Genomic DNA, 144,179 nt, shown 5'->3' with positions numbered 1-144,179 from the left:
CCAGAACCAATAGCCAGATATGTGAGTAAAGACATCTAATGATTCCAGTCCCTGGCATAGGTTGACACTGAGCCATTCAGTCTTCCCAGCAGAGGGCCAAGACACTGCAGAGCAGAATCAAGCCATCCCTGCTGTTTTCTCTATAAATTTCAAACCGATAGAATCCATGAACAAAATAAGATATTCATTTTAAACTGCTATGTTTGGGGTTAATTTGATATGCAGTATTGGAGGGTAACTTCTGCCACCATATGGGTATGAAGTAACTTACAGGAACTCTTTTAGAATAGACAAGAAAAATGATTGCATTCAAATAGCCAGGAGTGCACCGAAAGGAAAGATAAACATTGTGCTATTGGACTGTTCTGATGGAAACCCAACAGTTATACACATGCAGATCTACATCGATGAGGCTAGAGATTGAGAGTGAGACACTGCATTGCAACTACTCCAGAAGATGCAAAAACCCTCCCCTGTACAGTCCTGCCTGGAAAAGCTGTTCTCCTATGTGGTCTCAAATACATGATGCTCATATGTACCTCCAAGTCGTTGATCATGTGCAGAACATTTGAGGCCAAGGTATAAGCAATTTGTATATTGTTTTAGCTTTTTTGTCTATCTCTATATATAATTGCCTAAGTGACCATGTGACTGTTCGACTGTTTGACCGTTCAACCGTTCGACCGTTTGACTGGTAGCTATGATGCACACTATCAGGGGGAAGACGCTCAATGCACAGGCATGGAAACATGGAATAGACCGATGAAGCCCAGAGGGAAGTGGAGGGAAGGGCGGGAAGAGATTAACCAAAAATCTTATATACATACTAGAGGTCCAGTGCACAGATTTGTGCACTGGTGGGGTCCCTCTGTCTAGCCTGTGGGGATTGGGCCAAAACTGGCAGTCTGAGATCCCCCAATGGGTCCCAGATTATGAGAGGGTGTAGGCCAGGCTAAGGGACCCCACCAGTGCAGCAATACATGCACTGTGCCTCTAATCTATTCTAATAAAAGGATAATATGCTAATTAGACTGAACATCTTCCGGTCAACCTTCCGGACGTCCTTCTGGACAAAGCCACAGTGGCGGAGCTGAGGCAGAGGCACTTAGGGCAATCAGGCCGGCAGGGTAGAGCAGTTAGGGGGATCAGGCCGGAAGGGGAGAGAAGTTAGGGGGATAAGGCCAGCAGGGGAGAGCAGTTAGGTGGATCAGGCTGGCAGGGGAGAGCAGTTAGAGGAGATCAGGCAGATAGGCAGAGAGGTTAGGGGCAATCAGGCAGGCAGGGGAGCAGTTAGGGGCATAAGGCCAGCAGGCAGAAGTGGTTAGGGGCGATCAGGCAGGCAGGCAGGCGAGCAGTTAGGAGCCAGTGGTCCCAGATTGCGAGAGGGATGTCCGACGGCTACTGGATTGGAGAGGGTGCAGGCCAGCTAAGGGACACCCCTTCCCCTGTGCATGAATTTTGTGCACCGGGCCTCTAGTATAAGAACAGAAAATGAAAATGAGTGAGAGTGAATGTGATTGAGTCACAATATAAGCCTACCAAGAATATTATCCATTTATTCATTCTTTTATTGGAAATAAATTCCTAGAGGGAAAGCAGGCTGTCCTGTTCATTATTACATGTTCAATATCTGGTAGAATGGCTGACACAGAGCTGCTGCTTGTTAAATATATATTAACTAGAGGCCCAATTCATTCTTCGTGCAAGAGTAGGCCTTCCTTCCTCCAGCTGCTGGCACTGGCTTCCCTCTGGCACCCGGGACTTGGGCTTCCCTCCAGCCCCGGCTTCATCCAGAAGGTCGTCCAGAAGGATGGCTGGCCTAATTAGCATATTATGCTTTCATTACTATAGACAAGCAAAAGGATTTTTTTCTTCTTTAACAACCATTTCCTGCCTGCTTTGACAAAGCTCACTAAAACCATTTTGAGTTTGTCATGCTAATTGAAATCTTTCTGAACTTTGAATTTACCTTTTTTTTGTCTTTGCTTCACCTGATGTTGACACAGAAAGACAGTTTTATCATAATGTCTGCAAAAAATCTTACTGGACTACTTTCTCTAAATTGATACCCACCGAATATCTTCATATCATGTTCCCCTATTTTAATTATCTACATGGCACATATTAATATAGGATATGTTCTAATTGATTGACTTAATTTTATTTGCTCTGATGTAATCTGTATGAGAACAACTACCTTATCCAGCAGTGTCTGACATACAGAAAATACAGACATATAGAATGGATATCAAATATGTAGAAAATTGACATATTTCAGTCCTCCAACCTCCATCAGCCCTGCCTTTTGGAGTTTGAGTGGCTTTATAATTAAACTAGAGGCCCAGTGCATGAAAATTGTGCAAGAGTAGGCCTTCCTTCCCCTGGCTGCTGGCACTGGCTTCCCTCTGGCACCCAGGACCCAGGCTTCCCTGTGGCCGCTGGCAGGCACCCAGGACCTACACTTTCCTTGCAGTCCTGGTTTCTCCGGAAGGATGTCTAGTCTAATTAGCATATTATGCTTTTATTATTATAGATTATTTTGAATTGACCTTCCTGCCTTTCTGCTCTGTATTTTATGTCATGTCCCTTCTGGAACTAAAATATATTTGGATTGTAATAAAAGAATTGAATTCTCTTGTGGACAGCTCTGAAAACTGTGATCCCATCACCCACCTCACTGGCTATGAACTCTACTTGCCTTAGTTCATGGTGTTCTGCAAAGCAGAAGAAAGTGTTAGCAACAAATGAGCTAAGTACAAGGCAAGCTAGAAATAGGGATGTGACTGTCCAGGCAGAATATGGGAAAGTCTGCCTCATGGCTGAGAAGTGCAGTTATTAACTGAAAGACAATTTCAGAAGAAAATAAAAGCCAAAGTGACCTGAAGCAAATCCAGTGTGTTAGATTAAATAAAAGTCTAGAAATATCCTAGCAAAATTCAGGTCCATTCAAGTGGACCAGTCAGACTTGGTAGATGGAGCTCTACTAGAGGAGTAGAAATTGACTGTATCACTTGAGTCTGAGGTGTGTGGATGGTGAAAAGAGATGTCCAAATTCTAATATTTTGTTATCCAAACTTCTCTTCCTTAAGGAAGGGAGACTTCCTTAGGGCATAATATAGTCCCAGCTATGGAGAGGAGAATAAAAGAGAGAGAGAGAGAGAGAGAGAGAGAGAGAGAGAGAGAGAGAGAGAGAGAGAGAGAGACTGCAAGGGCCAATGACCAGGCAAGGTCCTAAATCAGGGAAGACAAAAAGGAAGTGGAGAGAACGCGTCAGCAGTTCTCATAGATACAGCATTATTTCCTTGATAGTTGAGAAAGCAGACAGTGTTTTAAAATATTTAATTCCCCAATATCAAAATCAATCCTTTCTGAGATGATTTTGGAAGGAACTCTATTTAATGTCTATTTTCAAATTTAAAACATTGTTTTAGTTTTAGTTGTAAAAAAACACACCCTGCATTTCATGTTATATAAGTACGCAAAAAAACAACAACAACACACACCTTCATTTTGTTGACAATGCCATTAGTCCAAATGTAATTTTAAATATAAAATTTAAAGCAAAATTATTCTCTTTTCATAGCTACTGCACAGGGACATTAGTGAATTGAAATGTGGAATCTAATGAATATAGTAAATTGATGAATAAAATAGGTCCAGAGGCATGGAACAGATTAACTTATTTCAGAGGGGACTGGAGGAGAGATGGGAAGAAATTAAGCAAAAAAAAACTTACATGTGTATATGTATAACTAACGGACACAGACAATAGTGTGGTGAAGGTCTGGGATAGAAGAGGGGCTGAGAGGAGGGCTGTTAAAGGGGGGAAAATTTGGGGACACCTGTAATACTATAAATAATAAACTAAAAAAAAAAACTTTACAACCCTAATCATAAGAATAGCATGCATCTATTAATATAAATACAATTCCATTTAATCATAATCTTATAGCATATGTGGTTGTTTAATATCACAAATCCATAAAAAAATTGTTATTGTATTAAAAATGTATTTATTTACATATCCATTGTTATTCAATACAGTACTAAACAATTGTTCTAAACAATCTGGTTTTCTGCTTGACTGAAGAACATTTGTAATTAATTGACTATATTTAAATATTCCTTTGTAAAGTGCTGTAAATATTCAGCTTGATATAAATTTAAATAAACTATGGATAGCAATGGTACCTACTTACAACCATACTATAAGGATTAAATAAAGTAATATAGCCCTGACCAGTTTGGCTCAGTGGATTGAGCGTCGGCCTGCGGACCAAAGGGTCCCAGGTTCGATTCCAGTGAAGGGCATGTACCTTGGTTGCGCGCATATCCCTTAGTGTGAGGTGTGCAGGAGGCAGCTGATCAATGTTCTTCTCTCATCAATGTTTCTAATTCTCTATCCCTCTCCCTTCCTCACTGTAAAAAACGTCAATAAAATATATAAAAAAATAAAAAAATAAAGTAATATATGTAAAGTGCTTTGAAGTTGCTTAGTACATAATGTACATTAAGTAGTAACTATTATTATTATCACTAGAGGCCCGGTGCACAAAGTTTTGTGCACTCAGGGTGTCGCTCAGCCGGGCCTGTGCCCTCTTGCAGTCCAGGAGCCCTCGTGGGATGTCAGACTGATGTGGAGGCAGGAGCCTCTCCCACCACCGTCGCTGCACTCACCAGCCATGAGCCGGCTTAGGGATTCTGGCTGAGCGGTACTCCGCCTGTGGGAGCACACAGACCACCAGGGGGCAACTCCTGCATTGAGTGTCTGCCCGTAGTGGTCAGTGCATGTCATAGCAACCGGTCGTTCTGCCATTTGATTAATTTGCATATTAGCCTTTTATTATATACTATTATTATTACTATTATTTATATTACTGCTATTATTTATATTAATCTTACTATTAATAGTATAACAATAGACTAGTCTATAGGAGATTGTAGATAAGTTAGAGTAACCACTCCCTACTAAGGCTTAGAACACTAGGTAGCATAGTGTTGGAGGTTTTCTACCTTTTCTAGCACTATAACATGTTACTATATTCAGAACTCATAATGGAATTCATGTAGGAAGTAGACAGTCAAACCTATGTGCTTGCTGAAAAATGTCACTGATCACACTCCACTGTGTGGTTAGAAGTAAATTTGAGTAAATTATCTGTGGGTTGTCTATCAAAGACCTAAAAATTCTAGAGGTTAAATTCATAACATTGGGTAAAAATATGTTTTATTTGGGAAGTAGGGAATGATCAGTACAGCTTGAAATCAGAAATAAAAACAAAGCTGAAATGACACCTGTTGGAACAAACAAATCTAGACTTAGGCAACTGACTTCATAAATTGGCAGCAGACTGCTGATTAATATTTGCAACTGTGGGTCATCATAATCTGAGTTATGCTTTCAGAAGTAATTCTGCAATTTGTGTGTATGACAAATTGAAGAGGAACACTACTAAAGTAGTGATGCTGATTGGAGAAGATGGCAAACTTTATTCACAATGTCATGAAGAACTAAACTTCTGATGGCAGTAGAAATAGAGTTTGATCTCTGAGTAGGAAGATTAAAGTGGATTTGAAGTGCTGGAGCCCTGGCCATTGTATAGAGATAAGGACTTTTCTTTCAGAGACAAAATAAATGATGGCATTTCCCCAAATTCTCTCTCTGGCATGAGTTCCTTCAGAGTCCGAATAGTGATCATGCCCTTATTTAGTAAAAGCTTCTATGGCATTCCCAACTCTATATGATGGACTTATTAGTAGAATTTATCACTATATTTTCTGTGGATTTTTATCAATAGATATATAATGATTGGATGAGACAACATAATGACATGAGTGAGCATAATTAATTAGCCTTCTTATACATACCAGTAAATTGTTGAATAGTTATATTAGCTTTGCTATTTTATTTCTTATTTAATATTACTTTATATTTAAATAAATATTATTTGATTCTAGTATCTCCTCCTTAAAGTCATAGAGACTTAAAAAAAAATGGTGGATTATTGGTGAACTTAACAACCAAAGACTTTGGAAACTATAAAAATGTTTCTAGCATCCCTAATATGAGGAAATCTCTTTACAATTTTCATATTGGTTTTGACATAAATAGATTTTGCCTTAGTACAATTTAGAAATACAATGAAATGGAAAATAAAAGATCCATAGACTAAGGCCAATTAAAGTCTCTATATTGTTCATTAAAATGGTAGTAGCTTTGTCTCAATGGATAGAGTGTTGGCCTGGGGACTCGAGGGTCCCAAGTTTGATTCTGGTCAGGGGCATGTACCTTGGTTGCAGGCACGTACCCAGTAGGGAGTGTGCAGGAGGCAGCTGATCGATGTTTCTCTCTCATCCATGTTTCTAACTCTGTATCCCTCTCCCTTCCTCTCTGTAAGAAATCAATAAAATATATTGGTAGTAGCCATGTTATCTCTAGTCTTTCTGCCTGAAGGTAAAGAATTCAGCCAGCTAGAATACCAAGGAACACGCCTCAAGTAAGATGAACTTATTCAAAGTGATCACATACTTAAACCAAATGCAACTGTGTAATTGTCTTGCCTTTAATTCTTCTGAGAAAGACATTGCTTTCAGAGTTAAAGTTATATCCAATATAAAATATTATTTCTGCAGCAATAAATAAAACATCCACTAACTATCAATCCACAGTGAGTAGTAAACCACTGAATCATCTCTAGAAACATGAAGTTATTAAACATAAAAAGCAACTACCAGCTGTATATTATAAAATATTTTATAAATGCCTTATGTTTTATAGCTTCATGTGCATCCTATTATTGGATGGTGCAATTTGACCCTATAATACAATACAGTGGGGCCTTGACTTACGAGTTTAATTTGTTCCGAGACCGAGCTCGTTAAGGAGCTCATTAACTCAAATTACTCTGTCAACTCAAAGCAAAAAACGGGTGAAGAGACAGCTGGTATCTCAAAAAACTCGTTAGTCGGGACACTCGTAAGTCAAGGCCCCACTGTATTTAAAATAGTACTTACAGCATATTGCATGGTTTGTTCCTGGGAATAAGGGAAAAGTATGAAATGGCAATATCAAATTAGTTTTCAGGCATATCAAGGGGCCTCCCGAGAGTCACCTACAATACAAAGTCTAATAGATTAAGCACACTTCTCTCAAAGAGGTTAGCAAACTGAATGTATGACTTGAAATTTAGACAAGGTTTTGCAAGGAACCTCATGCTACCCTCCCCCAATAGCTCCTAAGTTCCCAGCCCACAGTTGTTGACTCAGGAATGAGCTTAAGATTGGAAAGAAAGCTTATGTGGGATGTTTGAACTAGACATAATAATAACAACAACAACAACAACAACAACAATAACAATAACAACAATAGAATATAGTGATTCATTTCTGGTGGCTAAGATGTGAACTTTTTGTTTCCTGTGCATTGATTTTCCAGTTTCTGCCATGCAGAGGAGGATAAAACTGGCGCAAGAAAAATTTCACAAATGATTAATAGAGGGGAAAATGTCAGCCCACACTTAAGTCCGCGGTTTTAGTTTTCCGTTATCCAGCCACTTTTGCTGGGTAACGCAAAACTAAGACTTGCTCTACTCGTTTCCAGTGAACCAGGATTCTTCCAATAAGCTTCCTTTTGGCCACAGTTTGTACAGGTTAGCTTCTTTAATTGTCAAGCCACAGATTCTCCTGTGTTTAATTAACTTAAAAGTTATCTTTGCATTCAATGATGCTTATGAAATATAAATTATGTAGAATACCTTATGACACTATAGATGCACGCTTGAGAAGACAGCACTATAGACTGCTTCATAGAATGTATATTCTAGGGAAGAACAAGGCATTTAAAATGATGAATTATTCTATTATGATTTTGAGTAGTGTGATGGCAGAGAAAGCACTGGGTTCTGAGAGTGCATGTGAACCATTTCTGGAAAGCCAGGGAGGCTTCATGGAGGTAGTGCTACTTAAGCAGAGTTTGGAAGTCTGTTTTTATTTCCTAGGACAATTCTTCCATCTCCAACCCACTCCAAAATATTTTCAGAGTAGAAAACTGCTCTTATACTCTTCCTCATTTTTCCCCCGATTCTATTGATTCCCTTGCTTAAGACATATTTTTTTTATTTAGGTGCCTAATGCTTATTATTAAAAAGCCAAGCTTTGAAATCATGAGTCTTTTTGTTGTTCTAAATGTATGGCACTTGTATTTCAAAAGTTATGTGGCTGTCAGGATGTCTTCTATTAGGAATATAAGAAGACTAATAAAAGACTAAAAATAAAAATAACTTTATTTTTAAGTCGCAACAAGCTTTAGCACTGCAAACATAGCATATAGAAAGGTATCTTCTGATAGAAAGATGAGGCGAGGGTGAAATTGAAAGGAAACTAGGTACAGGAAACACCTACTACAACCCTTTCAGATAATACTGTGGAAGGCCGCTGTAGTGCGTCATTGAATACCCAAGAGGAAGTAATGGGCTCTCTGCTTCTGTAAAAACATGGCATTTGTGCTTAAATCTGCACAATGCAGGAATTATCTGTCAGAAGCACAGAGATAGAGTTTGGGGAAGGCAAAACATTCAGAAAGTGTAAGATCAGGTGTGGGCAAGGAGGAAAACATTTTTCCTCCCCAAGAAACAGTTTAGTCAGGACACAAAAAGTGAGGAGTCAGCGGCCACAGATGAGACCACTGAAGTGGTACCAGGCTTGAAGGCAGGTACAATGCGAAATAATTTATGTTTAATCTTAAAGGTAATGGATATCCAGGTACAAATTATGTAATTTATTTTGTGAGATCATGTGACTACCACAACTAGGAGCCTGACTTCAAGAATCATGGTAGGATGTTACCTTCTTCATGTGTATGTACCCATTGACCTCCAGATCAATTATCTATACTAATAAAGAGCTAATATGCTAATGGTCGATACACTGTAAAGGTAACAACCAGGTCATTAGCATATCAACTGGGGCATTGCTCTGGAGACAGGGCGGAAGCAGGGAGGTGCCCAGAGAAGGCGGGACCAGCCCTAGGCCACTGGAGGGAACTGAAGGCGGGGCTTGAAGCAGCCAGAGAAGGCCAGAGGGTTTGGGAGCTGGGCCCGGAACGCTGGAGTTCTGCGTGGACAGGTTAGGGTGTCAAGACAGGGCGGTGCCACACGATTTCAAATCGCGCATTGGACTCCTAGTTTCTTTATAATGCTGGTGCAGAGAAAGAGTTTTACAAATTTGTGAAATGTCTATATTGGTCTCTGTATCAGCTGACCACTTTGAAATTAACAATATTTGAGACACTGTGTTTCATTTGTGCCCATGTGATGGAAAAAAGCAAGCCTCCCTTTACACTGTGTGTACATGGATACTCTTTCCTGAGGGTCTCAGCTTTATATAATACGAGAGGCCTGATGCACGAATTCATACACAGGTGGGGTCCCTGTCCTGGCTAGTGAGGGCCAATCAGGGTCATCTTGCCCAGTCCTGATTGGACTGATTGGGCCAGCCGCCCGGGGCGGAGGGGCGGGGAGGGACAACTGTGGGAGGTTGGCAGGCTGTGAGAGGTTGGCTGTGGGAGCTCACTAACCACTAGGGGGAAGCTCCTGTGTTGAGTGTCTGCCCCCTGGTGGTCAGTGCACATCATATCTACCGGCTGGTCATCCAGTCATCTGGGCATCACAGTCGCTCAGGCTTTTATATGCATATATAGATGTACTTTGATGGCTCCCACCTGTGTTTTAACTCCTATATGCTGTCATTGCTATACTAGAACACCCTCATTTAATTGTGCATGCGTGTGATTGTGTGCATGCTGGTGGCTTCTCTAGAAAGATTTCTAAAAGCTCAGAAGGGAAACACTTGAAATGATATCATATAGGAGTAAAGAATGAACTATTGTCATGTCACCTTTTATGATGGGCAATATAGAAAAAATGGCAGGTCTGTATCATTAAAAAGAGGTAGAGAAATGATACTGTACTTCAAAAATAGAAAAAAATAGTTTCCAAAGCATAAGAATGTAGTCATATATATTGTTTCATGAGATCAATTTCAGAGAAATGCTATTATGTCTAGTTGAAGTAATTTTTATGAACATAGAACACCCTAACATATTTAAAAATATTACTGCCCATTGGCATTAATAAATTATGAACTAAAATGAAGTGCCCACTGGGAAGACATTTATAATTTGGATGCTAAACTTTAACTTATGATATGGAAAAAGTCAAATGATACATTAATTAAATTAATATCTGGCCCTACACTAGGGGAAAGGAGCAGAGGAGAAAATGATAAATATTAACATAAATGTTAGAATTGTGTGGGAAACTGTTTATTGCCTTCACTATCTGATAAGCATAGACAGAGAACCCCCCGAAACCTCCGAAGGCTGGGTGCCTTTGAAGCCTTGGCAGAGGTCGGAGCTAGGCGCCACCTCTGTTTGTCTAGACAGTGGTAGCTGAAACTACTCCCCCATTTATTATTATGTAAATCCTTGCTGATGGGCTAGTCTGACTATTGCCAGGGGTCACCTGACTAAGTGCTATGCTATGGGTGCATCCCAGAATCAATAAAAGCTTGGTGAGGCCTGAGAACAGGAGGAAGTCCTTCTCCTTGAGTTGGACTTGCCCGCCTGGTCCCCCAATATTCCAAATTATCTCTTGTCTTTTCCTATTCATTTGTGTGAGGCTCTGCTTCCAGTTCCTGAACCCTGACCCACGCGGGACGTGGGAAGGAAACACTCAACAGAATTGTAGTTATGCATGAAAATAAGTATTTTTACCAAATTCAAAAAATTATCCAACAGGTAAAGATGATAGCATAACAAAAGCTACCATCAAAATTTAACTTTAGGGACTAAAGTTATTCAATTTAATTTTATTTCTGTAATATAAATTGTAAATTAATTCAATGAAGATAATATTTAAAAAAATAATTTTATCCTCCAATATGAAATTTTAGGTTCTGCATCATTTCAAGAGAATGAAATGGAAGTGTTTATTTTAGTACTTTGGTAAATCATATATAAGCTTAAGAAAAATTTAGTTTTATTATTTACATAAAATTGATTTGTTTTCATTTTATGAACAGACCAGTATAACATGTATATGGTACCACTTTAGAGACAGAAAAATGAATCCAATCTTGTCTGCATTTTAGGTAATAATAAACCATACTAACTCATTCTTTTCTTTAATGTAAAGTAAGGATGTGAAATTACATTTTGTTTATCAAAGTAATATCATCATGCAATTCAGTGGGAGAAGTTCCCAAAGATAAAAAAAAAAAAAAAGGAAAATCTTACAGTGTGTTTAAAGATGACTTCTATAAAGAAATAAAGAAGCTCTGTTTCAATTCCCCAACTTCAGACCAAAGTGGCCAAGTTTTCAAAAGTTCACTGGCACCCATTTTAAAACTTGATTAAATCTCTCACAGGCTGCCATCAGAATTTTGGCCAATGTTATAGTCATCTCAAGGCTTCCCTTGGGGAGAATTCCCTTCTAAGCTCACTTATATGGCTGTTGGAACAATTTTGTTCCTCCTAGTCTCTTGGACTCTAGGACTCAGTTGTTGGCTGGTCTACATGTTAGCTGAAGGCTGCCCTAAGTTTCCTCCATAAGTCACCCCCATACGATGACAGCTGGCTTCATGAATGGATCTCGTGACAGAGAGCAAGTGAAAGCCAATAAAATGGCAATGATTTCTATCACCTCTGTCATATTTTCTTTTTTTAAAGTTAATCCTTACTGGAGGATGTTTTTCCATTGATTTTTAGAGAGAGTGGAAGGGAGGAGGAGAGAGAGGGAGAGAGAGAGAAACATCGATTTAAGAGAGACACATTGATTGGTTGCCTCCTGCACAAACCCTGACCAGGGCCAGGGATTGAGCAACCGAGATACGTGCCCTTGACCAGAATTGAACCCAGGACCCTTCAGTCTGAGGGCTGACCCTCTCTCCACTGAGCCAAACTGGTTAGGGCTGTCATATTTTCTTTGTTAAAAATGAATCATTGGGTTTAGCTCACACTCAATGGGAAGAAAATATGCAAAAGTGCATACTAGGAAGCAGAAATCATTGAGGGATACCCTCAAAGTGTGCCAACCACAAGGGGTGTGTAAATATACTCCTGCTGAAAACATTGAAAACATTTTTTTCCAAATTTCAATGAGTAAAAAATCTTGGTCCCCATGAGAAATCTGAAAGAACTCTTACAGTAGTAAACACTAGGAAGCTGCAATCTTTCGCCAACTAAATGTCACATACCATTCTTCCTCAAATAATATACTGGCTTGTACAGGACATGGGAAGCTCATAACCACAACCTGCCAAAAATAAAGGAACATTACAATGGTAGTTGTATCATAAACAGATCCTATTCAATATTATAGAGTGCTATAAATCAAGAAGTTCTGTCTAGTTACTTAAACTCAAATTTCATTCCTCAGCTGCATATATATTGATTCCCAGAGATTTTATCTTGCTTCCTTTCATCTGGATTTTCACATAATATAGTTGAAAAGGAGAAAATAACACATATCACTGTTAATTGCCCACACTCAAAGAAAACACGGTACTGAGAATACATATTTAGATGGAGACACTATCTTAAAAATTCAATGCATTTAATAGTACCTCACACACTAATGCATACAGGCAAGCCAAGTCAAAAATAAGAATGACTATTCAAGGAAGATTCTTTAATACTTACCGAACTGCTGTTAGATGAATTTTTAGAAAATGCAGAAAGATACGGGACATTTTCTTCCTATGCTGAGTGATTCATTAATGTTCAACTACCTTAGATGATACTGTGACTATCCATGCACGTTATTGGAAAAATGTAGCCCTGGAGAGTTAAACAAATGTAATGCAGGGAATAATGTCGGCCCAGGAGGGAAATGTATGACCTACTCACTATATTAACTTTGTATTGTCTTTGCTTCTATGATTGGTTAAGAAAACCTATAAAAATAGTTATTAATATTTTAGAAAAATTTTGGATCAGCTATTGTTCTGCATTTATATAGGAAACCAAGCAGACTACTAGACTTTACATTCAAAGGTTATATTACACTGGACCATTTACACAATGTATGTTCTTTGAATTTGAAATATGATTGCACTTGAATATAAACTATTTTAAGAGAAGTTTGTTCAGTTTAGTTGTGACAGTAAATAAATAGATATATAATTATTGACTATCTACTATGTTCCAAGTATAATTAGGTGACACAAAAATCTGAAACTTTCTTCAGAATTACATTGAGTCAAATTTGTAGATCATTTTAGCATATAGAAATAAATTTCACATCCGAAAAGAAGTTATTATCTTCCACACATCTCTTTGAAGTAGCAACTTCAAGACTATCCAGCTTATAAGGTGACATAACTAAAAAATTCTGAGCTCATTTATTTATTCCTCTAAGCACGTTTTTATCAAATATGCTTCCATTCCCTCCAAGTGTGCAGAATGGTGTTCCTTTGCACATCATCCATGGATTACCTGATTAGAATCACCTGGACGATGTGTTAGCATGCATATTCTGGCCACAGACATAACCATTCCGAATGAAATCTCCAAAGGGAAGCCAGAAAATCCCCATTTTCACCAATCTCCATGAGATTATTACCTCCAGTAAAGCAGAGAATCACTTATCCTAGCTGAGCAGATGGGTACATCTCAGCTACAGAGATGAACTTTCATTTGTGAAACTCATAGCGAGGGCTTGAAAGAAATGGGAGATAATGACCAGAAGACTGGGAAGTGGTAAATTGTCCTAAAGAGCATTTTGTTTTTCAATAACAATTATTGAAAGTTTATTATGTGTCAAGCATTGTACTGGCCCTTTACATACAGTATCTAACTGAAGTCTCCTATGAAAGAGAAATTTTGAATTCCCCATCCTATCTAATAAAAGAGAAAAATGGTAATTGGTGTACGACGATACCCTTTTCATTGGCTAATCAGGGCTATATGCAAATTAACTGCCAACTAAGATTGGCAGTTAACTGCCAACATAGGCGCAATGCTGGGAGGCGAAAGGGGAAGGAGGGAAGAAGCTGCCTGCCGCTGACTGTAATCGGAAACCCAGGCGGCAGCCAAGAGCCAGAGAACTGAGCTGCCTTTGCTCGGAGAAGCCAGGCCTCCTTTGCTGGCTTCTGTGATAAGAGAACCTGGCTGCCTTTGCAGGCCCTGGGCCAGTAATGGGAGAAGCTGGGTGGGGCAGGGAAGAGGCGGATGTCTGCCTGGCTTCTCAGATCACTGATCACCAGTGATGGGAGAACACCCAGAGGCGGGGCCAGAGGCCAGGCTGCATAGCTGCCTGGGGACACCATCTGGACCCCAGGGGCGACCAGCCAGGCCCCAGAAGGAGACCCAGGGCCCGGGGCTGCATCGCAGCTGGGGCACGCCATCCGGTCCGGGGACAATACAGCCAGGCCCCAGAAGGAGACCCAGGCACCAGGGCTGTATCGCTGCTGGGGCACGCGATCCAGTACCTGGGCTGAGGAGACCCAGAAGGAGACCCAAGGGCCTCGCAAGAGGAGAGTCTCCATGGTCAGATGGCGTGGTGTCAGGACAGGAATAAAGACCCGAGGTGACTCAGATGCCTGGCCACAGGGTTAGACCAGCCAGCAGGGCCTTTCAGTTGGGACTGGGGTGGGGGTGGGGCGAGGGAGGCAAGCTGGAAATAGAGAACTACAACTCCCAGGAGGCTTAGCAGCCGGGCCTGGGTGCCTGGCTGTGAAATCGGATGGGCTGTAGTTTCGAAAGCCACTTTAAACTAGAGGCTTGCAAGGTTGGAAGTTCTGTGCCGGGAGCCAGGGAGAAATGGAGCTGGAGCAGAGAGAGGGGTCCATGGCAGCTGTGGGCTTTGAGGAGTTCTCAGCACCTCCCGGCTGGGAGCTGGCGCTGCCTCCGCTGAAGGTGGTCACATCCTGGAGAGCGAGCTTGAGACCGAAGTGGAGTTCGTGTCTGGGGGTCTGGGCAGCTCCAGCCTCCAGGAGCGAGACGAAGAGGAGGAGGCAGCCTGAGGCCAGCAAGGGCGGCGCCAACAGGAACTCAATCGCAGGAAGTACCAGGCGCTGGATCGGCGCTGCAGGGAGATTGAGCAGGCGAAGGAGGGGGTCCTGAACAGGCTCCATCAGATGATATAGAGGATAACATGGAGACTCCAGCAGGAGCGGAGGTTCCTCATGAAGGTGCTGGACTCCTACGGTGACAACTACCGGGCCAGCCAGTTCACCATCTTACTGGAGGACGAGGGCAGCCAGGGCAGAGACGCCCCCAACCCAGGCAATGCTGAGAACAAGCCTCCAGAGAAAGAGGGGCTGTCCCTGCCCAGGAGGACGCCAGCGCCCACAGAAGCCAGCAGCCTGGCCCCTGGTGAGGGGCCCAGCAGTTGGAAGAGGCGGCGAGTGCCATAGGAAGGGCACTGGGCAGGAGTCCCACTGACTCCGGAGCTGGCCCCCGTGCAGATAAAGGTGGAGGAAGACTTTGGCTTCTAAGCCCTCGAGGCTCTGGACTTAAGTTGGGTTTCTCGGGGGCCAGACAAGCTTCTGCCCTACCCCACCCTAGCCAGCTCCCCCTTTGACTGACCCCCCAATAAATGGACCCGATGCAAAAAAAAAAAAAAAAAGCTTATAGAGGCATGTTTATAGGATCAAATAGTATAAATATAGATGTAACAGGACAATAAAAAGAGAACCTGGCTATGATGATAACCTGAATGCTGCCTCTGTGTCATTCCTTCTTTGGGAACCCCTGGACCTGCTGGGGCTGGACCCCAACATTCCTCTTCTTATAAGGACTTCAGTGAGATGGGCTAAGGGTCCCACTGGAACTGCCACAATTTAATGTAATCCCCTCTTTAAAGATCTTATCTCCATATACAGGTACATTCTGAGGTTCTGGGGATTAGGATTTTAACATACATTTTGTTGATTACCCAAATCAGCCCTTAACAACCAGCATGTTTCAGAAAGTAGATTCCTACAGGGTTATTTACCAAACATTCAGAAGTATTTTTAAAAGAGCTAAGCCCCTCACCCACCGTGTGGGCCCCTCCCAGCGAAGAGCGAAGGCCTGGGTTCCGGGCACCGGAGGAAAACTGGTGCCAGCAGCCAGGGGAAGGGGCCCCCAAGGGGCCCCAGATTGCGAGAGGTCACAGGGTAGGCTGAGGGACCCACCCGAGTGCACAAATTTTTGTGCACCGGGCCTCTAGTTTATAAATAAAGAAACCAAGACTGGGATAATGTATTGACCTAAGATTACACAAACTTCATAGGAGACATTCAAACCCACGTGTCTCATTTATATTCTCACCTTCTAGGTTACCTTGGAGAGAACAATGTGGTCTTCAGTGGTTAAAGAAAGTGTCCCTGGGAAATGCAACTCATCTGGGGCTTTGGTATACAGAGAAGTGGCACTCAAAATAGCCACTGAAGAACAACTGGAGTTTAAGTAAGTATGATAAAGATGAGAGCGTGTTCCTGCTTTGACCAAGAAGGCAAGTAAATCCTAAAGTTGGACATAACTGAGATGTACGTCGCACCAAACACTGAAGTGTAGAGCAGTAGGTCAAGTTCCTTCCTGGAAGACGGAATGTTCATTCCTCTGGTAGAACAAAGGTGACAATTCTTACTCCTGTCAACGTGAGAAAGGGAACATTTTATTTATGTGATGGTATTTGATAGAATCTTTATTCTGCACCTATGTATTGTTATGACTGAAACATTTTAAGCAATTGATCTCTATGTTCTTGAAACTCTCTTCCCTTTGGAGGTGAGAGATCTTGGTCCATCTAATTTCCTTTCATTATGCTTTATCAATCCCTTTGTCTCATTTGTCCTTCTTTGCTTAGTCCGGAAAGGGACATTTGTTCTGCCTATTGTCCAAGTAAGGACTCCAATGGTTTTGACTACAATTTCTGGCGGGGGTTTCTTAAACTAGCGTCCAAAATGTTCAGGGTTACTATGGCTTCACAGTAACTGGTGGATGCCAGTGCAGTCTGTATAGTTATTCACTCCTTGTTTTATGCTGGCAGTGTCTGAATTTTATTTAAATTTTAACAGGGCTCCATATGGATCATCCTAAATCCTTAATGGAAAGTCAATTTCTCTTCTAGTAGATTGATTTAAGAATGGAGATATGAATCAATCCTAGCAATTACACATTAGATGAAATTGTCTGGAGGAAGGAAAGAATGGTTCTAGGGAAGGATTATTCCCTGGTCAAAAAAGACACACATAGAAAAATCACCATTTCTTTAGCTGGACATTTTCAGCTCTGTATGCTATTCTGGGAACTGATGCATCCATCTTGTGTCTGTTAAGAGGACTAGTCCAAGTGCAAAATGACGTGCCAAGAATGGCAGACAAGAAAGACAAAACGTACTAATGTCCACTGTGATATTTTGAGGAGACTTATCACCGTCCTTGGAACTTACTTATATGGGTGTGATGATGAATTTTTATTATTTAAATTATTTTAATTTAGCTTTTTCTTTTACTTGCAACCAAAGGCATCTTCACAAATTCTAGTGAAAAAAGAAACTTACACAACCTTGAAACTGTGAAATTTTGTACATGGTTCTGGGAATAGAATTTGTTGCTTATATGAGATTTGTAAAAATAGGTAATAGCAATAAGTTCCTAAAATGTACAGATGGACATATTGATGACTTGTACAAAAGCATCCTCTGAATTACGTACATTAACTTCACTCTTATACTTCAGTAAAGCAATCATTTCTCTGTTACCCAAATAAAATGTGATCATGTTATTGCACTGCTTTAACCTCTATTCCAATATCCAAAGATATTTGCCTTTAGGAGAGAAAACAAGTCACATTGCATACAATTTTAATTTTTCTATCCTATCTAATAACAGACAAACATGGTAATTAACCGTAGCTCCAACACAATTCCCATTGGCTAATAAGGGTGATATGCAAATTAACTGCCTACCAAGATGGCAGCCGGCAGCCAGGCAGCTGAAGAGAACAGAAGGCTTGCTTGCTCCAGTGAAGGAGGAAGCCAAGGTTCCCCGCCTGCCGCTGCAGGCCTCTGAGCTGCAACTCTAAGCAACTATGCTGCAATTATAGAACCTAAACAAACTCCAGAGACCTGCTTTCAGCCAGCCTGGCTTCAGCCAGCAGGACTGCAACATTGTTTCAATTATAGAACCCAAACCAACCCAGATAACTGCTTTCAGCACCCAAGGTCTCAGAGCTGCAGCCGGGCCTCAGAGCTAAAGCTGGCTCTCAGCTCCAGTGACAGCCATAGAAGGTAAATAAATCCCAGAATAAAAAAAAAAAAAAAAAAAAAAAAAAAAACAAGAAAAAAAGGAGAAGTTGGGAGCTTCAGTCGCCCGCCAGCCTGAAAACAGCCCTCAGCCCCTCACCCAGACTGGCCAGGCACCCCAGTGGGGACCCCACCCTGAAGCAACAAGATGGTGGCTAATTTGCATACTGAAGGTGGGCAGCAGCAGGCAAGGCTGTCCACGGTCTGGGACCCGGATCTGTGACCCTGCTGGGCGGGGGGCAGTGTTTGAGGCTGTCCGCCGTCTGGGACCCGGATCCGTGACCTGGAGGGCGGGGCGGCAGCGCTTGAGGCTGTCCACGGGACCAAGACACGGATCTGTGACCCTGGCGGGTGGGGGACAGTGCTTGAGGCTGTCGGCAGTCTGGGACCCGGATCTGTGACCCTGCCGGGTGGGGGGCAGTGCTTGAGGCTGTCCGCGGGACCAAGACACGGATCTGTGACCCTTCCCGGCAGGGTGTCAGCTCGCAAGGGGCGGATCAGCTGGGGTTGGGCAGGGCAGGATGCCTGGCTTTCCACCCAGCCCCAGTCACTCTGGGCAGGTGAGCAGCGCAGAGAGCCTCTGGACAGGGGAGGCAGGCCAGCGGAGGGTGGCCTGTACTCCCCAGATGGCGGTGGTGACAGCTGTGAGTGCACCAAGCGCAGCCTGCAGGCTGAGCTGAAGTAGCGCCTGTAGGCCATCAGTGCCCAGGAGTGGCTGCACAAGATCCGCCTCCTGGCCCAGAAGGTGCAGGATCGCAGGGACAGCCACCATGGCGGGCCAGACTGACATCCTCCTGGCTGCACCACGGGGGTTTGCGGATCTGCAAAGCCAGAGGCCTCTGGTGTGCACATCCCCCCCTGGCGTGCAAACATCCCCCAGCACACTGTCACCCTCCCAGGCCTGCAACAGTTGCAAACCAAGGCGTGCACAAGTTCCCCCCGCCTCTCCACCTCACTTCCATCAACCCAGCATGCCTAACACCCCCACAGGATGTGCACACATCCCCTCTGATGCGCTCATGTCCTTTGGAGAGTGTCTGGGTGTTCTGGGTGCTGAGGGTGGGCGCCTGTGAGATGACAGTGAGAGGGCAGAGTGATGATGCCCTGTTCCCACGGAGGCCAGTGCAGCTATGAGATCACCTCTGGGGGGGTTAATGCAGGTGCTTAGGCAGGAGCAGATGTAGACAGACACACCTGGTGGGCGTGGGCGGCCCTCCCTGAGGTGCCTTCAGTCAGCATTCAAGATCAAGAACCCAGAGGAGGAGAGGAATTCCGTCCTCTCAGTGAAACAGTGGGATAGTCAGGACGACTGTAGAGGAGGAATGTGCACTTTGGGTGCCAGCACCCATGAGCAAAGGCTGCCCTGACTGAGCCTCGCTTGCTTGGGGCCTAGTGCACTCCTGACGGGCAGCGGGTGACAGGACTTGCTTTTCCAAATTAATGAGAGAAAACATTGATTCTCCTGCTGCCCACGAAGGTGGAAAGTGAAGTGGGGAGACATGTGGGGAGTGAGTGAGGTTCCCTGTCTGGGGGTTCCAAATCTGCTGTTGGTTTCTTTCACCGCTGACTAGAAATATACGGGGTGTCCCCCCAAAATGTATACACACTTTGAATACCTACTAATTCCAATGGTTTTAAGCATAAGAAAGAAACAACAATGGAGCTGTTATCTGTTAAAAGTGTGGGCACAAACAGGTAGTTGGACATTCCCTGAGGGGTCTCAGATTGGAGAGGGTGAAGGCCAGACTGAGGTGCCCTTCCCGCCCCACCCCAGTGCATGAATTTCGTGCACCAGGCTACTAGTTTCTTTATAACAAGCTTATTGGGTTACTCTAATCCTTCAAAAACTCAATAGAAAATACACACGAAGCTTCTTGAGTGACGTACTTGTCATGAATAAATAACTAAAAACATAGAGGGGAGACCTGGCTAAACCACATCAGCCTTTCAGCATCTGCAGACTGAGCAGTGTTCCATTAAGGAGGTGTGTATAGGAATATCAGGTGCTGGCCATGGCAGGAGGCTTGCCAGAACTGGGAGAGGCAAGGAGAAGCAGAAGATACCGAACAGTAACCAAGAAGAAGGAACATCAAGAAATAGTGTCTTCTGGAGAGCATGGTGCTAAGCGAAATAAGCCAGTCGGAGAAAGATAAATATCACATGATCTCACTCATTTGTGGAATATAATGAACAACAAAAACTGATGAACAAAAACAGATTCAGAGACAGAGAAGCATTGATCAGACTGTCAAACCTCAGAGGGAAGGCAGGGAAGGGTATTGAGGGGAGGGGGAGAGATCAACCAACGGACTTGTATACATGCAATAAGCATAACCAATGAACACAGACACTAGAGGAGTGAGGGCATGTGCGGGGAGGTGAAGAGACAGTAGAGGGAAAAGGTCACATATGTAATACCTTAATCAATAAAGGAAAATAAATAAATAAATAAATACAAAATAAAAGCACAACATAGGGATTCCTGGGGTTGTGGAATTGTTCTGGATTGTCTTAGTGCCAATATCCTGGTTGTGATATGTATGGTGCCATAATTTTTCAAATGTTACCATTGGGGGAAAATGGGTAAATGGTACATGGGATTTCTCTGTATTATTTTTTACAACCGCATGTGAATCTATACTTTTCCCCAAAAAAAGTTTAATTACAAAAAAATAATAAAAATAATCAAACAAAAAAAACCCAGAAGTTCTGGATTCTGATCCTATATCCAGATGAATTTTAAAAAGAAAATAATTACTCAGCATCTGTTTACTCATTTGTAAAAGAGTAAATAAAGTGTGTACTATGTCCTGGAACTGGGCAAATAAAGAGAAAATGTTTAAGAAAAAAAAGAAATTGTGCCTTTCAATTATGGAGTAAAGAAGGCTAACACTGGAATAGGAAGAAAAAGGACAGGCAAAGCTACACATTATCTTTTGAAACTCAGATGATGAACTAATTTAACTCTCATTTATTTACAAAAATCCTTCAGAGCAGTGGCTGATTGAATGGAGAGAGGAAAGGAGAGCCATGTGTCTATCTGCCTGAGACACCACCTGTCTGCTCCCTCTTCATTGTGGTAGGAACGAAATCCTTTTCAGGTTCAGCATCCTCAGTCTATTCCTGTGGGGAGGAACTAAAAGGAAAGTGTGTTGCCACTTTATAGGCAAAACTTGTGGTTCTCCTTCTGCTGATTAACCCTGCTTCTCTGGAAGATGCCATTCAGATATGAATGCTCTGTTTGTGAACGATGCTTAAGCACTGGTACCTTAGGGGGTGCTTGCCTTCTCTACCGAAGGTTGTATAGATTCTCCTTGTCCATAGCCAAGTCCCATCACCTCTCTAAGGATCCTATATAATAAAAGGCTAATATGCAAATTGACCAAAAGGCAGAATGACTGGTTGCTATGATGCACACTGACCACAAGGGGGCAGACGCTCAACACAGGAGCTGCCCCCTGGTGGTCAGTGTGCTCCCACAGGGGGAGCACCGCTCAGCCAGAAGCCAGGCTCATGGCTGGTGAGTGCAGCTGCCAAGGCGGGAGTCTCTCCCACCTCTGCGGCAGCACTATGAATGTCTGATGGGGAGTGGGCCTAAACCATCAGTTGGACATCCCCTGAGGGCTCCTGGACTGCAAGAGGGCACAGGCTGGGCTGAGGGACCTCCTCCCCCCCCGAGTGCACGAATTTCGTGCACTAGGCCTCTAGTCTATAATAATAAGCGTAATATGCTAATTAGACCGGGCAGCCAAATGACCTTCTGGGTGACCTTCTGGACAAAACTGCAGCTGCAAGGGCTGAGGCAAGCCACCAAGGCAAGCTGCCACAGCAGCGAGGACCGAGCCCCTTGTACAAATTTCATGCATTGGGCCTCTAGTATAATATAATTAGATATTTTACAGAAAAAATAATGTAATAAATGGCAAGAATGCAGGCCCTAAAATCTATTTTGTAATACAAAAAAAATAAAAAACACAGACAAGATTATGAAGACAATTAAAAATAATATGAATTTCTGAAACAAATTTATGCAGCTGAAAGTTTATTTCATCAGATAGGAATATAGTTTAATATAAAATTAATTTGATTCTGTCTCTTTGGATTGTATTAAAAATTATGAATTAAAAAATACCACATTAAATATATTTTTTATTGAAAGGGTATTCTATATGCTAGTCATGGTTCTATCTGTTCTTAAATTTAATTTACCCTAATTACCTTGAACCCATAAATAATGAAAATTGCCAGGGAACAATACTTGCCATAGTGAACATGGATTTTGGAGTTAAGCAGGCCAAATTAAACATCCACCCTGTTCTATGATGCTGTTCTAAATTTGCATAAGTTACTTTCAATGTGTAAGCCACTGTTTTCTCATGCATATAATAGAGATATACTAATTTATAGGTTTTTGGAAAGGATTAAATGAGGATTTATTTAGTATAGTACTTGGCACTTAGTAATTGCTCAATGTATATTAATTCCATCTTCTTCTCAAGGTATATTAATTCCATCTTCTTCTAAGATGAAAAGGAAAACTACATTTTTTATGGTAGACTCATATTAGATGCCTACAATAATTTTATTAATAGCTAAGCATTGAACAAGTGCTTACTATGTGCCAATACTAAGCACTTTGCATGCATTATCTCATTAATACCTCAGAATACTATGGCACTGTAAAAATAGCATTATCTTTATTTAACATATATGTACCCAGGGCTAATGAGCACACTGCAGCTATGAAATATTAGATTCTAGTCCAGTGAGTCTGATGTCAGAGCTCCTGCTCTTACTCTCATTTTGATTTAACTCTGTGGATTGTGTGTGTACATGTGTGTTCATTTTTTTTTTTTTTTTTACTGAAGAGATATTTGAAGTAAGTCTTTCCTAACAAAAAGCAATAAACTATGTGATTATCTGTAAGCATTTATGAAGTGTTTGCTCCCGTTGTTTTTTAAAGTTACACTTACCTATACCTAAGAAGGTTACTTTTCAGAATTAATAGTGATAACAGAAGACCTTTATAGTTGTGTTTTGGATAGAAATTTCTTGACTTAGGTGGAAAATATCCTACATAAGAAAAGCCTAGTGTGCTAAGTGTCCAGTTGTCTGGTCATCCATTCAACCAATCAAAGTGTAATATGCTAATGATATGCTAAGGCTGCTCAACTGCTCACTGCGACATGCACTGACCACCAGGGGGTACCACTCCGACTGGTAGGTTAACTTACTGCTGGGGTCCAGCCAATCGGGACTGAGTGAGACAGGCCAGACACACCCTGGAGCCCTCCCCTAGTCCCTCCCTGACTGGCCAACCTCCCACATTCCTCCCCAGACCTGATTGTGCACTGGTGGGGCGATCAATCAATCAGGGGGCTCCAAGATTACCCCAAAGAGGGAGTCCCAGGCCACTGACTGGCAGGCTGAGGTGGGTGGGCGGGGCTTCCCTCTGTGGGGGCTATCCATCATGCTGCCCCAGCAGGTGGGCAGGCCCTACTTCTTTGGGGTGATCAATTGCAGGGCTCCCAGACTGTAAGAGGGCCCAGACAAGGCTGAGAGACCCCCGCCCTTTCCTCCAGTGCACAAATTTCGGGAACCGGGCCTCTAGTATTTTTATAATACAGGATTGGGCAAAAGTAGGTTTACAGTTGTGAGTACGTAAAACAGTTTATTCTTTTATTATTATATATTAATTATTGTGTTTTTATGTAGACCTATTTTTGCCCCACCTTGTATATATAGATATATGCATTTCATATATAGTTTTCTTTCTGGTTTATAGATATATCCTAAAAATTTTCTTTTCTAAAACTTTAAGCTATACAGGTTTTCAATCCTTCTTTTACCAGTTCCATATTTTATTCCATAATTAAGAATTTGTATGCTATTTATTTATTAATTCTCCTAATTCATGAAATTTGCTTTGTTAAATACTATTTGGTTCAGTGGTCCACCAAGAACAAAAACAAAACAACAAAAACAAAAACAAAAATCTCTAGGGAATCCTTCCTTTTTTAATGATAGTATTGGATTCTGTGGAGATTAGAGGGGAAAAAATTAATTACATTTGCCTTCAAAGTACATACACTCAATTTGAGAGAGAAAAAATAGCTCTCCTAAAGCAATTGCAGCATAATATGAGACTTTAATAACAGAAGAGTTAATATTGTGGAAGTTAGGCAAGAGGGCAACAAGGCAAAGCTTTATAAAAATTACAACACAATTTATCCCATAAATACAGGGTGCAAGGTTTAGAAATGAAATGGTGAACAGATGATTAAGAGTCATGTCAAGTAAGTGTGACAAGTTAGTTTTAAGATTAGATACTCAAAGCACTATGATATCAGTTCACAGGGTCTGAGTCTAATATGTGGTTTTAGAAGGACCTCTGGAAGTGATTTTTGTATAAGACCTGATTGATTAATAGGAAAAACCACCTTCGACCTTATATACAGTTTTGGAAAGTACTCTCAGAGCATGACATCAGAAAAATGACTCTTCTACATAATGTATTATTTTCATATGTCCTTAACTGTAAAATATCTGTGGGTAGGAGGAGTTTATATGCAATATTACTTAGTACAAAACCTTTTTTCCAGTAATATTTTGTGTGTGTTATGTGTGTGTGTGCTCTCCCTGTTTGATTTTTTTTTGTACCAAACTATACACCTATTATATCATTATTTAGTTGATTATTCCTCCAACAAAAATTTTGTGATATGCAAGGTTCTAAGATGACTTCCAAAGCCCCTCTCTCATATAATTTCATCATTCCCTTGAATGTGGTAGAGCTTGTGAATATAATGAGATATAACTCCTATGGTTATATTACATTATATGGAAAATGGGATTTTTAAAAATGTAAGTTTACTAATTAGTTGACTTTGAGTTCAATAAAGAGGAGATTTTCCAGGTGGGCCTGACCTAATCACATGGGTCCTTTAAACCTGCATTTAAAGGCCAGAGAAAAGGAAAAGTCAGAGACTCAAAGAACTAGAAATATTTGACACACCATTGCTGATTTGAAGATGGAAAGGACCACATACATGGCTAAGAATGTAGTAAACTCTTGGAGTTGAGAGTGCTCTAATAGTCAACAAAGAAATTGGGACCTTAGTACTACAAACACAAGAAACTGAATTCTTTCAACAGGAAGGAGCTTTCAGATGAGGACTCAACCTGCTCAACACCTTGAGTTCAGTCTTGTAATATTCTAAGTAGCAAACTCAGCAATGCCAAGCGGAACTTCACACCTATAGAAAGCTAATAAATCAGTGTTGTTTCAAGCCACCAAGTTTGTGGCCATTTGTTATGCAGCAATGGAAACATGAGGCATGCTTGCGTGTGTCAAGCACTATTTTAGACCCTTGTAATGATAGTCAAGATAAGGGTATTATTTTGTAAAAAATAACAAACAAAAACATCAATAACTCTCCATATCTTTGTGGCTTAACTCTACCAAAGTTTAGTCTTACTTATGCCAATTTTCGGGCAACTATCCAGTGCACAATGATGCACAAACTTGAGCTTTGCTAATCTTGTACCTTCACTGTTTCAACACCAGTCCCTCTTCATGATAGCTAAAGAACACTGTTTTTACACAACCAATAAATCTACATCAGTTGACTTAAATTAGTCACATGATCATCCCTGGTTGTGTGGGAAATGAACGTACCCACTATGAGAACAGGGTTTATGTGCAAAACAGAAGTCTCTATACTTGGGTGACTAAGAAGACCTAAATCAGTCACCAAGACAAAGCCCATGTCTTCTTGAAGATTATTTTCAAGTACTTCAGGGGAACCATTTGCCTCTGGGGACATCAGGACATTTATTAGGACATTTAAAAAGGGACAAAGTAGATGAATGTTTACATTTGAATTCCAAATGAACAAAATTAACATTGTCCAGATGCCATCCAGTCTGTGTCTTAAGGTCCCACTAACTTACGGAGGGCAAGAGAGAAGCAGGGAAGAGAAGACGATCGTTTTCCCTTTCATGGAATTGGGAGAAGCCACGGAGACAAGTGAAGAGGGCAGAAGCCCGTGCTCTCATACGTAAACCATTCTTAGTGTGGACCTTGGGAAGATTGCAAGCATATTCGCACAACCACACCTAGGATGGGAAATGCACAATCAGGCTGGGTCCTTCAGAATAAAACCATGTCTTAAAACACCTATTTTCTCCCTTTTGGGCTGACATTTTAAACTCTGCATCAAGCAAATCCATGGGCAAATAACCTGAAGGTATTCAGCAAATTACTTACTGCTAAAAAAAAATAATAATAAATAATAATAATCAATGAATAAATAAATAAACTAAATATGTAAATAAAGTGTGAAGCTACGATAAGTTTTTAGGATAATATGCTGGTTCAAGTGATACAGTGGCCAGGCAATTCTAAAAATTTACTTCAGCTCTTTGCACTTCTCAGCTTTTACGTTTTCAAAGATGATCTTGGCCCATGTTAAGGAATCACTTTTTACCTGCAATTTGGATTCCTTTGTGGCTGTCAGCACCTTAAAAAAAAATCAATGAATGTATTCAAATATTTAACAGTACAATATAAAGCACTGTAATAGTTAAAAATTGGTAGGCTGCTTATCAAAAACATATTCCTATTTATATGAATTACTGTGATGAAGACACCTTGAATCAATTGTTTTAATACCTTCTACATAGTTTAACTCCATAATTACTTTTAATTTTATAAGTCCCAAAGAAATAATTCCTCATTTTTTCATTGTTCTATAACCTTCTAATTCAAAGGGAATATCATTTTATGTCATATTACAATGCAAAATTAATAATTCTGTTTAACAAAGGATAGTTGTTCATACTTTATTTTAAATAATTAAAGATTTGAAGTTAACCAGATGCTTTTATTTTTGATTTATTATATTAATGTATAATTGTCATTATAATTCTTTAGTACAATTTACATAAAATATATAGGCAGTAAATTATCTTTAAAAGTAATATTTTTATGCATTAAAATTTTTCAAATATGCATTATGAACCTTCAACCTGGTACTTTACCAACTACCATGAGGAAATGTACACAAAATTCAGAGTCTTCCTAGTCAAGGAAGCTGGAATATGAAAGGATGACAAAACATCACAAATGAAAAATAATTATAATACAAGCCAAAATAGAGTAAAGGCATACAACATACTAACAGAAAATCATGTCTTCAAGTGTTTATTGATGTTTATTCCATGCTAGATTCGGTGATCGGCCCCAGGGGCATGATAATGAACAAAAGCAGGCCTAAATCTGACTTAATAAAGGTTTTAGCCCCACAGAAGAGACACACATTGAGCCTGCAGTCATGCAAGCAGATGCACAGCAGCCACTTGGTTAAATTGTCTACGGGAGGTCAGGGCCTAACTAAGGAAATGATGCTTGGATCAAGAGGAATGAGAAATGGAAACTAAGTAGTCAATGAAAAGGGGAATTAAATAGTCAGTAAAGAACAATTCAGGAAGAGAGAATACAAAAGTCACGAGTCCTGTATGAAGATGTGTATAGCAGGTTCAAGAAATAAATGGAGGTCCTCATAACTGAATACAGTAAGGAGAGTGAGATGATATTGAAAATGAGTTGATTTCTGTGAAAACTCATCTAATCCTATCAAAAGCAACTCTTTCATCCAAATTAAAGTGACTAGTAGGAATAAAAGTGCCAGGTGCTATTTATGTAGCTATAAAGAGTGTTTAGTTTCTATATTGTCATAGGATTGAAGGAAGCCCAACTGCACCTGGGCTACCCTTCTTCTCTTCATATAAGGCCCCTAAGGACAGTGCAGAAAGGCCAATGAAAAGAAGAAAATAATATTCTACCTTTAAGTTTTGCCTGTGCTTAATGTTAAAATGTAAATGAAGAGCTCTCTGGGAAACAAAATGGATCAATAATTTACATTTGAACTCTTTTCACCAATTACCCATCCACTCTCTAGTCCTTTTGTCCAGGAGACCAAGCCAGTAAAATATTATAAACAAGAACTTACAGAAAAGAGAGAGGGAGGAGGTAGGTAAACATTTAGAATGGCTAAGGAAGTTCTTACTAAAGGCTATCATTTTAATAAATTCCTATAGAAAGTGAGGCAGCAAGCTAAATGGATATTTGGAAGGGAAGAAGTAAACAATGTCATGATATTTTTATACTAAGTCTGGAATGCATGATTAGTTTTACTTCCAAGGGCAGAAAAATCATAATATAAACTATTACAGGGAATTACTGTTTACTGAGTGACTATTTGTTGCAGTTATTTTGTATATATATATATATACTGAGTGGCCAGATTATTGTGACCACCCCATCAGTACAATGAAGTGAATTAGCTATGCAAATAATAATAATAAAACCTTGAGAGTATTTGCTTAGGAAGTTTTCAATATTCAGTATTTTTGGAAGTATCAATAAAGTACTGATGGGGTGGTCATAATAATCTGGCTACTCAGTGTGTGTGTGTGTGTGTGTGTGTGTGTATACTAGAGGCCTGATGCACAAAAACTTGTGCACTCGTTGAGTCAGGGGGAGGGGAGGGCCTCAGCCCGGCCTGCACCCACTTGCAGTCCAGGACCCCTTGGGGGATGTCCACCTTCAACTTAGGCCCACTTCCCGGGGGATCAGGCCTAAGCTTGCAGTCAGACATCCTTCTGGCAGCCAGGGAGCCCTCCGGGATGTCCGACTAAAGACTTAGGCCCCCAAGGGATCGGGGCTAAACCGTTAGTTGGACATTCTTAGTGCTGCCACAGAGGTGGGAGAGGCTCCTGCCACCACTTCTGTGCTGGCCAGCCATGAGCCAGCTTCTGGCTGAGTGGCACTCCCCATATGGAAGTGCACTGACCACCAGGGGGCAGCTCCTGCATTGAGCGTCTGCTCCCTGGTGGCCAGTGTGCATCATAGCAACTGGTCATTCTGTCATTCAGTCAACGTGCATATTAGCCTTTTATTATTATTATATAGGATGTCCCTATTTCCCCCCTTTTGCGCCTCTACCCAGCTCTTGCCCCCCACTTCTCTCTGGCCATCACCATACTGTTGTCTGTGTCCATGGGTTGTGCATATATTTTCTTTGGCTAATCTCTTCTTTAAATTCACTTCTTTAAATTTTTATTTTCAGGTAAGTGCTTATAACTGCACTATTATATATTTTCTATTATATCATTTAGAATTAAGATATTTTTTAACGGAACCCTTGTAAACTTTAGCACAATTTAATAAATTATGCTAGAAGCAATTAGGAGATTTTTCATGTAATGCAGATACATTTCAATTAGTATTTTATTAATTTTTAATTTTTTAATATTTTAATTTGAAATAATCTCATACATGTAAAAAAAAACCTATAAAATATTACAGCATATTATATGTACCCTTCACCTAATTTCTTAGGTGTTAATAATTTAAACATAACCATTATACAACTAACAAAATTTTGAATATATTTTTCTTGTAATCTCTTTAATGTTACTTAATCCATTTACTTTGTTTTTGTTAATCTTCACCCAAGGATATTTTTCCATTGAATTTTAGAGAGAGTGAAGGGAAAGGGAGAGACACATTGATTGGTTGCCTCCTGCATATGCTCTGATAGGGACTGGGGATCAAGCCAGCAACTGAGGTACATGCCCTTGACTGGAATCGAACCTGGGACCCTTCAGTCCACGGGCTAATGCTCTATCCACTGAGAAAAACAGGCTGCAGCTTAATTCATTTACTTTTAATCTATATGTGTCTTTATATTTAAAGTGGGTTTTGTTTTTGATTCACCCTCATTATCTGTCTTTTAATTGGTGCATTTATGCCACTGACTTTCAGAGTGCTTACTGATAGAGTTACTGCCATATCAGGTGGCTTCTGGGGCTTCTGGGGCCGGCATGTGGCCCGGGATCGGATCCGATCACGGGCAGCAGGCAAGCAGCTTCTGGGCTCGCACACGGGGGCCTAGATGGCGGCTCACGCTGTCCTGCCCTGCCGGCAGTATGCAAATTAGCCGCCATCTTTGTTGGCAGTTAATTTGCATATCATGCCAATTAGCCAATGGGAGGCATAGCGAAGGAACGGTCAATTACCATGATTGTCTAGTATTAGATAAGATATATATATTCTCCTTTATTTATCATGCCAACTATACCAATAACATTATTATCTTGAGGATACTGAGTCTCAAAGAAGTTGAATTCGCCAAATTTCATATATCTTGAAATAAGTAAATCAAGATTTAGATGCCAAATTCAATGTGGTGAAAGCTCATGTTGTTTCCTCTATGTCTGTCTCTGTAATCCCTTATAACCAGGATCAGAATAAAATTGGAGGCACTTAGCAAACCAGTTTACTAATAAGTTGAAAAGTCTGTTTATGAATCTGAATTAAGATTTTTTTTTTACTGACTTCAATTGTTTCCAGAGCATATAAAGGAAGATAAATCAATAGCCTAATATAATAGAGACGATATTATGATTTTTAATCAGCATTTTGGTGAAAGAAGAATCAGCATAATGCCTTTTTCAAAACCTTATGTTGTTCCTCCAACCACAGTGTTTTGGTGTCATTAATTTAGTTTTGAGCTTCAGGGATATATTTTATAACCAAAAGTTCCATAAGCAAGTCTGATTCACAATATCCAGCAATCACTGGGCAAACTTTTAAAGGACCTGATCAAAATCACCGGAAAGCAATTTCACCTTAGGGGAAATGAACTTGCAGAAGATTAGTAGGGATCCTAGCTCCGGATCTTTACTTTTCAGGACAATACACCTGCCGATAAATAAGCTAAATTACCTTTGTAAACTCCTTATCAACTCTGACCCCGTACTGTGCAATTTCCTTTGCACTGTGTTTCCAGATAGTTGGTGCTGATTGGATGGTATCAATCTTACAAATTGCATTCACCACATGTTATTTAAAAGGATACATGATGTGACCAAGGGATAATAAGAATGAATCTGCCCACTGGAAATAGGATATTACAAATTTTACTTGGTGATGTTTAAATATATCAGGTATATATTTGTTCTATTCAGTTCCTTGAAGTGTTTATCTTAATTTTTAAAAAAATCTTTAAAACGCAACTTAGATTTTATAGATCCCTCTGTCACTTTAGATTGTATTTGAACTTTAAACTCAAGGTTCTCAAGGAAAAATTTAATATAAATTCACTTTGTGACTGACAACTCGACAAAAGTACCAGAATTGTGAAAATTTGAGGATATTGTCACAAGACCATTTTTGAAATTAGACAAACAATTGTGATATTGTGAAGAAGGTCATTTATTGTGATTTTAGGAATTAAAAGTTATCCAAGAGTATACAGTTACACAATGTATAGTGAAAGCAATTTATTGCTGCTTTTCAGTATTGGAAAAGAAAAAGTTCATGCTGTCATTGATTGACCTTTAGAAAGAAAAATGTTGCTGGCTTATGGGTAAAAAGAAAGAAATATATAGTTTTTACCTTTACAAGTAGACTTTCTGTAGTTGGGTCCTTTGTATGGTTTTTCCACCCTTTTATTATAATGTAATTGAATAAACTAATCACTGTAAAGTCTTATTACCTTAATGAATATGCAACGTTTTGTTGCAATATTTTGTATACTGCAAATCTTGTAAAAATAAAATTAAAAAATAGTAAGACTTAATTAAAAAACTATGTCATTATAATTTCTTCATTTGATAAATGTCACGGCATCAAAAAGATATAATTTTAAACTTGTTTTCATAAAAAAAGAAAGCCTCATTTTAAAACAGTAATACTGTTGAACATCTTTGTAGCTGTAAGTGTTAACTGTCAATTTATCTCCTTCAGTAGAAAATATAACTATGTAGCATAAAGGCAGTGATTGATACAAAAGTTTACATGATAAATGATCATACTCATGGCCAGATTTTGTAATTGAATAAGGAATGATTGTCTTGGAACTATGACATTTCTCCTATTCAAAATAACCCTCATATATCTTTCCTCTTTTATCTTCATTTTGAGATCCTCACAACTTGTTGTATCGGATATTGTATGATTTACTAAATAAGAAAAAGTAGCTTGTTGTGCCAGGCTATTTTACCTTTAATTTTACCTGGTTAGATCAAATTAACATATTTTTATGTCCGTGTATTCCATAAATTACCTGTTTGCACAAGCAAAATTTATTGAATATCAATTTTACTTACAAAATTAGTTCTCTGTCCACTGGCTTTGTTAGTGCAATTTGATTTTCTAAATTTATGGGCCATGGTTTTACTGAGCCCTTACCACAAAAAAGATGGCATTCAAAAATATAAGTCTAGTTAGAAATATAAGCTTGGTTTCTAACCCACTTACCTCAAGCAATATCAAGTAAATGTTTCATTAATTAAAATACATTCCACTTTATTTCATTTTTAAAATTAGAATTTAGTAATGATATTTTTAAACATTAATGTATGTCAGTGGTTACAGAATATAATCCTAGACTCTCTCAAAAAGTCTCTTAGCTTTATGTCCGAGTTAATTTAAGTTAATTGAGATAAGCTTTAGTTATTTCCCTTGAAATTCATTGCCTTTCTTTCTTTGAAAACTGAAAGTAAGCATCTTTTTCTAAGGTCTTCTGGATTTTACATTTCACAGTATGATGTGATTTATATTTTAATTCTATTTTTAAGTTCAGCAAATTTGCTGTGGCATTGCCAGCTATAGACCCAGCTTCTACTACAACCAGCATTCAATGGCCTGAACCTCTGAAAACCAGAGGCCTCAAAAGATGATCTCAGCCAAGTAGTCTTCAATGACAGGATACCCTTTCTGCTCAGTTTAATTGAACCTTATAGGGACCAAGTGCATCTTCTTAGAGCCCAGGAGGCCTAGGCCTAATCACACAGAGCATCTGTATTGCTCATACCTTAATATAAGAAGCCACCTAAAAGATCATACTTTTTACTTGCTTAAGTGATTAAGTATGACATTCTGCGCTTAGCACCTTCAGGCAAGGAATCACTTGGGCATGCTTTTCTTCGTATTGGCCTTTGGTTTCCCTCCTATCTGATTAAAAGAGGGATGGTGGAAATGAATTTGTATGGGCGTGGTTGTCCTGATATCCATCTTGTTCATTCTTCCGACAGCCTGTCTTTGGGAGATGGATAAAGGAAGTCTACTTGGCGCCACAGGGATTTATAATTTAGACTTTAGGAAAATTTTCAAAGAAATATACTCTCCACATATGTATTCAACCAGACTAACTTCTAAGTACATCTTTATCAGAGAATGCCAAATAATGCTATTTGCAGTAACAAATATTATTCTGATACTAGAGGCCTGATGCATGAAATTTGTGTACAGGTAGGGTACCTAGTCCTGGCCGGCAATCAGAGCCGATCTGCAGGACGACCAGAGGGATAATCGGGGGGCCCCTGCTGGCACCTGCCTTGGCTGGCCTTTGGCCTGCTGGCTGGAGGCACCTCCTACATTAAGTCTGCCCCTGGTGGTCAGTGTGCATCATAACAACCAGTCGTTCCACCGTTCGGTCAATTTGCAGATTAGGTTTTTATTATATAGGATTTCACAGGATGATCATAATAAAATTATATTTCTTCTTTAATATATCACCTAATGTGGGTAGAATGAAGGAATATCAGGGGGGCCAGGTTTCTGCCCTACACAGGTCCAAGTTCTTTCCATCTTATGTCTCTGTCTCTGAAATATGTTTAGTGTTCTCTCCCTTCAGTCAACAGATGGAAAACAGAGAATCAGAATTTTAGAAGAAAAGTTTTTAAGGGACAGTCCTGGAAGTGATGCTCATCACGTTCACCCATACATTGTATTAACCATTGACAACAACCTAGTCACAGGGTCACACGTAGGAAGTTCAAGAGGCAATGCATTTCAGTGAATCACCCAGGTAAGCTGTAAGGACCATTACTGATGGGCACTGGGAGTCTCTGCTATGGGTTTTATAGAAGAGTTTACTATTTGCCATATATACATCTAGATTTATATATATTACTAGGGGCCCGGTGCACGAAATTCGTGCACTGGGTGTGTGTGTGGGGGGGGGAGTGTCCCTCAGCCCAGCCTGCCCCCTCTCACATACTGGGAGCCCTCAGGCTTTGACCCCCATCACCCTCTGATCGCCTGATCGGCCCCTTGCCCAGGCCTGACGCCTCTGCCAGAGGTGTCAGGCTTGGACAGGGGACCCCCATCTCCCCCCAATCACTGGCTCTGGCCCCCACCCAGGCCTGAGGCCTCTGGCCCAGTAATCATGCCTGGGCAGGGGACCCCCATCTCCCTCTGATCGCTTGCTCCACCCCCCGCCCAAGCCTGACGCCTCTGACCCAGGCTTCAGGCCTGGGCAAGGGGACCATCATATCCCCCCAATCCCCGGCTCCGCCCCCCGCCCAGGCCTGATGCCTCGGCCAGAGGAGTTGACCCTCATCACCCTCCAATCACCAATCACCGGATCGGCCCCTTGACCAGGCCTGAGGCCTCTAGCTGAGGCGTCCGGCTCGGACAGCAGGGACCCGCAGCTGCAGCGGCCCCGCGATCGTGGGCTTCGCTTTAGGCCCAGGCAAGGGACCCCTAGCTCCCGGGACTGCCAGCTTCGACCGTGCCCAGCTCCCATCGCTGGCTCCACCCCTACTTCCTGCTATCACTGGCCAGGGTGGCATAGGCGCCTGATTCTCCGATCATGGCTGGGGGGCAGGGCAAAGGCGGCCCCAGGGCCGCCTTTGCCCTGCCCCCCAGCTCTTAGCTCCCCCCTGGGTTTCCGATCACTGTCAGTGGCAGGGGGCTTCTTCCTGCTTTCCCTTTAGCCTCCCTGCATTGTGCCTACATATGCAAATTAACCGCCATCTTGTTGGCAGTTAACTGCCAATCTTAGTTGGCAGTTAACTGCCAATCTTAGTTGGCAGTTAATTTGCATATAGCCCTGATTAGCCAATGAAAAGGGTATCGTCGTACGCCAATTACCATTTTTCTCTTTTATTAGATAGGATTCCTCTCTGATTCTATTCAGTTCTAACCAGGTATCTTGTGAACTGCCAAAAACAAAATTAACGACTTTAATCTAGTTTGTTTTTTCTACTAAGACATAGTTACCTAGATAAATAGTTCATTATTGAGGAAAAAGATAATGTAGGATTAAATACTTAATTTAAAATTTGTTTCTTATAAGTAAAAAATATTTAACTTTGTAAAACTCTATATTTTTCAACAGTGTCCCCAAAAAGTTGGTCAAGTTTGTCAGGTTGGCCATGCTGGTTTTTGAAAAATTTAAAGGCCTTCTTAGTCTCTTAAGTACAAAAAGTACAAGGAAAAATTATATGAATATTATAATGCTTATAAGTAGGAGAGTCTCAGCCTTTTTATAAATATTTACATTCACTTTTCAGGTAAAAGTATGGAAGTTTATTCATTCAATAATTTATTCAATTAGAAACAAAATTATAGCAAATGCACAATTTATCTAATAAAGACACAGTAGAGAACAACACAGCATTTGATCTTATATACATGGGATTTACAATACAATGTTTATTGAAAAAGGAAATGATTTTAAGGTGTCCTGGAGAACAAAAACATACCTGAAATATGTTTAAAATATCCAAAGATAAACCTCATGCAATAACAAAGAGGGAAGGCACAGATGCAATGGAGTTTATCTCAATTATTGCTTAAATGCTGCATTGAATACTCACAACCTCACCCTGCACTCTAGTCACTGGTACTTTGACAAAATTCACGTTGGTATATCTTGAAATACCTCACCTCAGTCTAAAACATTGATTATTTCTTTCAGTCCTAGGGCTCTTTGTGTGCTTCAGGGATGGATTCTGTAGAAAATGACTCAGATCTCAATATATACAACCTGGAAGTGTAGTGCCCTGAAAGATAACTCTGGTCCAGGAACCGTGGGAGACAATGGATCAGTGCTGCTTCTTCTTTTCTTTTTTTTTGGTCCAGATAGTTTGTCCTAAGTCACCTCTTTAAGGCTTCTCAGAGCTTCTCAAGGGATTGAGTACTTAAAAACCAAAGCAATTGACCAACAATGTAATATTTCAGTGCCTGGAAAAAAAGATGAGTTCAATTAATATTTACTTCAATAAATGGAAAATAAGGAGCACGTGTATTAAAATAAAAATTGAGAAGCAGCTATTATACTTTAATGTGACTGATAGTCACCAAGTTGTTGATTTATATTCAGGTGCTAGATAGGTGGCCTGTATAATGTGATTTGCCAAATAACTAGAGAAGAAACTGCAAATTCCCTATGCCTTTCTTTCAAACATCTGTCTTTACTAAAAGGGCTAAGAGAAACATTCATCCCAAATTGTGGTTTACTCCAGTTATAAGAATATGCCTTTCATGCATATCTTTATGTGATTTTAAAGAGTCTCACTTTGACCAAAGGTGTGCATTGCAAAAATGAAAGGTGTCTCATATAATTTAAATAAATGACTTGCCAGAAACTTGTTTTCAAAACAAAGCAAAAGCCTCACTAGCTACAGACTATAGTTTTAATTGAGCTCTGCCCTTCGCCCCCACCCCTCAAAAAGCAGTACTTAAGACAAAGACTTGGGTGAAGTCATTTATTTGGAAGGTGAGATCCCATGTGCCTCACAGATAGTGTGCTTTATTGCCAGTATACTGGATGCCACCCAGAAGCATCAAACTGAAAGATGGAAGGCTGGTGCATTATCCAATAGTTTCCATCTGTTAACATTGGAGAGTTGTCCCCCACACTTCTGGGCTAAAATTTCACCAGATCTAGAACTCCAGAGCCTTGGGGAAGGTCCTGGGGTACATGTGAAAAAACAAAAAACAAAAACACAGACATGCTTGAGGGTGATACTGATAGCCAAGGTGAATCAGTACCTGTTGGTACAGTTAAGCTGAAATCAGAGATTGCCCAAAGGGATGGGATGTTGGTACCCAAACCGCCTGTTACAGCAGTTTTGTGTAGGACAGACATAACTCTAGGCTATTGCGAAGCACCAGTGACTACTGCAAATAAAAATCCTGGCTGTCTCCCTGGCTGGTGTGGTTCAGTAGATTGGGCGTCGTCCCATGAACTAGATTCCCATTCAGGGCACATAGCCAGGTTGAAGGTCTGATCCTCAGTAGGGTTGTTTTGGGGAGGCAACCTATCAATGTTTCTATCTCACATCAATGCTCTGTCTCTCTCTCTCTCACTTTCTTTCTCTAAAAACATCAATAAAAAATATATTTAAAAGAAATCCTGGCTACCTTAGAGCTATTCTGGTAACATTAATATGTTCAAGTTGAGTTAGGTGAATATTTGGTTAAATACATCCATTATTATTTGAGATTCCAAACTGTGAATAATTTGCAACACTTTACAATAAACCTTTCACTAAAAGGGATTTACCTCTGTTATGACATTGTTTTCCTCCTGGTAGTGATAAGAAATAATAATGCTAAGATATTAACATAAATTATTTATGATTTATTAATAATCAGAACATATGTTTATGCTGATATCAGTATTTATTGAAATTAGTAAGAAAATTCTGTATGTAGTATGTTTCCTGAACTAAAAATTAGAAGAGTGTATTTTTAAATTATTTCCTTTGAAAGAACATTTCATTTTTACTGCTTCATGGGAAATGCTATAATTGGGAGCATTTATGATTTGCCAAATGACTGGAAAAGAAAAGCTGCAAAATAATGCAACACTTATCTTAATTTGTCCCAATTTTCCACATATTTTACATGTCAGAAAAAGGACTATCATGTTGGAGTATTTTTCATGATGGGAAAAAAAAGTGCTAGTTCAGATACCCAAGGCATAATTTATAATATGCTAGAATTATAAGATCCACTATGAAAATAGAATATTTTTATAATTAATTGAAGTAAGGGAAACATTTTTTTAATTTTGATGTAATTGTTTCTGTACACAATCTACAGTCTACCTTGTATCTAGTATTCTTGTTCCAATTTGTTAGAAGTCATTTTTGACCAATTTTATAATTTGCTGGTTCCAGAATCTAGAAAGTTTCATAACACTGAAATAAGATTTAGTTTAGCTACTTTCCACCTGGAGCCTCCTCTCAAAGTAGCTATAAGATTAGAATAAAAAAAAATAAATATTATTTATTTCAAAAGAGTGTGTAAGATCTTGAAGGCCTGATAACAGTCAGTGTACTCTTGGGAGAATCAATTTCTACTCCAGGTGTAGAGAGAGAAAGAGATACCTATTTATAATATTTGGAACAATCTCACTGTTTCCTGTAACAGGCAGTATTTTACAACAATAACTTCCCTCCACATGTTTTTCCACATTGGGACTGTGTCATTTCCATAATGAGTAGAAGGTAACTTCACTAGTTGAACCTGAGTGGAACTATGATTCCTCTGTAACGGATAGAATGTGGTGGAAGTGACACCATGTGACCTCAGAGGCTAGGTCATGAGTGACAACGAAGCTTCAGGCTCCTTTGATCAGACACAGATTGTGAAGCCCTGAGCTGCTGTGTAAGAAGTTCTATTACCCTGCAGCTGCCCTGGTAGAAAGAGCCTAAACTAGCCCATAGGAGAGAACACATGGAGAGGCTTTTAGACGACATGAAGATAGAGGGAAGGAGAGAGGATGGACTGCATGGTGAGTTTGCAGATGGTCCAGCCCTCTGCTGTCTCAGCTCTGGCCACTACCTAAATACAATTACATGAGAGATTCAGACAGAACCACCCACCTGAGCCCTTCTGAATTCCAGACCCGCAGAAATTGTAAGGCAATAAAAGGGAGATAATAAAAATACTTCTTAAGGAGAATACCTATAACTTTTGCATTATTTAGATTAATGAATTTTAAGTTAATATATTATTTTCAGTCTTTACCCCATAACAGAGTCCTATATATGATAGCATATATTTATTGATAATCTGCTTTCTTTTAAGAGGGCTATATATTTATACCTAAAATCCCTCCAAATACTTTAATCCATAAAAAAACATAGTTTATCTCTACACAAACCTGGGAGAAGATATATCTATATCTATATCTATATCTATATCTATATCTGTATCTGTATCTGTATCTGTATCTGTATCTGTATCTGTATCTGTATCTGTATTTCTATATCTATATCTATATCATCTACATCTACATCTATATCTATCTGTATCTAATCTATCCTATATAATAAAAGGCTAATATGCAAATCGACCGAGCGGCAGAACAACCGGTTGCTATGACATGCACTGACCACCAGGGGGAAAGATGCTCAATGCAGGAGCTGCCCCCTGGTGGTCAGTGGACTCCCACAGTGGGAGTGCTGCTCAGCCAGAAAGCCAGAAACTGGGCTCACGGCTGGCGAGCGCAGGCGCAGTGGCAGGAGCCTCTCCTGCCTCCGTGGCAAACTAAGTACCCCTCAGGGGATGTCCAACTGCCAGCATAGGGTACGGGGAGTGGGCCTAAGCTGGCAGGCAGACATCACCCAAAAATTCCCAGATTTCAAGAGGGCACAAGCCGGGCTAAGGGACCCCCCCCAGCACCACCCCCCTTCCCCGCTCCGATTGCACAAATGTTGTGCACCAGGCCACTAGAATATATATATATACATACATATCTTACCTAATAATATGCAAACATGTAAATTGACCGTACCTTCACTACACTAACCAGCCAATCAGGGGAGTATGCAAATTAACCTAACAAAGATGGCGGTTAATTTGCATATGTAGGCTCCAAGCGGTGGAGCAAAGCCTGACAGCCCTGGGGCTGGCAGAGCAGCGAAAGCCTCACGGCCATGGGGCCGGCTCCAGCTGGAGCCCGGCCAGAGCGAAGGCCTGGGAGGTGAGTGCCTGAGCCCGGCCTGAGCAAAGGCCTGGGTGCCAGGTGCCGGAGGAAAACCGGTGCCAGCAGCCAGGGCAAAGGAAGGCCTATTGCACGAATCTCTTCAAGCAACAGGCCTCTAGTATATATTTCATGCAACAAGCCTCTAGTGTATATATATATATATATATATATATATATATATATATATATATATGTAAAATAGAGCATCAGTCAATTAGAGAAGCTTCAAAACTATGTTGCAAATGAGCAAAAATACAGGGTGGGAAATGATTTTGTCATTTTTATAAACATTCTACTATAGGAATCTAGTGGCTAGTCAAGGTACACTTTACCAAGATAGAGAAAGAATATAATTACTGTCTCAAACAGTCACTCTCTGCCTCCATACTCTGTGTTTTGATAAAAAATAACACCAACATATCAGTTAATATTTATTGAAAATTTACCATCTACTAGTTATTGTGCTACATTAATTCCTGATTTTATCTAATTTCCCTCAGCAAATGTATAAGTAAATACAATTATAATATAAAATTATGAATGAGTAATTGTGTATAATTATTGTTAAAAATAGTTATGAATGAGAGCTCTCTGTTTTTCTCTGCCGGGAGCCGGTCCATGCTTGCTGTTTCAAGGGACCTGGCATATATGGCATACTGTTCTTAATATGTTTGCTCACCTTCTTGGCACTATGTGTTTTAACCAAGGTCTCTGAGAAAGGTTGTTTCTCCAGGTAGGGATTTTCCCCTGAAGTTAGGGAGGGAATAAAACCCCTCAACTAAGTGCCAGGCGGGTAATTAATCACTTTAACTACAAACAATCATGCTTAAGCTACATAATCTTTACTCCCTGGAATGGAGATAAGAAACGCCCTAACCTTTGTAATAGAGATTGATAGGGTTGAATCAACTGGTATAAATACAGATGTAATAAGACAGAAAGAGACAGAACTTAGAAGACAGAACCAAGAGAGACAGAACCTAGGCACAGAACCTACACAGAACATTCTCTAGAGACAGAAGAACTTCGCTGGAGAGATCATGGCAAAAGATCCTGGACAGAAACTGGCCTCAGAACCTAGAGACAGAACCTAGAGAGAGAACATGGCAAAAGATCCTGGACTGAACCTGACTACAGAAATTGGCAAGAGAATCTGACTAGAACCTGGTGACTGAACCTGGCTGGAGAACCTGGACAGAACCTGGCTGGAGAACCTAGTGAGGGAACATGGCTACAGAACCTGGCTGGAGAACATGGAGAACCTAGCAAGAGAACATGGACACAGAACCTGGCTGGAGATCCTAACCAGAACTTCGCTGGAGATCCAGACCAGAACTTCACTGGAGATCCAGACCAGAACTTGGCTGGAGATCCTGGCTGGAGATCCTGGCTAGAGATCCTGGCTAGGCTGCTAATCAACTGAACGCTATCTCTGTGTCATTCCTTCTTCGCTGACTCTGTCCACACCTTTGGGGACCCCTGGACCTGCTGGGGTTGGACCCCGGCATTTCTCAGTGTAAAAGCAAGTAACTGTGCGTTGGCATATAAAGACTTTCACAGTCTTGCACACTGAAATTTTTTTGATTACAACTTCTGTTCACTTCATTACAAAAACCTGGTCTCCTTGCTCCTCCCAGAGCATAGGGCATATTCCTATGCACTGGGCATTCCTTCTACTAGAGCAATTCTGCTGGATGGATGCATGCATGGCTTCTTCCCTCATTTATCTCCCAAATTCTTGCACACATAACATCTTCCTAGTGAGGTCTACCCTGACCATTCTGTTTAATATTTTAATCTACTTTCCCACCTCCTTTCCCCTAACTTATCATTTTATGATTTGTCACCTTCTAGCATATTATAAATTATACTGCTGACTTGGAAATTGGCAAACTATATCCCATAGGCCAAGTCTTGCCCAATTTCTGATTTTGTACGCAATTTTTTATTATTACACAGCCATGGTCATATAATTACGTATTTTCCAGGACTCGTTTTATGATTAAACTAGGGGCCCGGTGCACGAAATTCGTGCACTGGGTGTGGGGCGGGCGGGGAGTGTCCCTCAGCCCAGCCTGCCCCCTCTCACATACTGGGAACCCTCAGGCGTTGACCCCCACCACCCTCCAATCGCAGGATCGGCCCCTTGCCCAGGCCTGATGCCTCTGACAGAGGCGTCAGGCCTGGGCAGGGGACCCTCATTTCCCCCCATCACTGGTTCTGCCCCCAGCCCAGGCCTGATGCCTCTGGCCTAGGCGTCTGGCCCGGGCAGCGGGGACCTGTAGTGGCAGCGGGGGGCGCCGCGATCACGCAGGCTCCACCCCTGTCCCTGCAGGATGCCTCTGGCTGAGGCATTCGGCCTGGGCAGTGGAGACCCGCAGCTGCAGCGGCCCCGCGATCGTGGGCTTCGCTTTAGGCCCAGGCAAGGGGCCCCTAGCTCCTGGGACTGCCAACTTCGACCGTGCCCAGCTCCCATCGCTGGCTCCACCCCTACTTCCTGCTATCACTGGCCAGGGTGGAAAAGGCGCCTGATTCTCCGATCATGGCTGGGGGGCAGGGCAAAGGCGGCCCCAGGGCCGCCTTTGCCCTGCCCCCCAGTTCTTAGCTCCCCCCTGGGTATCCGATCACTGTCAGTGGCAGGGGGCTTCTTCCTGCTTTCCCTTTCGCCTCCCTGCATTGTGCCTACATATGCAAATTAACCGCCATCTTGTTGGCAGTTAACTGCCAATCTTAGTTGGCAGTTAACTGCCAATCTTAGTTGGCAGTTAATTTGCATATAGCCCTGATTAGCCAATGAAAAGGGTATCGTTGTACGCCAATTACTATTTTTCTCTTTTATTAGTGTAGATGGTATGGTTGAGTATTTACAACAGAAATGTAGTACCTCAAAAGCTGAAAATATTATGTGGCTATTTACAGAAAATAATTTTGACCCAGCTAATTACCTACCTTTATATATAGACTATTATATAGATTACTATAGGCCTGGTGCATGAAATTTATACATACACAGGGGGAGGTTTTGTGTCCCTCAGCCCAGTCTGCACCCTCTCCAATCTGGGACCCCTTGAGGGATGTCCAACTGCGTGGTGGGATCGGGCCTAAACAGGCAGTCGAACATTCCTCTCACAATCCAGGACTGCTGGCTCCCAACCACTTTCCTGCCTGACTGCTTGATCACCCCCTAACCACTCTCCTGCCAGCCTGATCGATGCCTAACTGCTCCTCTGCCAGCCCAATTGCCCCTAACTGTCCTCCCCTGCTGGCTTGGTTGCCCCTAACTACCCTTCTCTGTCAGCCTGGTCACCCCCAACTCCCTCCCCTGCAGGCCTGGTCACCCCTACTACCCTCCCCTGCCAGCCGGTCGCCCCCAACTGCCCTCCTTTGCTGACCATTTTGTGGTGGCCATCTTGTGTGTTGGATTGATGGTCAATTTGCATATTACTCTTTTATTAGATAAGATTACCTGAAATGGTAAAGGAAGCTATATATATAGAAGCTATAATAAAATATATCCTATATAATAAAACTATAATATGCAAATCAACCAAACAGTAAAACGATCATCCGGACGACCATCTGGGACTGTGTTATGACACCCACTGACTCCAAGCCAGCCAAGGTGGCTGTGATGCGATTGCTCAGGGGCCCAGCCATTGCCCCATGATCACCCTGCAGAGGGAGGCTCAGGGCACCAACCAGCAGGGTGATCATTCTAATAATGTGATTATTATTAGAATTCCCTCAGAAAAAGAAATATTTAAATGTTCAGCCCTATTTATGTTATCTAAGGTATAAATATCATATTCCAATATTCCAGCCTTTGTTATCATTCTACTTTATTTCAGACAATATTAGGAAGTGTTGACATATGAGAGGTTGATACAAGTTTTCATTTGAAAACCATCCAACCTCAGGGAAGTATTATTTCACATAATTAGAGGAGTGAATTAAAGTCAGGATTTATCATATGAAATCAAGATTAGTGTTTAGCTTCACCATAAGATGTATTATATTCATTTATTTGTTTAATAAGCACCTTAAAAATTCATTTTTGTGGGCTTTATTGCAAAACTATGTGTATACAAAGGTAATTAATATTTGGACCTTCCCACAGAGGAACCCACAGACTTGGATATGTGGGCAGACACAGAGACCTACCCATATATTCAAACTGAATTCTGCATTCAGATGTGTATTTGCAATGTTTAGGTGGACTTGCTTTCATCTATGTAAGCAAATATTTTACAATTGAGCTGGTTGGTTGTTTCTTTGTTCTTTATAATTGTATATGGGAATTAACTTTATCTGTTGTTTTTTTTTTGGGGGGGGAGGTCAGTTACCTATAGCTTCATCAGTTGGCTATGTGGTAGTAGATTGATTACGCTGGACCACTTCCATCATGGGAAGCGCAGTGTATTGTTCTTACTGAAACAGATGCTTACTCTGAATATGGATTTATCTTCTCTACATGAAATGCCTTTGCTAACACTACCATCTGTGGACTAACAGAATGACTTATTCACTGTTGTGGTATTTCATAGCTTTGCTTCTGCTTAAGGAACTATAGCAAAAGAAGTGCAGTAGTGGGCCCATGCTCATGAAATTCACTGGTGTTACCATGCTCCTTACCATCCTAAAGAAGTGGCTTAAAGAAATGTTGAAATGGACTTTTGAAGAATGTGCTGGAGCAAAGTTTTCTGGAAGACTATACGCTTTGAGTCTGTATCCAATTTATGGTGTTGTTTCTCCCATTGCCAGGATTCACAAGGCCAGGAAGCAAAAGGTGGAAGGAAATGGCACCACCTACTATTACCCCTAGAGACTCACCAACAAAATGTTTGCTTCCTATTTCCATGACTTTATGCTCTGCTAGCCTAGAGGTCATAGCTGCAAGGAAGGAAATACTTCACGAATAGGCAAAGCAATGGTTCCATTAAAATGGTAAATTTGAGCTCCTGTGCCTCTAAATCAAAGCCGGAGAAGGGAGTTACAGCATGGGCTTGGATGTCTGTCTGTCTACCAAGGGGAAATTGTGCTAGTAATCCACGGTAGAAGTGAGGAAGAGTATGTCTGGAATCCACGCAGTGGTCGGCAAACTGCGGCTCGCGAGCCACATGCGGCTCTATGGCCCCTTGAGTGTGGTTCTTCCACAAAATACTGACTTCTGCGCATGGGCCACAAAGTTTCAATCGCACTGTACATGCACACCCGCACGTGGTATTTTGTGGAAGAGCCACACTCAAGGGGCCAAAGAGCCGCATGTGGCTCGCGAGCCGCAGTTTGCCGACCACTGCACTAGGGCATCTCTTAATATTACCATGCCTTGTGATTAAGATCAGTGGAAAATTACAGCAACCCAAACCAAGCAGGACTACTAATGGCTTGGACCCTTAGGAATGAAAGTGTAGATCGCCTCTTCATGTAAAGATTCCATGACTAACTGAGGTGCTTGCTGAAGGCAAAGGGAATATAGAATGTGTAAGAGAGTACTATAAACACCAACTATAACCATATGACATACAGATATAAAGACAGTAATTGTTGTTTTTCCTCCTTATTTGTTATGAATATGTGTTTGTATGTGTGTATAACAAATATATTTTTCTCTTATATGCCTGTATCAAGTAATATAAGATGCATTGACTATATATGATATTATTTAGTGTTAGTAATTTTATATCATCATATTTAAATCAAGAATAAACATCAATCATCATCACACAAGGACTTTACCTTTTGTTCTTGGGAAGGAGTTAGTGATTTTATGTTGTACTCAGGATAGTTGTATCATGTTTTGTAGATTTATGATCTTGTTGTTTGTTTGTTTACTTGTTTGGAGACTAAATATGTTTTAAGGAGATATACATATATGGATGCCAAGATGACAAAGTGTGTACTATGATAGTTCATTTTATGTGTCAACTTGACTGGGGCCATATATTTAGTTAAACTTTATTCTGGGTGGGTTAGGAAGTTTCTAGATGAAATTAACATATGAGTCAATAGCCTGAGGTAAAGCCCATTGCCAAGCCTAGTGTGGGTGCCCCTTATCCAATTAGTTGAAAATCTAAATAGAACAAAAGGTTGACTCCCTTCAAGTAAGAAGGAACTCTTCCTGTCTGACAGAGTTGGAACACTGATCGTTTCCAGGCTTTGGGTTCAGAATGAAACACTGCTCTTGGGTCTCAATCCAGTCAGCTTTGGCGCTGGAATGAACACAGTCGCCCCCCCCCCCCACCCACCCATACACACACACACCTTTGTTCTCAGGTCTTTGGACTCAGGTTGGATCCACACATAGCCTCTCCTGATACAGACTGTGATACTTCTCAGCCTCTGCCTACATGAGCCCATCCTCCGAAATAACTGTGTATAAATGGTCTACTATTCTGTTTCTGTAGAGAATACTGACTAATACAACAGATATTGAAGATGAGGCTGAAAGATTTTAAGCAGAAGTGAGATGTGACAGACTTACTGGAAGCACATAGAGTTCTGAGATACTTGCCTAATTTACCAAGTGAAAATGTTGAGCCAGGTAAAGGCGAGTTTATCCACAGCAGGCAGAGTTACTGAGCACCTTCTGGGTTGTTGCCAATGCAGGTGTGGGTGCCTGGGGTAAGACTTATCTGAAGCACATGTTACTCTGGGGCATTCTTAAGATCCCTTGACTGTTATGATCCACAGTGTGTTGGAAAGTTAAATAGGACATGTAAAAGGTAATTAAGGAAATGTGAGATATCATTATCACCAGAGGCTAATCTAGGAACATATATTTTGTAGATTTTCCTGACAGGAAGATTCTACCACTGTGAGGAAAGTAAATGAGATTAGGGAAGACTTGGGAGGGAAACCATTACTGCTCCAGAAAGGGAAAGCAGGGATAAGGGCTCTGGAAACACCAAACGTAACATTAGTCAGTGTTTCCATCATCCTTAGTTAATCGCACAATTCACTGCCAAGAAGAGCTCAGATCAACAGCATTTTTTTTTTCTGATTTCTGAAACCTCCTGATTTTTCAGAACATTGAAAAATTTTAGTGGCCTTTGTTCTAGCCCTTCCATATGTTTTGTAAGCACTAATACCCTGTATTAAATCATTTCCTGTCAGAAATAGATGTAATTGGTTTTAGTTTATTGGCTGAACCTTGAGCAATATGTCAATAGATTCTAATTTAATGAATACAAAAAATCAAGCAGATATGCACAGTGAAACAGAACAAATACTATGTTGACCCTAAGAAAAAAAAGACCACTCACCCTCTTCTGTAACTTTCCCCCCACAAGTCCCAGCTTTACTTTATTTCCTGCTCATACATTATTACTCCTCTAATTTGCTAGGGCTGCCATAACGAAGTACCACAGACTGGTGGCTTAAAGGATATGGATTTATTTTCTCATGGTTATGTGACTAGAAGCCCAAGATCAAGCTGTCAGAAGGGTTCTTGGGCTCCTCTGAGGCCTCTTCTTTGGCTTATGGATGGGCATCTTCCTCCTGTGTTTCCACATGGTCTTTCTTCTTTGGGTCCATGTCCTAATCTCCTCATCTTGTAAGGACACCAGTCATATAGGATTAGGGACCACCCGAATGACCTTATTTTAACTTACCTTTGAGGGCCTTATCTCCAAACACAATCATATTCTGAGATACTGGTGTTAGGACTTCAATATATAAATTTTGGAGGGAAAGAATTCATCCATAATAATCACTAAAACACTATTAACCCTGAAATCTTGGAAAATTGTTCTCAAGGCATAGAATAGCGATTCTAATTGTGTTATTTATAAAATCCTTACTAGATTCCAAGATATGTACACAGATTTCTATACTTCCTTGATTTATGAAACAACCTTAGGAAATCACTGTTTTTATACTCATTTTATTACTTAGTACTCAACTAAGGGTCAAAGTTGTTAAGTAACTTGCCCAGTGTCATATAACCATACTAATGCTTGTTAAGAGTAAGCTATTTGGAACACTTTAAAGGGGCAGCAAGAATATATTATCAGGGATATGATAAAATATGAATAATCTCATTAACCAAAGGTTTCTATAAACATCCTCTTTGGAATCTGAAATTAATTTGTTGTCATACTTGGAAATCATGATGCTATTAATAATTACGTTTTCTTTCTTTTGGTTCTTTGCCTTTCTGTCTATAGGATGAGCACATTTCAGAATTTTCCAGGCCCCAATCTGTGTTCTTGATCTGTTGATGTTTACAATGAAAAATGAAAAGAGTGAATTAATAAAAATGGTTTGAAATTCAACTTTTACAGTTGTAATATTAATAAACTGCTACAAGAAATATACTAGAATTCTATGTAGGGTGGAAAGCAATACGGTTTAAAGAAATAAAGAGACACAGAAATAAAGAGAGGAAGAGTCCATGTAGTTCAATATGCCAAAGGCAAATAGCAGATGTTTATATGTAGAATGATTTTATTTTATATCATAGTAAGTGATATTGCTAAAGGAGCATCAGATTTACAATAAACAAATGTCAAGCTATCTAATGAGCTTCATGACTTGGAAAAGGCATGGATCTGCCCAGCCTGCATAGCTCAGTGTTGAGTGTTGACCTATTAACCAGGAGGTCATGGTCTGATTGTGAGCTCCATCCACCTTAAGGGGCATGCAGAAGGCAGCCAATCAATGATTCTCTCTTACCATTGATGTTTCTCTCTCTCTCCCTCTCCCTTCCTCTCTGAAATCAATAAAAAATATATTAAAAAAAGAAAAGGCATGGATCTAACAAAAACTATCTTTTGTCAAAATTTTTCTTTCCTGATCATGAACTTTGTTATTCCAGGCACAAACTATTTGAACTACTATAAGGAATATTATATCATATTAAAATTTTTAATTGTAAGGTTTGCTAATAAGTTGGTCTTGAGTAAATTATTAATTTAATCCATTGAGTGAGTAAAAATATATGACATATATTTTATGCCTGGTACTTGGCTAGATACTAGGGGAAACACAAAGAAAATCTATGCCTTAGTTCTAACCCATAGCTGGCTTACAATTTTCTTCTGAAGATGAGGCTTACATAAATGAATGAGTTAATTGATATTAGTGTAATAAAGTTGTAATCAAGTACTGTTTATTTGAGTGATGGACCATAAAAGTCACATAGGTTAAAAAAAAAAAATCTTTCCAATTCTTTCAATAAAAAGACTCCTTAGAGAATTTTTTTTCCATGAATTCTAGGTTTTAATATACATATACTAGAGGCCTAATGCACAAAAATTTTTGCACTCAGGGGTGTGGGGGGTCCCTCAGCCCAGCCTGCATCCTCTGACAGTCCGGGACTCCTTGGGGGATGTCCACCTGCCAGCTTAGGCATGCTCCTCGGGGGATCAGGACTAAGTTGGCAGTCAGACAGCCCTCTGGCAGCCCAGGAGCCCTCGAGAAATGTCCACCTGCCAGCTTAGGGCCGCTCCCCCGCAGTTGGACATCCTTAGCACTGCCGAGGAGGTGGGAGAGGCTCCTGCCACTGCCGCTGCACTGGCAGCCATTAGCCCAGCTTGTGGCTGAGCAGAGCTCCCCTTGTGGGAGTGCACAGACCACCAGGGGGCAGCTCCTTGGTGGAGCTTCTGTCCCCTGGTGGTCAGTGTGCATCATAGCCACTAATCGTTCCCAGTCGTTCCGCCATTAGGGTAAATTTGCATATTACCCTTTTATTATGTAGGATATTTAAATTTTAATAATAAAGTCTTCTAGGAACAATTAAAAATAAATTGTGTAAATGCTTGGCATGATAGTTATATAAATTAGTGTTATGAGTATTTTTTTAATTGTTAGAATACAGTAAAGTATGGAAAACAGCTCTAAGTCTTTCAGTAGAACATCCTCATATTGGAAACTAATGATATTTTATACTTCCCAGGTCTGAAGGAAATGCTAAAGAAATGAATGGTGGTAGAAAAATATTCTTTGCTTTATATATTACTTCTCTGTGTTGCCAGGTGCCTGGCTAGTTCAAAGAGTTAAAATATATGTCAGCCTCACAGTGGGCCACTCAAAGGGGCAACCTTATGAACAAGAAGAGAAAAAAAATCTCATTGCAAGATAATAATGGAATCATGTACAAACCTTTAAAGGTTAATGAGCTCTCGAGAGAAGATAAATGACAGTTCTGAAATCAGTTGTCTGCCTATATCCATTTTCAACATAATCCTGGTTATGAAGATTTGACATATTATGGGTAATTTGAGGTGAATGTTAACTGTGGAAATGGTAATTTAAGTAATGTGAACCCAACTGATCCTGAAAGAAACATCATTTGGTCAAGAGATGAAATAGGAGAATTTAAAACTTAGTGGCTAGAAAAACCAAAGCACACTTTAATAATAAAAGAAATGTGAATGACTTAAGAATGATCTTTAATTCATTGATTTCCATATTTTATATATATATATATATATATATATATATATATATATATATATATATATATCTCCTATATAATAAAGGGCTAATATGCAAATAGACCAAATGGCGGAACAACCGAACAACTGGTTGCTAAGACATATGCTGACCACCAAGGGGCGTGCGTGGAATATGGTGGGCATTGGCCACAACAGCATGGTGGAGAGGTAAGCAGGTGTGCCAGACCAAGGTGGGGCGCCTGTTGCTGTCATTGGGGAAAGCCTCTGGTGGTTACTGAAAATCCTTTGCTCCCATGTGCTGTGGTCCTCCCCAGTACTCGCACCTGCTGTCAGTGCCAGCCCTGCTTGCACCCACTGCCAGCACCCAACGCCGGCCCCAATTGCTCAGCACCATCAGCAGGTGGAAGCAGCAGCTGCCAGCCCTGATCACCCCTCAGGGAGGGCTTCTCCACCTCCTCCTGCTCCTGAGGGGTGATCGAGGAAGCAGCTGCTGCTCACCCCCACTGCTGGCAATGGCCCCAATCACTCTGCACCTTCAGCGGTTGTGAGCAGGGCCGGTGCCATCAGCACGTGGGAGTGGTGGTGGCAGAAGCAGAGCTGCCAGCAGACAGGGAACCAGGGGGCTGTGGTGGGAGGGGCTGGGTGAGGGTGTGGAGGATAGGTTGAGACCCACCCCTATGCCTACCACAGCCTCACGGCCCACAGTTCCTTTCAAGGTGCATGAATTCAGGCACTCGGCCCCTAGTATATAGATAGATAGATAGATAGATAGATAGATAGATAGATAGATAGATAGATGATAGATAGATGTATATGTGTGTGTATATATGTATAGATATATAGATAGATAGATAGATAGATAGATAGATAGATAGATAGATAGATAGAGATATAGATACACACACACATACATATATATATATAAAATTTTCCTGCAGGCTTGAAAATCAGGCAGTGTTTCTATGTTGCAATTTTGAGGAGAATTCCTTCGGTTTTGGGAATCCTCCATTTTTGCTCTTAAGGATGTCAACTGATTGGATGAGGCCCACTCATACTCTGGAGAATAACGCATTTTACTCAAAGTTATCTAATTTAAATGTTAATCACATTTAACATATACTTTTGCAGCAACCTCTAGACTGGTGTTTAACTAAACTGGGGATCATAACATAGACAAATTGACACATAGAATTGACGATCCCAATTGCCGGGGTCCAACCCCAGCAGGTCCAGGGGTTCCCAAAGGCGTAGACGGAGTCGGTGAAGAAGGAATGACACGGAGACAGCGTTCAGTTGATCAGCAGCCTAGCCAGGATCTCCAGCCAAGTTCTGGTATCGATCTCCAGAGAGGTTCTGCTGTTTATTGTCTTGTTACATCCGTATTTATACCAGTTGATTTTAATCCTGTCAATTTCTATTACAAAGGTTAGGGCGTTTCTTATCTCCATTCCAGGGAGTAAAGATTATGTAGCTTAAGCATGATTGTTTGTAGTGATTAACTACCCGCCTGGCACTTAGTTAAGGAGTTTCATCCCCTCCCTGACTTCAGGGAAAAATTCCTACCTGGGGAAACAACCTTTCTAGGAGAGGCATCCCCTCCCTGACTTCAGGGAAAAATTCCTACCTGGGGAAACAACCTTTCTCAGAGGAGCAAACATATTAAGAACAGTATGCTATATACGCCAGGTTCCTTGAAAACATATGCTGTGCAGATGTTTCTTTCCTGGAGCGACTGTGTCAAGCAGCAAGGATGGACCGGCTTCCAGCACCCAATGTCTAATCTGTAAGCATTATTAAGCTTTATCATCTTGTGGAATCAAAAATAAGTAAGCATACGTTAATGTGATAGGTATTAGAATAAATACATGAGAGAGAGAGAGAGAGAGAGAGAGAGAGAGAGAGAGAGAGAGAGAGAGAGAGATTACTCTATTTCTATTAGTCAGATCTCTTCCTTGACCACAAAATCCTTACAAGAAATTTTACTTTTTCTTAAGGTAGAAAATATTTCTTTGTTAGTTTATTTTTACTTGTCACCAAGCAAGCCTAACTGTTAGAGATTTTATTGAGTTTGACAAAGAGTAGACAAACAAGTTACTAGACTCTACAAAATGCCATTCTAAAAAATCAATTTCTTAAGAGGGCTGTCTCAAAGGAAAAACAGTAACAACAACAAAACACTTTTCCTTAAGATTCTACGCTTGATTCCAAAACTAAAATATGAATTAAAATTTGTTTCTATATGTCTAAGTACAAAATCTCATTGTTAGAACTGTTATGTTGATTAACATTCCTATGCTAAATTTGACTTAAAGAAATGTCTAGATGAGATATCAAGACATGAAAGAATCCTTTCAATTTGATAATTATAGGAATTTAAACATTCATGAATTAATTCCATACCCATTCTTACATTTTAAAAACTGCCAAAATTAATTTGCCCCTGAACTATTTTATATGATTAAATATTTAAAATTCTACATTTAAGATTAATATTGCATTTATAATTTTTTACATTTGTTTTGCTGTTGTACAAAGAGGATGGTCATTTATTGATTTTGTTTCACAGACTGATGCATGCTTAACTATTCTCTGTTCTTTCAAACACTTTATAGTCCTGTGAAAATGCTAGTGCTATGAAAGTAGCAAATTTTAATTGGTTATGGACCATTGGGAAGAAAGTTCATATTGATGTGGATTATTAAAAAAGGACTGATTTCAGTGACAGAAATATAATGGTAGTTTTGACACAAAATTAATGGGAGAGGTAAGGCTCTCAGCTGTCCTATAGGCACAGTAAGAAATTAGCCATAAAATACATGACAGTTTCTAAGTTACATTTATATTATTATTATGTGTTATACTACCAATATATGAAAATGTATATATGCATAGAGAAACTTTTGTGGATGAATATAGTCAACATTTTAATGAATAAATAAAATAAAAAGTACAATATAATAAATTTGTTTGTATTTGATTGTATAACAAAACAATAAACATGGATATTTGTTCTGTATAACAAACAAGCTACTCTAAGCTGAAACAAAGAAGCAAACACACAAAAGATTGTAGCACTGTCTATGTGCATGGTTGGAAAGAACAAATACTGTACACTTTTCTAAAAATGATTGACAGTAGAAAGGCTGAAAAGTTATTATCATGAAAGACACTGAGTCTGGAATCGTGCTTCTCAGAGCCATGAGAGCAGTTCTAAGCCAGCAGAAGGAACTACATACCAGAAACATGATCAGAACCCCTGAAGCCCCAGAGACAAACCTATCTGTATTTCCATGTGTTTCCAGCCATAATGGGATATCACGTTTTCATTTGGGTGCTGAACTTTCCTGCTGCAGTCAGGCATTTAGTATCTTTCCAGTTGTAGATTTGAAATATCAGCATTTCTACTCCAACTTTGGAAAAATTCTTCTGAAAGTGGAAAGTCAAATGAAGCACTTTATGTGAGCAGTAAGTCAAGTATGTTTTCTAAGCATTTCATGTTAAAATGGAATAACATAGCAAACAATGAAATGATGGTTCTTACTTTTTTTTTCTTCATGTTCAATTTTGTCTTTTGGATATGCCAGATTTTCTTCTCTCTCTCTCTCTCTCTCTCTCTCTCTCTCTCTCTCTCTCTCTCTCTCAGTGTTTAGAACATAAGATAACAGTTCTCTTTCAGAGTTTCTAATGTGAGTTTTGAGAGTTAAATTGAAGTCTCCACAACAATGGAAGGGATAAATGATGATGAGAGGAAACCTGACTTGGGGTGGTGAACACACAATAGAATTATACACCTAAAACCTATATAATTTTATTAACCAATCGTCATTCAAAGGCTCAAAATGTCTAAAGTCTAATCACTGACAGGCAGTCAAGTGTCCAAGCATGCATAATTTACATCAGTTTCATTAATATATATTTTTAATTTAGATACACTAATTCTGTACAATAGTTTTGTATCTGTGGGAATGTGTTCCAAGACCCCCAGTGCATGCCTGAAACCTCAGATAGTAATAATATATATATATATATATATATATATATATATATATATATATATATGGCCTAGTGCACTAATTTTGTGCATGGGTTGGGTCCAGCTGGCCCACCCGCATTGGGGCCAATTCGGATGGGCCGTCCGGGGGGAGGGGATGCAGGCAGTTGGTGGGCCAGCCCTGCCCCCTGGTTGAACTCCTGGTCAAGGGGACAATTTGCATATTACCCTTTTATTATACAGGATATATAATATATAGTTGATTTTTTTTCTATACATACATACCCTTTCACTTGAAGGAAGCACTTTATGCTTCTTTTTAGCATATTAGAATTGCCACCCTCACTACTGTTGCACTTTGAGACCATTATTAAGTAAAATACGGGTTACTTGAAAACAAGCACTGTGATACCCCAACAGTGAATCCAATAATAGAGATAGCTCCTGATTGACTAATGGGTGGGGGGTTGTGCAGTGTGTGCAGTGGACAAAGTGGATGATTCGTGTCCTGGGCAGGATGGAGTGGGACAGTGTGAGATTTCATCATGCTACTCAGAATGGCATGCAATTTACAGCTTATGAATTATTTATTTCTAGAATCTTTCATTTAATATTTCTGGACTGCATTTGATAGCAAGTAACTGAAACCACAGGACGTGAAATCACGGGAAAGGCGGGTCTAAGTATAAGTATTTATTAATATTGGTGGTGACATTCAATTAGTAAAAATTTTTGTTTTTATAAATTACTAGAGACCCGGTGCACAAAATTCTTGCATGGGTAGGCTCCCTAGGCCTGGCCAGAGATCAGAGCTGATCAGGGCTTTCTGGCTGCTGGCTGGGGCCTTCCTTCCCCCAGCTGCTGGTTGCCACCTGGGGCCTTCCTTCATTTCGCACCGCCCCCTGGTGGTCAGCGCACGTCATAGTGAGCAATCGAACTCCTGGTCTCTAGTTGAACTCCTGGGGGGATACTTTGCACATTAGCCTTTTATATATAAAGACGTTTTTACTCTAATCACTTTTGAGTCTGTGTATGTGTTGGAGGAAAGCTAGAAATAAAAAAAGAGCACATGCAATAAGACATAAAGAATAAAATGTGTCCATAGGATATGCACATCAGGGATATTACTTCTGACGTTTCAAAGGTATGTTAACCTAGGTGCACAAGAACAATGGACTGGGCTTGCTTTCACCAAAGATGTTATAGGCTTGGGCATGACTACCCACTATGACCTGCAGAGTTAGGAATTTATAATTTATTACAGCACCTCTTTATTTTTCATAAGATAATGAGTGTAAAAAGATAATCAAATATTATGTGGTAAGACATCCTGTTCTAAACATGTGTTTGTTTATTTTCAAGGCCTTTGACTTGCCTTCAGCTTCTGATTACAATAAGTATTGGAATGGGGAAGACCCTGGTAATTTCCATGATCATCATCAGCTTCATTTTCACAAGCAAGCTCACTCTCATTTTTCATGGATGTGGCAGCTGAAAGAATTCTTTTTGGAGTTCAATTATTCATTCATACATAAGTCTCATTTTACATAATGTTACTTTCCTCCTGCTTCAGTGTTACACTAATTTTATTCTTCCTACCCACTTTTAGAAGTTAAAATTGGGCTAAATGGAACATTGGTATAATATATTGTAATATTTCTTTTATTTTCTAAGACGATATAATATATTCAATAATACTGGGCCAATATAATTATTTTTCTTTAGAGATGTCATACTGATACAGAGTATAATATTACTAATACTAAATTTTAAAGTCTAAAAATGTTTTATTTTATATGGTGTTGGAATATTAATTTAAAATAGTCTACTAGCTGAAATATATGAATTCTTGTAAAAAATACATTCTATAGGTTCTCAGAAACAGTTAAATTTTTTAGGTCAAGCTTGGAAAGTTAACTTTTTACTTTTTCTACTTCAAATATTGAGGTTGATTATTTGAAGATACCAATCAAATGTTCAAGAAAATTGCTGGATGGGCAAAAAAACCCCTATTGTATCATTTTTGGAATTAGCTATTTAATTAAAAATTTCATTCACTCTCTTGAAAATAGAGATAACTGCAAGGCAAATTTTAACTTTCAAGAAATTATTATTTCTAATGAAATTTCTAAACCTATATTACCAAAATTTAATATTTGTGTACTTTTCAAGAATTTTTATATTCACAGATAGTTGAGATTTAATTGTATGAGAAAAAACTCATTAAAAATGTACATTTAAGATAAGGTTGCTTCAAAGTTTATTGGCTTTTTTTAAGCTAATAAATTCAGAACTGATTTTTAAATTTATTCTGGGCATTAATCAAAATATGTCTCAATATAAAAAATTTCCCCTTTATACTTTACTATAAACATAAAACATGGTTTTTATTTATGCTTGCATAATAAATTGGTATTATTTTAATGATATTCAATTTTTGTTAATTAAATATCTGAAAAAATTGTATTTATTTTTTTAATCTGTAGCTTTATATTTCATAAATTAACTTACAGCTCCAAACCAAGTTTCATATTTACCTCACTCTAATAAAAAAAAAAAAAATGAAGCATTAAGTAACTTTGCAAAACCAAAGACTTGTGAATTAATGGCAACTTTGCTCTTTTAATTATATTACTAGAGGCCAATGCATGAAATTCTTAAATGGGTAGGGTCCCTAGGTCTGGCCAGCAATCAGGGCTGATCTGTGGGACCACTGGTGGGGTGATTGGGGGTGGGGGATGGCACCAGTCTGCTCGCTGGCTGGCCCCACCACTTTCCGGCCAGCCCCGCCACCCGCCACAGCTGCTGATCACCTCCCTCTGCGGGGTGACTGGTGAGGCAATTGGGGGGCCCCCACTGGCACCCGCCTTGGCTGACCTGGGCCTGCAGGCTGGGGGCAGCTCTTGCATTGAGTGTCTTCCCCCTGGTGGTCAATGCACATCATAGCGAACAGTCATTCCACCAGTTGTTCTGCCATTTGGTTGATTTGCATATTAGGATTTCATTATAGAGGACTAGAGGCCCGGTGCACAAAATTCATGCACTCGGGGTGGGATGACCCTCAGCCTGGCCTGCATCCTCTGGGAGCTCCACGATTGATCACCCCAAAGAGGTAGGCCCCGCCCACCCAGCCGGGGCTCCACGATGGATCACCCCCGCAGAGGGAGGCTCCGTCCACCTGCCGCAGCTCTGCCATGGGGTAGCCTGGGCCTCCCTCTTTGGGGCAGACAATCGTGCCCTGCAGGGGGAAGCCCTGCACACCTGCTACAGCCTGCCGGTTGGTGGCCTGGGCCTCCCTCTGCAGGGCTATCATGGGACGATAGCCCTGGGTCCCCGACCAATCACATCGCACCCACCTTGGCTGGCCTGGTGCCAGTGGGTATCATAGCGTGGTGGTCCGGAAGGTCGTCTGGACAGTCGTTCTGCTGTTCAGTCACTTGGTCGATTTGCATATAATGTATTTATTATTATAGATAGGGTGTATTGAATGCCCTTTGAAGAAATGAAGAGTTGAAACAGCCAATTCAAAATCCATTTAAACATATAAACTAAGATCAGGATTTTAATTCAAATAGATGACATGCCCTTAAATATAAAGAAAAAAAATACCTTGAGAAATGAGTATGTATCTGTAACTGCTAATTCCGCCTCCTCCTGCTGTTCCACTGATTCTAGCAGTAGAATATTTAATGAAATCCTGAAGTAATGGAAAGGGTGATTGTGTTAAAAGGGCTGAGACACCAGTCAACCAAGACTCGTGATGTTATTACCCTTCCTCTTGGCAGGGCCACTGTGATGCAGAGTTCAGCAGGAAGGAAGAAAATGTAATGATGATTCTAATTTTCATGTCAGTTTTCTTTGTACTTGGAGAATATCCTGCGTCACATGGCTTCCAAAAAAATCAGGAACTGCCCTGTGCTCTGCCGCTTGCAAAGGTGAAAGAAACATTTTATAGATACACACGTATTCAAGTTTAAGTTAAACAGCGTCCAGAAAACCCGAGTGGAAATAAAGATTGATAAGGCGTTAGTGCTGGCAGAGAGTGGATCAGCCAAGGAAACTAAGCGTTCCCACTGTTTGAATCCTAACTCGACCACTTTTTACCTGTAATCTTAAGCAAGCGGTTTAACCTTTATGTCTTAGTTTTTCAACTGTAAAATGGTGCTGATAATAAAAATAATACTATTTTCTTCAAGTTAATGTGAGGCATAGGGAATTAATAGAGGAGCAAAGCATCTAAATCAGTACCTGGCCCTGGTTGGCATGACTCAGCGGGTGAGCATTGACCTATGAACCAGGGGTCATGGTTCAATTCCAGGTCAGGGCACATGCCTGGGTTGCAGGCTCGAGCCCCGGTGTGGGGCATGCAGGAGGTAGCTGATCAGTGATTCTCTCTCATTATTGATGTTTCTATCTCTCTCTCCCTCTTCTTTCCTCTCTGAAATCAATAAAAAATATATTTTTTAAAAAAATCAGTACCTAGAACATAGTGGTCACAAAACTCTTATTTTTATACCTAAAAATAATCTCATATCTGTTTTTATAAAATAATAAATGAAATGATTTTCTGTTTAGAAAAGATATACAAGTCAACTGTAGAAAATTAGAAAAATAAAGAAAATAATAAAGAATAAAATTTTAATCATACAGAATGCAAAGACTCACAAATAACTATGTAATCTAATTATGTTATTTACATATTAAGAATACTTTCCATATTTTAAATATACTTTTACAATACCTTTTTAGTGATTGCATAGTATTTATTTCATTATTCCATAATTTTCTACCATTTAGTATCTGAACAGGCCTCAGTTTCCTAAAGTACACACAGTAATATCTACCTCTTTGTTAATAGGGAAAATTAAGTTAGGTAATATGTATAGCATTAACAAAAGTTGAGCACTAACAAAATTTTAGTTATTGGTATTATTTAATAATTGTAATTAAAAAATCCCCTTCTATTTTAACTCCTTTTACATCTTCAATTATGCATTAGAGAACTCACACAGTTGAATTACCAAGGCACACATTATACATATTATTAAGATGTTAAATCTGGGAATTATTTTTAAATTGCAGTTAAGCATAACTGTTTCAACTAAATTTTTCTTGTTTTTGCTCTAAGCAAATTAAATACACAGAATCCCTTCTAATTTTTCCCCCTCCCTTTTAAGGTCTCAATTCAAGGGTCCTCTAAGCAGAGACTTGGTGTACACTTTCAATTACATGATTCTAACATGCACACAGACTCATTTAACACCCTTTGTAGAGCTAACAGGGTTCTTTTGCCATTAACCATCTTTTATGATTTTTGAGGTGACTTTATAATGCAAATACTTTCAATTTTATGTCTATGACTATAGGGAAAATATTCTAATTTGCAATTATATTAAATGCAAACTAAGTGAAGAGTCCTAGTGAGCAGGTATAGAGGATTATTGTTTCAGATTTTTTTATAAATATCTCTTTTGAGTTCCTCACTGGATTAAATGTGTATAGAAAGTAAATATGTACCTACAATTTAAAATTACTTATTTGTTTTCTAAGTATGAGCTCACATATTTAACCAGCATGTCACGTTTTCATGTAAAGACTAGGTTAAAAGTATGTAGGAAATTTTGTCATGTGTTGCAAGTATAATATCCTGATAACCAAAGCAAAGATTTTGGAATATATTTCTTCCATTGTGGCCCTTTGCCACCTGAAGAACTATAGACATATTCTCTCAAATGATGGAACCTCCATCAGACTTTACTTTGATCTTATGACTTTTATTGACTAAGGAGTTTAATTTATAGCACATACACTGTTTCTATTTTGGCACTGTAGGTATTTTAATAATTCTCTAATATCATATTCATAATGTGCATATTCATTGTCATAGAACTATGAGAAGTTATTTTGAATAAGTGATAAGGTTCTAAAAATTACTGTGAAAGAATTAGTAGCCAATACAATGCCAAATATTCTTCTGATATCCATATCATTTTATTACCTAAAAATTCCATTTTAATTTATATAAACAAAATAATACAAAGAAAATAGGATGTGCAAGTAATGGTAGCTAGTCTTCTTTTTATTCATGAATATTATCATTATTTTATGTCAGGAATGGAGTAGGTTCCAACTTTCATGCTAAATCTGGAGAACTAATGCGGATCAAAAATTGTGCCAAGAACCACAGTAAGGAGATTGATTAGCAGTATTTGCTGAATGAGTATTAAGGAAACTATTAACATGTATACCATGTACTAATCACACCCAAAGGACATTCTCAGACTGAATTTTTCTCATTTTTAGTCCCTTTATTGGTTTATCATTTTTTTTTTATTAGTCAAGTTTCTTGCAGCTACAATTAAAGGAACCAAATTCAGAATGGTCTAAGGCAGCAGTTCTCAACCTGTGGGTCGCAACCCTTTTGGCAGTCAAATGACCCTTTCACAGGGGTCGCCGAAGACCATCTTGCATATCAGATATTTACATTACAATTCATAACAGTAACAACATTACAGTTATGAAGTAGCAACGAAAATAATTTTATGGTTGGGCCACAACATGAGGAACTGTATTTAAAGGGCCAGAAGGAGGTTGAGAACCATTGCAAGGAAACACACAGACACACACACACACACACACACACACACACACACACACACACACACACACATATCTAGATTGGCTAATATAACTGGCTTGCTGAGGTTTACATCTATATTCAGGAAGAGGCAGTCCTGGGGTTCTCTCAGGACTACTCTGTCTTTTGACTTTGTGTCCCTTTCATTTCAACATACAATCTGCCTTTGTAGTGGCAAGCATGAGCACCAATGTCTTCAGGCTTTCATTTTATTGGTGGTAAAGAGCACATTTCCTCCCAGTTACTGAATGAATTACACGGTACTCTCATTTGCTGAAGTCAAATTACAGCTCTGCGGTGGAGTAGGTTAATTAGATGCAATAGAATAACAGAATAACTAGAGGCCCTGCACATGAAATTGGTGTACTGGTACGGTCCCTAGGCCTGGTCTGTGATCAGGGCCATCTTCCCCAGCTGCTGGCAGCCAGCCCCACCCCATTCCCCATCTGGCGATCAGAGCCTGCCGACTGGGGGAAGGGACCAAGAGGTTGGCTGGCAGTCCCCTATTGGGCGATCATGGGCCTGTGGGCTGGGGGCAGCTCCTGCATTAAGCATCTGACCCCTGGTGGTCAGTGCGTATCATAGCGACCTGTCATTCCGTCGTTCAGTTGATTTGCATATTACCCTATTATATAGGATGGTGGGAAAAAGTGAAACACCATAGGAAATTCAGGAGTTTTCACTTAAAGAAGGATGAAACAATAAAAAGTCATAATAAGAAATAGCAACTAAAATATTACTTTGATAATTTCCACTCTATTTGTGAGTTGTTGTTGTTTTGTTTTGTTTTCTGCTTAGAAAATTACCACAGACTTGGTGATTGTAAACAATACCCCTTTAATTTCCTGTAGTGTCTATTGGTGAGAAGTCCAGACATAGTTTAGCTGGGTTCTCTGCTCTGGTTCTCATAGACCAGAAACAAGATGTCAGAGAAACCTAAATTAAGCAGTTAAGGTACTTTTACATGGAATATTAAAGGGTTAGATTAGTGAAAGCTAAGCAAGAAGACTGGGCCCTTAAATTGCACTGCTCTGGATATGGGATCTTTTTTTATTTCTTTAGAAATATTAAAGTGTCAAGTTGCTATTTTTTCCAGTTATTTTCTTTCAAAATAAAATAATTACCCCCCCCCCCCAATCATTTTGCAAAGACCAAAATAGAATTCCTTACTTTACATCCCTGGGAAGTCTCTTTAATGTGCTTACATTCTGTATTTTTGGGCACATAATGTATAGCTCATTTTTCTAGAGACCTAATTCCAACTAATGTTAGTAATGGTCTGAGGAGATTTCAAGTGAAAGATATACTCGTGTCTATTAGACAACTATCAAACTGTTTGGGCATAAACACAAAGATTATATATTAGATGATGAGATTTACTGGGTGTAAATACAAGATTTTACACATTGACAGAAAGAAAATCAACTTTTTTATTAATGACACAAGAGAGCTGATATTGTCAGGTGAGAATGACAAAGTTGTTGCCTTTTTAATTAAAATTTTATTATTTTTCCTGTTTTTTTCCTATTTGTCACCTTTCTTCTTTCATTACATTTATTATTTCATATTTTAGTTATTGTTTCACATTTTTTTCCTACCGAGAGTCCTGAGGACAGTGTTTCATATGTGTACTTTATTTAAATTAGATAGGCCTGTCATTATATGCACTATTTTTCAAATTACAGCAAGCATACCCAGGTACAGTTCTTTTAAAATTATCAGTATAAGATTTAAACTTTATAATTAACCAGATTTTTCATTATAAAACTAGTGCATTAGAAAACTCAAGCAATACAAAGCTCCATAAAATAGTAATAATATTTACATTTTTATTACCACCTCTCTTCTCACCACTTCAACTATTCTCATCTTGAGTAGCTATGATGAAAATGTTATGTGTATCACTCTAGATATTTCTACAAACAGAACATACAAACACATTATTTTAACATAATTATTTCAAATTTATAGATTTGTTAGCAATTTTATCTTTTCACTCTGGAACTCATCAAGTTGGCAAAACAAATGTCATCTCATTATTTTAGCTGCTCATACTCTCCCGTACTACAAATATACCAAGATGTCTTCATTAAGGTATATTTGGTGGTGTTTTTTTCACTATTGCAAATACCATTGCAAAGAAATATAATTTATATGTAAGACACACTTAATCATTGTTTAGGATAGATTTCTAGAACTATGTTTTTATGATAAAAAATATGCATATTTATATTTTTTATATATATTATCAAATTGGTTTTCAAAAACTTGGTAATAGTTTATTCTCCCTTATTTTTACTCACTGTGTTTTGGAAAAACTACCACATTTAAAAAAACAACAACCACACACACAAATTAGGCAATGTTATCCCCTAACATTTGTTAAAATTTCAGTACGATATTAATCAAGAAGGGAGGGATGCAAAGTGAAGATAGTTGCTAAGTAACTGCCTACCAGCCTGCCTTGAGAGCAGACTTTTTCTCATTTTTCTGGAAATGTCAATTCCACCTTAGCTTCATTTTTCACACCATGCACATGTAGCTCACTGAACTCAGCCACTACCTAACTTGTTCTTGGTTAGATTTTTCATGACCATTTTCATCTGCAGTACAAAAAAAATACTTATAATTACAGAAATAATGTTAGCTGTCAAATTAAAGGATCTTAAACTGTAGGCATTCTTTTCATTCTGATTAGTATTTTGCTGTCTCATAGGTATATTTGTTGATATTTAAAATAACACTATTGACTTTGGAATCACAGATTATTGACTTTAATTCTGCCACGGTGGTGTTCTTTGGTGTCCATTTAGTCTTCTGAGTTGACACTTATGTTTTTTCTATTCTGCCTCTCTAATCTCTACAGTTTTAATCTTAAACCCGTGTCTATAACTCCTGCCTATTTGTGTTGACTTCACTTGATGGTAATCCCCTTTTCCACGTTGTTAATAAAGATTCAACACAAGACCCTTTCACTGTGTCCAGAAGAGATTAGCAGTGCCCTGGCCTGGCACTAGTTCTGTGAAATGAGAGAGGCTGAACCTCCTGATCTCTAGCCTTGCTCCTTTTTGATCTTCCTCTTCCTTTTTACTAACCTCTCTCTCAGCTATTTTCCCCCCAGTTTCAAAAGCACTTTCATTCCTTGAGAGGTTTGTGTTTCTGTGGAACTTTTCTTTAGAAAGCAGTTCAAAACCCTTACCTGTCATCATTCTGGGTAATTCTCATAGTTCACTGTAACGTTGCTAAGTAGAGAGTTCTATGTTGATAGTCCCATTTTACGTCAGATCTAAGGACTAAAGAGACCAAGTATACATTTCAGAATACATCACAAGAAAAAGAAATGAAATAAACTTTTACTTTTGAACTCATTCTTCAACAGCTATTTACTGAGTATCTCCTTTGTCAGGATCAAGCATAACAGAATTGATTTATTTACTTTTTCCTAATATATATATATCCTATCTAATAAAAGAGAAACATGGTAATTGGCGTATGACCACTACCCTTCCCATTGGCTAATCAGGGCGATATGCAAATTAACTGCCAGCCAAGATGGCGGCCGGCAGCCAGGCAGCTTAAACTGAACATGAGGCTTGCTTGCTTCAGTGATGGAGGACTCCAACATTCCCCACCTGCCTTGCCGGCATCTGAGCCTGCAGTCTGAACATTGTAACAAATATAGAAGCTAAACAAAACCCCAGAAACCTGCTTTCAGTGAGCCGGGATCTCAGAGCTGGAGTTGATACAGAGTTTCAATTATAGAACCTAAACAAACCAGATACCTTCTTTCAGCAGCTGAGGCCTCAGAGCTGGAGCCAAGCCTCAGAGCTAAAGCTGGCCCAGAATAAAAAAAAAAAAAAAAGAAAAAAGGAGCAGTTGGGAGCTTCAGTCCCAGCCTGAAAACAGCCCTCAGCCCCTCACCCAGACTGGCCAGGCACCCCAGTGGGGACCCCCACCCTGAAGGGTGTGTGACCAGCTGCAAACAGCCATCATCCCCTCATCTAGGCTGGCCAGGCACCCCAGTGGGGACCCCCACCCTGATCCAGGACACCCTTCAGGGCAAACCAGCCAGCCCCCACTCATGCACCAGGCCTCTACTCTATATAGTAAAAGGGTAATATGCCTCCCAGCACCGGGATCAGCAGAGCCGCGAGGCCTCCCGGCACCGGGATCAGCGTGACAGGAGGCAGCGCCCAAACCCCCTGATCGCCCTGTGGCTCTGTGTGTGACAGGAGGTGGGGCCACAACCTCCCTATCAGCCCTGCTCTGTTCCTGACAGGGGAAGGCACCCCAACCCCCTGATCGGCCCTGCTCTGTGCCTTATAGGGGGGAGCTCCCAAATCCCCTGATCGCCCTGCAGCTCTGTGTGTGACAGGGTGTGGTGCCCCAACCCCCCCACTGCACGGGCCCTGCTCTGTGTGTGATGGGGTAGAGCCATAACCTCCCCATCGGCCCTGCCCTGAGTGTGACAGTGGCGGCACCCCAACCTCCTGATCAGCCCTGCTCTGTGGGTGATAGAGGGCGGCGCCCCAACCCCCCGATCTGCCCTGCTCTGTGCGTGACAGGGGGGAGCTCCCCAACCCCCTGATGGTCCCTGCTCTGTGCGTGACAGGGGGTGGCGCTGCAACCTCCCCATTGGCCCTGCCTTGAGTATGACAGGGTGCAGTGCCCCAACCCCCCAATTGGCCCTACCCTGAGCATGACCGAGGGTGGCATTGCAACCTCCCAATCTGACCTGCTCTGTGCATGACAGGGGGCGGCACCCCAACTCCCCAATCGGCCCTGCTCTTAGCCCGACCAGGGGCTGCACCTAGGGATTGGGCCTGCCCTCTGCCACCCGGGAGCAGGCCTGAGCCAGGAGGTCGTTATCTCCCGAGGGGTCCCAGACTGCGAGAGGGCACAGGCCGGGCTGAGGGACCCCCCCCCCCCCCGAGTGCACAAACTTTTTGTGCACCGCGCCTCTAATATATATATATATATTTATATATATATATATATATATATATATATATATATATATATAACCCTAATATGCAAATAGACCGAACAGTGGAACAACTGAACAGCTGGTCGCTATGATGTGCACTGACCACCAATATATGCATGCGTGGAACATGGTGGGCAGTGGCAGCAGGCTGCAGAGCACGGAACATAGCTGGCATTGGTGGCGGGATGGTAAAGCAGGTGAGTGGGGGTGCCAGACCAAGGTGGGGTGCTGGTAGCTTTCATCGGGTCAAGCCTCTGGTGGTTACTGAAAATTCTTTGCTTCCAGGTGCCTTGGTCCCACCAGGTGCTCGCACCTGCTGCCAGCCCTGTGCATGGGAGCCATGGCTGTGGGAGCGGGGCTGCCTGCAGAAGGGGGTTGGGGGGGACGGGCAGGTCACGGTGGGAGGGGTTGGGCAGGTGTGCAGAGGATGGGCCGAGACCCACCCCTGTGCCCACCGCAGCCTCGTGGCCCACAGTTCCTTTCAAGGTGCATGAATTCATGCACTGAGCCCCTAGCATTTTCATAAGCACATAAAGAGACAGAGTATTACTAACATTGATGCATTATTATGTGAGAGTATGGAAATTTATTTGTATATGTCTCCTGCCTTTATTTTCAATTCTAATCAGTAACAAAATATGTGTATAACTCTCAAGTTTCTCATTTGCATATATTTTGCCAAATTTTTGTTGAGGAACTCTGACAGGGGCCAGATAAAAAGATATATCAACAAATTACTTGTTTGCTGCTGAAACTCTACCAATATTTGCTAAATTTAAAGTACTTTAGTAAAAAACTTCATTATTCTAAGAGTAAAAATTATACCTTCAAGTTGAATAATTTTAGGGTATAACAGTATTTTCATATGGGTTCACTAATAATTTTAATGGTCCTTTCAAATGCATATAATCATTCTCATCTTATTAGTGAGGAAACTGAGAGCAAGAAGTTTAAATAACTTTAAAGGGTTCAGATTATCTTAATTCTTAAGTGGCAGAACTGAAACAAAAATCCAAGTTTTCTAACTCTGGGATAGTTACTTCTGCCTCTTAATATAAATAATATTTATTAAGGGTTCACAATAATCCAAGAGCTGTTCTACGTGTTTTATATGCTTTGCCTCATTTAATCATCACAGACGCTGAAGTAAGTAGCTGTTAATAGTATCCTAGAATTACAGATGAGGAATCGCAGGCATCAGTTCCATAGGTAGTTGAGAGTGAAGACGGGAATCAAGCACATCTCTAATTGCATAGTCAACACTCCTACGACATCTGCTCTCTGCCACCTTTTGCCACTAACTAAACCAAAAGCGATTAAGCATTTAATTTTTACTTTCCTCGTGTAATTGTGACCAGCATTGAGCAGCTGCTTTTCACTCCTCAATAACTTTCCTGAACATTATGCATACGAGGCGTCATGGATATGTCTTCAGGTGTGGCCTGCGTCGCAGGAGGCAGCTTCATGAAGAAGCTTGTGAGAAACTCAGTACCGAGACCCCACTTGGCCACCCTAGTGCAGCACAATCTTTGACTAAGATCCCCAGGTAATTCCATGCCTGTTAAAGTGTAAAAAGCACTGCTCTAGGGAACCAACAAGCAAAAAACAATCATGAAAACGACAGGTCTATTGTGATGTTACTTTATTCTGATTAATTTCTATGGCTGCTATTTATAAATATAAATGTTCCTCCTTATAATGGCTTTGAAATTTGCAGTGCTGCATGGTTTTATGAGTAACACAATTTGAAAAAACTTTAAAAAAATATTTTGTTCTATTGGTTCTCATTTGCTTCGGCTCTTGAGATTTCTTCTCATTAAGTTTCATTCGGGTCTAATACATTGATGACAACAGTACTTTGTATATATTAGCACCTACTTCTGCAATATAGACTACGTATTGGAAGAGAATGAGGGAAGTGTTCGCTTAGAAAACTTGAAGCATAAATCAGATGCTTGTTTTCTTGGGGATATTTAAAATGATATGTAAGAAAACCATTGAAGATAATCATGTTCATAAAGTTGGCTTTTCTTTTATTTGAACATTAAAGTTCAATCATACACTATTCTGTATAGAGTCATGAATTTTTAAATGTTATAGTACCTTTACACTCTGAATCTGTGTTTTAAATTAAAATAAGCAGAGAAAACGTTGTTTGTATATATGCATTTTGCATTATTTAGAACATAAAAATAGAAACATTACATATATATTTATATCCTCACAAAGAAAAAATATTTTTTAAAGGAGGAAAAGAGCCAAGAACTTCAGACCAGTTGATCACAATGTATCTTTCCAATTAATTGTATTACTAAGGCCTTGTATGTCTCCTAAGTGTAAAATGATTTATTTTTGTTATATCTTTTAATTTCTTTATTTTGTATCATTTGGAAGGCTTACAGAATATAAGGAAGTATGTTACCTGTAAAGACCAGTTTTCTGTCTACATTTTTACCCTCAGGCAACAAGTTGACAAATGGACATGAATTTCTCCTCTGAGTGTTCCATAGCTGGTATTGTCCTGACATTGCAAAGTGTTTACCACAAAAATCCACCACATTGATCACTCAGGGCCAGCCTTTGCTTGATCCTAATTCTACTGACATTGAAATCTGAAGCTCTCTGTGAGTCATTTATCACACTTATTAAAATGTTCCATTGAGGATTAGAATAACAATTCGCTATTGCTTCAGTGTTGCCCAAGGGGCATTCTGTGCAGCAAATCTTAATGCTTTATTGAAATAGTGCTTTGGTTTTAATAAATGATCCTTTACAAAGGTATCTTGCTTTCAATTGTGAAGGTGATGTTGGCTTTTGAAATCTGGCATCTTTGCCTAATATTATGTAAAGCCCTTAGTTGAATATTGTGTTTTTCTGCTCTAAGTATTTCATCTTCAATATTTTAACATGGATATATCAATTGGATTAATTAAACTATTGTGTAATGAATATCTTTTTAAATTTTCTTTTTCAAATAGGGTCAATTGATCAACATATAATGAAGATTTCAAATAACAAATATATTTCATATGCATAAAAAGAAAATACAATTTTTTCATAACAAATGAAATATTTGTACAATACATAATTTCTGAATAGAACCTGTTACTTTGTACAACAGGCTTTCTCCAAAACCAAGATTTGTTAATATCTTATTGTTTCAGAAACCTTTGAATATATAGTAACCAAATCCACTCTTTCTTTTTTCCCCTCTCCCTCTTTCTCTCTCATTGTAAATGACATGTCTTTGACATCTGACTAGAAAAAGGATAAAAATAATTTTGTACAAACTCTAATTTTCTTCTTCTACTTGAAGATTCAGTCACAGTGACTCCAAAAAAACAGATAATCTTTTATGAAAAAAGATTGATTTATACTTTTAAATATTTAAAATAACATAAAATTACAGATGGTGTAAATTGATATTGTTTCTTTTGTTATTTGAAATGCACTCAGACAGTATTTATTTCCTCCTTAGATGTATTTATTCCTTAGCCAATAAAGTGATTTAGCTACAAGCTAAATTATTTAACGAAGATTACGCAGGAAATAAGAGGAAGCCACAGAAATACAGCTTTGAACTGAGAAATCTTAAAGCCTTTTTCTGATGCTAGATTGTGACTACTACTTAACTTTTTTATGTCCCTTTAAATACCTGCTTTTTTTATACCAGAAAATTGAGTTGAATATACATAGTATATATGTATACATATATATACACATATGTGTGTGTGTATATATGTATATATGTGTGTGTATATATATATATATGTATATATATATATATATTCAAAGCTGACACTTTATAGTAGTTTATCCTACTAAATCAAAGAATATTTAAGTTTGAAGATGACCTTAATTCTTTTGTTTTGCAGTCTGATAATTTTTTGAAATCTTGATGGAAAATTTAGAAGTAATATGATCCCCATTTTTAACAATAAGCAAGAAAAATTCCATAGGATTAGATTTATTATGCTAAACAACTAGGAGAATGCTAGATAGCAAAATTTCAGGGGAAATAAAAAGTAGATACTTACGCAGCAGAGTGGATATGAAAGGTAAAGCTAAGGGAGGCAGGCGGAGGGAAGAAAAAGTATCTGAATGAAAGTGATTTAGACCTGCCAAGCCACTAAAACGTAACGTTAGTTCTCATTTTTATGCTCTATTTTGTCTTTAAAGTGGAGAATCACTGATTTCTATCCCATTCCCCGAAAATTGTTACCAATGAACTACCTGCTTATTTCTTTCTATAACCGGAAAGGTGAGCACTGAATTAGCGACTAGTGATTGTGAAGTCCCTGCTTGCAAATCTTGGTCATTCTTAAAGAAAGGTATCGGGCCCTGACCCTGCCAACTCTGAGTAGGCTCAGTTTAGGAGAACTATTTATTTTTAAGTATCAGTCACAATTAGTGTGCAACCCCATTCTATACCCTGTTATAATGGTTAGCTAAAGTGTCAGATTACTTGTAATGCCAATTATCTTAAAGATAAATGTGGCTTACAGAGCCAGTTAATTTATCACTTCACAAACAATGTCACAAATTTAACCAGCAGGAATCTATAGATATAGATAGATATAGATATAGATATAGATAGATATAGATATAGATATAGATATAGATGATATATAGATATATAGATATATAAAAGCCTAAGTGACCTGTCGACGGGTTGACTGGTCGCTCTGATGTGCACTGACCACCAGGGGCAGTCAACTTGGACAGCTGAAAAGAGAAACAGGCGACTGAATCTATGAAAGATTGCAAGCAGATGAGGCTGAGCTGCAGTTTGCATCAGGAGGCCAGGCCATCAGCCCAAATTCCACCACTCTGAAGGGACCGCTCTGGAGGCTCTGTGCCCCCAACCCCATCAATCCTTCTGGCCGCATCCACCCTGGGCAGCTGGGACTGAGGGACAGAGGGAGGGAAAAAAGAGACCATGAACTCTGTCCCTAGCTCCTGCCTCCTCCAGCAGACCGGAGCCACCCCAGGGCTTTCAGGACAGCAGGCGAAGTGGGCAGCCTGACCGCACAGCTACCTCAACTCCCCTGTGTACCCCAGGTGCCCCTCGGGCACTCACCCCACTTCTTCGATCCTCAGTTGGTACCCCTAGTGAGACTGTGGGTGCTTTTCCCTAGGGACCCACTTCTCCGTAGCTGAATACTGCAGACCAAGAGATGCAAGGGGCGGGGGTGAAAGACAGGGCACATGCTCAGCTGACCAGGAAGATCAGGGCTGGGATGAGCAGGAGCGGCTCCTCCCAGGCCATTTGCAGCTTCTGGAACTATTACATCCCTCAGGGGATCTTGGATGACAGTTTCAGCCTGATCCCCATAGGCCACAACGAGGGACCACACCGGTGTACGAATCCGTGCACCAGGCCTCTAGTGCATATATATTTTACCAGTCGGGACTCTTGGGAAAACGGAAGTCCTGCTCCAAAGGAAGAATAAAAATCGTACTAAATGAACATTATAAATGGCAAAAAACAAACAAAAAAAACCTATTAGCTAAAAATCCAATAGCTCAAAAAATGTGGTACAACCGAGAGAACCACCAGAGAATGACTTGGGTTCTGAAAGGGTCTTCCACTTTAAGAAAAAAATCACTTTATTTTCCACTCAGAAAGCAATTTCCGATTTTTAAAACTTCATGTCTAGCTTTGACATTAAACTAATATGTATTGATTCCTATCTCTCTGTTTGTACTAGGGAATATTGATTCATATGTTTAAAAATTATTGACACCCTTATCACAGTGTTTCTGAAATTAATATCTTAACATTTTCAGAAAGCACCAATCTTTACAATCAGTAGATTAATATTCTGACCTCAAATTCCACATTTACAGGGAAAGAGTAGGGAGAGGAGACCTCCAGACTATTACAGCATTTTGTCTACTCCTTAACTTTTTCCCTACTGTGCAATTATTTGTCCTTTGGGGTCTTATTACTATGAATCTTCACTGTATGTGGAACAATGATAGGTATTTGACATGCATGCTCAGAAAAACAAAATCTTTCTCTATCCGTATGACATAGGTATCACAAAGCATCTGTGTATGATGTACCTACCAGGCTCTAGCTGTCTATTGGCTATTAACTTATTTAATTATCACAATAATCCTGAGATAGACATTATTTTACAGTTAGAAAATTGAGGTACAGAGATACGTAGAAGAGATTTCTCTAAAGTAACAGCTAACAAGTGATAGAGACAGGCTCTGAATCCAGGGATCAGGCTTCAGAATGTACTGTTTTACTCACTACACAATAATGTCTGTTTTAATACATGTTGAAGTATTAAATAAATCCTTTTGTTGTGGTGGTAGTGGTGATAATTATGAGTTTAATGTAGATATTTTTCTAAATTAAAACATAAACTCTTTAAAATAATTTATTTTGACTAGGATTTATTAAGGAGGAAGTTATTCAGGAGGAAATAGAGCAGACCTTACTTGTGTTAACTATTGATGAGCCGAGGTTTATTATAGCTCACATCTTATATCAAGATTCAGAATCTTTCTCTCCTGCTTTCTGTACATAACCTTATATATTAATTAAATAAACAACACAGAAACCTATTTATTGAATACATCTCAGGATTAGAGACCCTTAGAATCTTATAAGACTATTGTATACTTCCTCCCCTGATTACTGATTGCATTATTATTATACACCCCCTTCATATAATAGAGGACAGTTAATAAAACACCTTGCTCTGATAAACTCAATCCTGGCAGTGACATCTGTAATAGTTATTAGTTAGTTTGAGTTAGTTATGGTATTGCTGATGGACAAACTAATTTCAATCCTGATGGGTTAGTTAACATTAAGCATCAGAGAATCCTGTTCTCTGTATACAAATTTAGTCTCAAGCAATCACACTATATGCAGTGTAGTGGTCCTGGTGTAGGCAGAAATATACTGTGAATATCTGAGTAAAAAAAACAAACACATAATCTGATGAAAAGAAGAATGTGAGATAACTTGATGAATTAATTTTAAGATTTGAAATATAATACCTTAAAAAAGAAGCATACATTTGAGACGTGAAAAAAAAGTTTATGTAGATACATGTTGTGCAAGTGTTTGGCATATCAGATTTCCTATGCCTGCTGCTCCACCACAAAGGAGCTAACCTGACCTGTTCCACTCTTCTCACAGGAAGATGTGATGATGTGCCCATGCTTTTTACTTGGTTGAATGAACTAGATCATGCCTTAAACTATTCTTGAGTTCAGTTCCTTCTGTAGTACCACTTCTTCAGCTGGCACAGCATTCTTCAACTTTCCATATCGTCGTGTACTATGCATCTGTCTAAAAGTTTCTTTCTCCTGCCAGACTGTGATCTCCTGGGGCTCAGGGACGCTGCCTACTCATTTCTATACCGTTAAAGTGAAGCGCTTCAATACCACCCCGAGGGAGTACTCATTAAATATATCTTTAATCTATTTGAATTACACGAACTCCATTTGCTGTCAAAATATCCAAAGGAGAAAATGTGAAAATGCATGTTAAAAATACCCTCTACTAGAACAATACCCACTAATTGTTTATTCATTCATTTGACATGTGTTTATTAAGCCTTACTCTGTGTCAGAGGTGCACTGGTAAATGAAACATCCGCAGTTGACGACCTCAAGTCATAGTTTGTTAGAAAGGCATACAAGACATTAAGTGACATAGTGATCACAAAGTGTGATAGGAAAAATATATGGAGCTATTGAACAGGAATTAGAGGGATGAATATCAAATACTCATGGTGTTTTAATTTCTGTGCAAGGATGTCCTCTTCCACTCTTTTTTTGCACACATCTTTTTTTTTTCTTTTTCTTGAGGCAATACTTTAATTTTGGGAGAATTGCATTAGGAAGAGTTGCTTTCATACACTATAACCCCGGTTCTAGCCATATTAGATACCATGAGAGCGAGGAACTTGATTCAACTTGAGACAAGTAAATTTTCCACCTTAGTTTTGGAATTGCAAGAATAAGGATAATATAAGGAATGTTTCTCAAATAAGGTTTGCAATACTTGGCGCCCAATACACGAAAATAATAAAGCTAAGTATATTGCCAGGCATGTAACTTAGACTAAAGAAAAAAGAATCCAAGTAATTATATATATGATTGTTTGGCTAGAACATTACAGGAATCATATATATGATTGTTTGGCTAGAGATTCTGACATAATTTCTCAACAGGAAATTGAAATTGTAAATGACCTAGAATTTAGTGACACGCTTTAAAATATATCTATGATAAGAAAGTTTAATTAAATAGTTTGATTTGAAAATTTTATGTAATACTCTAATGCATAGAGATGACTTAACATGTGGTCTGTAATTAATATATAGCTGCTGAATTGTGTTGAATCTAATTTCCAATATCTGACAAATTGTTGACAAGTTTACTTAAATTTCAAAATATATATAAGATGCAAAGTGAAAACAGATTTGAAAGAAATAAAGTGCCCAAATTTCTTATGTGATTAGTATCATTAAAGTTAAGAAATAAAAAAATATTTAAATAGTGAAAAAAATTGCTTATAATAGTGGTGGTATAAATTAGTACATTTATTGTGTGTAATTTGGCAAAACCATTAGCATTTTAGAGCATTCATGTCAGAAATTTTATTCCTAGGTATTTTCTTTATAGAAGTGATTGTGGGTATCTTTAAGATAGAGTTATAACATTGTAGGCTGCAATATAGTTTGCAAGGTAAGTAATTTCTAAACAACTTAATTGTCTAAGAATAGAAAATTGATTGAATAAATTTTCATAGACTGTTACCATGCAATACTATGCAGTCATTAAACATTGTGTTGTGGAATCAAATTCAATGACTTGGAAAATGATCCTGAGGCAATGTTAACATAGTGTGTAAAGAATAATGCCATTTTATTCATAAATATCACATTATTGGGATGATTTTCTTTTCGGCAGTTTTACTGCTTATAAATGTTTTTCTTCAATGTCTGCCCTTTCCTAGTTATGAAAGGGTAGACTTTATGTAGTAATGGGCAGGCCTTAATCACAGTTGTGTAATACAATACAGATTTAGTTGTCACTTATGCAAATTTCACAGCTTGTCCAATGGACTCTCTGGGGCAGTGTTTCTCCAGTGATCCAGAATGCTTTGGTTTTGTGGCTCCATAGTTTCAGCACAGGTTCTCCTGTATGGCCACAGTGGCCACGGAAGAGGACCTGGAGCATATTGCAATGACTGACTTATTCTCTGTCTATTTTTCCATTTTCTTTCCTCCCCAATCTATCCTTTAAATGACTATATTTAATAACAATATGTTTTTTCCTCATGTTTCAGCATAATATGAATAGTAATTCTCTTTTGATATAAGACCACTTCTTTTCCTTTTCTTCTTGCAAAAAAGTAATTGTGTCCATGTTAAAATGAAAATGATTTTTCCAGGGCCAAATGAGTCCATGCTGAATAGTCAAATGTGTTATATGAAGACTGAGTAAATCTAGTAATGCAAGGTGGGAAAATATATTTTATTGTAGCTATTGTTCTTAATGGTGCAGTGCATTAAAATGCCCTAAATAATGGTGGTTCGTTCAGGTGCTTTTTGACTGAACATAAAGGGCTTTTGTGATCAATGTACGTGATGGGCATTCAGAGGTATTCAGGGGATAATGAGTTTAGGAATGAAGAGCCCAAACATCAGGTGAGCCGAGCGTGGGCTGTCATCCAGTTTATCTGGCACGAAGAATAACCACTGCTTGAACCTTGCTGGCTTGGGGTCCACTCCAGCTGGCCACCTTGTCCTCAAATGCATCAAAAATTAAACTTGCCTTAGTCCCAATAGAGTGGCAGCTAAATACTTATTCTTATGAGTGGGAAATTCATTCTTTCTGTCAGTTTCTTCCCAGCCATCTGCTCAGTGAGAGTGATGCCACACCTGTGTCATGAGTATTCACTGTATTATCTTTGGGGTAATTTATGAAGATTCTTCCCAACATCACCTTCCTGCAGGAAAACGTAAGCTCACCTTAGTACTGGGGGCGGGGTGGGGGGGGGGAAGGTCTTTGAGTTGAATATGTTAAAGTGCCATAAATGAGGCTATTATGAAGAGTCAATACCATTATGTTTATTATAAGCTACCTATGTGATAGTGCATATTTTCCATCAGGTTTCTTTATAATCATTTTTGGGATTAATGGGCGCCCAAATATTGTACAAGACAGTGACTCTTAACTGACGTGTCTATCAGAATCACTTGGTGACCTTGTAAAAACCCGGATCATGGGCCCTGGCCAGAGAGTTTCTGACTGAGTAGGCTGAAGAGGATCCTGATATTTGCATGAATAACTATCTCCCAGGCGATGCAGATGCTGGTAGAGAAACAATTGTAGAGGCTGTGATATAACAAAGAAAATACGGAAAAGATTCAGCTTTGTTATATCAGTATTCTGTGGGATAACACTTACTTGAATTTTCCACTTTGGGAACCACAATCTTGGCTACAATTGCCTCCATTTAGTATCTTTTGCAGACATTTAAAAATTTTAAATGGAATTATCAAAGTTTATTAAATTCTTAGTAACAATGAGAATATACAATTGACCTGCTTAAGAACTTATGTGTGTGTGTATTTAAAGTTGTGTGTACATGTGTGTTTACCCAAGAATGTCAAATATAGAATTATAAATTAATATATGTCATTTCAATTAAACTATAGACAGACATGACTTAAGGATCTGTCTCCAAGCTGGTTAGTCTTCCTTGGCTCATCGGGCTCAGCATCATGTATTGACTCCATGGTCTTTTGTGAGTCACTTGATTCAGTATGGAATAACTACTTCAAAATAAAAAATCGCCTCTTTATCCTTCTTTCTGCCCCATTCCCTACTTATTTTTATAAAACATCTTTTAAAAAGAGGTTGCAACAAACACTCTCTTTTCTGCAATCGTTCCTCTTTCATCTTTCAAATGTAAGTTTTGCTCTGATCGTTTTAATTATTCCTCTTTTTCTAAACACAGCTACTGCCTATGAAGAAATTTTCAATTTGTAATCTTCAAAACACCCACTGCAGACTCTTGTTGAATCTACGTATTTATCTTTTCATGGTCTGAATTAAGAAAGATAAAAGGTGTTGATCTTTGTACTCTTGGGCCAATGGGAGAAGTTCAGAGATCCTGAGTTTTTGGAGGAAAGAGAACTCTTTCAAGTTTTGTGCTAATTGGAAAAGTCTTTCCTCCTAGTCACAATAACTGACTCTGAGACTTTTGTTTTAAGATGTGCAACCATCCCCAGTGCTGTAGTCTCCTGCAACTAATGACAAGCTAAGAGCACAATACGTAGCACACATTAGACACTATTCTCATCTGTTGACTAAGTGTTCATGGCCTGACCAATTTGAATTATGTCACTAGTTTTAGCAAATGTCTTACATAGACTTAAACAAGCCAAACCAGAAAAGATCATATCTAGGATCTTGCCCTTGCATATGACTTACATATAAGAAATCAGTGAAAGCTACTTGGAAAGAATTTTGTTGTTTTTCCCCAGCCTTTTTGAATCTGTATAGTTAAGGAAACACATCTTTTTAGTGTTTCTGTTCAAAATAATTTCTTCACTAATGAATATCATACAAGAAACAAGCAATTCCATTTCTTTTCTTGATCCTTTGCTCTGTAATGTAAAACCACTTAAACCTTTTTGGTTGTTGTTGATAGTTCCTGAACATAGAAACAGGGGTCCTGTCTTCTTTACAAAGAAAAACTTTTAGAAGAAACCTGCTCCTTTGACAAATGTATAACTAATAGTAACTGCAATCTCTGTTGAGTTGAATTGGTTATTGTGTTTGTTGGGAATGAGAAAAAAACACACACTAAAACATTCATTATATAGTGTGTTCTTCACCATGTCATGTCAGAATTGGATTTCTCTGAGAATAAAAATAGCAAAACAAATAATGAGTTTAAAATTAATAGCAAACCAATGTCTCCACTGACATAAAATCTCTGGACATAAAATTTCTTAATGATTGAAATTTGTGAAGTCCAGTTGTAATTATAAACAAGCTCTGCTTCATGGTTTTCACGTCACTAGAATAATTACTGTTTAATTACTGTCCTCTTTATAAAGTGGAAAATAAATGGTTTCAAACAAAACTTATTCTATTTGTGGATAATTGCAATAATTAGAGTATATTTTGTCATTTTATCTTTCTAAACTGATGACATTTTGAAAAACGCGGACCTTCTTTGCCTTCTCTTTCTTGAAATATTTATCAAGCTAGTTCATAGGCAGGAGAAAATATTTTCCTTGGTTTTCAGTTATTTACTGATTTTTTAATCCAGTTTTTCAGCTATGCTCGGGGAACTTTCAGATACATTTTTATGTTCACTGTATATTTTTCAGAGATGTGTGGTAGAGTTAGATTATTTGTATTATTTGTCTCAATATATAATGGTTTTTGAAGATTTGTACATCCTACCTGTGTTCTGCAAAGCCTAACACATTAGTTTCATAATTTTATGAGAATTCTGTATGCACATGGCTCAACTTTTGAGGTTAATTTTAGGTATTAATGTAAAGCAGTGGTTCTAAATGGATTGATTTTGTTCCTCAGGGTAAATTGAGTAATGTCTATAGACTTTTTGGTTGTTACAACTGAGGGTGGAAGGGTTTACTATTGACATCCAGTGAGTAGTGGCCACGGGTGCTCTTAGATATTCTACAATGGACAGGACAGTTCTCCATAATAAAGAATTACCTATTTCAAAATGTCAGTAGTGTTAAGGTTGAAAAGCCTGACCAAAACTCTCATTCCCTGCAGCCAATTGCCATACCAAGTTTGAAATATTTGAAATTTATTTCTATAAGCTCTTGCATTAGCATCAACTTATAGTGAACCGTCAGTGATTTCTGTTTACTTTGTTCTCTTCTTATTTCCCTGACAAATATATGTTATCCCTCTGCATCTTAGTTGTGAAGGCAAGTTGAGGAATGAAAGTATGGCCTCACTTTTTTTGGAGTAGGTGTTCACCTTTTGTGTGTAGGTAATGTGAAATCATGCTGTTTGGCGTGATCACCTTTTGATTTCCTTTTCTGTGTAATTATATTGTCTTTAAGTGAGATTTTTAAATTTTATAGATGATTTATTAAAATTATAAGAAATGTCAAGTCTCTCCTCACTTCATTTCTTAAAATTCAATTTCCAAATGAGGGTGCAATTATTTTCAAACAACTAAGTTTTGTCATAATGTGATGCCAAAAATTTGATTCATTTCCCTCCTATCATTTCTTTGAGTGGGGTAGAAAGAAAAAAAGAGAGAAAAGATGAGCTGACAACCCAATTAATATTCAATAAATAGGAGGGAAATGTGCTTTATATTTTTATGAAGTAAGACATAGAGTAACCAATCATTCTACTCTGAGATAAATTTTGATGACAAAGACACAACCAAGAGCTGAAATCAGTTCTGGTCAAGAAATAGTTAAAGCAATAGCTATTAGAAAGCTGTGTGTTTGTTGGGGGGTGGGGGGGGGGAGACTGGTTGTAATGAATCAGTAAATCCAGGTTTGAGAAGGTGGAATCCAGGAATCAAACTGTAGGAATGGATCCCCTGGCTTATAGTTCACAGTGGAAACTTTCAACTCAATGGGTATGTTATGAGACAACCTGGCTGTATTAAACTATATAAATCAGAAAAGACTAGACTGAGTTTTAGGTCTTGTTAATTTTAATTGCTATTATGATTAATCTAATGTGTCCACTTGGCTAGGTTATGGTGAGCAGTTGGTTGGTCAAACACCAGTCTGGGTGTTGATCTGAAGTCAATTTTTTAATTGGAATTAACATTTCAATCAGGAGACTTTGCATGAATCAGATTACACTCCACAATATGGGAGGGACTTATACAGACAGTGAAAGGCCTTAGGAACAAAGATTGAGGTGTCCCAAGAAGGCATTTTTCTGAAAACTATAACATGGCAACCCTGCTGAGTTTTCAGACTGTTGTTCTGGGGAATTCACACACAAAACAACAACATTAACAATTTCCTGAATTTCTAGCCTGTCTGCCCACCCTCTGTACTGATGTATTTCAGATTTGCCAGCTCCCACAATTGCGGAGCCAATACTTTAAAATAAATCTCTCTGCCTCTCTTCCCTTTATCCCACTCTCTGCCACCACTCTACTCCCTCTTTATTCTCTCATTCTTTTTGTCCTTTAGATTCTGTTCCTCCCATAGGTTCTAGTTCTCTAGAGAACCCTGACTAGTGCAATTGTATATTTTGTTATATCTGTGTATGTCTGTGATGGAAATCATTGTATCGGGGTCCAGTGTCAATTTTTTCTTCCCTCTGCCTTTCAGCAGAATGAGAAGTCTTGGGGCAGCTCTACTTTCTGACTTTGACCACAGACCTTTCACTATTCTCCTCTTTCTCCTGCATTTTGATTAAGCTGATCGTCTTACACATTAATTTTGTGACCATAAAACTGTATCGCCAGTATGTTTTTGATAACTTGCAGAACCATTTTTTAAATGGTGGGTCAACTGGTGTTGTGTAGGTTGCTATTCCTAGCTGCAGTGGCTAGCTTCCAGCAACTGCTGATAGCACTTTTATACCCAAAGCTTTTGTGAGTTGCAAGAGCTGAACAAGATCTTCAACTTAGCTATTTTAAAAAGGCAACACCATGTCTTGTAAAATATACAGAGCATTACAGCTTACTAACAAGGTTGAGGAACAGGCTGGTACTATCCTTTGAAAAGTCCTCATGTTGTCAATATGACAATAGCACTAGACTTGCAGATGAGAGTATTAAAAATGTCCTTTAACCTGTAATATCTAGTTACCTATTTTATGATGTAAAGACAATTTCAGGTGACTATCTATGTCCTTTTCTCAGTAATCCTTCCCTACCACTAAAGTTTTACAATAAGCAGAAAATGTCCCAAGCATTCACATGTTGACATATAATGATACTTGTGTGGCCTATCTCTTAATATTTGGGCATTATGCTAAGCAATTTGCATAATAAGTAAGTAGAGACTGGTTCAGGATATGTTTTATTTTCTCAGTTCAAGGTAGTTGCTTCCGGATTTGAAGCTGCAATTTCTAAAAAGTGCAATTTTACATGAAACATCATTGCTCAAACTTGTCTTCATTCTTTGTTGACAGCTAGGAAACAGAACGTGAAAATGTGCTGCTGGGTTGACAGTTGTCAGCAATTATTTTGCTTTTTGTTAGAAAAATAATTATATGTTTACTGAGAAAAGGAAAGGATTTATAATTAAGGCACTCAAAATTCTACCTTCAATATGATTTCTAAAACTCCAAGAAAAAACTAAGTTTGTAATGTTTTATAGTAGATTTATTTTATAATTAGGTAATTCTGGCCAAAATTCACTTTCTTATGCCAAATGTATCCAGCAGATATTAAACTTCTTACCAGTCAGTGATCATTTCATCCCTATGATTCTTTCTTCCTGAAATGTATTTAGTCCTCTCTTTAGGTCAATCCTAAATTTTTTTAAGAATTAGTTTTCTAATGTGTAAGCTTATCTCAAACCTCTACATAAAACATATTCTGTCACCTTTCATGTTGTAATAGAATATATACTAGTATCTATTAGAAGCTCTCTAATTTTTATATGAGGCTTCTGTTTCAACTCCCTCCATTGAACTATGAACTTGCGGGAAGGGAAAAAAATCTTACTCCTCATTTTTGACATGTGAAAAAATACATAGCCCATCTTACTCATACCCCTGTAGGTACATAAACTATAATAATTTAAAGAGGGAATCAGCTCAGAATTTTACACATTCTACAGAAGTGATTAATATGAGTTTACTACATAATTGCCGGGGTCCAACCCCAGCAGGTCCAGGGGTCCCCAAAGGCGTGGACGGAGTCGGCGAAGAAGGAAGGACACGGAGACAGTGTTCAGTTGATCAGCAGCCTAGCCAGGATCTCCAGCCAGGATCTCCAGCCAAGTTCTGGTCTGGATCTCCAGAGAGGTTCTGCTTCGGATCTGCAGCAAGGTTCTGTAGCCATGTTCCCTAGCTAGGTTCTTCAGCCAGGTTCTGTCCAGGTTCTCCAGCCAGGTTCAGTCACCAGGTTCTCTTGCCAATTTCTGTAGTCAGGTTCAGTCCAGGATCTTTTGCCATGCTCTCTCCAGCGAAGTTCTTCTGTCTCCAGAGAACGTTCTGTGTAGATTCTGTGCCTAGGTTCTGTCTCCTAAGTTCTGTGTCTTGCTGTCTAGTTACATCTGTATTTATACCAGTTGATTCAATCCTATCAATCTCTATTACAAAGGTTAGGGCGTTTCTTATCTCCATTCCAGGGAGTAAAGATTATGTAGCTTAAGCATGATTGTTCATAGTTAAAGTGATTAATTACCCGCCTGGCACTTAGTTGAGGGGTTTTATTCCCTCCCTAACTTCAGGGGAAAAATCCCTACCTGGGGATTCAACCTTTCTCGGAGAGGTGACCTTGGTTAAAACACAGCACCAAGAAGGTGAGCAAACATATTAAGAACCGTATGCCATATATGCCAGGTCCCTTGAAACAGCAAGGATGGACCGGCTCCCGGCACATAATCATCTATGTAGCTTAGAAACTTACTCCCCTCCCCCTCATTGAATGCTGCTCCTGGATAGTTGGATTCCTTGGAGATTTACATCAACAAAACATTCAAATGTGAGAGGCTACAACTGTAAATTAAAAAGTAAGTAAATAAGAAGACACAAAATGCGATGATATGTCATTATGGGTCAGGTTGTAGCACTGAGCAATTTATTTACTTATCCATGTATCAGCACCTACTCTGTATCAAGCAATGTTCCAGGTTTGGGGATATATCTGTAAACAAAATCAATCTCTGACTTTGTGGAAGTTATTGTATTCTGTCAGGCAGAAGAAGCTGAAAAAGAAAAATAACAAAGATGTCAACTTACAGTTGTTAGAAAGTAAAAAGAATTATGGGGAAAAGATGAAAAACTAGGGCGAGGTGAAACAGATATGTTATGTTGGGAAGGGAATTTCGGTTGTAAATAAGATGCTATAGATTGGCCTCATTGCTAATGTGACATTTGAGTGAGGGATTCTATAGGTGAAGTGTTGGTCAGGTGGATAGCTGGTATAAGTGAATTCTGGGAAGAGGGGTATCTAATTTAAAGCTCTAAATCAAGGACATGCCTGCTGTGTTGAAAAGTCACTAAGGATAGTATAGCTGGAATGTACTGAGTGGAGTGAGTGGGGACAGTAAGAAAGTTCAGACTTATAGGGTGGGAAGCAGATTATGTTGGGTTTATGAACCATTGTAAATAACTTTGTTTTCAGACTTAGTGAAATGGGAAAACTTGTCAGGCTTTTAATCAGCATATTGCCATGACTTGCCTTAAGCATTTAAAGATTGAACATACATGGGCAAGAAGCAGAAGGACTTGTTAAGAAGGTATTGATATATCACATAAACAAAATTGAGAGACAAAAATCATATAATCATATCAATCCATGCAGAAAAAGTATTTGACAAAATTGAACACCCTTTCTTGACAAAAAACAAAACAAAACAAAAAAGAACATAAAAAACAACCTCTCAGGAAAGTGGAAATAGAAGGATCATACCTCAACATAATAAAAGCCTTATATGAGAAATCTAAAGCCAACATCAAACTCAATAGGCAAAAACTAAAATCATTTCCCCTAAGAACAGGAACAAGACAGGGATGCCCACTTTCACCACTCCTGTTCGACATAGTACTGGAAGTGCTAGCCATAGCTATCAGACAAAAAGAAGAAATAAAAGCCATCCAAATTGGAAAAGAAGTAAAACTGTCAGTATTCACAAATGATATGATATTGTACATAGAAAACCCTAAAGACTCCATCAAAAATTATTAGACTTAATAAATGAATTTGGCAATGTAGCAGGATAAACAATTAACACCCAGAAATATATGGCTTTTCTTTACAGCAATAATGAACTTACAGAAAGAGAAATTTAAAAAAACAATCCCATTTACCATTGCACTAAAAAAATTAAGATACCTAGGAATAAACTTAACTAAAGAGGTAACAGACCTGTACTCAGAAAACTACAGGACATTGAAAAAGGAGATAGAGGAAGACATAAGCAAATGGAAGAACATACCGTGTTCATACATTGGTAGACTCAACATCATCAAAATGTCCATTCTACCCAAAGCAATTTATAGATTCAATGCACTCCCCATTAAAATACCAAGGGCATATATCACAGACCTAGAACAAACTCTCCAAAAATTCACCTGGAATTACAAAAAGACCCCAAATAGCCACAGCAATCCTGAGAAAGAAGAAAAAAATTGGAGGGATCACAATACCAGATATCAAGCTATATTACCAAGCCACAATTCTCAAAACTGCCTGGAACTGGCACAAGAATAGACATACAGACCAATGGAACAGAACAGAGAACCCAGAAGTCAATCCAAGACATTATGCTCAATTAATATTTGACAAAGGAGGCAAGAGCATACAATGGAGTCAAGACAGTCTCTTCAATAAATGGGGCTGGGAAAATTGGTCAGATACATGCAAAAAAATTGAAACTAGATCACCAACTTACACCATACACAGAAATAAACTCAACATGGTTAAAAGTCTTAAACCACAAAAATCTTAGAAGACTCCAAAGGCAGCAAAATATCAGATATATGTGGTAGCAATATCTTTATCAATACAGCTCCTAGGGCAATGGAAATTAAGGAGAAAATAAACAAATGGGATTATATCAAAATAAAAAGCTTCTGCACAGCAAAGGAAATGATCAACAAAACAACAAGAAAGCCAACTGCATGGGAGAACATATTTGCCAATGCTCTCTCAGATAAGGTTTTAATATCCAAAATTTATAGAGACCTCATACAACTTAACAAAAGGAAGATAAACAATCCAATCAAAAAATGGTCAAAGGATCTAAATAGACACTTTTGAAAGAGGACATACAGAAGTCAGAGAGACATATGAAAACGTGCTCAAAGTCACTAATCATCTGAGAGTTGCAAATCAAAAAGACAAGGAAGTACCATCTCACACCTGTCAGAATGGCTATTATCAACAAATCAACAAACAAGTGCTGTAGAGGATGTGGAGAAAAAGGAACCTTCTTGCACTGCTGGTGGGAATGCAGACTGGCACAGCCACTGTGGAAAACAGTATGGAGATTCCTCAAAAAATTAAAAATGGAACTCCCATTCAACCCAGTAATCCTAATTCTGTGAATATATCCCAAGAAACCATAAACACCAATCAGAAAGGATATATGTACCTCTATGTTCATATCAGCACAATTCACCATAGCTAAGATTTGGAAACAGACTAAGTGCCCATCAGCAGATGAGTGGATTAGAAAACTAATCTACATCTACACAATGGAATACTCTGCTGCTTTAAATAAAAGAAGGAATTCTTACCATTTGCAACAGCATGGATAGACCTGGACAGCATTATGCTAAGCAAAATAATCCAGGTGGAGAAAGATAAATACCACATGATCTCACTCATTTGTGGGATATAATGAACCACATAAGCTGATGAACAAAAATAGATCCAGAGACAAGGTAACACTGAAAAGACAGTCCAACCTCAGAGAGAAGGCAGGAGCGGGGAGGGGGCAAGAGACTAACCAAAGGACTTGTATGCATGCATATTAGCATAACCAATGGACACAGACCCTTGGGCAGTGGGGGCTTATCCTGGGGGGCAGGAGTTATGGGGGGTATGCAATCGGGGAAAAGGAAGACACATGTAATACTTTAAATAATAAATAATAAATAATTAATAATAAAAAGAAGGCATTACAGTAGCCAGATAAGGATTGACAAAAGTTTAAATTGCGTCATGACAGCGAAGGAATACATTATTTTGAAGATAGAATCTAAATGATTTTCCAACATGTTAAATGTAGAACATGAGACAAAGAGAATCCAAGGATGATTGCGAGGACTCTGGTCTCATAAATTGAGTGAATGAGCTCCTATCAGCGGGAACCTATAAAAATCACCTTATATGGGACAAAAGCCCATACCATTAAATTAATGAGATTGATATAAGGAAATTATTCTGGATCTTTTGAATGGGCCCCAAATGCAATCACATGTATTCTTAGAAAAGGGAGGCAAAGAGAGATTTTATACACAAACAGAGAGAGGATGTGAAGATACATCAAAGAAACATTTGAAGATGGTAGGCCAGAAGATACAGCTACAAGCCAAGAAATGCTGGCAGAAGAAGCTAAAAGAAGCATGAAACAGATTTTCATCTAGAGCCTCTGGAGTATACATTTCTCTGCCAACACCTTGATTTTGGCCCAGTGATTCTGCTTTTGGACGCTGGCCCACAAATCTGTGAGACAATGAACTTATTTTGTTTTATGGAACCAAGTTTGTAGTAATTTGTTACAGCAGTCTCAAAAAAACTAACACAGATCCGAACACATTGTACTTCAAATTGGCTGTAAATATTGCAACCCCCATGCCAGTCTATAAAGGTCTAGATTGTTCTACATTGCTATCAAAATTTGACATTATGGACATATTTTTAATTTTTGCTAATATAAATTATGAACACTTCCAATCACTTTTATTTTAATTATAATTTCTCTATTAATATTTAGGTTGAACATGTCTTCATAAGATTATTGGCCATTTGTAAATTTTCTCTTATAACATGGGCTTTTCAAGTGTTTCCCATTTGTATTTTTCTCTTTGATTTATAAGAATTATCTATGATTTTTATTTTTGCTTCACTGATCTGTATACTTATGCTATCACCAAGATCACATTATCTAATTTTATATAAATGTATGATACATTTTGTCTATAGCAGGGCAAGTCTGCCCTCCTGGATATTTATTCATAAAATTGTATTTGAGTACAATTTTGGTATTTGAACTTTCATACAAAATTGATTTTTGAGTAGTTAGTTAGCCATAGCATACACATTTTAGAATTTATGGGAAGCTCGGGAGTTTTAGAGAAAATCATTTATGGGCATAATTGATGCAACATTTAATTTCTATATCAGCTGGACAAGAAAAAAGAAATGTCTGAGCTTATAATGGTCTGACTTTAAACACTTCATATATTTTAAAAGATTTTTGCCTTTTTATATTCTAAGAACTGAGAAAATTTATTATTTCAAAAGTGTGTTCATAGTTTACAGAACATAAGCACAGCACTATTTTTATTATGAATTTTATATATTTCATTGACTCTAATGTATCATGAACTTTAATGTTCAATCCTATTTTTCATATAAATGAGCAAAGAAAAAAATATCCTGCAAACTACACTGTAAGACTATCTTTTTTATTACCTACTTTTATTTTTTGAAACATCTACTTTCAACTTAATTAGATATATTGTTAGCATATATAAACCATGCATATAACTTAAATAGTCAATATAAACAAATTAAATTAAAGTATTCCTAAAACTCTTTCATTGTCAAAATATAAATTTCTAAGTATCTATTGAACTCATGGGCTTTATGTATATGTTTTTAAACAAAGCATCAGCATAAACGCTATCAAGACACTGTGATATAGCATTTCTTGTAAGAATTCATTAGTGGTCTGAAGCCATTGGTTATGGGTCTTGAAGCAAGCTTTGACTTTATGTGATCTCATCTTCTCTGACTCCAACTTTGACATGTTGTTAAATATGCCTGATTCAATACCTTCCCATAACCAGTGGTATCTATGTGTTAAAAAAAAAAAAAACTCCATTATTATCTGTATGATTTTCTTAAACCATTAGAATGTAATTTGAATATTAGCCTGCAGATGATCTAATGTTTATACATTCACAAACACAAGTATATCTTGACTACCACCAGGCCAAAGCAATTATTTAATGCCATAAATTATAAGATTTATTCTAATTTCAAATATATTAAAGTGTGGGAAATGTGCATCTTAGAATCAATAAAATGTACAATTAATTTTATTTGGTTGGAATATTTTTGGCACTCTAACATTATACTGACAGCGGACATTCCTCATAAACATTATAAGGAAAGCATTATACCTATTAAAATTATCTATAACCATTCAATGTGAATCCAGTGAGATTCAGATATAGAAACAATTAAGACAGAAATGTAAGTAACACATAGTAGCAAAATTAAATCATCACTGCAGGCAGAAAAACATACTATATTTTGCTGCAGAAATTTGAATCAGTGACATCTAGAACAAGCTTAATTATTTCCCAAACAGGAAAAGAGTAAGTCCATAAACTGGGACTTGAACATGAATAGATCTCCTTGACCCTGATTCTTGCTTTTTTTTTTTTTCCTTCTGAAAATGAACTTCTTCCTCTTATGCAGAGAAGCTTCTTCAATACAGGGGGGTGGGGGTGGGGAAGAGGCCTTAGCCACTGGTAGTTCTGGGTTATTTCATCTGTTTGCAAGGTATTTGCTGTATTAGTTTCACCACTTGAACTTTAAAATGTGCTCTCTATGGAATAATGCTGAGGGATTTGAACCATATCATTTTCCCATCTTTGTGACACATAACCCTAGTTCTACTGTATACTATGTGTAAAAGTAGGTTGGCAGTTGCACTCTGAAATTTTTTCGCATTAACAAAGCTACTGTAATAACCATAACCTGCATGTATATTTCCATGTAATCAACTGTAAACTTACTTTTGCCAATCCCTGTATTAATCTTACTTTAAGAACAAGAGATGTGGTGGTGAAATAAGTTAAGAAACTTTGAATCTTAAATCTCTTGCCGGGAGCCGGTCCATCCTTGCTGTTTCAAAGGACCTGGCATATATGGCATACTGTTCTTAAAATGTTTGCTCACCTTCTTGGCACTATGTGTTTTAACCAAGGTCTCCTCTCTGAGAAAGGTTGTTTCCCCAGGTAGGGATTTTCCCCTGAAGTTAGGGAGGGAATAAAACCCCTCAACTAAGTGCCAGGCGGGTAATTAATCCCTTTAACTATGAACAATCATGCTTAAGCTACATAATCTTTACTCCCTGGAATGGAGATAAGAAACGTCCTAACCTTTGTAATAGAGATTGATAGGATTGAATCAACTGGTATAAATACAGTTGTAACAAGACAGAAAGAGACAGAACTTAGAAGAGAGAAGTCCTAACCTTTGTAATAGAGATTGATAGGATTGAATCAACTGGTATAAATACAGTTGTAACAAGACAGAAAGAGACAGAACTTAGAAGAGAGAACCTACAGACAGAACCTACACAGAACCTACAGACAGAAGAACTTCGCTGGAAAGAACATGGCAAAAGATCCTGGACTGAACCTGACTACAGAAATTGGCAAGAGAACCTGACTAGAACCTGGTGACTGAACCTGGCTGGAGAACCTGGACAGAACCTGGCTGAAGAACCTAGCAAGAGAACATGGACACAGAACCTGGCTGGAGATCCTAAGCAGAACCTCTCTGGAGATCCAGACCAGAACTTGGCTGGAGATCCTGGCTAGGCTGCTGATCAACTGAACGCTGTCTCCAGGTCATTCCTTCTTCGTCGACTCTGTCCACACCTTTGGGGACCCCTGGACCCGCTGGGGCTGGACCCCGGCAATCTCTCTCTTGGAAATTTAAGGAGTGTGTTATATACATAGAGAAACCCACAGAGGAAAAAAACTGTTTAGAATTGTCCAATTCTTAAACAAAAAGACCTTTCTGCAAGAGAAGGCTTATTTTCTGCACAACAATGGCCAACGTTCCCTTAATTCTGGTCTGGTTCTTGCTTTTCTAGCCTGAAGAGAGGATCCTTTTCCAATGCATTTTATACTCAGAAAAATAAAAGGAAAGAGAGATAGAATTATTTAAATGAGGCAGGAGGGTCAACTGTTTGGTTTGCTCATACAGGTATCACTAACAGAGACAAGTAATACCGGTGTAAGAAGACAATAAATAGTAGTAGCTGGAAACTCATGACTTTATAAAGAAAAAATAGGGCTTTGCCAGAAAAGATTCAATTAACACAATGAAATGGAAGAACACAGAACGTATAATTTTCTACAACTTCCAGGTCTCCCTAGCTCATGGAAATAACCCTTTTGTTTTCAAACACGAATTACATTGGCACATCTCTTGTCTGGTTTGATTGCTGGTAAGTCTCTGTTTTTCTTATTCCTGAAAGTACTCAAGCATTGCTTCGCCATATGCTTATAAACTTGTCAGCTCCAGGGCGCACAGGACAGCTACACTACTGCTTCTTTCCTGGTCTGGCTTCACCTTGTGAGTGGCCACTACCAATGAAGCAAGCTCCCAACAGAGCCCTAGCCAACACAGACACACTGATGATACCGACCAAGACTTCCTGAACCTTCCCCTCAGTGAGAGTAAAGCATCTTCCCGAGTCTATGTCCTGAACTTCTTTATCTCAGAGCATTTACTTTAGATACTTGTAAATTCCCTTCCTGCCCTCTGAAATATAAATCTTTTTAGAGAACTTTTCCTAGTTTTACAACCCAGAGGGAAAAAAAAAACTGTTTAAAATTGTTCAATTCTTAAACAAAAAGACATTTTTGCAAGAGGAGGCTTATTTTCTGCACAACAATTATCAACATCCCCTTATTTCCAGTCTGGTTCTTGCTTTTCTAGACTGAAGAGAGGATCCTTTTCCAATGCATTTATACTCAGAAAAATAAAAAGAAAGAAAGAGATAGAATTCTTTAAATGAGGCAGGAGGGTCAACTGTTCGGTTTCTTGAGGATCTGAAATCCATCTCTTTGAAATGTAAACATTAAGAAAGATAGCACCCCTATCCTTCAGGTTATGTGGAAAGGGTGGAGACTAATTGTGGTGGGCACCTTGCTTCTAGATGTAAAACCAACTACCTTCCATCCCCCAAACCAAGGACATTTGCTTTTCCTTTGAGAATGGCAATAAGCAAACATAGATGTTCTGTGTTCCCTCCCACTCCAGCACTTAAAAACCATCCTGGTCTTTATTTCAGTTGAGTTCAGACTGCAATAACCTGTTCAATTTTATCCAGTGCAACTTTTGCTTTGATGATACTATCACTGGCTCCTCCAAGATCCTTGTGCCAGAGCTTCCATGCCAGGGTAGGAAAGGTAATTAACTGCCTCTTGACTACTTCCTACTCATCAACTGGGCTCTGCAGCAGCTCTGCTTGGGCCACAGACTTACCCAGACTCCTCCTGGGCAGCTCCAGGCAGATTCTGGACACTGGCCTATGCCTCACATCTTACCAAGTCCTTCTCACACCAGTTTCTCCAGATTCTGGCATTCACTTATTGCCGGGGTCCAGCCCCAGCGGGTCCAGGGGTCCCCAAAGGTGTGGACGGAGTCGGCGAAGAAGGAATGACACGGAGACAGCGTTCAGTTGATCAGCAGCCTAGCCAGGATCTCCAGCCAAGTTCTGGTCTGGATCTCCAGAGAGGCTCTGCTGTTTATTGTCTTGTTACATCCGTATTTATACCAGTTGATTTTAATCCTAGGGGTCCCTGTTCGGGCGCCATATGCCGGGGTCCAACCCCAGCGGGTCCAGGGGTCCCCAAGGATGTGGACGGAGTCGGCGAAGAAGGAATGACATGGAGGCAGCGTTCAGTTGATCAGCAGCCTAGCCAGGATCTCTAGCCCGGATCTCCAGCCAAGTTCTGGTCTCGATCTCCAGAGAGGTTCTGCTTTGGATCTCCAGGGAAGTTCTGTGGCCATGTTCCCTCGCTATGATCTCCAGCCAGGTTCTGTCCAGGTTCTCCAGGCAGGTCCAGTCACCAGGTTCTAGTCAGGCTCTCCTGCCAATCTCCGCAGTCAGGTTCAGTCCAGGATCCCCTGCCATGTTCTCTCGCCAGCGAAGTTCTTCTGTCCCTAGAGAACGTTCTGTGTAGGTTCTGTGCCTAGGCTCTGTCTCTCTTGGTCCTGTCTTCCAAGCCCTGTGTTCTAAGTCCTGTGTTCTGAGTTCTGTCTCTTGCTGTCTTGTTCTGAGTTCTGAGAGTTTCTGTCTTGTTACAACTGTATTTATACCAGTTGATTCAATCCTATCAATCTCTATTACAAAGGTTAGGGCGTTTCTTATCTCCATTCCAGGGAGAAAAGATTATGTAGTTTAAGCATGATTGTTCGTAGTTAAAGGGATTAATTACCCGCCTGGCACTTAGTTGAGGGGTTTTATTCCCTCCCTAACTTCAGGGGAAAATCCCTACCTGGGGATTCAACCTTTCTCAGAGAGGTGACCTTGGTTAAAACACAGCGCCAAGAAGGTGAGCAAACATATTAAGAACCGTATGCCATATATGCCAGGTCCCTTGAAACAGCAAGGATGGACTGGCTCCCGGCAACTTATTTCACTGTAGAAGCAGAAATAAAGTGCTAAGGGGCATGATAGGGAATAGATACCGTGTGGTCGTCACTGTTCTTTTTCACTTTGCTTTGAAACACCCCACCTCGATTTGAAAATAAAGATGTATGTGGGACAAGAAGGTGTATTGCCAGGGCAAGCCGCATATCTGGGCCCTGACTTGATTAGTAAAATATTCTCTAGCACCTATTTCTGTATGGTGAAGTAAATAGCCCATAAAATTGCTTTATAGAAGTAGTTATTAGATTTCCTGCAGTTGCATTTTCTGCTTTAGAAAAGCAGATGTTCTGTGTTTTAAGGTCAAATATGGAGATCTAAAAATATTTACTTTTTGGATAAGAATTGCAGTCTGACCTACTGTTGTCTTTCCTGAAGCAATTTCTTGCATCCAAAACTCCAATTCAAACCCAGAACAAATGCAAGGTGTTTTACGAACATAGCTTCTTACATTAACAATACATAAAATTCTGTTCTATATATCTTAATTGACAATCCTTATTAAAAATATGATTTTCATTTTTATGACCAATACTTACTGTATTGGTGATGTTTAGAAATTGTAAATAGGCTCTTAATAGTGTTTTCCCTATTGCTAAAATCACAAATAAAAACAATAACAAACATTGGTTTGAAATAAAATGACACAAATACTATCATCTATGGTGATAGACCTATTAAGGAAACTACATTAAAATGGCAAAATATATTTGAATTTTTCATTGATTCCTGATATTCTAACCTTTAGAGTTCTTTTCCCCCATATATTTTATAGGCATTTATTCTAAAAGCTGAAGACACTTTTTCACAACACAGCATATACTTTCAAATAAACCTACTTCAATCAAATTTATCACTTACAATAGTAAGAAAAGCTTTAATTCTCTAATATATGCTATAGCTGGAAATTTGACATACATATGTATGTATAAAATGTATGAGTCTAATATATATAGAATGTATATAACATAAGTAACCTTTATACATATACATTTTTTCTGTATAACATATAGTATATTTGCTGTGTCTAACATGTCAAAGCATATCCATTAAAATAGAAATCAGTTCTTTAACTCAAATCTTTTTTTATTCTTCTACCTTGATTCTGCATCTCTGAATTATGAAGCATAGTTTTTATTTTTTCCTCAAGAATGAGTCTCATTGATAATGGACTCATCTGCTCTAGATCTTAATAGAACTTGTTTTCTATTGTTTGACTAGATATGGCAGCAATAGGCAATAAGGAAGTTACTGAAAAAGAAATACTGCGATTTGAGTTTAAAATAGAAAACACATCTTTCTGTCATGTTATACTAAGGTAACTGGACATTCAGGTACAAAGATATTTATCCAGACTATATTATTTTTCTCTCACTCCAATTTCACCTTTTGGGATTGCTAAAATCAACTGTATAAGCACCATAGAAACCAGACACACTCATGTAATTTGGCGGGGGTTGTGGGGAGGAGAAAAGGAAAGAAAGAGTTCAGGTCAATGCTTGAACTCCATTAACTTGTTCCCTTATTAGTATTTTACCTTTGTCCCAGTGATGCCTTTGGACATGATCTAAGCTTCTAGCTCTTATAGGCAGCAAGACAATTCTCGCTATGACCTATTCTATTGCATCTTTTTAATAAAGGCAGTAAACTTTGTAGCCAATAATCTCCAAGGTTGGTGTAGATGAAAGTAAAGGAAAACAACAATTTGCTTTTTCCAACTAGAAAGAATCCAAGTAAACAGTAAACAAAAATTTTATTTGATTCGATTTAACTATGTAGTTACACTATTTCTATGAGACAATCTAGTGTTTAATGAAAGCACTAAGGAGGATGGGAAAACCATCAGTAGAACTATTCTTGCTTCATGTATTTCTTCTTTATAATCCTATATCCTTCTGGAAGTCACTTCCACTCATTTAACACTATTAAATTCAACTGCAGGTTCCATGTTAGCATGGTACAGGCAGTATCCTCTCAATGTCCTGTATCCATCTTCTCAATTTACAAGTAAGAAAATTAAAATTGAGAAAGGAAATCTCAGGATTTTGTATTCAAAAATACCAGGGTTTAAAACTTTGCCTTTGAAGAGCCCAATACCCACTTATGGAGAAGATACTATATGTTTGGGAATGGACTTAGAAACACTAGAGGACATAACCTGATTCAGGATTATAGAACGTTTAATTAGAAGACGATTACTTAAGTGAGAATAAGAGTGCTAGATTTTCTTATCTTATGACTATGTATGGAAGGTCAATGTTCTATTATGTATTTATTTTAGAAGTGAAATAGGTGCCACAATGTTATATCTTAAGAGTATTTATGATAATAATATGTAACCTATGTCAGTCCCAGAAATGTTAACTGATTAATGGACCACATAAATACATAGAATGAGACAAAGATAAACTTGTCAATGCTGATTTCTTCTGTGTACAGAATTAGATTATACAAAATACTCCAATTATTAACTAATTCAGGTTTCTGTAGAGCCCAGAACTCTGACCCCAAATCATAGATACTTAAGAGGGATTCTAAATAGCTCTGTGCATTCAAGATACTAGCAGAGCTTGTGAGACCTTATTCAAAGGTAGTTTGTCTTTCACAGAACTGTAAGAAATTTGATTAGTTTGTTTTGTGATTAAAAGGAAATTGTACATGGAAAAAGAATCAAGTTTGAAAAAGTACTAGATCTGTATTAACAGTGTCAATGTAAAATGAAGGCAAACAGTTGTGGAGCTCACTGTTTAAAGAATGCACAAGTATATGCCCTAACTGGTTTGGCTCAGGGGATAGAGCATCAGCCTGCGGACTGAAAGAATACACAAGTACTCCAATAACCTGTCAGCATTTAATCTAAATTCAAGCAAATTTATTTACTTTAATATCTTAATGTAAAAATCTGTCCTATCACACTTAAAATAAATTATGGCCATAATCGTAAACTCATATAATTAAATTATTTTTAATATATCTTTTTAAAGTATAAGATGTCTAGCAATATGAGATATAGGTTTATCAAAACTCTGACTTTTAAGGATCTTTTAAATGAGCTTGCATAAAATTGTCAGTCCCTTAAGACAGCAGAATTCATTCAGAAGGGGCTTATGAAGAATAACAAATAGATCTATTTTAATCAATTAGACATTTTCAAGTAAGGAAATGATTATTTCTTAATATTCAAATTTGTGAAATAGCCTTGGGGGCAAAAGAGTCAGTTTCTGCACTTCAGTATGAAATTTAATGGCATAAACCAGTGGTTCTCAACCTTCCCAATGTCGTGACCCTTTAATACAGCTCCTCATGTTGTGGTGACCTCCAACCATAAAATTATTTTCGTCGCTACTTCATAACTGTAATTTTGCCACTGTTATGAATCATAATGTAAATATCTGATATGCAGGATGTATTTTCATTGTTACAAATTGAACATAATTAAAACATAGTGCTTAATCACAAAAACAATATGTAACTATATATGTGTTTCCCGATGGTCTTAGGTGACCCCTGTGAAAGGGTCGTTCAACCCCCAAAGGGGTCGTGACACACAGGTTGAGAACCGCTGGCATAAACTATTAAAGTAGATATAAAATAAACCACATTTGCATGCCCAGTGTGGTTCAGTGGTTGAGCATTGACCTATGAACCAGGAAGTCATGGCTCGATTCCTGGTCTGGGCATATGCCTGGGTTGCAGGCTCAATTCCCAGTAGGGGGCATGCAGGAGGCAGTCTATTGATGATTCTCTCTTATCATTGATGATTCTCTCTCCTTCTTTCTTCCTCTCTCTGAAATCAATAAAAACATGTCTTTCAAGTAAACCACATTTTATCTAAATTAAAAGGAGCAGGAAACAATAATAAAGAACACTTTTTTTAGTAGTGAACTTAATATATATTTTATTCAGACAAGTTTGCACATTTACATTAATGTCACCAATTATTTTATTAATTTTATCGCATTATTTTATTCAATAAATCCAATGACTTTCCCTATGTGTCAGGAACTCTTCTCAAATTTGTGATCTGATGCTGGAAGGGCAGATCCATCTCTGCCCTCCAAAGCTTACATTCTAATTGGATCACAAAATTCCAGGTTCTAATGTAAACACTAAGCAAATGAGGAGGTAGAGAAGACATGACGAGGGAGTATTTCAGATTTGGGTACAAGGAAGTCCCAAGCCTATGATAGTTCATTTGAGGTCAAAGGAAAAGAAAGAGCTATATTTTCATTATCCTCTCAGCCTGTACACTATTTTTTCTCATAAACTTATGATATATTAAAAATCCCATGAGGTGTTTGCATTATATTTGCTTTAAAGTTTCATTTATCAACTTAAGATAGTTTAAAATATAGAAAGTAAACCTAATGTGTATACACATCCTTCTCTTTTTTGGTGCGTTTCATTCATTTGTAAAATACAGATTTTCATCTGTTATTTTTCTTCTGTGTGAAGTAATTCCTCTAACTTTTATTTAAGTGGGCTTATAATAAATTCTTCCAGAAAAACTATTTTTATCTTACATTTGAAATGCTATTAAGTCTAAGCGCTGAAGTCTAGGTTTGATAACATTTTGTTTTGTTTTACCTTTTTAAAGATATCGTTCCATTGCCCATATGGTTATTCCTGAGTTATATCCTTTTATATGAACCTGGTAATCTAGTGATTAAACTGTTTTCCTGAGCTCCATGAGCTGTTCTAGAACATTTTGAACCTAAGGAGGGGTTTATGAAAACCTCTGATTTATATCCAGCTGGTCGGAATCACAGGTGAGAACCTAGACTTGCAATTGGTGTATGAAAGGGAGGGTGGCAGTCTTGTGGGCCCTTAAATTGTGGAATCTAATGCTATTACCAGGTAGATAGTATCAGAATTGAGTTAATTTCTTGGTGGTTTTAGAAAGAAAAAATAATAATAAAACAACATTTCTGAGCCAGAAAATGTAAGAGAACAAACAATTTGAAACTAAAGCAATATTAGATATCAGTTGGAGATCAATTTGAAACAAAGCTTTAGAAGAAATAATACAAATCATTAAATAAATGTTAATTGATATGTAGATACTTGTTATAGTACATTTTCAGCAATCTTTGCTAAGAGAGCTGTGCTTCTTTAAATTTTGTTGAATATGTTACCTCACATACTGACCAGATATCTAGGATACTGCACCCAGAAAAGAATCTGAAATCCTGCCATGGATAGTGTGGATTTTAGAGAGAGAGGAGAGGAAAGGGAGTGATAAACATCAATCGGTTGCCTCTCTTATGCACCCCAACCAGGGACCGAACCTACAACCTGGGCATATGACTTGACTGGGAATTGAACCAGTGACATTTCGGTGCACAGGGCAATGCTCAGCTAGCTGAGTCACAGCAGCCAGAGGGTAATTGCCTCTAGTATTATATAAAGTATAAATTAAGAGTTAAATGAGAATGAAAACTTGAACAGCATGGTACTTGTTTGGTTATAGGTAACTTCTACTATCACAATAGCTTTGTTTTAAATTATTATAAAGCAGATTTAGGGCAGTTTAGCAGGTTTTACCTTGATGTCTTGGATGTCATCAATATAAACATGTAAATCATTAAAAATAACATGGAGAGATGACAAAAATACAAAGAAGAATATTATCTTTTGCATGGATTCTGCCTGAAGGCAGTAAAACAGTCTGTTAAAATTTTTCAAAATTTTTCCTAGTTTGCTCAAATCTTCATTACTCTTTTAAATGGAAAAACAAATACCAACTTCTGCGCATGGGCCACGAAGTTTCCATCTCACTGTACTTGCGCGCCCACACATGGTATTTTGTGGAAGAGCTACACTCCAGGGGCCAAAGAGCCGCTGTGGCTCGCGAGCCGCAGTTTGCCGACCACTGGTCTAGAGCCATGGTCGGCAAACTGCGGCTCGCGAGCCACAGGCGGCTTTTTGGCCCCTTGAATGTGGCTCTTCCTAAGCCTTAGGAGTACCGTAATTAAGTTAATAACAATGTACCTACCTATATAGTTTAAGTTTAAAAAAATTGGCTCTCAAAAGAAGTTTCAATCGTCGTACTGTTGATATTTGGCTCTTTGACTAATGAGTTTGCCGACCACTGGTCTAGAGCAATTATACTTCCTTTATGACTAATTTTTCTTACTCATATATTTTGTTGCTGCCAGCATTCTTAAGAGTCAGGATGGTCTATCATCTCTCCTCTCACTTACCCAACAGTTTATCACTTTAGGCTGGGCATCATTTATTTATAAGCTCAATAACTATATCCTGGGGCATTCTACCACAAGAACCTTTCACGTTTAAATGACAGAAATGGTTAAGAACAAGCGAGATACAAAAATAAATCCTCTGGATGATAATTTTTTTTATATGAATATATGAAACTGTCACGTTCTCAAATCTCTTTGATGTTCACTACCATTTATCTACCACATTATTAATATGAAAGTTTTATTCAGAGTGACTGACTCTAGTATATTACTATTTTTAAACATGTGTCTTGTAAAAATTTTAAAGAAAAATATCTCACTATAATTTCTGTAATCATAGATAAATCCTCCAACAACAAAAAGAGCATAGAATCTGCTCTATAATATCATTTGAGTTTGTAAGTGTGAGTGTGTATGCTTTTAACACTAGTCTATTCCATGTGGAAAAATTCCTTCCTGTATACCTAGCAAATCTCTTTGAGTTAAATATACTTCATCTAAAATATCTGAAAAGAATCACTTAGGAATTCAGTGAAATAATAAATGAGGAAGAGTTTGGATCACATAGGATTCAATAACTATCTTAATAGTTACTCTATGAACCTCTGAGCTTTATTGCAACCTTTGTTTCTTTATCTGCATATTTCTACATTAAGAAAACATGTATTGCCCTAGCTGGTTTGGTTCAGTGGGTAGAGCTTTGGCCTGCAGACTGAAGGGTCCCAGGTTCAATTCCCATCAAGGGTACATGCCTGGGTTTCATGCTCAATCTCCAGTAGGGGGCATGCAGGAGGTAGCCTATCAATGATTCTCTCTCATCATTGATGTTTCTGTCTCTCTCTCCCTTTCTCTTCCTCTCTGAAATCAATAAAAATATATTTTTTAAATAAGAAAATATGTGTTGACTCTTCTAGATGCCTGGGATATGGGTGAAATAAATAGATTGTTGCCTGGTGGTTTTATATTCTAGTTGTGGGGAGAATTGGATAGGAATTTAAGGTGGTAGGTGAATTGGGAAAATATATAATTTTCCCATACAGTAAAGAAAACATGAAAAGAGGAAAGAGAGTGGCCAGTGGAGCCAGGTCATGCTCAGAGTTTACAATTAATGGTAAGTGTGATTAGAGAATTATTAACAGAGGCATCCTACTTTGAGAATATTAAATTAAATTATAAATATATACAAGTATCTGGAAATAATTGGTCTTCAGTAAATCTTTGACTTTCATTCTTTATGAACCAATATTTAAAGATGTTAGATAAGCAGTGTGGAATAATAAAAATATCATACGCATTGAAGATAAACAAATTTGGGGTTGACTCTGTGCTCTTATAACTAAGAGTGTAATCTTGGGCCTAAAGGGATTAAAGGCCACTTAAAGCAGCTTCCATTTCTTTTTAAAAACACTTCACAATCTTATTTGCCGTTATGAGTAGTATATCTGCCCAATTACCTTACAAAAAATAGGGTTAAGTATAAAATAAAGTTGGGATATCCTATCTAATAAAAGAGAAAAATGGTAATTGGCGTACGACGATACCCTTTTCATTGGCTAATCAAGGCTATATGCAAATTAACTGCCAACTAAGATGGCAGTTAACTGCCAACAAGATGGCGATTAATTTGCATATGTAGGCACAATGCAGGGAGGCGAAAGGGAAAGCAGGAAGAAGCCCCCTGCCACTGACAGTGATCGGAAACCCAGGGGGGAGCTAAGAGCTGGGCCCCCCAGCCATGATTGGAGAATCAGGTGCCTTTTCCGCCCTGGCCAGTGATAGCAGGAAGTAGGGGTGGAGCCAGCGATGGGAGCTGGGCACGGTCGAAGCTGGCAGTCCCGGGAGCTAGGGGTCCCTTGCCTGGGCCTAAAGCGGAGCCCACGATCGCGGGGCCGCTGCAGCTGCGGGTCCCCACTGCCCGAGCCAGATGCCTCAGCCAGAGGCGTTAGGCCTGGGCAGGGGCAGAGCCTGCAACCAAGGGGAGCTGGGGGTCCCTTGCCCAGGCCTGACACCTCTGCCAGAGGCCTCAGGCCTGGTCAAGGGGCCGATCTGGTGATTGGTGATGAGGGTGATGAGGGTCAACTCCTCTGGCCAAGGCATCAGGCCTGGGTGGGGGGCGGAGCCGGGGATTGAGGGGATATGATGGTCCCCTTGCCCAGGCCTGAAGCCTGGGTCAGAGGCGTCAGGCTTGGGCGGGGGGTGGAGCCAGTGATCAGAGGAAGATGGGGGTCCCCTGCCCAGGTCTGACACCTCTGGCGGAGGCGTCAGGCCTGGGCAAGGGGCCGATCCTGTGATTGGAGGGTGATGGGGGTCTACGCCTCTGGCCGAGGCATCAGGCCTGGGCTGGGGGCAGAACCAGTGATGGGGGGAAATGAGGGTCCCCTGCCCAGGCCTGACGCCTCTGTCAGAGGCGTCAGGCCTGGGCAAGGGGCCAATCCTGCGATTGGAGGGTGATGGGGGTCAACGCCTGAGGGCTCCCAGTATGTGAGAGGGGGCAGGCTGGGCTGAGGGACACTCTCCACCACACACACACCCAGTGCACAAATTTCGTGCACCAGGCCCCTAGTTAAATATATAAGTAAATAAAAACATTGGACACTATTGAAATATTAATATAGCATGATTTTAAAACATTATGGCAGTATAATCATAATAGAAACATTCTAAACTCTACAAGACTGCTAAAGCATAATATAATTGACAAAACCTAATACCTATACTGAATTAAATAAAACTTTGATTTTATATGCTTCTTTTGCTCAGAAGAAACTTATGAAATGCCAGGATAAGGTTAATCTTTAAAATTTTATTTTCTAATTTTGTTAGTTTTATAGAAATTTAGTTAGCTTAATTTGCATTGATCCAGGCTAATTTCATATTAAACTCGATATACCACCCATGACAGTATCAAGTTTTGTATATAGATATTTGTGTGATGTGAAGATTATGGACCTTATACCACAAAACTGATTAAAATGAATTAATAGAGGTAGAAAAAATATGATTTTTTCTATGCTTCTATGAAAAATTTTAAAGTTTCTATAACTGTTTATCTCCATGAAAGCTGTGTCATTTAACAAAATCTTATAAGTTATATTTTTTAAATTTGGCATTCTAGCTATAATTTCCACATAAAAACAGTGTCAGTGATTTTAAATAATTAACAATAGAATAGGTCTTCCTTTCTTTTCTGTCTAAATGGGAGCGTTGATTATATCTATGTTGTACCTTTTCCACTCTTTGAGAAGAAAATAGGGTAGATAAATTTTGTTTCATGCTTTAGGGTCACTGAATAGGATGGAGTGGACTAAACATTACTGCTAATCCTACGTTTGAGTTGTTTGCAGTAAATGCAGACTTTGGATAGGAGAGTGGGTATATCCACATGTGAGAAGACGGAATCGATCCACAAGAGAAGACTGCAGCTGATACCAGCAACCTGTTTTCCGACCCCATTTTCTCTTGACCTACGGGATGACTATTCCTCCCAGCCCTTCTTGCAGTTAGTTGTGGTCACACTACTGCCTTATACCAATGGAATGTGCCCAGAATTACATGTGTCACTTCCAGATGGACCTGGAAATCAGTCATGAGGTCCTTCTGCTTTCTGTCTCTCTCATCCCCAACAGATGCAACTGAAAACTCACCGGTGAGGGAGCCACAGAATGGAAGGGGGTCTGGGTCATTTAATGACAGCTTGGGAGGAAATAGGAGAGCCATCCACCCTGCTATCAATGTACAGACAGAGGACCTTAACTTTAATTTTTCTTTAAGTTTGTGATATTTGGGGGCACATTTGTGACAGCAATTTTTTTAATAGTGTAAAGATACATAAATTCTAACTTCCAATAAAATAGGTTTAATTTCTGTATCCAGTGGCTCCATGATTGCTGGCATAGTGGTTACCCAGTAAACTTATTATGGTCAGAGATTGGAAGAATAAATAGATGGTTGTCTAAACATGGTACATTTTTAAAATAAATGTTACCCCAGCATACCCTGGGTTCATTTCTGATTTAGGTTTAGATATAAACTAATTTATCCTTTATAAACAAATGTGACACTAAAAGCAAACACATATAGTTTCCTTGTTCAGTATTAGCTTTGTTTTGCTACAACAAATGACCATAAACTTGGTGTCTTTAAATAACAGAGATTTATTGTTTTACAGTGCCATGGGTCATGAGTCTCATTGGGTTAAAATCAAGGTGTCAGTAGGGCTGAGTTCTTTCTAGAAGCTCTAGAGAATTTGTTATTTGCCTTTTCCAGCCTCTAGACTCTAGAGGCAACCTGTATTCCTTGGATCATGGTCCCCTTCTCTCTCTGAATCCAGCAGTAATGTGTAGGTATTTCTTACCTCATATCACCCTGGCCTCCTCTTTTACCTCACTTTTCCACTTTTAAGAATCCTTGGACTGCATTAAACCCATTTGCATAATCCAAGATAATCTCCCTATTTTAAGGTCAACTGATATCAAATTAATTCCATCTGCAAATTTAATTCTCTTTTGCTATGTAAGGTAACATAATTGGTTCCAGCAATTAGGATGTAGACATCTTTAGGAGGCCCATATCCTGCCTACTAGAGTTCTTTTATATATAAGTAATAGTTTATTTATTTATTTATATTATTTATTTATTGGTCAGGCTGATTTACATTTCCATGACCAGTGCACAATGGCTCTTTTTTCTCCACATCCTTGACAACATTTGTTGTTATCTATTGTCTTTGATAATAGCCATCCCAGCATGTGATATTATGGTTTTGGTTTGCATTTTCCTGATGATTATGGAGATTGAGCACCTTTTCATGTACTTCTCCATTTCTATGTATTTCTGGAAAAATTCAAGAACTATTCAAGTCCTTTGCCTGTTATTTTTCTTGAATTTATTAAGGTGAAACTGGTTAAGAAAATTAGACAGGTTTCAGGTATACAATTCTACAACATTATATTATAAGTGTAATTTTGTACATTATAATTCTGTACATTATATTGTATGTTCACCACCCCAAGTCAAGTCTCCTTCCATCAACATTTATCCCCTCTATACCATCCTCAACCTCCCACCATCCCCTGCCCCAGCAATCACCAACTGCTGTCCTTATGCATGAATTCTTTCTATTTTTTTTTTCTTTTTGGCTCAATCTCTTCACATCCCCTACAGCTGTCACCCTGCTCTCTATATATGAGTCTGCCTTTAATTTGCTTGTTAGTTTATTTTGTTCATTAGATTCCACACATGAGTGGAATCATATGGTACTGCTCTTTCTCTGACTGACTTATATAAGCAATACTTTATTATATTTAATGCAATTCATAATATGCCATAATCAAGAACCCTCACAGGAAGCCACAGATTTCCACAGGACACATCAAACTAACCCTATTAATTTTCACTCATAAAAGGAAGATACTGAAAAAATAAAGGAGATTAAAAACAAAAGCTTCATTTTTTATTTTAAACGTATTATGCAAGCTCAGTGAAGTTAATGAATTTTCCATTTGTTTTTGCTTGTTATCTTATCATCCACTGTATATTTATACCTTAAAACAGCTTTTACTGGAGGCTGCAATGTACCTTTGTAATGCAGGAGATGATTTTGAGATATTTTCAGTTCCTTTGTAATGGTCTAGAAGTGTCTGTAGTAGTATCAGATTTCACATTCATCCTTGTTCACTCAGAAACCCATTTAGCTGGAGGCCATGGGACATATTCTCTTTCACATGGCTGACACTAAGAGCCAGATGATAAAGGATCATGCAGCTTTTGTTTTTCAATTCCCCAAATCCCATGTTTATACCCTAGCTTTTTCATTGGAGAAAGGTTGGTCTCATATAACAAAACTACCTCGGATTTCAGAGTCACCAGCACTTCCTCATACAGGGCATTTTGGTTTACAAGCTAAAATCTATCATATTATTTGTCTTTCCTTTTTAACCATGTTTCTCAATTTCTCTTGTAAATAAAATTTAAAAAGCAACTAATATTTTATTGTTACCATTGCTAAATTAAAACTTTTCAGTAACAGAAAATGAGCATTTCTGGGAACTCTTGTTTTCTCTCATACATATACATACATACATATATATATACACATATATATGTATAGATGTATACTTACATATGTATATGTTATATAGATACATGTATTAGATATAATAAATGCTTACTTATGCATTTATTATATATAATAGTAAGTACATATACAGTTTAGAAGAGCAATGAAAATAAGATATGCACCAACCTCCTCACTTAAGAAATAAAATATTACTAATGTCCTTGAAGAACCCTCTGAACCCATCCCAAATCCATAACTTCCCCATACGTAGGCACAGTCCTGGAGTTGTGTTAATCATTGCTTTATCATACGTGTACATATATCCCAAAAGACATAAGGTTCAATGACAAACAATAAATTGAGTCATGTTATATGAATGTCTCCAAAACACCTTTCTTCTGTCAAAATTTTATTGGTGAGATTTATTATGCTAATGAGTATGTGTGATATGGTGATTAATAAGAAAGATATATTTGGTTTCTGGCAGTCGAATTTCCTAATGAGTATGTGTGATATGGTGATTCATAATAAGAAAGATATACTTGGTCTTCTTCCTAGTTTCTGGCAATAGAATTCCCTGAGTGTTGAGAGAAATAAAGGTGTCTTTGCTCATGTTAATGAAATGACTTTGGGACCTCACCTGTGGATGGAAGGCAGATTGTCAGGAGAACAAACCATGATTAGAGGATTGAAACTTTCAGTCCCTACATCCCAATGTCTTGTGAAGGAGAAGGGGCGGAGGCTGAATCAGTCACCAATGACCAATCATTGAGACATTTGCTCCTCTTGAATGAAGCCTCCATAAAAACTCAAAAGCTGCTCTGAGCAAACTTCCACATCAGTGATCAAGACACAACTATATGCCCGCACCACACTCCTCGGGGACAGAAGCTCCTGCACTCAGGACCTCATTCTATGCATCTCTTTCTTGGGCTGTTCATTCATATTTTTAAATATTCTTTGTGATAAATTAGTTATCTAGTAAGTAGTTTCCTGAGGCCCGTGAGCTGCTGTAGCAAATTAAATGAATCCTAGGAGAGGGTTGTGGGAAGTTTCAATTTATAGCCAGTTGATCGTGTGGGATCTGGTGCTATCTCCAGGCAGATGGTGTCGGAATTGAGTAGAATTGTAGATCTGGTGCCAGAGACTTCCTTGGTGGTGTGAAAATAACACACATTCTAATGCCGGCTTACTCATTCTTACTGCTTTTTAATCATTTATTTTTCAAATATAGAATAATGTATCTATTCTCTGTGGTTCCTTATAAACTTATTATTCAAACAATGCCACTTTTTTCTTACTCATCTTCTGGAACATATGGGAAAGAGTTTCCCTCTGGTATATATTCAAAAGTGAAATCACTGGCTGTTAGATAATGCACGTACTCAGTTTTACTAGATAATTATAGAATTTATTTTCCAATTTATTTATAATGACTATATAAATTTACCTCTTATGTAGCAGTGTGTAAGAATTTCCACTGCTTCCCCATGTGTTGAAACTTGATATGGCTTTGTTTTCCAATCTGGAAACTTATAAATTGCAATATTATTTTATTTTTAATTTACATGTCCATGATGACTAATGAGTTGATCACACTTAAATCCCCCTGCTGACCAGCTTGCCTCTATGAATATCCTGTTTCTGGGTTTTGTCCTTTTTCTATTGAGTTCTTTATACGTTTATATTACTTATAGAGGTTATTTTCATACTATGTATATCAGTATTGTTTTTATGATGTGATTTGAAAATGTTTTCTTTGGGTAATTCTTGATGACTAGGGTATTGAGAAGCTAAGAAAATTCCTGGGCAAGTGGAATAGTAAAACTAAGACAAAAAAGTTAAAACAAGGCCAAACACTGTGGGCAATTTGCAGCCAACTTGTAAATTGCAAGCCCGTATCTTTCCAGGTGATGCTTGAAAGCAAACAGTTAATGAATCTCCAATTAGAAAATGAAGGAAAGGAGGGAGAAAGGGGAAAGGGAAAAGAAAGCGGGGGAGCAGTTTTAGTTTTCTCAAGGCTTGGCGAGATAAAATTGCCAAGTGCTTCTCATGAATTCTGGGCAGGCCACAACAAAAGTGACCTTGAGAATTAATCTGTCCCAAGATATTCAGCAGAGGAATTTTGAAGCCTGTAGGCAGAAGGGTATATAACACCTCCAATCCCCACCCAACTCACTCCTCATATTGGTTGAGTGACACCCATCTGCCCTCTGAGCCAGATGAAATACAGTAGATTTGCTTGCCTTGCTTCTTTAATAAATCTGCTTGCTCTAATTGCTTTAGTAAATTGGCTTGATCACAACATGATCAGAGTCTCTCCTTTAAATTCATTAGTAAGAGAAGACAAGAGCCAGGAAGGGAACTCCCCTCACCCTCAGACTCAGGGGGCTGTCTGGGAACACCTTTTCTGGTGTTTTGGATGCTGTAACAGAAGTGCTTACTTTTAATAATATCTAATCTTTTATATTCTTTAGGGTTTTTATTTTTACTTTCCTTTAATAAAGTCTTACATATAGAAAGATTATATAATACTAGAGGCCCAGTGCACGAAATTTGTGCTGGGGGATGGGGGGAGTTGGACACCCCTCTCACAATCCAGGACTGCTGGTTCCCAACCACTCGCCTGCCTGCCTGCCTGCCTGATTGCTCCTAACTGCTTCTGTCTGCCAGCCTGATCACCCCCTAATCACTCCCCTGCCAGCCTGATCAATGCCTAACTGTTCCCCTGCCAGCCCGATCAACCCCAACGGCCCTCCCCTGCTGGCCTGACTGCCCACAACTGCCCTCCCTTGAAGGCCATCTTGTGGTGGCCATCTTTGACCACATGGGGGCAGCCATCTTGTGTGTTGGAGTGATGGTCAATTTGAATATTACTCTTTTATTAGATAAGATGATGATATGTGCTGTGATATCATAGATATGATATGATAGTTTCTTAGAACATCTAATGATTTGCCTTCACATTCAATTTCTTTATCCATCTGGAATTGAGTTTTTGTTTATGATGTAAAACAAGATCCAATTTTTTTATTTATATAGATAATCAATTATTAGTACTTTTATACTATTCCACACACATACAGTATTATCTGTGGCATAATATCTGTTTCCATGAATGAAGTACTGCTTTTAAGTTATGTATTCTGAACAATTCTGAATAATTTTTAGGAATATTGGCCTATGCTTGTCAGTAACATTTGTCTTAGCTAATAAAACTTTTTAAATATTTGATGTTTTTTAAATGGAAAGTCTCTAATTCTTCTCTCTCACTAGTGCCTTGGTTAAATTTTGGTGTCTTGCTTTTTAAGTACATTAAAAATATATATTTTTATTAATTTCAGAGAGAAAGGGAGAGGGCAAGAGAGATAGAAGCATCAATGATGAGAGAGGACCATCAGTCAGCTGCCTCCTGCACGTCCCCTACTGGGGATCAAACCCAAAACCCGGGCATGTGGCCTGACTGGGATTTGAACCATGACCTTCTGGTTCATAGGTCAATGCTCAACCACTGAGCCAGGCCAGCTGGGCTTTGTTTTAGTATCTACTTGCAAATTTCCATTATAAAAATGTTGTAATTAAAAATATGTATATTTTATTGATTGATTTTTTTAGAGGGAGAGAGGAAAGAAGACCCACACACAAACATACACATATACCGAGAGAGAGAGAGAGAGAGAGAGAGAGAGAGAGAGAGAGAGAGAGATTTGTTGTTCCACTTCTTTACCCATTCATTGGTTGATTCTTGTATGTGCCTGACAAGTGATTACACCCACAACCTTGGCATATTGGGAGGATTCTAACCAACTATTGCTACTTGACTAGGGCAAAAATGTTATAATTTTTCATTGAAATGTCACTCCAACTATTGTTAAATTAGGGAAGAAGTTAATACACTTTTTATTTTAAATTGTTCTATCTTTGAACATTATACATCTCTACTCATGACGTTTTTAAGTCTTCAAAAATGTATAATTTCCTTACAATTGTCTTAAACATTGTTATCAGATTTATTTTAAGGCACCATATATTTGTACTTGCAATTATAATTGGTATCTTGGATTAATTATGTTATCTAACTTTGTTACTGATATTTTCTAAATAGTAACCATGCCATAAACAAGTACTGAGAGTTTTGTTTCTTCTTTCTTATCTATATTTTTAAATTCATTTTCTTGTCCTATTATGCTGAATAAGTCATCCAGGATGATATTTGGAAAGTAAGAAATTCTGGGCTAACCATAAAAAAAAGCTGAAAAAATACTATAACGGATATAAATGAAGCTAAATCATGAATTTAAAATAATTTTAAATCTTGAAATTAAAATTTGAAGATCTGGCAGTGGGAAATGTGTCTTTAATATTACACTTTAATTTTTAAGAATGTTGAAAATATGACAATAATCTTTCTGATCATTTTAAGATACAAAGAAGATGAAGAGAAAGAGTCAGTTGAATCACAATAAAGTTTCTTTTTGGTTTTGAAAATGAAATTAATGCTATTTATATGTTCTAAACATCAAAGAAACAATGTAATAATGTAAGTGCAAACATTCGTATTAATATTGTAGGAATAGCTAGTACACGGCATCTGTTACTGCTTAACCTGGAAGAATTATAAAATCTCTTAATATCAAGTTTTAACTGGAGTGTCTATGTCCCAAGTAGATCCTGGGAAAGGATCTGGGGTGTTTATCTAAGGCGTCCCTTGAGATAAACTTTAACCGTGCAGGTGTGGGACATTCATGTAGTTGCTAGCGAAGAGACTACTCTATGCAAGCAGGACCAAGTGGCAGGCTTAGGACCAGAGGGACCAGAAGCTTTAATTTAAGTTTTAAGCGTACGCAAAATAATTCAATGAACTGCTGGAGGAATTACACCACATGAAACATATGCAGTTGCAAATCACACAGTTTTTTTTATTACTCACACAAATTCCTGAGCTGCGGGTACAAGCTTAGTTAGGGATCCCTGTGGTGCTGTCCTCAGGGTTCCGACAGCTAGGCTGGTCGGGTCCAGGAGCAAGGGGCCGGCATTCCTCACCTGAGAGCTCAGTCATGCCTCCATCGGGGGTTGTTAGCCGTTCTTCTGTCATCTGGCAGGGAGAGGAGCATGGAGCGGTCAGACCAACAAAGGGCCGGGCCTTTGTAGCTGTCTTGACAGGCCAGCATCCTTAGCTAGCCAGGGTCCATATTTAAAGCTTGTTCGTACCTGTAGCAGATCAGGTAGCTATCAATGATTTATGTCAATGCACATATGTTAGTCTCAAACAAGGTGAGGGGGCTAAGAAGAGTATGTCACTCACACAAGTGTTTATCTTGACAAGTCACTCTGTTTCAGTTCAAATCCTTATTTCTGGGGTAGACACACTTCAAGGCAGTGGGAAATGTGTCTTTAATATTACACTTTAAGTTTTAAGAAAAGTTAACTCAAACATTTTAAAACTTTTCTAACATTTTTTAAGCATTTTTAAACATTTCTATATTTTACTACAACAGTTTATCAGGCACTTTGTGAACCTCAATATTGATATTTGTTTCTTTGTTCTCTTTGACATACAAAGTGTTCTACATAAATGATATACACAACTTGATGAGTTTGTAGATAACTAACTACATATCAATGAATTATCACCACAATCTATGCCATTAACTTAGCCATCACCTTCAAACCATGTCTCCCACCTTCCTTTTTATTTTTTTTATTTTTTTATAAAACTACTTAACATAAAATCTACCCTCTTCATAAATTTTTAAGTATACAATACATACAGCAGATCTCCAGGAGTTATTCATCCTCAATAGTCAAAGTTTTGTAGCCTTTGACTAATACCTCTGTCTGCTTTTGCACCCTTTCAGCCTCTGACAACCACCATTCTGCTCTCTGCTTCCATGAGTTTGGTTATTTTAGTTTCATCATATAAGGGGTATCACGTAGTATGTGTCCTTCTGTGTCTGGCTCATTTTGCTCAATATAATGCCCTGCAGGTTCATCCATGTTGCCACAAATAGCAGGATTTCCTTCTTTTTAAACACTGAATACTATTATATTGTATGCATATGTAATGTGTGTTTTTTTTATCCATTCATCCTTCAATGAACCTTTAAATTGCTTCCATATTTCAGTCTTATAAATAATGCTGCAATAAACCTGGGGATGAAGATATCTCTTCTAAATCCTGATTTCAATTATTTTTCATATATACCTTGAAGTGTGAATGTTGGATTATAATTGTTTCTCAAAAATTTTTTTTTTTTTTTTTTGAGAAACTTTCACAGTGGCTATACCAATCTACATTTCCACAAACAATGCATAAGGGTTCATTTTTCTCCACATCCTTCAACATTTATATTTTATTTGTTTGATAAAGTCATCCTAACAGGTGGGAGGTGATATCTCATTGTGGTTTTGATTTGCATTTCCCTAATGATTGGTCATATTAAGTACCTTGTTATATATCTGTTGGTTTTTTGGATACCTTCTTTGGACAAATTCCCATTGAATTTTTTGTCCATTTTTATTTGTTTCTGTTTTTTTCTGTTGAGTTGCTCTTGACTATCAAACTAAAACAGTAGCGTACATTAGACACTTTGTTAACTTCAGTATTGATTTCTATTGCTTTATATTCTGATATTTTCTTTTCTAAAAATAATTAAAAACAATTTCTTCCAGGCTTATGGTAGTTAAGCTTTACTGAATACATTTTTGTGAAAACATCCTCTTATTTCAGCTAATTTAAATGAGTTAGTACATGCATGTACAATTGATAAAGCCAAAGGGAACATTAAATTTTATATTTATCCTCTATTTTTAGTAAGGTAAAAAATAAAATTGGTGAAAGTTTGTCTTCCCAATTATTAGAGGTGAAGCTTCTACATAATATGTATTTTAAACTTTTATAAAGAAAACACTGAAATACTCAGAAAAATTTAATCAAAATCACCACAATATTTTCTTTTCAAATCATTTTAGAAGAAACTTAAAGAAAATGGGCAGCTCCGTGAAAAAAGTCAGTGCATAAAAGAACTGCTCTGAGAAAGACAATGCCAGGAAAATGAGAAGATGAGCCACAGACTGAGAGAAAATATTTGCAAAGCCACATCAATAATATATGAAGAACTCTTAAATCAAAACAATGAGAAAATGCAAAACCCAGTGAAAAAATGTACCAAAGACCTTAGCAGAAACCTCACCAAAGGGGATATATAGGTGGCAAATAATCTTGTAAATAGGTGCTCCACCTTATATGTCATTAGGAAAATGCAAATTAACACAACAAATGAGATACCCCTATACAACTGTTAGAATTGCCAAACCCAGGAACACTGATAACACCAAATGCTGGCGAGGATGTGAATCAACAAGAACCCTCACTTATTGTTGGTGAGAATGCATAAATGGCCCAGCCACTCTGGAAGACAGATGGGAAGACCAGGGAGGGTGAAGTGGATAGTTCAGTCTTTAACAGGGGATTAAAACATTATGTGTGCATAAGGAACATGAAAGGATAGTTTAAAAGAGACAAAGAGATTTAGGGCATCCACCTACTCCAACTCCAGGCCTTGTGTCACAGCAGGCCCCATGTGACACACGGTCTCCAAGAGGAACTAGATTTTATTTACTAACAGAAGATAAAGAGAATGCTCAGAGAAGATACCAAGGCTGTACAGGCTTTGGGTGGCAGCTGAGAAGCAGGGCAGAGCTAGTTTGCAAAAGAAGTGACACTTCAGCCCTGTAACAGTTTTGGTTTGTTTCTTTACTATCAGAATTAATCTTAGTTATTTGTGTGTTTGGTTTTTTTTCTGTAAGTAAATCTTAAATAAGTGTCTTTCAATAGATAAGGTTATATAATTGTAGTCATATGATTGGATGGTACAGTCTTAGCCTAATCTTCATCTATAGTCATAAAATCAGTAAAATGAAATAGGTCTAGCAAATCTATTTAAAGAATTAAAACTGGGATCGTGCCTGGCAAGGAAAGAAGGAGACTAAAATATGAAACCTTCTTGTCAAATAAGGTGAAGCCTTCCTCCTCTGTGCTTACCTCAAGCTCTGGCAGTGTGAAATATGCTGCCTTCTTTAAGCAGGGACCTGGTACTTATTCTGTCATGTTTGCTGTACTGGCACATCCTGCCTCCCTTACAAGAATGGAGATATCAGGCCAAATTCTCCCTAACAGCACAGGGGAACTGCCTGGGAACCCATACATCATGGGAATCTGGAGGACAGCCAATTGGTGTTTCTATCTCAGGAAGCATCACAGACGCTGGTTTCCCAAGATAGGCATTTCAAAGTCAACCTTGACCCCTGATGTCTCCCTCATCTCACTCTCCAATCTTTTTACTCATTAATCCTTCCCCTTGAATGTCTTTGGAATCTGAATTTCCCTTTCCATTTTCACTGCCAGTGCCCTAGTTCAGGCCTTGGTTATCTCTTACTTGGAACTTCTCAACAGCCTCCTTTACAGTATCTCTTCAACAAATCTTTACTTCATTCCAGTCTACACTCCATACCACAGTCAAGTGATCGCTTCAGCACACTATCATGGTGCATGCTGATGTCTGTTTTCTTAGAACTCCTGTTGAACCACTCAGGATTGTGCCTGTGAGCTTAATTATTGAATATGTATCTTGTTAACTGAATTAAGTTTTAAGCATTTCAATGAAGGGCTTACTTCACTTTTATTTTGATGATTTTTTTTCAGCTTTGCTCACAGTGCCCAGTGCAATGGTGAATGCAGTTAACTGGGTGTTTAATGCAGTTAGATGTTTAATTGTTTGATCATAGGTTAGATTTCAACATTTTGAGGGAATATCAGAGTTATTTTTCATCGGCAGCCTGCTCTTAAATCTTCTATGGAAAAGGTCTTGGGTTTTCATTATAGTGCAAGATGCCAAGAACATTCTCTACTTTTTGCCAAAATTTTTATCTATATAATTTATGAGATAAAAATATGATGCTAGACTGAAATCCCAATGGGTAAACTAGACATAAAATCTGTAGATAACTGAATAGTCCATCTCAGTTCTGTAATCAGTATTCAGATATATTTGCATGAATTATAGTCATTTTTTGCATGAGTTATTGTACACTAGAGGCCCAGTGCATGAATTTGTGCACCAGTGGGTCCCTTGGTTTGGCCTGCGGGATTGGGTCAAAACTGGCTCTCTGACATCCCCCGAGGGGTCCTGGATTGTGAGAGGGCACAGGCCAGGCTGAGGGACTCCACCAGTACACAATCAGGGCTAGGGAAGGACAAGGGAGGTTGGCCAGCTGGGGAGGGACTGCGGGAAAGCTCCAGGGCATGTCCAGCCCGTCTCGCTCAGTCCCAATCAGCTGGACCCCAGCAGCGAGCTAACCTACTGGATGGAGCGTCTGCCCCCTGGTGATCAGTACACATTATAGCAACTGGTCGACTGGTTGACTGCCCCCAGTGGTCAATGCACATCATAGCGAGCGGTTGAGTGTCCTTAGCATATTATTAGCACATTACACTTTGATTGGTTGAATGGATGACCATACAACTGGACACTTAGCATATTAAGCTTTTATTATATTCGATAATATGCCTACCACATGGATGCTCTACAGTTGAGGCTCAATAAATGAATACTATCCCTTATAATTTTCAGACATGGTATCCTATAGTCATATTTTTTATTTAGATCAGTGGTTTTTATAAAAGGGTAGTTTTGCCCTCTAACAATGTTTGACAGTGTCTGGAAACATTCTTGGTTGTCACTACAAAGGGGATGTTATTGGCATCTAATGAGTAGAGATAAAAGTTGCCGTTAAACATCTTATGATGCACAGCATAGTCTCTCAACATGAAGAATTATCAATTCCAATTGTCAATATTGGTGTGGTTGAGAAACCCCCACTTAGAATTATCTTGTTTCCCCATTTTCACTGAAAATTTTGAAATCAATCTAGAAATTTGTATTTTAGTTAATAAATTCTACTTCTATAAGTACATATATTTTAAATGATTTTGAAATAATATCTATTCCACAGTAACTCCAGCCACTATTTACTATGCTAAGGTACTAAATGATCACTATAATGAAAGTACATGACAGAGATTTACATTTAATACTGAATATTCATTATGAAAAACATAAGGAAACTGATGAGTCCTCTGCTCCTAACCTTTTCTCAAATATTTTTTTATCTGTGGCTCAGAAAAATCTTTCTTATTAATTATACTTTGAAAATGTGATCACAAAGAAGTATTTCCTGAAAGTTAGTCAGAGGCTATAGGGCACTGGCTAAGCCAGAGACCTTCTGTTGCTAAGAACATGAAAGTCAGCAGTTTAGCTGTGTTTATACTAATTGGCCAAAGGTAGTCTAAAAGGCAAGATTTAGTAGGAACTAAAAATTAATTCCTAAACTTAATTCAGCCTGATAAGATAAACCAATAGTTAAAATGTGGCATGAGGAAGAAAGGCTAATTACTCCCTTTATTTAATATCAGGACTAGAGGCCTATTCAGGAATTTGTGCATGGGTGGGGTCTGGTGGCCTGCCCTGATGGGGGCCCATTGGGCTGTGCTGGCAGGGGGGTAGGGCCATGAGCAGTTGTCCGGCCAGCCCCACCCCTGATTGAGGTGTTAGGGGCTGATTGGGGGCTGGGCTGGCCTGGGGGCAGGGGCTATCAGGGTCCGGAACAGGCTGGTTGGCTGCCACATTGGGCGTCATAGCCACTGGTCATTCTGGTTGTTCCACCATTCCAGTTGCTAGACAATATATATATATATATATATAGATAGATAGATAGATAGACTAGAGGCCTGGTGCATGAAAATTTGTGCACTGGAGGGTCCCCCAGCCTGGCCTCCCCCTCTCACAGTTCGGGAGCCTTCAGGGGTTGTCCTACTGACAGCTTAGGCCCGCACCCCGCAGGGAGCAGGCCTAAGCCGCAGTCTGGCTTCCCTCTGCAGGAAGCAACCAGTTGATCAAGGGAAGGCACCGTCCCCATCACCGCCTCGCTGCTGTTGCCTCTGGCCTCTCTCTGCGGGAGGCAACTGGCCGATCAGGGAAAGGTGACACCCCCATCATGTCACTGCTGTTGCCACTGTCGGCTGCCATGGCTGCCTGAACCTCGGCCTGGCCCTCAGAGCAGCAGCCGTCATCCGCAGCTGCGGCTTTGTCCGGAAGGACGTCTGGTCTAATTAGCATATTACCCTTTTGTTGGTATAGAGAGGACAATTTTAAAGAGAATGGGTTTCAGCATTTTTTCCATTTGATATTTCACAATTTATTTCCCAATTTCTTTTGTTACATTTATATGTAGGAAAAAGCAACATCCTTTGGCCGTTTGGTTAAAAAACAATATGGTTGGGTTCTCAGATAGAGGAGAGGAAGAATTAATAGAGGGCATAGAGCAAAACTGAAGTCTGCTCTCTTGTTTCCATTCTGTGGAAACCTGCTCTGGTCAGCACTCTGAACAGATTGATCCATCTATCTATATATCGTCTGGGCAGACAGAGGCTGCATGTGATAGGAAAGGGGCCAAATAGAAGATGAGTTTATGGAGGAGCAAGAGGTGAAGTGATTCACAAGCTGTCTCCTTATGGCAAATACTTCACACAATGTGGCAAGCAGTACAACCATTCTCTGTCCTCATCTGACTGTGTAGAACATAGTTAGATGTTAATACCTCCTCGCAAAAAAATTTAATTGACAATGTTTTCTAAAGTTCTAAAATAATGAGTAGAGTCTTTGATAATAATGCTGCACAAGACATATTAGAAAATTAATATTTATAAAATTGTCTATACTTCAGAGCTAAGTTAGAGTAGGGTCAGATTGATAAATAAATTATCTAAGTCCTTCCTGTGAAAAATAGCACCATCAAAATTTAATTCTTGCTCTGTCTCCTATTAAGGCTGAATCCTATTCCTACTCTATTGTGCTACCTTTAATCTTTGTAGAGTTTCATTCTCAACCCAGTTCACGTCTCACTTCATTTCAGTGCCCTCTGTCTATCATATCATACAAGTTCTGCAAGATTTAACTGAAGTTGTATTGATGGCTACAGTACAGCTCAGCCTAAATTGATTTCTTATTGTTTAAACTACCAAGAAACATTGGTTTGAACTATTCACATTCTTAAAAATTTAAACAAACTATATACTTTTATATCTCACTAGATTGCATACTTCCTAGCATAAACCAGTCGTTATGCCATACTATGTTAAAATGCTTTCTTTCTAATATTAAAGATTCTCTGCAGAGTATTTCTGTACACATTCCACTAAGGCTGGTGCTTGGGTTAATTGACACTAATATGTGTGACTGTACCTTGCCTAATGTTTGCCACAACAGTGCATGAGAACACAGTAAATTCTCATGGATATAAATATGTGAGACAGATGGGGGTGTGGGGAGAGCAAGGGGAAAATGGAGTGGGACAAAATGGAAGAATTCCTTGGTAGAGCTGGAAAGGTATATATAGAGAGACAGAAAAAGATAGAGATAAGGGGAGGAGAGAGAGAGAGAGAGGAAGATGGAGATGATAGATAATAGATAGATGATAGATAGATGATAGATAGACCTTGTTCTGCCATTCAGACAGAAAATATTTTGTGTCTTTAACCCGGGAAGGGGAAAAGAAGCAAAAGGAACTATTTCTTCCCAGGCAGAAAATATACTTTCCAAGTTATTTTCTCCTTCACAAAGAAAGGGGAGAATTGGAGGGTCCTTCAGGGAGAGATGGGAAAAGCAGAGGAGACTTTCCCCCAGCACAGGGCACAGACAAGTTCTATCTAAGTCCTTCCTGTGAAAAATAGCACCATCAAAATTTAATTCTTGCTCTGTCTCCTGTTCAGGCTGAATCTTATTCCTACTCTATTGTGCTACCTTTAATTGCTTCAATTAAATGAGAGGCTAAGATAGCACAGCAATGATGGGGAATTTCAGGGAAGACCTGGGAGAGAAAAGGGTGGCATGGAGAGCAGCTGGGTGGCAGGTTTAAGGTGACCCAAATGGTGATTCAGTTGTTAACTGTGCTGACTGCTACAGCAAACAGCTAGGGAGTCTGCCAGGATTCTCGTGGGGGGAAATAATGAAAATCAGAGTAGCTTAGGTTCCAACAATTGTGTTTGGCCAAATAATATATCATTTTGGAACGATTCACGTCTCATTGACTGTCTGTGTCCAGACCGATTGCCAAGAAGGCATCTGTACTATATATAAATTAGTGTTATACAATAATAAATACTATATCTAACTTTTATTTTCACAACTAAATGCCTGGAAAGTTTCCAATGTGTTCTTGTTGCTTCCCCATATATTTACTCATCTTTTTTTCAACCTTCATATAAATAGTATAATCATCATCTGTTTTCTTCAGCCTTGAATGTTAGGTAACATCAATAAGTGTGTTCATTTCATATTGTTGTTGATGTGTTTTTTTTTAATTTTCATTGTTGTGGTAGTACTTTGTAATATTTAACTATGGTGCAGAAGTAGTTATAAGGACATGTAAAAACATCATCAAGTATACTTTCCAACTCTTGTTCAAGATTAGAAAGCCTTTGGCAATCTAAAATGCTGAGGATTGTTGGAAAAGTCACATTATAATGGTTCATTGCTGTAGATATCTTAGGCTATGTTTTCAGAAGGTATATATGTTGCCATATTTACTTTTAAAAAGCTTTTCAAGTCCAGATCTGAAACCAGCACATATACATTCTCAAAAAATATTTGCTAAATTAAATGGAACTTGAGCATTGATTCTAACTGTAAATAGAAAATATTACCCTAACAGTGGTCAGAAAACTGCGGCTCGCGAGCCACATGCGGGTCTTTGGCCCCTTGAGTGTGGCTCTTCCACGCAATACTACGCGCGGGCGTGCACGTACAGTGTGATTGAAACTTCGTGCCCCATGCGCAGAAGTCGGTATTTTGTGGAAGAGACACACTCAAGGGGCCAAAGAGTCGCATGTGGTTCGCGAATCGCAGTTTGCTGACCACTGCCCTGGGAGATTTATTTCCAGAAGATAATTTATGTAAATCAGAACTGTTGAGCCCAGTTTAATCTGGTCTTATCACTGAGCATAAACCAAATAGCGATTCTTGTCTATGTATGATTGTGGGGGGTGGAGGGGTGAGGAGAAGTAGGGGTAGGTGTGTCAAAATCTCCAATGTACCTCTACCTCCCCCTCTACCCTTCAATTGGTAGAGTGTTTGAATGATACATACTTGGTGTTTAGGCCAAAAACACTGTTGAAATAAAAACTATTACAGAAACAATGAACGTGTGCTGATATCTAGGGTAGCATGATTGCATTCATAACGAGAGCTTTGTAATTTGTATAATAGAATCCTGACAGTTTATTAAGTTTAAATGGTAAGGTTATATTTGTTATAGAGTAACTTGGGAATTATTATGATTCTAAGAAGGCAATTATGATTTTTGGGTTTATTTCAATTATCAATTGCTACATAACTAACCAACACAATATTTAGTGGTTGACCGGACTCAGGAGGGTATTGCTTGAGTCTCAGTCAGTTTCAGTCGGGTGGCAGCTGGGGCTGAAGTCACCTGGAGGCTTCATCGGGACACTTGGACATTCGACAGCTGGGCTTCTTTCCCTTTCTATGTAGCATCATACACTCTCCTCTTCATCGCTTTCTGGTAGCTGAACTATTTAGAGATCTCAAGAACACAAAAATGGAAAATTCTAGGCCCTCTTAAGACTTAGAAGCAAAACTGACACAGGGTTCCATCACCACCTTCTACTGATGAAAGTCAGCCACAGGGCCATCCAACACTCCCCCTGGGAGAGTCAACACAATGGGTCCTTGGTGGCCGTGTTTGGAAACCAGCTGCGGCAAGGATCATTCAACACGCCAAGAGGGAATGGGCAATACATTGAAAACAGGAAAAGAAACAGCATGAGGTTTAAACAGGGGGAAAATCAGCTACACGTATTTGATTATGTTTCCTGTACAGAATCCATTTCCCTTGCAGTTCATTGTATTCAAATTTTCATGAAAATCATACATTAAACTAAGCAGAAATATGTCCCTGGTTACACATCCATTCAAACTTCTTTGGTAGGTTTGTTCTGAAAGTGTTTCCAGTTAATTTTTTCTTCTATAAAATCTCTTGTTAGGAACAAGTAAGTTATTAGAAAAATAATCCGATATTGACCAACACACAGTATTTTTTATTAATAGGAAAAGTGCAATGTAAGAATTTTCTTGTAATATTTTTATCACTCATTCTCTTTTAATTAAATGAAAAGTAAGATACTGAGCTAGAAATCATGTTAATCATGCTCTAAAGACCAGTACTCCAAGTATATTTCTAAGTAGTTGGTGCTGGGAAATTACCTGATAATTCATAATCTCTGTTCCCCTATATTTACTTCAGGTCTCAGATGAGATTGTTCCTATTTGCCTATCATATGGTTTTAAATTATGCTATTTTTGCTGAGGATGGAAATTTTTGCTTTAAATATTGTCATATGAATAGCTAAAACAATTGTTGCAGTATTATAAGAAAAAAACTTAATATCAATAAGTAAAAATTGAAAATAGTGTGGATGGAGTACTTGCTTATATTAAAGTGAACATTACTAAATCATTTAAATTATAGTTCAGTTTATTTATCTACTCAATATGTAGTTGCACTAGCAATAAAACAATATGGACCACAAAACTATTGTAAGATCCATTCTTGAGTTCTGCTATGACGAAGTAAGGGAAAGTGCTGTGGGTCAAGATAATTGAGCTATTTCAAACCTTCCTTTCCATCCCAAGGAATGGTGAGCCTGACTCACATGTTCTCAAATGCTCACACATAATTTTTAAAAGCATGATTGCCTTTGTCTCTTCTATTAATCTCTTTCCTAATGAACATAAATATGCAAGTTTTTCAGACACTTCATAACCAATTCAACTATAAATTTTAATTTTTCTACATAGTTGTTTATTCTTTTTCCAATATATTATATTTTCCACATATAATCATTTTGACACTCATTTTGATCTCTTTTCCAATTCAAAATGGTGTAAAATTATGTGTTCTTTTTGTGTGTGTTTTTCTTTTTCCAGCTAGGTACTCTTCATTTACTTTAATTTAGAGTACAGAAAGAAAAGCTCATAGCATTTTTTCCTTCCCCTAAAATATGTAAATATTGATCTTCTTAAATGTGAAGAGACTTGAGTGGTTCCACTGTGATTGGGATCATATTTTATGATGTAGTTTAGGGGATGCCTAATAGTTGAAAAATTCTGCAACTCTACCCCTCTATTCTCAGACCAAAATGGGTCAACTGTTTTACCTATGTATTTCCATATAATTCCGTACAAACCATGATGTAAATATTACTCCATTGCATTTTAAGTAGCCAATTATTTGCTTTCAATCTCTATATTACTGTTATCTCCTTGGAGGCATGACTCTGATAACAATTAATTTACTCTATAATTGAGAGAATTGATCAAAATACACTTAGAACTTGATAACTGATTACCAGTGTTGGAAGGATAAAAGGGGAATTTAGAATTATTCAGAGTTTTCTAAATTAGTGAATATTTGGAAAATAAAGCCATGAACTAAAATATAAGATACTGGTGGAAGGTTTATTTACAGGTATTTTCATGTAGATGATTGAGTTGGTTTTTATGATTACATCATTTTGAATATATTATCATTGTTCATCAATAGTAGCAATCCTATATAATAAAGAGGTAATATGCAAATTGACCATCACACACAAGATGGCTGCCCTCATGTGGACACAAGATGGCCACCACAAGATAGCCAGCAGGGGAAGGCAGTTGGGGGCGATCAAGCCTGTAGGGGAGGGTAGTTAGGGGTGACCCAGGCCTTCAGGGGAGGACATTTGGGGGTGACAAGGGAGGGCAGTTAGGGGTGACCAGGCCATCAGGGGAGGGCAGTTAAGGGCAACCAGGCCAGCAGGGGAGGGCAGTTAGGGCAATCAGGCTGGCAGGGGAGCACTTAGGTGTCTATCAGGCTGGCAGGGGAGTGGTTAGGAGGTGATCAGGCTGGCAGGCAGAAGCAGTTAGGGGCAATCAGGCAGGCAGGCAGGCGAGCGGTTTTGAATCAGCAGTCCCAGATTGTGAGAGGGATGTCTGACTACCCGTTTAGGCCCGATCCCACTGGGCAGTCGTACATCCCTCAAGGGGTCCCAGATTGGAGAGGGTACAGGCTGGGCTGAGGGAGAACCACCCCCGCAGTGCACGGATTTCATGCACTGAGCCTCTAGTTTTAAATAATAAGATTAAGATTTAGAAATTTTATTTTTAATTGTCTAACAGCACATAACTAGTGAGTTCTCAGAGCAAGTGTCTTGGGCCTGAAGAGAATCCTCTCTTTAGATACCTAATGATACCTGAGGTGTTCCAGTCTTTCCATGTTAGCTTGAGTAAAGTCTTTATAACATACTAATTAGTTCAGCACAAAATGAATAAATACCTGTGGAATAGTTTCAGAAAGATTTAAGTATTTGAATTCATGGATCCAAATTTAGAGGAAATGAGGGAGGAAACATCTTGCAAACTCACATACATCTCCCATGCCTAGAAACATATATACATATATGATATAATTAGAGAAGCTTGGTGATTTAAGGCCCAAATAAGACCAGATCTAAATATGCATGTGGGCCATTTTTATTGTTATCTACCAGCAGTGCTAGAAAATATTGACAAATCATGTTATATGGGTCTCACATTGATGATCTGTTACCAGGCCTTCTTCAAAGAGGTCCATTTAAAATTATGTCTTTTCTGTGCCACTAGTTCTCATACATATGAGACTAATATGGTGATGTTTCAAAGCGTTGACCCACACTGAGGTGCCCACTTAGTGATACTGAGGGAGTTCTCAGGGATCTTTCTGAGCAAGGCTTAGATCCACATCAGCAACCCGTGCTCTCTATTTTTTAGACAAAGTTACATTATGGTTTCCTGACACTAAACTCTATCCACTTGTTTAGACATTTAAGGTGGTTTATGTTGTCCTTTGTTGTTCTCTCTCCTATGATAGTAATTTCTCTATGTTAATTTTTTGTCCCAGAAAAAAAAAAAGTGAAACATAGTATTGTAATGAAAGTGGGAATGCCAGGCAGCAAATAACTGTCACCTAATGTCATAATTTTAATGCCAAATAAGTAAGAAAAAAGAAAGTCAAAACACAACATATTCTTTTATACTTTTACTAGGGGCCCAGTGCACGGCATTTGGACATCCTTAGCTGCCGGGGTCCAACCCCAGCAGGTCCAGGGGTCCCCAAAGGTGTGGACGGAGTTGGCGAAGAAGGAATGACACGGAGACAGCGTTCAGTTGATCAGCAGCCTAGCCAGGATCTCTAGCCAGGATCTCCAGCCAAGTTCTGGTCTGGATCTCCAGAGAGGTTCTGCTTAGGATCTCCAGCGAGGTTCTCTAGCCATGTTCCCTCGCTAGGTTCTCCAGCCAGGTTCAGTCACCAGGTTCTAGTCAGGCTCTCTTGCCAACCTCTGCAGTCAGGTTCAGTCCAGGATCGCTTGCCATGTTCTCTCCAGCGAAGCTCCTCCATCTCCAGGTTCCGCGTAGGTTCTGTGTAGGTTCTGTGTTCTGAATTCTGTCTCTCTTGGTCCTGTCTTCCAAGCCCTGTGTCTGATGTTCTGTCTTATAAGTTCTGTCTCTCTGTCTGGTTACATCTGTATTTATACCAGTTGATTCAATCCTATCAATCTCTATTACAAAGGTTAGGGCGTTTCTTATCTCCATTCCAGGGAGAAAAGATTATGTAGTTTAAGCATGATTGTTCGTAGTTAAGGGGATTAATTACCCGCCTGGCACTTAGTTGAGGGGTTTTATTCCCTCCCTAACTTCAGGGGGAAATCCCTACCTGGGGATTCAACCTTTCTCGGAGAGGTGACCTTGGTTAAAACACAGCGCCAAGAAGGTGAGCAAACATATTAAGAACCGTATGCCATATATGCCAGGTCCCTTGAAACAGAAAGGATGGACCGGCTCCCGGCACTTAGCGGTGTCGTGGAGCCACTGCACTCGCCAGCCGTGAGCTTGGCTCAGGGCTTCAGGCTGAACAGCGCTCCCCCTGTGGGAATAAACTGACCATCAGGGGGCAGCTCCTGCATTGAGCATCTGCCCCCTGGTGGTCAGTGCTCATCATAGCAACCAGTCGTTCCACAGTTTTGTCGATTTGCATATTAGCAAAGATCTTTTGACATTACCATCGTATTTTTTTTCTATAGATCATCAAAATTTTATCATAATCAACACTCAGTAAACAACAATGAAATCCTCATAACGATAATTTATCATACATATTTTTATTTTAATCTAACAAGCTAATTTCATTTCCAACTTTGTGGAGATTTTGCTATTATCTTTTATTGTTGTATTTACTGACCTGATTTTTAATTTTAGTAATCTGTACTTTCCCTAGTTCTTTATTGTCTTCCATCACATTTATTTATAAGGAGTATAGGAAAAATTCTTAGAAAATGACCCTCCAGCTGGAACAAATAAGGAATCTGATATTTGGGTAATATGAGCAATTATTATTTTAAGCTATCCAAGTCCATATTAAATATCTCACATAAGCCTCGGATTATAGAATTTGATTTGAACACAAGAACAACTGAATTAAACACAGCTGAATCAAGAGATTTATATGAATTCTACTGGGAGCAGTGCAAGCCCAATTTATGTACTATTCATAAATGGCATGTGATATCATGTTAATATTATAAGTGTTTATGGTCTTATCAATATTTTTGATTTTTTTATCCTTTGAGGTATGTATATACACAGAGAACAATATACATGCAAATATATTTTTGGACAAAATCTGATTTTACCTCAATTATGGTTGGATTATTCTGGATATTTTTTTTCTAATAATAATAATTACCAATATATCTGTCATAGTTGTTTAAGTTCCTAAAAATGAAATAACACTTGTAAATCAAAGAACACCATTATTAAATTCCAAAGTTTCAATTCTAATGAAGCCATTTCTTGTAAACATAACTGTATTTTCCTCTGACAATGGCAAATTTAATAAATTATATCTATATTTATGATTAATTGACAAATTTTGAGTATTAAAAGAAAATAAGGACATATGCATTAATTCATTAATGCATTCATTTATTCATTCATGCATTTCTAACTTATATTCCTCCCATAGTTTTGACTATCAAATACATTTATATTTTAAACCTCAAGTTAAAACCCCTTAGTAATCAACACTAATAAAAGAGAAAAATGGTAATTGGCGTACGACGATACCCTTTTCATTGGCTAATCAGGGCTATATGCAAATTAACTGCCAAGATTGGCAGTTAACTGCCAACAAGATGGCGGTTAATTTGCATATGTAGGCACAATGCAGGGAGGTGAAAGGGAAAGCAGGAAGAAGCCCCCTGCCACTGACAGTGATCGGAAACCCAGGGGGGAGCTGAGAGCTGGGGGGCAGGGCAAAGGCGGCCCTGGGGCCACCTTTGCCCCAGCCCCCAGCCATGATCGGAGAATCAGGTGCCTTTTCCGCCCTGGCCAGTGGTAGCAGGAAGTAGGGGTGGAGCCAGTGATGGAAGCTGGGCACGGTCGAAGCTGGCAGTCCCGGGAGCTAGGGGCCCCTTGCCTGGGCCTAAAGCGAAGCCCATGATCGCGGGGCCGCTGCAGCTGTAGGTCCCTGCTGCCCGGGCCGGACGCCTCAGCCAGAGGCATCCTGCAGGGGCAGGGGCAAGCCCACGCGATCGCGGCGCCCCCCGCTGCCCGGGCCGGACGCCTAGGCCAGAGGCGTCAGGCCTGGGCAAGGGGCCGATGATCCTGCGATTGGAGGGTGATGGGGGTCAACGCCTGAGGGCTTCCCAGTATGTGAGAGGGGGCAGGCTGGGCTGAGGGACATTCTCCCCCCCACACACACCCAGTGCACGAATTTCGTGTACCGGGCCCCTAGTTTCATATATAATTGCTCTTCCATACATGTATTAAATCCAAAGCAGTGTGACTCTGTAGGATTATCATATAGATTATAATTCCCGGGTTCCATGTGCATAAACTTTATAACTTGGGACTATATCATTTCATATTTACATTTACATAGACTAATATAACAGAAATCCCAAATATACCACTATAGAATTTAATAAATTAAACTTATTGTTAAATTGAGTAGCATAACAATACAACTTAATTTAGTAAAGACAAAGTAAGAACTCTTTATAGGAACAAATTAATTATCCCCACTGGTTTAGAATCTTGGACAAGGTATATCATATGATAAGGTGCAAGAGTAATTCCAAGTGTAAAAAACTTATCTAGTAAATTCAGAAACATCTAAAAAAAAACAAAAAAAACCCCACAAAGCCATCTGCTATAAAGAAGAATTCCAGCCAAGAACAGGCAAAAAAAAATATTGGTTTGACAACCTTGACATAAAAGCTACTTATTTTCAATGCCAACTTCTCATGTCTTGCCAGTTCAAAATCACATCTCTCTGAGAATGGCATTTAGTCTCATTGGAATTGATATTTAAAAGAGACCATCTTATCATACCAGGAATTAATGTGAAAATACTTTTTCAAGGTGCCAAATTGTAGTACTTGTATATAAACTGTATATAAACTATACAAACTAATAACTGTGGGAAAGAGTATCAACCATTAGAATCTGTGACTCAAGGCGAGTGCAAACAGCACCAGCTGACATAGGTATTAATCAGCATACAGTGTTCTAATGAGGGTTTTGCCATTATTAAAAAAATAATTATTTCTCTTGCCATTATTTCTTAGGAAAGTCAGAAAAGAAGCTCTCCAGAAACAGGAAATCAGCATGGTTGGTCTCCACTATATAGCTTTTTGTCAATATAGAAGAAATCTGAAAATGACTAAACCTTCTATGTTATTTCAAGACATCATTTATATATTTCGGATAATAACACTTGATTGATATAAATCATTGATAGTTTTTTAATGCAGAAAGCAGTGACCTTAATTTCTGCCTTTTTCCTCCTCTATGCCCATCATGAATGAAGGCTAAAATAGAAAAGCAAGAATGATTTCCCTTTATTGTGATTTCTAAATCCTTGACACCTATAACAATAGCAATCTAGGAGTCCTAAAGAAGATGTAGATCAGAATGCTCTGGCTATATAGAGGAGGATTCCAGGAGAGTGGCAATATCAACTTTTAGATATATAAATTGTCCCATTCATCTGCAAAAGGAGCCACCGTTGCCTGCTCTGCATTAAAAAGCTAGAATAGGAAAAAAACTAAATAAAAGTACAGATTATTTTTTAGGGTATTTGTTATTTATTGACCTCTGAATAGCTACAGGCTCTGGTTCACATATAGAGTGGTGTACAAAGGTAATTTTTAGGTTGGAATACAAATAAATAATACAGTAATTAATAAATAATAATATAAGAACAAACTGTGTTTCATGTACTCACAGCTGTAAACCTACTTTTGCCAATGCCTGTATTTAAAATTTTATTCATAACCAGGAAATATTTGCACATTTTGCAGTCATTTGTAAGCCCTAGAACACCTTTATATAACTTATCTGAAGCTATCAAGCTAGAAATGAATAAGACTTTCTTTTACCATTGAACTAAGATATAATTTACTTCATTGGGTTAGGATCCTATATAATAAAAGCGTAATATGCAAATTGACCGAACGGAAGAACAACCGGTAGCTATGATGCGCACTGACCACCAGGGGGGGAGACACTCAATGCAGGAGCTGCCCCCTGGTGGTCAGTGCGCTCCCACAGGGGAGCACCACTCAGCCAGAAGCCGGGCTCATGGCTGAGAGCACAGAGGTGGTGGCGGGAGCCTCTCCCGCCTCCGAGGCAGCAGTAAGGACAGCGAGCCCGGCTTCTAGCTGAGTGGTGCTCATGGCTGGTGAGTGCAGCTATGGTGGTGAGAGCCTCTCCTGCCTCCACTGCAGGCCAGTGGTAAGGAGCGAGGGGTCCCGGACTTCAAGAGCCCTAGACTGCGAGAGGAATGTCTAACTGCCAGCAGGTGGACATCCCCCGAGGCATCCCGGACTGTGAGAGGGTACAGGCTGGGCTGAGGGACCCTCCCCCCCGCCCCCCAGTGCGTGAATCGTGTGCACCAGGCCTCTAGTATAGAATAATTCTGTTGTCTGAGTTAATTCAATATTAGATGCTTAAAGACATTTGTTATTTTCTTCATTTTAGCCCAGTAAAATTTCATCATTTAAAAATATAAACCCATCCATCTAAATGTAAATACAAAAATAGACTTGTCTCCCACTCCCAGGTGCTTTGTCAAATGGGTGCTTCTCTACTTAATCCTTCCAAGAGCTCTTCGTGATCCCTATCATTACCACGTGAGGAGACTGAGGCTTAGGGAAGTTGAATCTCTTGTCCAAGAATGTACAGCTTCTAAGTGTACAACCTAACACTTGCAGATTCATTTTCCTTAAATGGCTACCTCAACACTTAATTAACTCCCTATCCCACCATTCCTCATGTCATCTCACTGAGAACTGCTCTTTCAAACTGAGTTCTAGTGGCAAGAAAATATGTCACCCTGAAATTAAGTGAATGTAAATCTGACCCAAATGAGCAGCTTTCTACATATGCAAATGATATGTAGAATTAATTCTTAAAATTTAATTTTTCAAATCTACTCACAATGGTTGTAAATATCATTGGCTAATATAAGCTACAATTATGTTAATATAAAATATCACGGGTTCTTGTGTATTAATATTAATACATTATCTTAATTCTACAATTCTATTTCCTTTCATTGATTTCCATTTTTAATAGAGAACCTATTAAATTAATGAAATTTAAGAAAATAGGATCTTAGAAAAGTAAAATAAATTCTTGAGATGAAAATAATGCATCTTTTCTATGATAATTCCAAGACTACAGGACCAAACAAGTATTTTTGGTTAAGTGTTTTAGAGCTAGTTCCTAAACATCAGAAATATATGATAAACTTTTGCTTTGAATCTCCTTCTACATTTAGGATGTAATTGAATTACAAATGCAAATATAAGCAGCTATTTTCATTGCCTGAGTGCTGCTGAGTCAGTGATATTCATATGCACATAATATTTCCCTCCTTACCAAATATCCAAACAAAAATAGAAGCTCTCAACATTTAAACTTCATGAATTTTAATTTTTCTGTAACATCTCAACAGCCATATACATTATTGGAGTCATATACCTCTACTAGGATATTTATAACAGCACACCTGCCATGGGGGTTATTGGTAAACTCAAATAAAACTGCTAATAAAGTTTTATTACAATGCTCAGTACAGGTGCTATCCCTAAGAAAGAATAATTGCAATTATCACAGATAAATACATATTTTCAACTACTTTGCAAAAGTGGTTATATAGTAGATAAAAATGACAATGCTTAGAATTCTTCCCTGTACTCCCTTTCAACTATTAGGTAAGAAAGCCAAAATTGTGCCCTGCCCAGTGTGCTCAATGGTTAGAGAGTCAGCCCATGCATCTAAGGGTCAGGGGTTCGATTCCTGGTCACATACCTCGGTTGCAGGTTGGGTTCCTGGCCCTGTTGGGATGCATTCAGAGGGCAAAAAAATCAATGTGTCTCTCTCACATTGATCTCACTCTTTCTCTCTCCCCTCCCCTTTTCCTTCCACTCTCTCTAAAATCAATGGGGAAAATATCCTCAAATAAGGACGACAAAAAACTAGCCAAAAATTTAAGTCATTCAATTCTCATAGTATATTTCTGTCTTTGAAGCCTCTATGTAAAACATAGGCTTTAGTCCTTGTGGTTTTAAGACCAGTTTTCTGGTGGCCTGGAAGGACAAGCATTAGAGTGAACCCTTCAACCTTCTTCATGGCCTGCTGGGGTATGCTAGTGGAAAGAGACATTAAAAGCTCCATAAGTCTGATTGGATTATTTAGTATGGGATCCTGTGTAGCATAAACAGTGGTATCTATTTTAATTGGATTATGCCAATCAGTTACATTTCTGACTATGAATGGGAGGATTAATCTCAATAAAAGTAAATGGCTGGAAAATATTAGCTGTTATTAAGAGATAGGCAGCCAATAAATATCAATCTCAGACCAATTTTTTGACCACCCAATTAAAACAAATTTCTTCTTCCCGTCAGTGACTCAAATATATAATATATATACTTAACTTCTAAAGTGAAGGTAAAATTTGATCTGCCATTACTTTCTATTTCTGCGTGATATGTAGACCTCTTTGTGAAATCTAGCTAATACGTCCCAAGATCTGTAATTTACCATTAAACTTAGAATGTCAAATATACTCATATGGAAAAAGCATAAGGCAAGTATGGTAAAAACTTCCATTTGGAAACACATAATGACCACAAGTTTATAACATGTATCACAGTCTGTTGGAAAGGAATAATAAGCTATTTCTATGCTGTCATTAAAATATGTTTTTTTTTTCTTTTTTTGGTTTTTACAATCTGGGACTTTTGGTTATGTTTTTGGAAGAATATTCTTTGGTTACTGCATTTAATTCTTCCTGATTCTCCTTTCCTGGAAATTTTATCTTATTTTTTTATAACTGACTCTCTCTTCATGCCACCCATTCTGACTGTTTCTTAGGCCACTTCTTGTTTGTTCAAGTTAAGGTTTAGGGACTATTTTAGGAGTCAAGCATTTGCATATTGTAACAGCCTGGACTGAGCTGACCCTGATAACAGAGGCGATGGAGAAACTGAATAGGTTTCTCTTCTGTTCATTTCTGGTCAATTTCAGAGGTATTCAGCTGCAAATTTTAACAAGGCATGTTGAATTTCTGTTGTTGTTTTTTTTTTTTTTAAAGTACTACACTTTTTTTTACCTTTGTCCATTTCATCAGATGTTATTTTCCTGGAATTTGCTGTTTTGATCTCTACCTGGAGGACATATAAATAAGCGCCAACAATTTGCACTTGACCCAACTTGGCATGCATCGCCAAATGAATGATCCCACTTTGCATTGCCAGAATGATCCCACTTATCATAGATGGTGTGCCGGGGTCCAACCCCAGTGGGTCCAGGGGTCCCCAAAGGTGTGGACGGAGTCGGCGAAGAAGGAACGATACAGAGATAGCGTTCAGTTGATCATCATAGCCGGGTTCGCTTGTCAGGGTCTCCAGCCAGGTTCTGTACAGGTACTCCAGTCAGGTTCAGTCCAGGTTCCAGTCAGGTTCTCCTGCCAATCTCTGTAGTCAGGTTCAGTCCAGGATCCCTTGCCATGTTCTCCCGCTAGGCTCTGTCTCTAGGCTCCGAGGCCAGTCCCTCTCCAGGATCCTCCGGCATGCTCTCTCCAGCAAAGTTCTTCTGTCTCTAGGCTCCGTGTAGATTCTGTCTTCTTGATTCTGTTCTAAGTTCTGAGTGTTTCTGTCTTGTTACAACTGTATTTATACCAGTTGATTCAATCCTATCAATCTCTATTACAAAGGTTAGGGCGTTTCTTATCTCCATTCCAGGGAGAAAAGATTATGTAGTTTAAGCATGATTGTTCGTAGTTAAAGGGATTAATTACCCGCCTGGCAATTAGTTGAGGGGTTTTATTCCCTCCCTAACTTCAGGGGAAAATCCCTACCTAGGGATTCAACCTTTCTCGGAGAGGTGACTTTGGTTAAAACACAGCGCCAAGAAGGTGAGCAAACATATTTAGAACCGTATGCCATATATGCCAGGTCCCTTGAAACAGCAAGGATGGACCGGCTCCCGGCAAATTCCCCCTTTTTTATTTTTTAAAAGCAAGCATTAAAAAGAAAAACCTGAAACGCTCTCTTGTATCCATTTTAAGAGTAGGATTGGCGCTTTCCGCTATTACCTGAGTCCTGATCTATCATCCCAGGGAGAGCTTGCCAATCCTGCACTTTCCCAGGGTAGAAAGGCTGCAGTGGGGTTAAGGATAAGGCTCCTTGGGCCTACCTTCTCCCATGCCTCTACATTTACCTTTCTGGCACCTTTCCTTCCTCAGAAAAGCATGGACGTATTTCTTGTATAAAATGTTCTGTCTGACTGGGAGTAACCTTAATTCCTCTGCTAACAAGCATATATGTTAAAAGATCAATACGGAGTCTTTTTTCTTTAGACTCAGTATGGCACATCTTCTTAATCTAAAGATCAATACAGAGTCTTCTTTCTTTGGACTCAGTATGGCACATCTTCTCAATCTAAGTTCTGTACTATCCACCTTCTTACCCTACTTATCCTCTATAGGGGGGTCTGTAGCACCCTGGTGGAGTCCTATCCGTCCCGAGTGTGGGGTTCTCAATGGGGGGGCTTACCTAAGGGAATCCTGTTCCAGGGGTTCCCAAAGGTGTGGACGGAGTCGGCGAAGACTATCCACCCTCTTCCTACGGTGGAGTCCTATCCGTCCCGAGTGTGGGGTTCTCAATGGGGGGGGGCTTTACCTAAGGGAATCCTGTTCCAGGGGTTCCCAAAAGTGTGGACGGAGTCGGCGAAGACTATCCACCCTCTTCCTACGGTGGAGTCTGATCCATCCCGAGTGTGGGGGTTCTCAATGGGGGAGGGGGGCTTACCTAGGGGAATCCTGTTCCAGGGGTTCCCAAAGGTGTGGACGGAGTCGGCGAAGACTATCCACCTTCTTCCTACGGTGGAGTCCGATCCGTCCCGAGTGCGGGGCGCTTACCTAGGGGTCCCTGTTCGGGCGCCATATGCCGGGGTCCAACCCCAGCGGGTCCAGGGGTCCCCAAAGGTGTGGACGGAGTCGGCGAAGAAGGAACGATACAGAGATAGCGTTCAGTTGATCATCATAGCCGGGTTCGCTTGTCAGGGTCTCCAGCCAGGTTCTGTACAGGTACTCCAGTCAGGTTCAGTCCAGGTTCCAGTCAGGTTCTCCTGCCAATCTCTGTAGTCAGGTTCAGTCCAGGATCCCTTGCCATGTTCTCCCGCTAGGCTCTGTCTCTAGGCTCCGAGGCCAGTCCCTCTCCAGGATCCTCCGGCATGCTCTCTCCAGCAAAGTTCTTCTGTCTCTAGGCTCCGTGTAGATTCTGTCTTCTTGATTCTGTTCTAAGTTCTGAGTGTTTCTGTCTTGTTACAACTGTATTTATACCAGTTGATTCAATCCTATCAATCTCTATTACAAAGGTTAGGGCGTTTCTTATCTCCATTCCAGGGAGAAAAGATTATGTAGTTTAAGCATGATTGTTCGTAGTTAAAGGGATTAATTACCCGCCTGGCAATTAGTTGAGGGGTTTTATTCCCTCCCTAACTTCAGGGGAAAATCCCTACCTAGGGATTCAACCTTTCTCGGAGAGGTGACTTTGGTTAAAACACAGCGCCAAGAAGGTGAGCAAACATATTTAGAACCGTATGCCATATATGCCAGGTCCCTTGAAACAGCAAGGATGGACCAGCTCCCGGCAATGGTGATAAAGAGGTATTTGGTTATTAGACTGGGATCCACATTATTTCACTCAATTGCTTTGACTTACAGACCCAGGTAGAAAAAGCCTCACCGGCAAAGTCGTATTTTCTTCACTCGTGGCCACTTCTGCAATGTGATGGTTTTTAACCCTAAAGAAACTTGCCAAAAGATTTAATAAGTAGCCATCAGACCCTAACAGTGTTAAATTATCCTGCCAAGACTCCTAATGTGGTAGTTTAGGGAGGCCCATAACCTGTGTTATGATACATCAATCCATGGTTGATAAGGGTGGGAAGAGATTTGCTGATTGTCTCTGCTCAGGAAGATCATGACTGCTTTCATCAAGGAATGAGGAAATAGTGTAGCAGGACAGCCTTTCAGTGTCAATAGGCTCAGTTCAGACACTGTCTCGGCACAAACAGGGAGATATGTTAGTTACTGCAAAACTATAAGCAACCCATAAAATGTACTCTATTAGTAAATCCCCTCACCTAAGCCAAGATAAAAAATTCAGAAGCTTACTGCTCCCAAGTACAAAATTAAAGTTAGCATAGGGAGTACAGAAGAGGGAGAAGGATTATGTAGAGTGGAGTAGTAGACTAAGAAAACATGAACTTATGCCAGAGCAGGAGCATGCTGAAAAGCAATATATAGTAGACGAGAGGCCTGATGCACAAAATGAGTGCAAGAGTAGGCCTTCGCAGCCACGGCTGCCTGGATCCCCCCCTTGCAGCCACGGTCGGCTGCCTGGACCCTGCGGCTGCAACCCTGGCTTCACCCTGGAAGGATGTCCAGAAGGATGCCCGGTCTAATTAGCACATTACGCCTTTATTATTATAGATGTTGTGGAAACTAAATAAGTGTTCAGTTGACCCACAGATTACCTACTAGTGAAGATTTCTGCAACCAAGACAATTAGCTAATGATCAAATGTGGCTCTTTTTGGACCCACAGCAGGACTGTATTTCCCAGGCTTCCTTAAAGTGGCCATGTCTCTCAGATCTAGCCAATAAAAGGTAACAGGAAGTTTTCTGACTCCTCCTTCCCTCTTCCCCAATAAACAAATGTCCCTATACAGTCCTCTGTGCTCTTTCCCCTTCCTATTGAATGGCAGGGAAAACTGATAATCTAGAAAGTCATGCTGAAAGAGAGAGAACAGACTTCATCCTGGGTTTCTGAAGATGTGAAGCGGACACCCCTGCAGCTGGGCACTGCCGAAGACTCGTATGTAAGCAAGGAATGCATTTCTATTGCACAGACTCATATAAGTTTGGATCTAATTGGCACTATTGTCTAGCCTACACTAGTTAGTAAGAAGTCAGCATTAATATTTGACTGTGATATGGTAGGACATTATTAAACTGATATCAGAGACCAGAAGGTATTCCCATGTCATATACTGATTAAAAACACTTTGTAATGCTGATTTGGGTAGCTCAGAAGACAAAGAATTTACCATCACTGTAGTTCTAGCAGAAGAAATCAGAGCCCAGCCAGATGAAATTTGAGTTTGTGTGTGTGTTGACTTAATTGCTGCATTTACCAAGGTTTTACAAAAAGAAATGAGCTTAGGTAAGAACTAACTCAGAGCAGAGCTATAAGGGGATAAGAGTGAAGGAATTAAAAACTTTGCCAAGATGGAAAAGGTAAATTGCTTCTGGACCCCAAGGTATAGACTAATAGTGGTTCTCAACCTTCTGGCCCTTTCAATACAGCTCCTCATGTTGTGACCCAGCCATAAAATTATTTTCGTTGCTACTTCATCACTGTAATGTTGCTACTGTTATGAATCATAATGTAAATATCTGATATTCAGGATGGTCTTAGGCGACCCCTGTGAAAGGGTCGTTCGACCGCCAAAGGGGTTGCGATCCACAGGTTGAGAACCGCTGGACTATAAGGTTTCCTACCAAATCATATCATTTTGTATGGTCTCAAAGTCGAATGACTCTTATTAAAATTAGACAGATAGGAGAAAGAAGAATCAAAGGTAAAATTAATTCTAAGAATTCTTTCTTGGAAAGAAATTTAGTGAAAATTACTGGCATACGATACTGAATAAAAAGCAAAAAAAAAAATATCAGAAGCCTATTGAATTGTTTTTGAGGGAAACCCTGAGACTGATCTTAAAAAGCATGTGGTTGTGGAAACACAGGCTGTAAAAAGTGCACAACCTGGCGCAAGTTATACTCCCTAAGGACTACTTCAAATGGGACCACACGAATCATCGACAAGATAGGTCCACCCAGAGGATGAAACCAGTGACCACAGGGAACCATGGACAAGCAAGTTCCATGCAGAGAGAAAATCCAGAGTATAATGAAAGAATGTAACCAATTTCTGGGTCACACAATGTTTTCCCAGCAGAATCGAATCACCTCGCCTCTATGTATCAAGTTTACTTTGATTCCTTTTATACACAGGTATGTTTATTGTGTATCATCTTCCGTTGCTACACCATTATATATTGAAAGTAGGGAAGTGGCTGGTAGACATAATTTGCATTTTTATAAGTTGAATTACTATGAAAAAAACACATTCAGGAAATACAGAAAGAACATTATAATGCCAAGAAACTCGGGAATTTGGAGATGAAATCAGAAACTGATAGAGGAAGTTGAGTGCATTTTATGTGAGTGTATAGAAAGAGGGGCACAAATGGAGATTTGATGAACTGAAGTTTTCATTGTGGCAGACTGCTAACTTCATCAAAATCAAATTCCTTCTCTTGGCACCCAGCTCAAATATACATTTCCGCTTCATTGTAGTTAGGTGGGATTCAGTTCTAAGTAATAGAAAATATATCATTTTGCTTTTGCTATATAACAAACCACTCCCAAATTTAGTGGCTTAAAATAAACTTTTTTTTAAGCTCATGATTTTATAAATCAATAATTTAGATAAGACTCCAGTGGAGGATATTTTTTTGGTTTTGCTGGGCTCACTCATTTATCTGTGGATCTACTTCTGGAGGCTGTTTAGCTGTCAGCTGGGGCAATGGAGAATTCTGAGCCATCTGTCTCATCATCTAACAGACTGTCTGGGACTTCACGCACATCTCAGTGGAAGTACGGGTTTCTGAGAGCATCAAAAGAAGGCAAACCCCACATTTCAATATTTTTTCCTGGTTTCTGCATGTCTGCCCTGATTAAAAAAAAAAAATTCCAATAGCCAAGTCCAAATTTAAGATTCATAGAAATATATTTAATCTCATAATGGAAGAAGCTGATCAGCCCCACTGCAAAGGGACATTCAAATAGCAATGGGAAGATCTGTGGCCATTTTTTTAAAATAAAAATAAAATAAGTAGACCTACTATGTGACACTTTCAGACCTACTATTTAAAATCTCTCATGCTCTTTCCATGGTATTTTTTTCTGTAGAATTAACAGACTAGAGACAATTGCTTTGGGGAATTATATCTGGCCACAGATTCCTGGCCTTTCTTTTCATCAGGATGATAATCTCTGCTGACCATATGAGTTTCTTGAGCAAATAAAATGCACTTGTATTTGTCCCACTTTGAGGCCTAGCCTTTAAGAGTCCTAATACCAACTTCCACTTTGACCTTCTTGAAACCCGGAACCAGGATTGTTAAGAGTTTCATCTGCCTTCGTGGGGACACCATGTGGACAGAGTGAAATTACATGCAGGTCTTCAGCTGTTTTAGCAATCTTCCCTTGTCTGAGTTGCCAGACATGTAGATGTAGCCATCACAGATTTCTGGACAGCTTTGAAATAATTCACCTATCCACCTGAGCTGCTGGACATGTGAATGAACACCAAATTGAGACTCCAGATAATGGCAGCCATATCAGTGACCTTAGATAAACCAGTGGAAGAATCCAGTCACTGTTGGTAAAATGTCAATATGTTTTTGTTTGTTTCTTTTCTTCAGACACTAAGTTCTGGGATAATGTTTCATATAGTAATAGGTAATTGGAGTAACCATGGTGGTCTTGGAAGATAATTGAAGATAGAAGAACCTCTACCTACTTGTATGCCTGAATAAATTGATGATAAATGCTAGGGACCTACCGATCCTCAAGACAGTAATGAGAGTGAGAAATAAAGTTTATCCTATTGAGCCATTTTATGTGTAGTTTTGTTTTATTTTCCTGTGACCTATCTTAATCTGAATGATAAAAGCTCCTATTATCAGTGGTATGTTTCTGTTTCTAGATTCTGCTCAGCCACTGTCCATTCATTCCAATAGGCAGCTCACTTTCTGATGATTTAAGGCATCTCAAAATCTCCTACCTCTCCAAGAATTATGGGTATTTATTAATGTTTGAACACCTTACATCTATAATAATAAAAGAATAATGTGCTAATTAGACCGGAAAGCTCAACAACCTTCCGGGCGTTATTCCACGGTGGTGGGGGCCAAGGCAAAGGTAGTAGGGGCAATCAGGCAGGCAGGCGGGCAGTTAGGGGTGATCAGGCAGGCAGGCAAGCAGTTGGGACCAATCAGGCAGGCAGGCAGATTGGTTAAGGGTAATCAGGCAGGCAGGTGAGCAGTTAGGGAAGATCAGGCAGACAGGTAAGCAATTAGGGGCAATCAGGCAGGCAGGCAGGTGAGCGGTTAGGAGCCAGTGAACCTGGATTACGAGAGGGTTCAGGCCGGGCTGAGGGACACCCGGCCCCCCCCCTCCCCAAGTACAAATTTCATGCACCAGGCCTCTAGTTGAAATTATAAAGAACAGTCTTGTCTGTGGCCAAAGGGGAACAAGAAGCATCATTGCAAAGTTGACCCCTTAATTGGTACAGAGATAGAACACTTGCCCTTCTCTGTAACATCAGAATGGGACAGCAAGAGACATATTTTAAACTAACACAAGAAATATTTAAACAATTCTACACAAATAATACCAAATGGATATTCCAAGGCCTTAATTGCCATGAGAATAGAGCATGTTGGTATCACTCAGGCAATCTGTACAGGAGTGATTATTCAATCTGCATGTAGTTATAAAATATTCCAAAAAACACCAGGAAATGATCAGTTCTACAATGATGAGTTTATTCATAAAAATACTAATATATTATTGTATAAATGTATACAGAAAAAAAATTAAAAACGTATGAGAATGTGGCTTAATGTATTACATCCCAGGGATAGTCGTGTCTTTGGAGAAAAGTACTGTATCTCATAGAATGCTAGATAAATGAGGTACTAACAAATAGAATGAAAGATAAAATTTCAAGATAGCAAACACTGTAAACTCTTAGTAATGTAGAGTAAACCAGCTTGGCAATACACAGGACATCCTCAAAAAATTAATCACTATCAATTCCTCAGTGTAAAATCTTCATTAGATCTGGGATAACATATCTATCTAGCAGCTTCAAATATATTCTTTGTTTTACCTTTTATATACCACTAGAAGCCCGATGCATGAAGATTTGTGCAAGAATGGGCCTTCCTTCCCCTGCCTGGCACCGCCTTTCTGCCTTTGTTCCTGCCCGGAGCCACCTTTCTACATTCCCACGCTGCCCAGAGGCCCTGAGCAGCTGGGGTGGTGAGGAACACTGGCATCCCACCCCTGGCCACTCGGTGCCTGTGTATGCAAATAAACCTGCCATCTTTGTTGGGTTAATTTTCATATTCACCCTTGATTGGCTGGTGGGTGTTGAGAAGGTACAGCCAATTTGCATCTTTCTATTTTATTAGTGTATACTAGAGGACTGGTGCAAGAAATTTGTGCATGGGGGGGGGTCCCTCAGCTCAGCCTGCAATGATGCCAGTGTCCCCCTCCCTGGTCTCTGACCAAAGGTCCCTCCCTCCAGGTGGCCGGGGTGTGGGATGCTGGGCCCCTGGCCTCTCCCTCTGCACAACCAGAGGCCCCTCCCTCCGTGAGGCCAGGGTGTGGGACACTGGGCTCATGTCGCCAGGGGCTACCAAGAGCCCAGCATCCCGTGCCCAGCCTCTGGGAAGAGGCCCTTCCCTCTGCATGGCCGAGGCACAGGGCACTGGGCCCCCAGGCCCTACCTGTGCACTGCCAGGGTGTGGGAAGCTGGGCTTGTGTCACTGGGGGTGACCACAAGCCCAGTGTTCTACACCTCAGCCTTTGGCCAGAGGACCCTCCCTTCGTGCGGCCCGGGCATGGGATGCTGGGCCCCTGGCCCCTCCCTCTGCGCAGCTGGGGGGACCGCGAGCCCAGTGTCCCACACCCCGACCTCTGACCAGAGGCCCCTTCCTCCACGCAGTCATGGCGTGGGACACTGGGCTTGCATTGCCGGTGCGACACTGCCACCATCTCCTCCCCCCCCCCCCACTGCTATGGGCACCGCCATCTTTGTCACAGAGTGATGGTTAATTTGCATATTACTCTTTTATTAGATAGGATGGTTTACTTTATCACTTAATTATTAATTTCAGTATTTAGCATCCAATGTGTGCCATGAACTAATAAAACCTGACAATTCCAAAATAACTGAGGGAGACAAAATCCTCCAAATAGACGTAAAATTTAGTCAAAAAAAAAAAAAAAAGACTAGGAGTTGCACCTGTGCTGTGTGTGTGTGTGTGTGTGTGTGTGTGTTGATATGAGCACTGTAGTAGATATTATGCTTTACTTCCTGAAAGCCTTTCTCCCTGATAAAACGGGGAAAACTGAGATAAGTTTACCACCCTATAGATGAATAAATAAATAAATGAGTAAAGAAATTCCTAGGGGAAAAGTGGGGTCCAACTACATATCCTTAATAGCTCTAGCTTTTTCTTTGAGGAAGTTAAGTTTACATAATCTGAGTTGCCCGATAGAGTAGACACTAGGCACACGTGGCTATTGAAAACTTGAAATGTGGCCAATGCCACTGAGGAACTGATTTTTAAGGTAATTAATTTAAATGTAAAGTTAAATAGCCATGTGTGAATATTTCAGCTGGGCTACTAATGTTTCTGGGACAGATGATGATCATTTACTTAACAAAACTGCATTGAGTCATTTCTTTCTTGACTGATAGGGCTCTAGCTAGCAGTGTTGAGAGAACCAAGGCATCCTCTGAAGCCCAATAGAAAAGGAGATGCTGAAAGTTATTCTGCATCACAAATCCAGCCAAAGTTTAGAAAATTATTTGACCTATGTATTTACTATTAAGACTTTTTCAATTCAGCCCCTGAGTTACAATTATTCTGCCCAGAATTCATTTTATTGTTAAGTGAATCTCAATAGTCTACTTGGAAGTCTTTCCTTCAGCTGTAGCCAAACCATAACTTCTTCCTTCTCTTCCTCTCCTCCTACTCTACCTCCTCCCCTCTCTTTTTCAGAAAACTCCTACTTTACACTTTAAATTCAGTTAAAAAAATCACTTTTCAACTTTTATCACCCTTAAAATTCAAGCAGAATTCATAAATATCAATCATTTCCTCTACTTTAAAACTGCATAACTTTTATACCGAACCATACATAAGTCATCATAATTTATCATGAATATTTTCTGCTTATTCATGTATGAGTCTCTCCTCTGCCCTAGGAGGTCATGGAGCATTAACTTAGTATTTTTTAATCACTTTCTCTAATAATAAGCAAAAACTCCTTTCTCTAGGAATTTCACTTACTATTCATTGTTTTTTGTTGTTGTTGTTGTTGTTATTTTTATGGGCTTTTGTTCCTTGCTAACACTCTACATGCTAAGGCATAGATAGCATTTTAATATCTTTTCAGATGGTTTTGGAAGACTCATTAAATTTTACAAATAAATGACATTATTCACCAATGATTATGAAATCTTTACTCAAACCTAGCTTCTTCCCTAAATTTTAGAGATTTAGTTTCATCATTCTTCTGGTGAAATACATGCATGTATCTTGAAGAATCTCAAACTTAAAAAGCAAAAGGTGATCATAATGCTTGCCAATCCCTAAGGAATTCAGGACTGTTTTCTCTCCTTTCTCTCTTCTACTATATACAAGTAAATTAACAGGATTGTCTCTGCCCCCCTATCTAGAAGCTTCAACTATACTCTCTGTTTTACCTTTTATATACCACAGTTCACTCTATCACTTAATTATTAATTTCAGTATTTAGCATCCAATATGTGCCATGAACTAATAAAACCTGAGGATTACAAAATAAATGAGGGAGACAAAATCCTCCAAATAGAGGTAAAATTTGGTCAAATACCGAAACTAGGAGCTGTGTCTGTGGTGTGTGTGTGTGTGTGTGTGTGTGTGTGTGTGTGTGTGTGTGTGTGTGTGTTGATATGGGAACTGTAGTAGATATTGTGCTTTATTCTATGTGAGCCTTTCTCTCTAAAATAATCAATCTGAGCTTATATCACTGATGTTGAAAGATGCATAACTGGCCATTTGATCCAATTCTCAGAAATGAGATATGAGGCTTCAGTTGTGTTGGTCTGGAAAAGGCTCAGCTCTAAGTGAGAGACACAGAAAGAGGTGATTTTTCTTTCTCTGGTAATGATCAAAACTCTCTTAGATTCTCCTAACATCCAACTAAAAAATTCTGATTTCAAGTTCATATGTATCCATGGTTGTCTACTTTTGGATATTTTAATACATCATTTGCTTATATTAATATTGCAGAAGTAGTAAAATTGGAAAGGGGTAGAAATAGAATAATACATTTATTAAATATGGTTTTAAAATGTTGAATATTTAAAACTGAACATCACAAAATATAATTATAAAAACTTTCCCAAATCACAGTAACTCAATGACTTATAAAAAGTTGATTTTTCAAATAAACTGTTTAAAAAGGAAATGTTATATCCTAGATCTCAGTTAGAAACAAAATAAAAGAAGTTTACAGTGAAGAATTTTTTTGATTTAAGCATTCTATATGCTGTTCAAATGATAAATAGATTTTTTACAAGATGACAAATTGTCTATAGATTTTAGATAATCAATAATTTTATAGCCCATCTTTTATCACAAACATTAAATGAAACAAAGTAGTGGTATAGTCAAAATTCAAAATATTTCAAAAACAATAATTCACATACAGCTACTTTTTAATTTTTTTATTGATAAATTCAGCATCAAATTTAAAGACAAAATTACCTTCTATGCTTCCAAGTTCCAAAACAAAATTAGGCTCATAAAATTCAGAAGGTATAAATATTTGATAATTCAAAAACCCATATAGTAAAAGGTGCATTTTTGTTGATTTATTGCTGGTAGCCGTTCTGGCAGGTGTGAGGGGATATCTCAGTGTGGTTTTAATTTACATCTCTGATTATTAGTGACATTGAGCATATTTTCATATATCTATTGGCCATCCATATGTCCTCTTTGGAGAAGTGTCTTAAAAAGTATCAGGTCCTTTGCCCACTTTTTAAATTGGGTTGTTTGTCTTCCTGTTGTTGAGTTCCATAAGTTCTTTATATATTTTGGAAATTAACCCTTTATCAGATGTATCATTGGCGATAGGTTCTCCCATGCAGGGGGATCCCTTTTCATTTTGTTGATGGTTTCTTTTGCTATGTAGAAGCCTTTTAGTTTGATATAGTCCCATTTGTTTATTTTTTCCTCTATTTCTCTTGCCATATTGCTCTGAAAGATCTCTGAGATTTTACTGCCTATGTTTTTTTTTTTCTAGAATTTTTATGGTTTCATAACTTACATGTAAGTCTTTTAACCATTCTAAGTTTATTCTTGTTTATGGTGTAAGTTGGTGGTCTAGTTTCATTTTTTCATGCACCTGTCTAATTTTCTCAACACCATTTAATGAGGAGATTGTCTTTACTCCATTCTGTGCTCTTGCCTCCTCTGTCAAATATTAATTGAGCATATTGGTATGGGCTGATTTCTAGGCTCTATGTTGTGTTTCATTGATCAATATACCTGTTGTTATGCTAGTACCATGCTGCTTTGAGTACAATGGTCTGGAAGCATAGTTTGATATCCATTATTGTGATACCTCTAATGTTGTTGTTGTTTTTTTTTTCTTTCTCAAGATTGCTGAGGCTGGTGCAGATGTGGAGGAAAGGAAACCCTTGCGCACTGTTGGTAGGAATGCAAAATGGAGTAGCTACTGTGGAAAACAGCATGGTGTTTCCTCAAAAATTTAAAAATGGAACGGCCTTTTGGCCCAGTGATCCCACTTCTGGGAATATATTCTAAGAATCCTGAAACACCAATTTAAAACAATATATGCACTCCGTGTGCACAGCAGCATTATTTATAATAGCCAAGATCTGGAAACAGGCCAAATGCCTATCAGTAGATGAGTGAATGAAAGGCTGTGATAAATTTATGCAATAGGATACTACTAGTACATGGACATAAAAAAGAAGGAAATCTTACCTTTTGCAATAGTACGGAAGGACCTAGAGATTATTATGCTAACTGAAATAACCAGTCAGAGAAAGACATGATTAGATTAGATTCCACATTATATGATCTTACTATATGTGGAATCTAATGAACAAAATAAAATGACAAACAAAATAGAAACAGAGGCATGGATATAAGGAACAGACTGACAGCTTTCAGAGGGGAGGGAGGAGGAAGGACTGGGTGAGAGAAGGTGAAGGGATTAGCCAAAGGACACATATGCATAACCCATAGACACAGACAACAGTGTGATGATGACCAGAGGGAAGGGGTGGCGGGGCCTGGGTGGAGGCGGGTAAAAGAGTTAGGGGAGCAGAGAATGGAACATCTGTAAGTGTCAACAATAAAAATAGTTTAAAATGTTTTTTAAAATGTGTCTTTTTAATATTTTGTTTCTTTTTCTGAGCACAACAAAAGACCAAATTTAGAATTTGATATTTTTAAAATTCTGGAAATTAAAAAGAACATATATAAACCTATTTCCTTAAAAATTTTCTGAAATTCAAATGCAACTTTTATTTTCTCAAATCTACAAAGTAGATAACAGATTTCCATTAGTTGCTTGGCAACATTTTTTATGTTCTGCAGATGAATTTATATTGGTGATAAACTTTAAAGCTACCTGCATGAAGTTGTTGAAAATGTAAAGAGGTATATTTAAGTTCACTGAAGTTTCTATGTGACTGGAATTTATTGTTTTAAAGAAAATAATATAATTAACATGTGGTAGATGCAGAATAAAGTGTTTATAATTTACCAATTTGCTTCTTACCAATTGTATTCTATCTATTCAAAAATTTTAATTG

The sequence above is a fragment of the Myotis daubentonii genome, chromosome 1 (genome assembly GCF_963259705.1).
Source record: "Myotis daubentonii chromosome 1, mMyoDau2.1, whole genome shotgun sequence".
Classification (NCBI taxonomy): domain Eukaryota; kingdom Metazoa; phylum Chordata; class Mammalia; order Chiroptera; family Vespertilionidae; genus Myotis; species Myotis daubentonii.
The sequence above is the reverse complement of the archived record's forward strand: the minus strand, read 5'-3'. Positions refer to the sequence as shown.